The 144179-nt window shown below is 34.1% G+C and overlaps 16 protein-coding genes, 2 long non-coding RNA genes and 2 pseudogenes across 33 annotated transcripts; 11 read left to right on the forward strand and 9 right to left on the reverse strand.

Moving 5' to 3' along the window:
• The first annotated feature begins 9015 nt into the window (after positions 1-9015).
• LOC142544174 (histone-binding protein MSI1-like) lies at positions 9016-11767 on the forward strand. The gene is made up of 2 exons (XM_075651238.1): positions 9016-9414; positions 10135-11767. The coding sequence occupies exons 1-2, from the start codon at positions 9016-9018 to the stop codon at positions 10366-10368; spliced, it is 633 nt and encodes a 210-aa protein (XP_075507353.1). The 3' UTR covers positions 10369-11767.
• An 8712-nt stretch (positions 11768-20479) lies between these two features.
• LOC142547004 (uncharacterized) lies at positions 20480-23288 on the forward strand. Of its 6 annotated transcripts, none has more exons than XM_075655033.1 (2): positions 20480-20736; positions 21612-23288. In XM_075655033.1, the coding sequence occupies exon 2, from the start codon at positions 21936-21938 to the stop codon at positions 22761-22763; it is 828 nt and encodes a 275-aa protein (XP_075511148.1). In that variant the 5' UTR covers positions 20480-20736; positions 21612-21935; the 3' UTR covers positions 22764-23288. The 6 variants fall into 6 exon arrangements, with proteins under 6 accessions (XP_075511148.1, XP_075511147.1, XP_075511146.1 ...); XM_075655032.1 differs by having other exon boundaries at positions 21617-23288; XM_075655031.1 differs by having other exon boundaries at positions 21923-23288.
• Positions 23289-24311: 1023 nt separating this feature from the next.
• LOC142547006 (uncharacterized) lies at positions 24312-28584 on the reverse strand. The gene is made up of 5 exons (XM_075655038.1): positions 28252-28584; positions 26091-27027; positions 25868-25963; positions 24983-25119; positions 24312-24646 (listed from the first exon to the last, which is right to left on the reverse strand). Exons 1-5 carry the CDS (start codon positions 28476-28478, stop codon positions 24487-24489), a joined length of 1557 nt encoding a protein of 518 aa, XP_075511153.1. The 5' UTR covers positions 28479-28584; the 3' UTR covers positions 24312-24486.
• Positions 28585-29481: 897 nt separating this feature from the next.
• Positions 29482-36192, reverse strand: LOC142547007 (uncharacterized). The gene is made up of 4 exons (XR_012820563.1): positions 36007-36192; positions 30559-30649; positions 29785-29877; positions 29482-29676 (listed from the first exon to the last, which is right to left on the reverse strand). It is a non-coding gene; the product is annotated as an uncharacterized LOC142547007 (long non-coding RNA).
• Positions 36193-37010: 818 nt separating this feature from the next.
• LOC142544850 (uncharacterized) lies at positions 37011-38286 on the reverse strand. The gene is made up of 2 exons (XM_075651884.1): positions 38145-38286; positions 37011-37521 (listed from the first exon to the last, which is right to left on the reverse strand). Exon 2 carries the CDS (start codon positions 37412-37414, stop codon positions 37091-37093), a length of 324 nt encoding a protein of 107 aa, XP_075507999.1. The 5' UTR covers positions 37415-37521; positions 38145-38286; the 3' UTR covers positions 37011-37090.
• A 30-nt stretch (positions 38287-38316) lies between these two features.
• On the reverse strand, positions 38317-39293 carry LOC142544851 (uncharacterized). Its single transcript, XR_012820120.1, has 3 exons — positions 39188-39293; positions 38974-39032; positions 38317-38564 (listed from the first exon to the last, which is right to left on the reverse strand). It is a non-coding gene; the product is annotated as an uncharacterized LOC142544851 (long non-coding RNA).
• Positions 39294-44642: 5349 nt separating this feature from the next.
• LOC142547008 (uncharacterized) lies at positions 44643-49589 on the forward strand. Its single transcript, XM_075655039.1, has 5 exons — positions 44643-45056; positions 47095-47204; positions 47293-47664; positions 48123-48828; positions 49155-49589. The coding sequence occupies exons 1-5, from the start codon at positions 44822-44824 to the stop codon at positions 49226-49228; spliced, it is 1497 nt and encodes a 498-aa protein (XP_075511154.1). The 5' UTR covers positions 44643-44821; the 3' UTR covers positions 49229-49589.
• Positions 49590-61522: 11933 nt separating this feature from the next.
• Positions 61523-64233, forward strand: LOC142547009 (wax ester synthase/diacylglycerol acyltransferase 11-like). Of its 3 annotated transcripts, none has more exons than XM_075655042.1 (6): positions 61523-62296; positions 62468-62540; positions 62911-62978; positions 63065-63277; positions 63532-63669; positions 63780-64233. In XM_075655042.1, the coding sequence occupies exons 1-6, from the start codon at positions 61568-61570 to the stop codon at positions 63795-63797; spliced, it is 1239 nt and encodes a 412-aa protein (XP_075511157.1). In that variant the 5' UTR covers positions 61523-61567; the 3' UTR covers positions 63798-64233. The 3 variants fall into 3 exon arrangements, with proteins under 3 accessions (XP_075511157.1, XP_075511156.1, XP_075511155.1); XM_075655041.1 differs by having other exon boundaries at positions 63788-64233; XM_075655040.1 differs by having other exon boundaries at positions 61524-62296; positions 63757-64233.
• A 2430-nt stretch (positions 64234-66663) lies between these two features.
• LOC142544852 (protein IRX15-LIKE-like) lies at positions 66664-67713 on the forward strand (annotated as a pseudogene).
• A 2656-nt stretch (positions 67714-70369) lies between these two features.
• On the reverse strand, positions 70370-71551 carry LOC142544175 (RNA pseudouridine synthase 4, mitochondrial-like; annotated as a pseudogene).
• Positions 71552-72069: 518 nt separating this feature from the next.
• On the forward strand, positions 72070-72555 carry LOC142544176 (uncharacterized). The gene has a single exon (XM_075651239.1). It carries the CDS (start codon positions 72070-72072, stop codon positions 72553-72555), a length of 486 nt encoding a protein of 161 aa, XP_075507354.1.
• A 4119-nt stretch (positions 72556-76674) lies between these two features.
• On the reverse strand, positions 76675-77566 carry LOC142544853 (uncharacterized). The gene has a single exon (XM_075651885.1). It carries the CDS (start codon positions 77531-77533, stop codon positions 76772-76774), a length of 762 nt encoding a protein of 253 aa, XP_075508000.1. The 5' UTR covers positions 77534-77566; the 3' UTR covers positions 76675-76771.
• An 11552-nt stretch (positions 77567-89118) lies between these two features.
• Positions 89119-89574, forward strand: LOC142544177 (zinc finger protein 7-like). The gene has a single exon (XM_075651241.1). It carries the CDS (start codon positions 89119-89121, stop codon positions 89572-89574), a length of 456 nt encoding a protein of 151 aa, XP_075507356.1.
• Positions 89575-90786: 1212 nt separating this feature from the next.
• Positions 90787-93737, reverse strand: LOC142547010 (putative cyclin-A3-1). 3 transcript variants are annotated; one of them, XM_075655044.1, is made up of 9 exons: positions 93671-93737; positions 93287-93635; positions 92336-92568; positions 92189-92264; positions 92040-92116; positions 91872-91905; positions 91627-91776; positions 91225-91356; positions 90790-91025 (listed from the first exon to the last, which is right to left on the reverse strand). In XM_075655044.1, exons 2-9 carry the CDS (start codon positions 93629-93631, stop codon positions 90954-90956), a joined length of 1119 nt encoding a protein of 372 aa, XP_075511159.1. In that variant the 5' UTR covers positions 93632-93635; positions 93671-93737; the 3' UTR covers positions 90790-90953. The 3 variants fall into 3 exon arrangements, with proteins under 3 accessions (XP_075511160.1, XP_075511159.1, XP_075511158.1); XM_075655045.1 differs by having other exon boundaries at positions 90787-91025; positions 92040-92112; positions 92185-92264; positions 93287-93722; XM_075655043.1 differs by having other exon boundaries at positions 93287-93720.
• Positions 93738-94565: 828 nt separating this feature from the next.
• On the reverse strand, positions 94566-102110 carry LOC142547012 (protein DWD HYPERSENSITIVE TO UV-B 1). Of its 7 annotated transcripts, none has more exons than XM_075655049.1 (10): positions 101955-102110; positions 101674-101740; positions 100485-100738; positions 99119-99656; positions 98124-98789; positions 97058-97498; positions 95859-96053; positions 95630-95686; positions 95004-95066; positions 94566-94897 (listed from the first exon to the last, which is right to left on the reverse strand). In XM_075655049.1, exons 1-10 carry the CDS (start codon positions 101984-101986, stop codon positions 94814-94816), a joined length of 2397 nt encoding a protein of 798 aa, XP_075511164.1. In that variant the 5' UTR covers positions 101987-102110; the 3' UTR covers positions 94566-94813. The 7 variants fall into 7 exon arrangements, with proteins under 7 accessions (XP_075511164.1, XP_075511163.1, XP_075511162.1 ...); XM_075655048.1 differs by having other exon boundaries at positions 98124-98768; positions 99119-99716; XM_075655047.1 differs by having other exon boundaries at positions 98124-98786; positions 99119-99716.
• Positions 102111-103029: 919 nt separating this feature from the next.
• On the forward strand, positions 103030-105084 carry LOC142547013 (uncharacterized). Its single transcript, XM_075655054.1, has 2 exons — positions 103030-103398; positions 104583-105084. The coding sequence occupies exons 1-2, from the start codon at positions 103108-103110 to the stop codon at positions 104718-104720; spliced, it is 429 nt and encodes a 142-aa protein (XP_075511169.1). The 5' UTR covers positions 103030-103107; the 3' UTR covers positions 104721-105084.
• Positions 105085-114907: 9823 nt separating this feature from the next.
• Positions 114908-118242, forward strand: LOC142547014 (putative amino acid permease 7). Its single transcript, XM_075655055.1, is given in 8 exon segments — positions 114908-115158; positions 116013-116249; positions 116706-116799; positions 116891-117105; positions 117216-117349; positions 117441-117668; positions 117744-117798; positions 117801-118242. Coding segments are annotated over 8 exon segments (1398 nt in total). The 5' UTR covers positions 114908-115055; the 3' UTR covers positions 118133-118242.
• A 5299-nt stretch (positions 118243-123541) lies between these two features.
• LOC142547015 (zinc finger protein ZAT6-like) lies at positions 123542-124607 on the forward strand. The gene has a single exon (XM_075655056.1). The coding sequence runs from the start codon at positions 123606-123608 to the stop codon at positions 124404-124406; it is 801 nt and encodes a 266-aa protein (XP_075511171.1). The 5' UTR covers positions 123542-123605; the 3' UTR covers positions 124407-124607.
• Positions 124608-125975: 1368 nt separating this feature from the next.
• LOC142544178 (acetylajmalan esterase-like) lies at positions 125976-127883 on the reverse strand. The gene is made up of 5 exons (XM_075651242.1): positions 127625-127883; positions 127269-127475; positions 126964-127112; positions 126602-126863; positions 125976-126275 (listed from the first exon to the last, which is right to left on the reverse strand). Exons 1-5 carry the CDS (start codon positions 127881-127883, stop codon positions 126058-126060), a joined length of 1095 nt encoding a protein of 364 aa, XP_075507357.1. The 3' UTR covers positions 125976-126057.
• A 2340-nt stretch (positions 127884-130223) lies between these two features.
• LOC142547016 (uncharacterized) lies at positions 130224-136042 on the forward strand. Its single transcript, XM_075655057.1, has 4 exons — positions 130224-130468; positions 135024-135114; positions 135443-135525; positions 135610-136042. Exons 2-4 carry the CDS (start codon positions 135034-135036, stop codon positions 135830-135832), a joined length of 387 nt encoding a protein of 128 aa, XP_075511172.1. The 5' UTR covers positions 130224-130468; positions 135024-135033; the 3' UTR covers positions 135833-136042.
• Positions 136043-144179: the final 8137 nt, after the last annotated feature.

Below are 144179 nucleotides of genomic sequence, written 5' to 3' on the forward strand. Positions count from 1 at the left end.
GGAAAATACTATGAGCAAAGCTGAACTTTGCATACCCGATAGTGGTACACCGCACACTATCCTCCGAGATAAAAGATATTTCTTGGAACTAAAACCAACAAAAACAAGGGTGAATACAATATCAGGTCCTGTAGACTTGATTAAAGAATGTGGTAAAGCACAATTTTTGTTACCTAATGGTACAAAATTTTTTATCAATGATGCTTTATATTCACCACAATCGAAAAGGAATTTGTTGAGTTTTAATGATATATATTCCCATGGGTATGATACTCAAACAATGAATGAAGGGAATGAGAAATATATGTGTCTTATCACATATAAATCAGGAAAGAAATATGTGATTGAAAAACTACCAATGCTCCCTACTGGATTGTATTATACACACATAAGTCCCATTGAATCAAACATGGTAGTTGATAATTCTTCGATATTAACCAATTGGCATGATCGATTGGGACATCCTGGTTCAACAATGATGCGAAGAATTATAGAAAATACACATGGTCATCCACTGAAAGACCAGAAGATCTTTCAGAATAATAAGTTTCAATGTAAAGCATGTTCTCTTGGAAAACTTATTATAAGACCATCACCAGTCAAAATCCAAACTGAATCACCAATGTTTCTTGAACGTATTCAGGTGATATTTGTGGACCAATCCATCCACCATGTGGACCATTCAGATACTTTATGGTATTGATTGATGCCTCCAGCAGATGGTCACATGTATGTTTATTATCAACTCGAAATGTTGCATTTGCAAGATTACTTGCTCAAATAATAAAATTGAGGAATCAATTTCCCGATTATACAATCAAGAAAATTAGACTTGATAATGCTGGTGAATTTACTTCCCAAACTTTCAATGATTATTGTATGTCTATGGGAATCATTGTTGAGCATCCTGTTGCTCATGTACATACACAGAATGGATTGGCTGAATCATTGATTAAACGTCTGCAAATGATTGCTAGACCGATGATTATGAAAACAAAGCTCCCTATTTCTATATGGGGACATGCAATTTTACACGCTGCTTCATTAATTCGCATCAGACCAAGTGCATATCATAAATACTCCCCATTGCAGCTTGCATTTGGTAAAGAACTAGACATTTCTCATCTGAGAATTTTTGGATGTATGGTGTATGTGCCTATTGCACCACCGCAACGAAAGAAAATGGGACCTCAAAAAAAGGTTGGAATTTATATCGGTTATGATAGTCCATCAATCATTCGATATCTTGAACCTCAGACAGGCGACGTGTTCACAGCACGTTTTGCTGATTGTCATTTTAATGGGGAAATCTTCCCAATGTTAGGGGGAGAACAGAAACATACCGAAAAGGAAATTACATGGTATGTATCATCATTGTTACATCTGGATCCAAGAACAAAACAATGTGAAAAAGATGTACAACAAATTGTACACTTGCAAAGAATAGCAAATCAAATACCAGATGCATTTGCAGACACAAAAGGGGTAACTAAATCATATATACATGCTGCAAATGCCCCTGCTCGAATTGAAATTCCAAAGAAACAAATGGAAGATACTCATGATGTCATTAAACGCCTGAAGCGTGGAAGGCCAGTCGGTTCCAAGGATAAAAATCCTCGAAAAAGAAAATTCATAGAGAAACACGATGATCACAAAATAAAGAATGACGTTTCTGAAGAAACACATGATGATCACAAAATAGAGAATGGTGTTCCTGAAGAAACACATGATGATGAAAATGTTCTGTCAGAACCACAAACTGACGAGAATCATGAAATCTCTATCAATTATATTAATACTGAAAAAATATGGAACCGAAAAGATATAGATGAAATTGATGATATATTTTCTTATAATGTGGCAATCGACATCATAAATGATAACGAAGATCATGAACCAAAATCTTTTGGTGAATGTAAAAATCGGCAGGATTGGATAAAATGGAAAGATGCCATCCAGGTTGAATTAAATTCGCTAAATAAACGTAATGTTTTTGGACCTATAGTCTTTACACCTGAAGGTGTAAAACCTGTTGGATACAAATGGGTTTTTATTCGAAAGCGAAATGAGAAAAATGAAATAGTAAGATATAAAGCTCGACTTGTTGCACAAGGTTTTTCTCAAAGGCCTGGAATTGATTATGAAGAAACGTATTCTCCTGTGATGGATGCAATTACGTTTCGGTATTTGATTAGCTTGGCGGTATCTGAAAATTTAGAAATGCGTCTTATGGATGTTGTTACAGCTTACTTATATGGATCACTTGATAGTAATATATATATGAAAATCCCTGAAGGATTTAAGATGCCTGAAGCACAAAGTTCAAAACCCAGGGAATGTTATTCTGTGAAATTACAAAGATCATTATATGAGTTAAAGCAATCAGGTCGAATGTGGTATAATCGACTAAGTGATCACTTGATGAAAAAGGGATATGTAAATAATTCAATATGCCCTTGTGTTTTCATTAAGAAAACAACATCCGGATGCGTAATTATTGCTGTATATGTTGATGATTTAAACATCATTGGAACGAATAAAGAAATTCAAGAAGTTGTGTCATACTTGAAGGAAGAATTTGAAATGAAGGATCTTGGAAAAATCAAGTATTGTCTGGGTTTACAAATTGAACAAAAAGAATGTGGAATGTTTGTTCACCAGACAAATTATACAGAAAAGATCCTTAAACGTTTTAATATGGATAAAGCAAATCCTTTAAGTACTCCAATGATTGTTAGATCATTAAACATAGAAAAGGATCCATTCCGTCCATGTGAAGATGATGAAGATATTCTTGGTCCAGAAGTACCATATCTAAGTGCCATCGGTGCCCTTATGTACCTTACAAATTGTACAAGGCCTGATATATCTTTTGCCGTGAATCTGTTGGCAAGATTTATCACATATCCAACAAAGAGACACTGGAACGGAATTAAACATATATTCCGTTATCTACGAGGAACGACAGACTTGGGACTTTTGCATTCAAAAGATGCTAATCCAAGTATAATTGGTTATGCTGATGCTGGATACTTATCTGATCCACACAAGGCACGTTCCCAAACTAGATATGTATTTACTCGTGGAGGCACTGCAATATCTTGGCGTTCTCAGAAACAAACGCTCGTAACAACTTCATCAAATCATGCCGAGATTATTGCACTACATGAAGCAAGTCGTGAATGTGTGTGGTTAAAATCAATGACCCAACATATCCAAATTTCATGCGGATTATCATCTGATGAGAAGCCTGTGATACTATATGAAGATAATGCTGCATGTGTTGCTCAAATGAAAGAAGGATACATAAAAAGCGACAGAACTAAACATATTCCTCCTAAGTTCTTCGCATTCACTAAGGAGCTAGAGAAGAATAAATATATTGATGTTCGTCACATTCAATCAAGTGAAAACTCATCAGATCTCTTCACAAAGGCACTTCCTACGTCAATATTCAGAAAGCACATATATAATATTGGGATGCGCAATCTACGAAATTTGTGAAGAATTGTTCGTGTCAACATGAGGGGGAGTTTACGTGACTGCACTCTTTTTCCCTTACTATGGTTTTTATCCCAATGGGTTTTTCCTAGTAAGGTTTTTAACGAGGCAGTATAAAAACACGTAATGAAGACAATCATTATGATCATCATCACAAGGGGGAGTGTTGAAAAATATATTTAAAATGTGAGTATTGAATATTTGAATGTTGAATATTTGAATGTTGAAAATAAGAGTTGTAAATATTGAAAATTAGTGTGTGATGATGTAGGTAATGATGTATTTTATTTTTGAATTATTTGTAAAGATTTCCTATAAATAGATCTCTCATTTGTGAAGAAAAACACAATTGAGTAGAGAGAAAAATATTATAAAGTGTGTAGTTTGGTAAATTTTGAGAGTTTGAGATTTTTACTTTTTACCATAAATTTTTACTTTTTCACAACAAATACAATTGACAAATCAATAAAAATTAATAAGACTGCCACAAAAGACATATTATTATTATTATTATTATTCATTCATTCATTCTTAATTTTATCTTTGTCAATGTAAGATTACGTTTTCAGATTTTAGTCAAAAACTTGTGTGAGACGGTCTCACAAATCGTATTTTTTGATCCTCATCTCTTATTTCGATCATCCATGAAAAAGTATTACTTTTTATGCTAAGAGTATTACTTTTTATTGTAAATATCGGTAGGATTGACCCGTCTCCCAGATAAAGATTCGTGAAACCGTCTCACAAGAGACCTACTCATTATTTAAAAGATTTGCTGAAATTGAGAAATTGAATCAAACTTGTTAACTAACATTCTTGTAAAGTGTAAGTGAATATTCAAAAACTTCGTAAATAGTAAATACTTGAGACAACCAATGAATAAAATTATGAATTGGTTTTAAAATCTCCTTTCCCTTTTGTTCCAAAAACACTGTTCCTTGTATTTATTTTGTAAACAAAAGTGGTAGACTTCCTTAAAATATTTTAAACACTTTGACAATTTTAAATAGATTGTAATTAAAATATGAGTAGGTCTCTTGTGAGACGGTCTCACGGATCTTTACATGTGAGACAGGTCAACCCTATCGATATTCACAATAAAAAATAATATTTGTTCATGGATGACCCAAATAAGATATTCTTCTCACAAATACGACCCGTGAGATCGTCTCACACAAATTTTTGCCTTAAAATATATATTACGAAACATAAAGTAATTAAATGCAAAAAGTGAAAAAAAAAACACAACAATTTATGGAAATTGAAGACTACTGATTAAACATTCTGCCATTTTTTTGTGACGATCTACATTGATATAATGTAAATAAAATGAAATATCTATAACAATGACGTATGATCGACTCATTTGCCAATGAGAATCGCACAAAATGATATGTTATTACCGTATCTTATATCTTTGTCTCTCTACCATGATAACAAAATTTTATTCATAGCTTATCCCGTCACAAATTTTTTTAGATAAAAACTTGTGTGAGACGATATCACAGATCGTATTTTGTGAGACGGGTCTCTTATTTGGGTCATCCATAAAAAAGTATTATTTTTTAAGCTACGAGTATTACTTTTTATTGTGAATATCGATAGGGTTGACTCGTCTCACATATAATGATTCGTGAGATCGTCTTACAAGAAACTTACTATTTTTTTAATGCATATGCACGACGGATTTAGTTCCAATTTATAACCATTTTGATTTAGAGTACTCTTAAAAATAAAAACCTTTGGATGGAAACGTTTGTTTTGGACCTTTTGGATGCTTTTCTAAAATAAATATTTTAAAAGAACAAAGACCAAAATTTTCTCTTTTGAACCCTCAATTATTGATTAAAAAATCAAACGAGATGATCTGGTTTGAAAAGTTAGTTGACAGTTCCCTCCAATTCTTTGTCATCTCTTCCCAGTAGCCACCCGTAGGAGAAATTGTCTGCACAAGAAAAAGAATATGTCTTTTGAATTGATGCTATCCGGGCGAAATGAGTGAGCAGGGTCGAGTGGTCCACCGGATCTGCTATCAAAATGATGAAGGAAATAAGAGCAATGTAGATATCTGAACCAGAAGCTTCTTTCCCGGGCGGAGAGGATTTCCTGCACTCAAGAAGGTAACCACGTGAATAGGCGCCGGAGGGGTATCCGGCGTGGCCACTCTGATGCTTAAGTCAGTGAATGATTCAAGCCAAGAACCAATGTAAACAAGTGATGGTTGTGATATTGGTGTGAATGAATGAATGTAAATGTAAAGAGAGAACCTGATATTTATAGTAGGAGAAATAATGATGATCTTGTTCTCCGTGCTACCTACTAATTATAGTAGGACGGCTGAGCACACCCTATATTCTGACATGTCAAATCATATACTAGTCACATCCTGCATGTCTGATTCCGTCAACCACTTGGATCGATGTCAGAGATGAGACAGTCGCCCACATTCTCTTCTGCTAGTATACTCGAGTGCGGTGCTCATATCGAGGTGGCCCGGGTAGAAAGTTCCCGGGAGCTTGAACGAGAGCCCGGGCGTCCGGTGGCCCGGGGAGGAGACGTCCCGGGAATTCACCTGCCCGGCTTCTGATGAACTCTTCCTGCCGACTTGTCCTGATTCTGGCCATCCATCCAGTATCCTGGGTCGTCTATGCCCCGAGCACAAGAATCGTCCATGACTCGGGCACAACCCGGGCTATCCCGAGAGTATCATCACTCCCTCCTTAAATAGTCGGGTTAGAGTCATACTCGCTGTCCCGATTAGTCTTGTGTGCCCGATTATGAAAAATATTTAGTTTGTCTGTAAAAGCATCGGGGGCTTCATGTATCTCAGAGATGGGATGAGGTGCCGGGGTCTCGTGTCTCCCGGACTTTAAATAAGATGTCAGGGCCTCGTGTCTCCCGGACTTTAAAATAGATTGTCGGGGCCTCATATCTCTCGGACTTAGGAATGGTCGAGGTGCGGAGCCCCAAGCCAGGTTTGAGAACCCTGGGCCTTAATAGATAACCAAGGTGCGGAGCCTTGGGCCGGGGAGCATGTCCCGGGACTTGGGAGTGGTCGAGGTGCGGAGCCCCGAGCCAGATTTGAGAACCCTGGGCTTAATAGATAACCAGGGTGCGGAGCCCTGACCTTCATAAATGGTCGAGGTACGGAGCCCCGAGCCAGGGTACGGATCCCTGGACTTAATGGATAATCAGGGTGCGGAGCCCTGGCCTTCATAAATGGTCGAGGTACGGAGCCCCGAGCCAGGGTACGGATCCCTGGACTTAATAGATAACCAGGGTGCAGAGCTTTGGCCTTCATAAATGGTCGAGGTACGGAGCCCCGAGCCAGGGTACGGATCTTTGGACTTAAAAGATGACCGAGATACAGGTCCCCGGGCCAGGGTACGGGTCCCTGGACTTAATAGATAACCAGGGTGCGGAGCCCTGACCTTCATAAATGGTCGAGGTACGGAGCCCCGAGCCAGGTTTGAGAACCCTGGACTTAATGGATAACCAGGGTGCGGAGCCTTGGCCTTCATAAATGGTCGAGGTACGGAGCCCCGAGCCAGGGTACGGATCTTTGGACTTAAAAGATGATCGAGGTACGGGTCCCCAGGCCAGGGTACGGGTCCCTGGACTTAATAGATAACCAGGGTGCGGAGCCCTGGCCTTCATGAATGGTCAAGGTACGGAGCCCCGAGCCAGGTTTGAGAACCCTGGACTTAATGGATAACCAGGGTGCGGAGCCTTGGCCTTCATAAATGGTCGAGGTACGGAGCCCCGAGCCAGGGTACGGATCCCTGGACTTAATAGATAACCAGGGTGCGGAGCTCTGGTCTTCATAAATGGTCGAGGTACGGAGCCCCGAGCCAAGGTACGGATCCCTGGACTTAATGGATAACCAGGGTGCGGAGCCCTGGCCTTCATAAATTGTCGAGGTACGGAGCCCCGAGCCAGGGTACGGATCCCTGGACTTAATGGATAACCAGGGTGCGGAGCCCTGGCCTTCATAAATGGTCGAGGTACGGAGCCCCGAGCCAGGGTACGGATCTCTGGACTTATTGGATAACCAGGGTGCGGAGCCATGGCCTTCATAAATGGTCGAGGTACGGAGCCCCGAGCCAGGGTACGGATCCCTGAACTTAATAGATAACCAGGGTGCGGAGCCCTGGCCTTCATAAATGGTCGAGGTACGGAGCCCCGAGCCAGGGTACGGATCCCTGGACTTAATGGATAACCAGGGTGCGGAGCCCTGGCCTTCATAAATGGTCGAGGTACGGAGCCCCGAGCTAGGGTACGGATCCCTTGACTTAATAGATAACCAGGGTGCGGAGCCCTGGCCTTCATAAATGGTCGAGGTACGGAGCCCCGAGCCAGGGTACGGATCCCTGGACTTAATAAAATGTGTCGGGGCCTCATACCTCCCAGACTTTAGATAATGTGCCGGGGCCTCATACCTCCCGGGCTTAAGAGAATGTGCCGGGGGCTCGTACCTCCCGAGCTTAAGAGATTTTGCTTTACCTGCTGATATTTGTTTTATAAAAAATCAAATCACCAACCTGGAAATATTGAATCCGAATTTATTTCCGGTAGAGTGAAACTTCTCTGGTTGAGCTAAATTAAGTGACTAATATAGCTGTATGCTACTGAGTGCATAGCAAATGCTCTTCATGTCAATCCGGGATAGCTGCTGAGCTTTGAGCCCATATGAAATCGACATATAAGATCTGAGTGCCGAGCTGGTCGGACTTGTATGTTTGCCAAGCAGAGTTGAGCTTATTTTTGAATGGAAACCATATCTACGTCTTGAGTTCAATTTCCCACAGACGGCGTCAATGATGCGATCCGGGCGAAATGAGTGAGCAGGGTCGGGTGCTCCACCGGATCTGCTATCAAAACGATGAAGAAAATAAGAGCAATGTAGATATCTGAACCAGAAGCTTCTTTCCCGGGCGGAGAGGATTTCCTGCACTCAAGAAGGTAACCACGTGAATGGGCGCCGGAGGGGTGTCCGGTGTGGCCACTCCGATGCTTAAGTCAGTGAATGATTCAAGCCAAAAACCAATGTAACCAAGTGATGGTTGTGATATTGGTGTGAATGAATGAATGTAAATGTAAAGAGAGAACATGATATTTATAGTAGGAGAAGTAATGATGCTACCTACTAATTATAGTAGGACGGCTGAGCACACCCTATATTCTGACATGTTAAATCATATACTAGTCACATCCTGCATGTCTGATTCCGTCAACCACTTGGATCGATGTCAGAGATGAGACAGCCGCCCACATCCTCTTCTGCTAGTATACTCGAGTGCGGTGATCATATCGAGGTGGCCCAGATAGAAAGTTTCCGGGAGCTTGAACGAGAACCCGGGCGTCCGGTGGTCCGGGGAGGAGACATCCCGGGCATTCACCCGCCCGGCTTCTGATGAACCCTTCCTGCCGACTTGTCTTAATTCTGGCGATCCATCCAGTATCTTGGGTTGTCTATGCCCCGAGCACAACCCGGGCTATCCCTAGGGTATCATGAATATCTGCCCAGTTCCATCGTTTCTTGAAAAACAGAAGCAATCTTCTTGCAACAAAGGAACAGAGAAAGACGAGGAAGAGAAGAGGAGGGAGACAGAGTACCGGAAGATTAACGAACGCTACGAGATTTGGAAGAAAGCTTCTCGACGATATCGTTATCTCACGCGAGCTCGAATGGCGTCTCTTACCGTAGAGTGGCTGCCCGACAGGAAAGAGCAACCGGGAAATGATTGTTTGGTTAGGACTCTGATTCTTGGGACCTATGCAACGGAGAACGGACCCAATTATATCATGCGTGCCGAGGTACAGCTTCCCCTCGAGAATTCCGGGATTGATGGCCTGTATAATTACGATGTAGGCATAGAGTTTTGGAGATCTGGACGTGCTAATAGGAAGGTACGTAGTGTTCTGTGCGTATCCATCTGAATGTTACTATTATATTGTTGGTTCTTGATACGTACAATTCAAGTGGATTTATCTTAGTTTTGTTTTTCTGGGCTTGGCCAATTGAAATTTTTATAAGCAGCTTTGAATAAATTCTATGTTGTTTAGTTAATCTCTTGACATTCAATGTGCTCCGAATGAATCTTTTTGGGCTAATATTTTCATTTTTCAGGTTCCGGAGGCATAGAAAATTGTGCATATAATAATGCCATATCTGTCTTTCTCGCAGTTGAATATTGTTCAGAAATAAAACATGAAAGGCAGGTCAACAGAGCTCGATATATTCCTCAGAAGCCTTTCATTATCGCCACCGAGACTGTTAGACCAGAAGTTTATGTATACGACTATAGGAAACATTCAGTTAAGCCTACATCAGATGGTGGTTCATTTAACCGCCATCTGCGGCTCCGGGATCACCGGGGCCTTTTGGTTTATCTTGGAGCCAATTCAAGGAGGGTCATTTATTGAGTAGTTCTAATCAAATATGCTTGTGGGATATAAATGCAACTCCAAATAACAAGTCCATGGATGCAATATTCATGTTATATATCAATTGTATCACATTATAAAAACTGAATAATTTTTTCCCCATAACCTCTGTTATGTTAATTATATATGATCTTTTACTCTGGTATGTTCGGTATTTTTACCTGAAATGCATAATTGCCGCAGGTTCGGGGACATTATGTTAGAGATGTAGCTTGGCACCCAAAGCATCAATACTTGTGTGGTTCTGTTGGGAATGATAAGTGTCTTCATGTATGGGATCTCCGTGCACCGTCAATCAGACAGCCTTTGCGTCTGTGGTCTCTCATCAAAGCAAGGTTAAATCTCGTGATTTCGATGCTCTTATGTGGAGAAGTAAATGATATGTTCTATTCTTTTAAGGTCACTCTTTCAGAATAAAGCATACTTGTCCCACTTCTAGTTGAACCCATTTGAACTTCTAGTAGAGACTAAGAATAAACTGTCTTTAGTTTCATACAAATGTTTAGATTTTATGGTTATTTGTCTTACACGCTTGTTTCTCTCTGTGTATAAATTTGTAGGTAAATTGTTTAAACTTTAACCCTTTCAATGAGTGGATCGAACTGCCCTTCATACCTTTGATTGCCACGAGTAATATGTTGGGGAAAACCCATAAACCGCAGAATCCATCATGATAAATCATCAAGAATTTGACTGAAAACTTAAGCGGAAGCGTACCTGAAGCCATAATCCTGAATTCTTTAGAACGTGTCTTGATCTTCCAGATCTACGCGCTCTTTTCTTGAGAGAATCCTTTAGTTTCTCTTCAGAACTATTTTCTTAATGGGGGAGAGAATAGTGAAAGTGATAACGCGAGATCTGGGGACCATGACCCATATTTATAGATAATGTTTATCAATATCTTCTGATATTTCTGTTTTAGCCCATCATAAAAACAGAAATTACACTTATGTCTCTACACATTAAAGGCCCACAACCCATTAGATACATTAAAGCCCAATAACCCGAAACATTAATTGATCACTTTATTTTGGGCTTAACTTAATAGACAACCCACAATATATAATTATTCACATATAAGCCCATATAAATAAATTGATCCAACAATCTCCCACTTGGGCTATATGTGCAACTTTATAATTATGTTTGTGAAAATAACCTTATGAGCTCAAAATTGTTGTCATTCCGAAATGTATCTATAACCAATCCGGTCCATCAATCACATCAACATAGGATCAAAGCAGTCTTCGCTACACTCAAGGTAACTAGACCCATCAATGGTCATATATGCCAACACAACCGAATGACATGGATCATGAAGTGGATGTATAGCATGGAAATTTCATGCAATGTGACCGTAACATGCCTATTTTCAACTGGTCCTCCCTTTAACCTTATTGAGATCAAACTTTAAATCATAATCAGAGTGTGACTTAACTTGAAATTTATTTCTGCAGAAAATAAATTTACATAAATGTAACTGCAATGTCTACAACTGAAAAGCATTTAAAATAACAAACTCCCACTAAAACTGAATTTCCTCAATTGACATAACACCCATACTAGCAGTGTGCTCATGAAACTGTTTGGGTGGTAGTCCCTTAGTAAGCGGATCCGCAACCATGGAGTTTGTACCGATATGCTCAATAGACAACTTTCCACTCTGAATTCTTTCTTTAACAACCAGAAACTTGATGTCAATGTGTTTTGACTTCGTCGAGCTCCTGTTGTTATTGGAATACATAACTGCTGATTTATTGTCACAATGTAATCTTAGTAGCCTTTCAATGCCATCAACAATACGCAGTCCTGTGACAAAATTTTGCAGCCATATTCCATTATTGGATGTCTCATAACACGCTACAAATTCAGCTGCCATGGTGGAAGAAGCTATAAGAGACTGTTTAGCACTCTTCCAGGAAATGGCACCTCCAGCAAGGAGATAGATGTAGCCCGACGTAGATTTCATACTATCTTGGCATCCAGCAAAATCGGAGTCAGTATACCCAATGATCTCTAGCTGATCCATCCTCCGATATATGAGCATGTAATCTTTTGTTCTCTGTAGGTACCGTAAAACCCTTTTGACTGCTTTCCAATGTTCCACTCCTGGATTACTTAAATATTGTCCCAACATTCCTGTCACGTACGCAATATCTGGACGTGTACAAACCTGAGCATACATCAGACTCCCCACTGCAGATGCATAGTTTGAACCTTCTGCTTTTCTTTTTCCTCAAAATCATTCTTTGGGCATTGTTTGAGACTAAATTTGTCTCCCTTAGCCACAGGGGTATCTGTTGGTTTACAATCTTGCATCCCGTATCGCTTGAGAACTTTCTCGATATAGCCTTTCTGAGATAATCCAAGAATACCCCGAGAACGATCCCGATGTATCTGAATACCCAGTACAAAAGATGCATCACCAAGATCCTTCATCTCAAAATTCTTAGCTAAAAATCTCTTGGTTTCATGCAACAACTCTATATCGTTGCTAGCGAGCAGAATGTCATCAACATATACAACCAGAAAAATATGCTTACTCCCACTGAACTTATGGTACACACAATCATCGACCAAATTCATCTCAAAACCAAACGAGATGATCACTTGATGAAATTTGAAATACCATTGTCGAGATGCTTGCTTGAGCCCATAGATGGATTTCTTTAATTTGCAAACCATATTATTTGTGTCTTTGGACACAAAATTTTCTGGCTGCACCATATAAATCGTTTCATCAATGTCACCATTTAGAAACGCAGTCTTTACATCCATCTGATGAAGCTTAAGATCGAAATGCGCCACCAAAGCCATTATAATCCTTAAAGACTCTTTCGAAGAAACCGGAGAGAAAGTCTCTTTATAATCAATGCTTTCTTTCTGTGTAAAGCCTTTAACGACAAGACGAGCCTTATATCTTTCCACATTGCCTTTCGAATCCCTCTTGGTTTTAAATATCCATTTGCAACCAATGGGCTTCGTACGTTTAGGCAATGGGACAAGATCTCATACGTCAGTGTCCTTCATGGACTTTATCTCCTCATTCATGGCATCATTCCACTTTTGAGAGTTAGAACTTTCCATGGCTTGGCGGAAGTTAATAGGATCATCCTCCATCAATCCAATGTCTGCCTCATGTTCTTGAAGAAATACAATGTAATCATCTGGTACTGCATTTCTCCGCTCTCTAGTGGATTTTCTTAATGGCATAGGTTCTGGAGGTGCTTGAGTTTGTTCATCTGGAATGAGATGATCTCTAATATTGTCTTCCTATATTGTGTCTTGGTCAAAGTGAGGAATATGATCCTGACCAATGTCCAAGACACCTGTGGGAATATTTACATATTCCTCTTCAAAGACAATATACCTTACTTTATCTCCCCCCGCAAACTCAACATCCTCAAAGAACCTGGCATTTCCTGACTCAAAAATCGACTTACTCGTGGGATCATAAAACTTGTACCCCTGGATCTTTCAGAGTATCCAATAAAATAACAACTAACCGTCCTTGAGTCCAGTTTCTTTTCATTAGGCTTGTAAGGCCTTGCCTCAGCTGGACATCCCCAAACGTGCAGATGCTTAAGACTGAGCTATTTACCCGTCCAAAGTTCATAAGGGGTTTTGGTCGCTTCCTTAGTTGGAACCCTGTTAAGGATATATGCTGCGGTCTTTAGTGCTTCTCCCCAGAGTGATTCTGGTAAGGTAGAATGACTGATCATACTCCTCACCATGTCTTTAAGCGTTCTGTTTCGTCTTTCAGCAACACCATTCATAGTGGGCGAACCCGGCATAGTGTACTGTGGGACGATACCGCATTCCTCCAGGAATCTAGTAAAAGGTCCTGGATGTTGTTCACCTGAACCGTCATATCTACCATAGTATTCACCACCACGGTCAGATCTAACGCTTTTAATCTTTAAGCCAAGTTGATTTTCAACTTCAGCTTTATAGTTTTTGAACACATCCAATGACTGTGCCTTTTCATTAATGAGATAAATGAAGTCATATCTTAAAAAATCGTCTGTAAACGTTATAAAATGCTGTTGACCATTCCAAGAAGCCGAAGGGAATGGTCCACAAATATCAGTATGTATAAGTTCTAAGACGCCTGAACACCTGTTGGCTTCAAATCTCCTTTTGTTGATTTGTTTTCCCTTTATACAATTAACACAATTATTAAAATCTGTGTAATCTAAAGGTTCGAGAATTTCGTCTGACACGAGTCTCCTTATTCTCTTTTCAGAGATATGACCCAATCTTTTGTGCCATAACGCAGCTGAATTCTCACTGGTTAATTTTCTTTTAGTGCCTCTACTTGTTTGCAGGGATTCATTAAATGAAGCAATAACATCCAAAGAATAGAGATTATCGTATCCTGATAAAGAACCAGAACCAACCAATTTTGAATCGAGAAACAAACTGAATATTCCATTTCCAAAAGAACAAGAATAACCAAATTTGTCCAATGCAGAAATGGAAATCAAATTCCGTCTAAAAGACGGCACAACAAATGTTTCATAAAGATCCAAATATATTCCAGTCTTTAACAATAATCTAAATTTTCCTATTGCCTCAACTTCAACTTTGTTGCCGTCACCAACATAGATGAATCTTTCAGCATCACTTGGTTTTCGGCAATCCAGGCAACCCTAGCATAGACACACTGATGTGAGTTGTTGCACCAGAATCTATCCACCACGTGTGTCTAGGCACTGAAGTTAAATTAACCTCAGAACAAACCATATTCAGAAGCATACCTTTCTTAGCACGCCAAGCGTGATAATTACTGCACTGCTTCTTCATATGCCCATCACTGCCACAGAAAAAACAACCAGAACTTTGAGAATCACTAGGATTCTTCTGTTGTTTCTTCGGAAGCTGTGTATCCGCAGCTTCCTTATACTTTTGTTTCTTTCCTTTATCCTTCGAGGTAGAGGCATAATGAGCACTTTCTGTCTTTGTCTTGCTTCAACCTTTCCTCTTCCTGGACACAGTGCGAGATGAGCTCATTCAGAGACCAAGTCTATTTCTGACAGTTATAGCTCACCTTGAACTGGTTAAACCGAGGAGGAAGAGATATCAAAACCAGATGCACCAGCAAGTCCTCAGAGAGGTCAAGCTTCAGTGCTTTTAACCTTGAAGCAAGATGAGACATTTCCATAATGTACTCCCTGATTTGCCATTACCTCTGTACCTCATTGAAACTAGGCTTGCCAAAAGTGTACCAATTTCAGACTTTTCACTTTTAGCAAACCTCTTTTCGAGGTCTTGAAGGAAAGCCTTAGCCGTAGCAATGTCGTTAGACATTGTGCCCCTGAATGTTTCTGAAATGACCCTCTTCATGATCATCATACACATGCGATTCGATCTCTCCCACCTTTCAAACTCCCTCTTTTCATCAGAGGTACTCTTATCCGTAACGGCAGAAGGAGAGTCAACCCTTATCACAAGGTCCAAATCCATGACTCCGAGAACTATCAATAAATTCTCTTGCCATGATTTAAAATTAGAGTCATTTAACATAGGAATAGAATTTATGTTGGAGTGAATATTTGCAGGAGTCAAATCTGAACAGAGAACAAAAAATCAAATATACATGCTCAACCAAATATCCAAATAAAATAATCAATAAACTCAAATAATGTAAACCCCATAAACAGAATATGGAGCACTCCATTAATGTTTCATCTTTGGACAAAAGATTAACTTGTAAGCGATATCCTGGCGCAGCAGTCAAACACTGATAGTAACTATCATGTCAAATAACAACCTTCCTTTGGGCCGATTTATTATTCACATGAAACCGAACAACTATCACATGTTTACCACCACAAGTGCATATGTAATTATATTAAATATTAATCTTCCTTTGGGCTGATCAGTATTCATATAAATCACATATACCCAAAATCCTTTTGTATTTCAAAATAAAATTATTTTCAATAAAAGATGTCACTTTGGCGACATTTTATTTCAATTAATCAATTTTTAAAATATATATAACCTTATCATTATTTGAATTAATGAAAATTTAACCTTAACCGAATGAATTTGAACTGAAAAAAAAAATCGGAAATTCCGTACGGGTCGGGTCGGCCCGGATCCGTACGACTCGACCCGGATCCGTACGGTTCGGGTCGACCCGGGCCCGTACGACCCGACCCGAATCCGTACTTTTTTTTTAAAAAAAAAATTTAATCCGAATTTTTCGATTTTCCTCTAAAATATTTTGTTGAACAAAAACCGGAAGGAAAATCGAAATCTTATACCAAATCTTTAAAATTTTTACAACTAAATCTTTTTTACCAAAACTGAAACTTTAAAAGATTTGGTTTTCAACCAAAATATTTTCCAGATCTGAAACCATATCAAAAATTTTCATATCTAAACCAAAATAATTTTCAGATCTGAAACCGTATCAAAATATTTTCAGATCTGAAAACATATCAATATATTTTCCAGATCTGAAGCCATATCAAAAAAAAATTTAAACAAAATTTTATTTTTCAGATCATGGATCCAAATAGTATCCAAAAACTTTAAACAAATCTCAATGATTCAAACATGAATGGCTCTGATACCACTTGTTGGGAAAAACCCATAAACCGCAGAATCCATCATGATAAATCATCAAGAATTTGACTGAAAACTTAAGCGGAAGCGTACCTGAAGCCATAATCCTGAATTCTTTAGAACGTGTCTTGATCTTCCAGATCTACGCGCTCTTTTCTTGAGAGAATCCTTTAGTTTCTCTTCAGAACTATTTTCTTAATGAGGGAGAGAATAGTGAAAGTGATAACGCGAGATCTGGGGACCATGACTCATATTTATAGATAATGTTTATCAATATCTTCTGATATTTTTGTCTTAGCCCATCATAAAAACAGAAATTACACTTATGTCTCTACACATTAAATGCCTACAACCCATTAGATACATTAAAGCCCAATAACCCGAAACATTAATTGATCACTTTATTGTGGGCTTAACTTAATTGACAACCCACAATACATAATTATTCACATATAAGCCCATATAAATAAATTGATCCAACATAATATAGATCTTGCTCTTTTTACTGAAGGATAATGTTGCTCCAAAAGGTGAAATCGCTCACCTTAGGCGCCCCTCACCCCCGGCCCGACATGATTGTGAGAGGAGGTAAATCATGGTGACTCAGCCAACCAGCTGCAGCTAGACCTTATGCTACGCCGCGCACAAGGAGCTCCCCCTCGTTGGAGGGAATTTAACTCCCACACTGCCGCTTGCGAGACTCGATCCCTGGTCATTGCTTCAAATTCACTACTGCTAACCAACTGAGCTAAGCCCACGCGGGCTACTGAAGGATAATGTTGCTGCATATAGAATTTGTGAAAATTTGATATTTTCAACAGGGATGGGGTTTCTCAGGTGGGATGGAATCCTAAGAGTGAGAGAGTGTTGGCTTCTTCTGGTTTTGATAGGAGATTGATGATCTGGGACCTGGGCAGGTAATTATTTCTTGAACATTAACTCACCAGTTGGTTAAACTGCTCTCTCTTCCTAGCCTTTTGTATTGTATTTAGGACAAATTACGTTTTTGGTCCTGTAATTTGCACTTTTTCTAATTTTAGTCCTGTTATGAGACAATTTACGTTCTTAGTCCAGTAATTTATAATATTTTCCAATTTCAGTCCTTTTCCCCCAAAATTGAAATATTCCTCCGGAAAATGGGACAAATTACATTTTTGGTCCTGTAATTTGCGCTTTTTCTAATTTTAGTCCTGTTATGAGACAATTTACGTTCTTAGTCCAGTAATTTATAATATTTTCCAATTTCAGTCCTTTTCCTCCAAAATTGAAATATTCCTCCGGAAAATGTATGTATCAGTGCAAACATTTTCCTCAGTGCAAACATTTTCCTCATTGACAACCATTCAAAACCATGGTTCGATAATGTATCAACAATGGAATGGCTTTCTTTAAGATTGAGCCACTTTCAGAGATTATGTTTAAATAATTGTTGTACTCTTTTTCTAAAAAAAAATTTGGAATATGTTTGTGGATTTATTTTTCAAAGTGATGTGGATTTAGTTTTATTTTTTCTATTATATTATTTACTTACGTGGACTTTGAAAAGGCCACCAAAAATCAAAAACCCCAATTCAAATTACAGCTCAGCATTCCGGCCGCCAGCTATGCATTTTCCGGGGACAAATTACGTTTTTGGTCCTGTAATTTGCACTTTTTCTAATTTTAGTCCTGTTATGAGACAATTTACGTTCTTAGTCCAGTAATTTATAATATTTTCCAATTTCAGTCCTTTTCCCCCAAAATTGAAATATTCCTCCGGAAAAGGACTGAAATTGGAAAATATTATAAATTACTGGACTAAGAACGTAAATTGTCTCATAACAGGACTAAAACTAGAAAAAGTGCAAATTACAGGACCAAAAACGTAATTTGTCCTAGTATTTAACTTGTAACGAGACTCTGTCATGATATTAGAAGCAGAAAATTAGTGCCCTCCTAGGCTGATCAAGTCGTCTAGCAAGGCCAAAGGCATACTTTTAAGTGGTCTAGCAGACATTAGTTTTTTCGTCTACTGTAAAGAATATTTATTTATCATATATCAGTGTTACAAAAGTTTTCTCAAAAACAATGTTTTTATAATATGATAAACAAATATGTGGAAGAGATCGATCATTAATTCGAGTTATTAAATGATTTGTAATTATTATGTTTTCCGGTTGGTTTAAAACCTGTTAAGCACTCAAATCCAGGAGATTGATGATCAAATCTCTTGAAATAATCGTCAAAGAGGGAAGAGATTTAACAAAAAATTATAGAATTTGATGATTGATGGATATTGAATTGTAATGATCATAGATCCGTTTATTTCAGTCCGCCTAACCCGTGGCCCAAGACGGATTGGGCTAGTAAATTTTTTTTATGTTTGTGTACTTAGAGACCTTAAATGTTGGTATTTATAGCCGTTCTCATATCATCAATGAATAAATGCGAGAGTCTGAATGTCGAAAAAGAAATGTTCATATGTGTCTCAAAAATCTAAAGTTGAGACAATGTACACATCTTTCGTCCAAAACTGAGATTATTGTCGGCTGATCAATTTTGCCTTCTCCTCTTAATAATTTTATATTAGTCGTTATATGATTTGATTTACCAAATTCAAATATTACAAAAGCCTTAGGGTGTTTTGCGGCTTGAATAACTATGATCTCTATTATTTGAGGTGTGGTTTGTTAATCAACCGATGCAAATGTTGCATCGTCTTACGATGACTACATTGTTGCTTCTATTCTCTATAGGATTGATGTAAAACTTTGGGTAGATCATCATAGCTGTTTAATCATTCTAAGGGTGTCAATTCGGGTAAAATTACCGATTTCTCATGTATTTTTCGAACGCTTAATAGTATAAATTGGGTCTGAAATTTAAAATCCAAAATATTTTCTCGAATTAAAGTTTAGACAACTGAACTAATTTCAATACCTTGTAATTTTAGGAGTGTGTTTTACTCAATCAACAACCTATGACAACTTTCTCTATTGAATGAATCAATAGTTAACTATATGCATAAATAATTTAGAGCAACTATCACGGTTATTTTAATGGACGGACGAAACTACCTCTTTTTTATCCAATAAAATTTGTTATAATAAAGTAAATTCTAAAAAATTAAATGATTTGTTAATACTAATCTATAATGGTTAGTGAATATTAAAACGAGGTTAATTAAATTAGGACAACACCCTTCACGCATACGCACGATGGAATCCCACTTGCTGAATTCCCGCGTAACTCCCACGATCTAGAGGTATCAAAACACGTGGCGCGTGATGTATTCTCTCTCCCACGGTGCGTAAAAGCTATCCAATTAAAGAAGTAGCGTAGAAACAAATGATGGTTTTTCTCTCTCTTCAAACAAATTCTAATTAGACTCATAATTCATAAATAAAATGTATATTTATTTTTTATTTTAAGAGAACTATTATTCTAAATATAAAAAATCATATAATAAATTATTTTAGTAAATTTAAAATATTAAAATTTTGGGTTAAAATATTTATAGAATAATTTTGAAGAATGAGAAAAGACATGAACTAAAAGTAATTATCTTGTTGAAAATGTGAAAAAGTATATATAATATACATGTATATAATAAGAAGTAAGTCCTTATAGAAAAATATTTTCTAAATACAAAATAAAATAAAATGAACTCCACTTTATTCAAATAAAAAAATTGTAATTTTAACGATTTATATTTACGTCTATGATTTTAAAAATTTATATTGTCAAATTTTATATTATCTTCTGATTTTCGAAATTTTAATCCTTGTTTTATGTGACTGATAATTCAAAGAAATATATGTTAATGTTATGTTGACATATCATTAAAATTGAAATTTGACGACATAAAAGATTTAAAACATAAAGATTTAAATAAATAAATAAATAATATATATATATATATATAAAAGAGTAAGTTTTCAATTTTGGATTAAAATAAGATGTCGAGTATCCCCTAGATCCAGTGTAGCTTCCAAACAGAGCCTTATGTGGCACGCTTTCAATATTGTTCTCTGATCCTTTAGCTGTCCTCTGTTTCTCAATAAAATTCTTCTCTCTTTTCGATTTCTTTGAATTTTACAGGAAATTTTGGGAAATGGCAGCGCTATAATTTCCTTCGATCTCTCCGCTATAATTTTCCATTCAAGGCTCAATTTTTCCCGATCTAAAATTTCTCATCCACCGATTCTCCATATCCAAGCTAACCCTTTGGTAAGATGTTCTCATTTTTGGATAATATATTTGATTTTTATTGAGGAGCTTGGATGTAATGTATGATTGAAGTTGTTCGGAGGCACGTGGTTAGGTGCCCTTACCATTATTGATTTCATCCAGCTTTACAATTTTGCCCATATTTAATTGAAAAGATGGTTTATTTTGGTCATGGGGTTGAGATTTTTGTATCATTGATATCTAATTTATCAAATTTTCTTATCTGCTGCCTTGCGTGATTCTTTGCTTGTAGCACGTTGTTTCGTGTTCTGGATGGCTTCTTAACATGCTATCCCAATCTTCAAGTGTTAAGTATACGACTGTGTAGCGCACTTATCTGTGTATTTGGGAGCATTTTTTGTTCTCTGTCAATAATCCGGATTGGGTTTCATTATAACTGCAAAGTGGGTGTTTGTCTTCTTTGCTTTTGATCAACTTTGAATAATTATTATCTGGTTATCAGTTGAGTAATATTTGCGTAATGATTTTAGGTAAAATTTTGATGCCTATACTAAATATTACTGTTCTGTATTTTTATAGCTTATGCTATATTAACCGTTGGCTCCAGTTTGGTTAGCTTGATTGATGTGCCTGATGTTGGCACTATGCCTACTTTGATCTTCTGGTTTGAATGAGTTTGTGTATATGGTGATCGATTTTTTATATTTTTCAACATCCACATCCTTTTCGATTGGAACTACAGCTTCAAGATTTGCCGCGTGGTTCTGTAGTCATATCTCATCTTTGACATATGAAACTCGACTTATATTTTGACTTTTTCTATTTCTCTCTCTTTAGCATACCATTACATTTCTCCTAGCCTTCTTTTGTTCTTTTCTCTAATTTTTTTTCTGAGATAGCTATTTGTTGACTAGGTTAGTCCTAATGGTTTGATGATGTACTAGAAGATGCATAAAAGAAAACACGACTCTGATTCTTTGTGCTGGTGCATATTTTTCTTGAAAACCTCAGCTAGACTAAATACTTGTCCAATCTTGGACAATATAAGGTTTGCATACTGCCTTATTAATAATTGGAAGGCAAACTGAATCAAAATTAGATTATCAAAGAGAATTACAAATCATTTCCTCTTTGTTGTATTTAGTGTTGAGTTACTTAACTAGTATCTTACGTCCATAAAACTATTCTGAAAAACACAACGATTCTTTTCAACGCTGTTGTGCAGATTAATTTAGAAAATGGCAAAAGGCACCAGGGGAAGACGGGGAATCACCTCAAGACAGTGCAGACCAAATCCATACCCCATGCCAAATTATGATCAAACTGAGGGAATTCATCAGAAGAATTGCTCCAAAAGCATTGCAAAGAACTGGAAAGGGGCTAGGTGTTCCGTGTGCATGGAGTGTCCTCACAATGCTGTTCTTCTCTTGTGTTCCTCCCACGACAAAGGTTGCCATCCCTACATGTGTGGGACAAGCTTCCGCTATTCCAACTGCCTCGACCAGTACAAGAATGCATACTCGAAAGTAGCTTCTACTGACAATTATCCTCTTCAAGATTCTTTTGATGATCCAGATTTGGCTCCTCTATCTGGCAGGTCTATCAAGAATTGTGATGCCATGGAGCTTGCATGCCCACTGTGTAGGGGTCAAGTGAAGGGCTGGACTGTCGTGGAGCCTGCACGAGAATATTTCAACTCCAAGAAACGAAATTGCATGCAGGATAACTGCTCGTTTATTGGAACATACAAAGAGCTGAGGAAACATATGAGGGCGGATCACCCTTCTGCGAAGCCCCGTGAAGTCGATCCAGCTCTGGAAAAGAAGTGGAGTAGGCTGGAGCGTGAGCGAGAAAGGGATGATGTGATTAGCACCATAAGGTCATCTATGCCAGGGGCAGTGTTTTTTGGTGATTATGTGATTGAGGGAAACCACTATGGTTCCGATTCAGATGATGAGGGTTTTGATGCAGATGCCACGGATCAGAACGGGGGTTTTGAAGTGGGAGTTGATCGGGATTTTATGTCTCTGTTTCTTCTCTTGCAAGGCGTTTGGTTATCCAGATAATGGTGGGCCTTATAGGGGTGTGAGGCGAGATGAAAGAGACTCTAACCACACACTAGGTAGACGCCCTGGAGGCAGTTTTGATTCCTCTGATCCAGATGGTGATAACAATGATGGCAATGAAGGTGATGGAAACAATGATACACCACTGGCTGGTCATCTGCGTCATCAAAGTGGCTTCATCGTGAGGCGTACAGAGAGGAGGAGAAGCCGTAGAGAGCCAAATGAAGACCGTAGATAGGTAGTGATGCTGTTGCATAGAGTTTGGATTGCAAAATTAAAATATTATATGGCCTTGGTACAAGAGTAAAAGGCCTTGACTGTACTTTTAACATTCCCTGCACACTTCTCATTGACATCCATACTTTTGGGGGTTGTATGATAGGATAGCTCAGGAATGTGGGGGGGTAAATAATTACTTGTTTGATTTCATTTTTTATTGTACTATCCGCATTTATTGCGTTGTATTTCTTACTATTGACATTTTTATGTGAATTCACCAATGGAAGATGTCATTTTACCGGTCCATATCTTATTTTATGTATCTTTAAACTCTGTTATGAGAGACAGCAATCTCAATGAATGCAAGAATTCTTTCCCTCAGGCTTGTGATGATGCTTACAGATTTTTTGTTGGTGTCTCGTAGTATTGAGAACCTCTGAATAGTTTTATTTTTTTGTTCAAGTCCGTACTTTTTTTTAAGCAATGTCTTTCTTATTTCTACTATTTACCCCATGGGTCTGTTTTAGGATCTCTGGAAATATTTTTTCTTTTAATTGTGTCTGAGAATAATAAATAGGTATATAATTTTATTATTTTTCATTCTAAGAGTATTATTTTTTACTGTGAATATCGGTAGGATTGGTGTCTCACAAATAAAGATTCTTGAGACCGTATTAATCTAGTTTGACCAAGGGAGCATCTGTTCGTGGAGGAACAATACCCAGACTAGAAACCGACACAATGGTCAATGTTTGTATTTGTCTTATTTCCTCAATCTCTAAAATATTATCACTTCATTTTCAATTCTTTTCCCAAAAAGTACAGATGTACTGATTTCTGCACTCCCCGTTGTAAAAAGCTTTATGTTCGATTCAACTTTTCACCAATTCCAGAAAAAAACTTCATTAAATCAAACATTCTAGGTTTCAGATATTCAATATAATGATCATTTACACAAACGTTTCAAACGTAATTTAATATTATTTGCTAAATATCAATCGCAAATCTATTTTACAAATTTATTTGACATTCCAATTCCCGACAAATCTAATCAATTTTGAGTTTAATCACACCTTTTGTCAAACCCTTTGGAAAAATATTATTGTTCTAAAAATGCAATATTATTAAATAATAAATTTAATTAGAATGATGATTGCAATTCCATATCCACTCAAATTCTGAGGTACCAAATAGAGAATTGATTTGTTATTACTTTTTAATGAGATGATCCTTCTCTTTCCTTTTTTTCGGCAAAATTCTAGGCGTGGGTGTTGGTGCCTTTAGTTTTTGCAGGACGACATTCGGTATCAAAAGGTGAAGGTGGCGGCATACATGAGAAAATCATGATTTTGCAATGAATTAATATAATTGATACACTCATGTTTAATATATAATATATTTTAAAATTTTCTTTACAGTTCCGAAAAAATTTGTATGAATGGTGCCTTTCCGAAGTCCTAAAAAACATGCACATATGTTTTGAAATGCTCTTGCTTTGTTGCTGTCATTCCCTCTTACCCTCTTGTTCTTCTTCTGCATCAGAAGAATCCCCATCTTTTCTGTCTAGGTTGACTAAACCTATACTGCCTTGAGGAGTTTCTTTGACAAGGGATTCAGTTTCTTCTTCGTCATTCCCTTCTTCCTTATTGCCCGAGTACGCGTAACTGGTAGAAGTCATGTGTGTATATGAGTAATGAATCACATTGTTTACCAGATATAACAAGTAGAAAGGGACGCAGAGAAAGTCCAATAACTGTAGGAACCTGAAATTAAATAACTTATTATTTTCTCCACTAAATGAAATATGAAATAGCCCAAGTGCCTAACCTCATCAACTGTGTAACTTAGAATTCAAAAGGAATGTTGCATGTACGTAGAGTGAAAAACTCCAAGAACTCCGATGTAAAAGATAAATTTGCAATGCGAGTCATACTCTTTCTCTAGTTATATATTTCCATCTAAAAGGAAAAGGCTGCATTAATAAAATATTTAAAAATTACCGCTGAGAGCTTTGTGATGGAGCCCAGAGGAAACAAATAACACAAAGCAAGGCAAATGCAAGAATGTCCCAGAAAGCAGTGATAATCCAGGCACTAGCCCACTTCTCATTGAAGGGGTCTGTTGCCTTGAAGTAAACCTGCAGGAAGTAGAGTCATAGGTTAAGGAGCTGGTCAATACTAGGTGTCAATGCATACACATTGCGTGAGAATAATATTTATGTATATAAAATAATATTTTTATATCATAATTTTAAATTATATAGAATTAATTTAATTTAAATGAAAGGAAAATAACATAAATATAGAAATGTATGTAACGTTAAGTATTAAATAATTTGTATCAATTGGTTGGTTGATTGAAAATTAGAGAGAAAAAGGGTTGCGGAGAGAATTAGAAAAAGTGAAACGGCAAAGTTATCAGAGTATTAATGGAATTCTGAAAAAACTCCACCATCCACATCAAATGCTAAGGGTCTCTCACTTAATCGATAGTAATATATATGTAATCGCTCCAAAACAAAGTGGTGAAAAAGTCGAAAATAATAAAATGTGGACAGTTTTTTTCGGAGATAATATTGGATGTTTCTAAGAAAGTGATTGTAGCAAACGAAATACAACCTAATGTTCGATTTAAGTTGGAGATAAAATATTTTTTTTCTTACATCCTACTCCAATTTTCCTTAATTATATTCTCCACATCCAGGACAGCAGGTCTGGAGGGAGGATAACCCTTGCTAGAGATTGCAAGAACATTTTTTGTTCGATCTTCTTATTCAATATCCAGGTTTCTGAAAATACGAATGAAAATTGTTCTTCTACAAGTACATAGATTTGAAACTTAGTTATGAGTGGATTGGAAAAGAATAGGTTGAAATAAGAACATACCTCATATCCGATCCACACAACGGATAAAACAATTGCAACTGCTAAAGCATTTGAAAATTTCCTGTATATCTCCAATTTAATTGAACTTCTTTTAGCCTGAAAACATGGAAGTGTGGTAAGAACATGGTACATGCAGCATAGTAGGGAAGATGGCAAAGAACAAAGATCCGGGTTGTGGATACACAACTCGATCATAAAATGAAGGTGTTAAATGTAATGATACCTGCAGTTCATCTAGTGTTTTGGAAAGAGAAGTGAATATCCACAAAATTAAGAAAGCATCCAGTAAAGCAACAGGAAGGACAAGAAAGACTCTGGCTCGTCCTGCTATGTCATTTATTGTACCCACATACTCAGCAATATTAAGCATTTCCGATGCCAAGAAATAAGTTATACCAAGGAGAAGCACCTTTGGTGTAAGACCACCAAGCGTGGGCCGGACAACACCATAGCCCATTGCACCAGAAAGGATAAGAAGGCGGGAAATAGTTCTTCTAATGGCTCCAATTGTCACAACCCAAGTTGTGATTCCCACCGGCCTTGTGCCGGTGTTGTTGAAATATGCATAGTCAAGATAGCAAAAAGTCATCTCCAGCAATCCAAGAGCGACGACAGAAGTAATGCAATGTTGCAGCACTAAAACATCTTTCCAGTATTTCACATACTGGAAAAACCAGATGATGCTGAGGATTGTGTATGCAACAGCCAAACATACATAGAAGCTCATTAAGGGGGCCATCCGACCAGGTAAGTAGCCATCAGGGTTTTTCCACACCGTCTTCCCAGTCACCCTCATTCCCTTCAGGTTTGAATCGCATGTAATAAAAAATAGGTTGTACATACCAGTCTTTTTAATGTTAATTTCCTTATTATTTTTCACATGGGCAGATAATGAATTTTCTTTAAAATAAACATTGAAAACAACTGGCCAATTATGGTCAGTTTCTGACAGTGTCCTTATAACTTCTCCTTCTTTGCAATCTTCCAGTTTGGCAAGATCAGGGGTGCAACAAATAGATCTCTGCCCCCTGTAAGCAGATCCACCAATTTTATCACGATCAGCTGCCTCAAAAATTACTATTTGAACCAACTTATTACCATATGCCCTTTTTGTGCCCTTGTCAGCTGTTGTGTCACTCCAAAATGTGATATTCTCAAACCTAAAACGGATTAAAAGTAATGAATGTAATCATACAAATATCAAGACGAAGATTTAGTAAGAAAGTCTGGTTGTGGAACTTTGCTTTTGCTTTGGAAGACCAAAAAAATCAAATTATTTAACTACAGGAACATCCTATAGAGATGGATACACTTTTACAAAGTATATGAACCAAGAAACTGTATTTTGAGGTCGCCGCACAAGCGCAAACACACAGAAAGAAAAAAAAAAGAAAAGAAATATCTGAGCCATGCATTGTGGAATTTTGTAATTTCCTTTCACAATAGGAAATAGGAAACAGAAACTAAGTACTGAAGTTTCAGAATTCTTTGGATGGCCACACATAGATACCTCAACAATTAATAACACATGAACAAAGCAAAAACCAACGGAACAATGCTTGTGGGTCCATAAACAACAATCACGTACAAAAGATGACAAAAAAATTGAATTTTGTTTCGTAACTCTTCAAGGTGAATGTTCTCAAAATATGAATCCATTCATTTCAGACAAAATGGTATGGAGTTCCCATATCCATGACTTTATCCAGTCTAGACAAAGCAATCCAATCTTTAAACTTTTAGTTCCATTGGAAAAAGGATATCTATTTCTGAATGCAAAATCGAGACATCATAAAAGAACAGCATGATACTGAACTGTCATTCACAACTCTGGAATCCATTACCAGCAGGTAGCACTCAAAATCAATTGAGAGCACGCAAGGTATATCACATTAAGAAAAAGTCGGGTATTAAGTAAGCGAGAGTCATGAGGTTGAAGAAATGTCATTTAGCAAAACGGTACTTTCAGATTCCACCATCTCTGGGAAGCATGTGACCTTTTTTCAATCACAATGAAATTCAAACACTAAAAAGAATTTCCCTCTGCAAAAGTTTGAACACAAAGAACTTTTCCAAAAGTTCCCAATTTTAGGCCTCGACCAGCAAGAACCAGACTTAAACTCATCTTAATGACAGTAAGCATTCTGTTTCCATTGACTCCGTGCGTTTAGAGAACGTACGAACAATTTACGGGTATGCATCAAGTAGTGGCTGATTAGAAAGTAATGGGAAAATCCATGAGCTTCCTTTCTTCAATGACAGAAAAAACCCACTAAAACTAACGCATCTCAACAATGCAAACAATTTTCAAATGGATCTAAGCAACCACAATCAGTCTCGTGGATTACACGCATGCACACACATATGGGATAGGAAACATTTACCTGATGTAAGAGCGACCCCGCTGGCCAGTTGAAACGCGAGACGCAGTGATTCCTTCGCTTCCGCCGGAGAGCAGGTAGGCATTACCGACTTCTCGGAATGGATCTCGATCATAGACATGAAGTGATGCTTCAGCTGATCCAGCGGCTAATACCAGTACCAGAACTATTACAGGGAGCAGAGAATTGAGAATGACGCATTGATTTGAAAAGCTGCTGGCGGCAGCCATGCGGCCTGATCGGAGAATTTGGCGGCGAGGGGTAGACTGAGGAAAGACTGGTATCAACCAGACGCGCTTCCGCGATTTCTGGTGAGACTTCCTAAAGTGTTTTGAGTATTTTTTTAAGAAACAATTTTTCTTTTTTTATTTGTGATTTGTGTTTAGTATTTATTATAAATGTAAATTTTTTTAAAAACAAATCATAAATATATTGGCTTATTTAATTTTTATTATAATTATTAGATAGAGATTTTAAAATATAGTAATAATTGTATCTTGTGGTTTGGAAGTTAGATGAATATGAATTTTTAAGAAATATTTATGAATTATATAATTTTCATTCATGTTTCGAGGAAAGTAAAGAAACGTTGGTTTTATTATTGGCATCTTGTTTCAAAAATTTTATGAAATTTTTTAGAAATATTATTTAGAAGTAGATTTCGAATAACAAAATGGGATGACACAAATATGAAATAATCTTTTGAATGTAGCAATTGTTGTGATTATTCTATATTTCGTAGTAACCAAAATATGATAAATCAAACTATTATATTATACAATATAAAATATTTGTGTTACATCTTTATTATAATTTATACAATGGTATCTATGGATTCAGTGATGAGCACAAATAATAATAAAGTGGTATTATTCATTAGATAAGTCACACAAAGAACAATCTACGAAATAAAAATAGTAGTAGGATCATTGATCTGCCAAAACATAGTTTTATATTCTTAGTTATGTATCGTGCATAGAAAACTACTTCACAAGTGCAGCAACATTTGCACAAGAGTTGCACGGTGCGCACAATCCATTTCTTGCCTTCAAATTCAGTAAAATAAAGAGGTTCAAGCACATACAAATAAAAACGCGTCCATTAGCCGGTTTATTCTACGCCATACCATGAAGCTTCACACATCAACACAATCCACTGCATGAGAATGACTCGACCAAACATCGAGTTCATAGAAACTGAAATGGAAAATAAGTCACACCAGAACCCAGATCATGAAAACAAAGAAAGCAGATGCAATAACTTCAATTATTAATTCCATAGTTTTACAAAAGTTTGGCAGCGAGACCAGGATAAATATTTTACAATGGAGATTAATGATGCTGAGTAAAGCCTCATTCGACCATGATCACAGGCTCCACAGAGTTTTTTCAGACTCATCCCCACTGTCAAGCAGAAACAGCACAGAACCTTGCAAAAATAAATAAATAAATTCAAGACAGGTTAGAATTGAGAAGATGTACGACAGAACAAAATGATGAGAGAACTGGTGCCTAGTCCTTCAATATTTATACTCACATTCACTCTCTTCCTCCGGAATTGACACGCTCGTCATTGTCTCCCCATCTGCAGCAAGGATTTCTACTCCGCACGCCTCAGTGCTACGAAAATCTGTCGTGTTTTCATCAAATGAGTAAGTAGAAGGGACATCCACCAAGGAGGAGCTATCAAGTTGCAGTATTTTGTCAAATTTTCTCTGGCCTCCAGAATTTTCTGGGCCAGTTCCCGTACAGTTTTTTTTTTATGCACCACACATTCAATCAAAGTGCATGGAAGCATTAGCACATCTTTCAATAATGACAGATACATGAATTCATGAATCTAACAACGTCACAAAAAAGGAACATTAGCTATGATGTCAACTTGTAAAAACCACGACTAAAGCATTTTCTTCTAATGTTCCTTCTAAGATAATGTGGGTGATAAATCATTTTCAATTCCATTCTCTGGTATAAAATAGATTATGAAATCTTGTTGAATTCAACTGCGTCTTCCACACCATAATTTCCTTAAATTAAATGACTCATTGGTACAATCAAATTTAATATTAACACCGACTACACACAATTCTCACCCACTTCCTTTCCATCTTATGATGATGCAATTTTTGCTTGTGTAAGCATGTAAATGAATAAAATATTCACATCATTTTATATATTAGAACAGCTTAGAGAACTAATACGTGCACATTTTAAAATATGATCTATAATGTAAAAGAACTTCTTAATGGCATAGATAAACAAATTATCGCAATTCTCTTACTATATAACACTTCGTAGTAGGGAAATGTACCTCTTGGTGGCCTTCCTCGGGGTCTTCCACCGATGCTAGTAGAATTTTCTCCCCCAGTATGAGCATACATCTCATTGAGGGACTTGTATACCTATAAGAAGAGGGAAAAGGTGAAAATGATAAGAACTGATAATATCAAACATGGATACAAATTTTAATCAAGTAATGCACAATAAAAGCACAAGTAATGCACGATTAAAGCACAAGTAATGCACACAATTATGCTATTTTAAGAAGTACCTAACATGCATTGACGAGTTCATGCTTTCTGTAGTTTATATATTTGATACTAAACAAAAGAAGAACCAGTGTCTTTGTATGTAATATGTACAGGAAGTTTATTCTACTAACTTGATTATTCTAGAAATGCATTCTCAGTGACTCCATATAAAAAATGATATTTAGTGCTGAAAAATTCGGAGTCGTGATCAAAATAAAAAAAACGTAAGAAAAAAGAGAGGGGAAACGATAAATGTTGCACCTTCTTTTATGCCATAAAAATAATTTTCGTGAAAGAGAAAATAAATTCAACCTCAAATAGGTTGTCAAGTTGCTCGCATTATTAAATGTGTACATTTGCAATGTGGAGATGCAGGAAATTTTAATCTTATTCGGGCATAATAAAAGATGACGTCAATAGCCCTGACTTCGCGTTGAGCAAGTAGGTGATTTGAGTCATTTAACAAACGATATTTGACAAACGATATGGTGTGTAAGATTTACAATATGAAAAACCAATTCGAAACTCCAAAAAATGCTGCCCGAGCATGTTCTTCCTCTTCTACTTTATTTCTTTGTTAAATAAATGTGCCGCCACCTTTCAAACCCAATATGGCATATAAAATGCCATTCACAACGAAACTTCCTAATTTGATTATTAGCCTATCTCTAGATCATAATAATTTTGTTTTTTATTGAATAACATTCCATATTTCTATAAAGATTTGATTGAACTAAAATACTAAAACGACATTTTCAGTTAAACCTAAAGTAGCACAAAAGAAATTAATTTATACTTCTAGTCAGCTTTACTTTATGTTACTTCATCTCGCTTAAAGCAAATCTTGTTCTCTTTCCCAGCATCCGGATCAAACCATTAATTAATGCTATTAATTGACAAAATTAAGTATAAATGATATTAAACAAATACAAAATTGATATATTAAACAAACTTGCTAGAATATTCACAAGGAATTAAAGTGTATATAGATTTCCACATAGTTTTGCCTCACACTTCTCTAGTCTATACGCAATTAATTCATACTTACGAAAATAGATTAATTATTCAAAATGGAAACACGACTCCAAAATATAAGAGATGTTCTCTACAATGACTGTTGTACTTTGTACTTAGAAAACCGTCTTCTTGTTCTCGCCAAATTCACGACCAAAAATGCTGAGTTCTTTTCATTTTATTCTATTTAAAACTCAAGAAGAATACCCCTAACCTTTTCCTATTAATTGATATTTATGTGTTTGGGAGCTTTCCTTGAATAGGCCTACTTTCCATAGTTGATTTCATGCGCTATCATGTGCAGAATTCTTCCTTGTATGGCCTCCTTCCCTTCGATTTATTTTCATCTTTGCCACATGATACATGGAGCCATTGCGCATGCCATTATTCTTTGATTTCGCAAGTTTATTAACATCAAATGATATGAGGTGAAAGCTCCTTTACACCCACCCGACGCGGGGCTTCTCATTGACCACATGGGTCACACCGTGTTCTTGTGCTTAAATCTTCCTCGCATAGACAATAGTCACAATACACCTAAGACTCCACATGATCCGCGAGCCATGGTAATGGAACTTTCCTTGCTTGTTACTTGATTGACAGTCGACCCACAGAGCAAAAACCACCGCCTCGTGAATACTTTAATTTCTTATAGAGTAGGCGATTATCATAATAGTTACATTCTAGTAACTGAATGCTTAAACATGTTTCAAGTTAAGCACGACTTTTACTTATTACAAAGTTTAAATATGAATAATGCTTTATCACCCATCAACTGTATATGCTTGAAGAGGCCAGAGCTTGTGCGGTCGAATATCAATTACAAGATGATTTTTCTCTGTTACATCCATATTCTGGAATTGGGATTGTTCTTGTTCATGGTCATAACCGAGTTAGCTCCCGCCATCACCAACGGAAAGCTAAAACATTTTGGGCATGCTCAACACATAAGTTCCATTGTTTGCTTTCAAAACGGGTGTGTACCTTGGAAGAATTTTAAATGATTCGGGAAGAAGTTTTGATTAATCGAAAAGAGGAATTAGATTCAACGAAATCTCCCTTATCTCATCCATACATGCGTAAAATTACACTTGAAATATGGGAACTTAATTAGAGGAATTGATTTTTGAGGCCAATTGAACTCATAACAATCTTAAATCAAAGAAAGAAGAAGACCATTGTGCTATAACGTTAAGAATAATAACGTTACTATCCAAGGCTCGCATAACTTTTGACAAACATTATAGCATAAAGTCTTATTCGTTTTAAAAGTAATATTCTAACGCACAAAAAAATATGACGCTGCAATAAGAATGAGTGTTGTTTTCTTATATTCGAGGATAGGTAAGAGGTTAAAAATAGAATTGATTTGCAAACATTATGGTGGAATATAAGGCAAGTGCAAAGATCAAATTAACATTACTATTGTCTTTTGGCAACAACTAACATAAATTAAACCTCTAGTAAGTTTTCAAAACTACTATTTATAAAAGGAATATCGAGAAGCAAACATTGTGGTTGATGATATAGGGGGATACTTGGGCGATACTAGAGAATACATATCAATACTATTTATAAAAGTACACATCCATACTCTGGAATTGGGATTGTGCTTGTTCAAGGTCATAACCGAGTTAGCTCCCGCCATCACCAACGGAAAGCTAAAACATTTTGGGCATGCTCAACACATAAGTTCCATTGTTTGCTTTCAAAACGGGTGTGTACCTTGGAAGAAGTTTAAATGATTCAGGAAGAAATTTTGATTAATCGAAAAGAGGAATTAGAATCAACGAAATCTCCCTTAGCTCATCCATACATGCGTAAAATTACACTTGAAATATGGGAACTTAATTAGAGGAATTGATTTCTGAGGCCAATTTGAACTCATAACAATCTTAGATCAAAGAAAGAAGAAGACCATTGTGCATAACGTTAAGAATAATAACGTTACTATCCAAGGCTCGCATAACTTTTGACAAACATTATAGCATAAAGTCTTATTCGTTTTAAAAGTAATATTCTAACGCACAAAAAAATATGACGCTGGAATAAGAACTAGTGTTGTTTTCTTATATTCGAGGATAGGTAAGAGGTTAAAAATAGAATTGATTTGCAAACATTATGGTGGAATATAAGGCAAGTGCAAAGATCAAATTAACATCACTATTGTCTTTTGGCAACAACTAACATAAATTAAACCTCTAGTAAATTTTCAAAACTACTATTTATAAAAAGAATATCGAGAAGTAAACATTGTGGTTGATGATATAGGGAGATACTTGGGCGATACTAGAGTATACATATCAGTACGGTGAGACAAGATAGGAGCTAAAAATAGACACGATGCATGTGTTCCCTTACGAAATTAGCAAGAACTTCTATGATTTGACATTATTCTCAAAAGATATTGTGATGATATTTTATACCATTGCAAAGCTTGAATCGTACCTATAAAGTAAGAACTTGGAAAAATTTGGCATCAAGCACGTATGAGTGCCTGTGAAGGCGCTCTAGGAATCATTCTTGTTAAGTCTATGAACCTTTGAAGCGATATGATAGGATTTTTACACGACCATAATTTCACTTCAATATGGAGTAACTGATATGCGAAGTAACTATATTTTCATTCTTCAATTGTTCTTCAGTATGACAACTAATACAACTTCGTTTGCACTTTGGTGAATCCTCACAAGTGTCGTAACACCATAGTTATAAACATATTTTCTAACACGAAATTTACACGTGTTATTCACCTAAATTTTTTAAGAACACTTTTTTTGGTTGGAAGATGAAGAGATCCTATTCTCTTGCATATTTATTGCAATGATGGACAATCAACTTATCTCTCGTTCCCTTCATTTCCACTCTTAATGCCAAGTGGCCCAGGCTATTGTTGAAACTTTATGTTGTCATTTAAGCAGATTCGAAAACCATAATCCTAACATTTTTAGGCAAAGTGTGCAAGGACGAGACATAATATCACTGAGATCGGCTGATGTATTTTGCCAGTGAAAACCAATATTATCAAGAATCCTACCTAACTCAATGAATCATGCCACTACTCCTTTAGCCTCCAAAATACAGACTTAAGTACCTCAAGTTTCCTAAGCTCATCCAATGATTGAAAGGAGACATGTGGCTAATGAAAAACTTGTTGCTCTATATCAATAAGCCTTAAAATAAAGAGTGGTCAAAAATCAAATAATTAGAAAGAAAAATAAATGTTAACATAAAGTGAGATGCTTTGCTTTAGCTAATCTGAAGCTTGCCAAGTAAATGTCAATTACTTAATCTCCCTTTTAGTCCTTGATTTAACTTGTCCAATTATCATAGCTTTTATTAAAGCGACACCAAGTTAATTCCTAAAAAATGCACTCTCTATACCCCTTAAGCATATATAAGTTTTCCTAAGAATTCTTCATGGCCGTAAATTATAATGACAACTTAGAAGCTAATTCTTGACCTGCTCACAATATAAATATGTAACAGAGTTTATTGAGACCTATAAAATTTTAAATCTAGAAAGTGGAGGAGCAAAGGCCCGGTCAATACTGAAAATTGCTTATCCAGGACCTCAACCATAATTGTAGTTGATGCTGTGTTTCACATCAGCTTAGCCTTGATTCACAATGACCAAGGTAAGGGGTTCCAAAACCACATAACTTCATCCATCTCTAGATCCCACCAGCTCATGTTTCACATAGAATCAAATCATCAATATTTAGGCTTAACCAGGAACAACGAAGGGCGGGGTAATCAACACCATCACCAATGACAACAAATATTTACAGCAGCCACTGAACAGTATCCAATGGGTTTCGGACGACTAACAACCACCAGTTCACCCATAAAGCAGGCACACTTAAGGACATAAAACGAGTAGAACATCTAGGAGATGGAGTCAAAACTGAAAAACTTGATCAATATAGCTGATGAAAACAAGGAAATTGAATTCCCTAGTTCATTCAGGCAGGCACAACTAGAACGAAACCAAATTTGGACTACGATTTTCTAGACTAAAAGATTGAAAACCGTGGTTATCACACTCAGCCAGGCTGGGTAACCGCTATATTAGCTGATCATAAACCCAATATCTAGAACTTTCCCCAAAATTCATTTCAGCCTGCTTTCAAAACCCTACAACAAGCCCAAAACTGAATCTTTCTAGCTACACCACAATTCAGAATAAAAAGCATACAAATGATAACAAATACCTGTTGAACTATTTTAGACGAACAACAGAGAAGTCGAGAGCATCTCGCCGGCGGTGGTTCCGGCTCCTAGGAAGGAGAAGACAGTCGTTCGGAAATTGGGAGCAAATGAGAAAGTTGACAAAAGAAAACCTAGACATCGTAATTTTGTTGCAGGGCCCTGTTTTAAGTCATTTTCACCATACCCAGATTTGTATCCACTCAACTTATGTAGATTTTACTTTGTTTATTGTATTTTAGGTCAGAAGGTAAGGTTTGTCAAATTTAAATGCACACATAAATTTAGGATCTTGATGTTATATTGTCTATAAATTTTCAGTGAAAGTTCGTAATTGATTTATTTCTTTTTATCGATTTCTTATATTTAAATCATTTAATAATATGTTTTTGGTGCATCGTAGGGACACACACTTTAGATTGTCGTGTTAGGTTAAGTAGGTCTCTTGTGAGACGGTCTCACGAATCTTTATCTGTGAGACGGATCAATCCTACCGATATTTACAATAAAAAGTAATATTTTTATTATAAAAAATAATATTTTTTCCAGGATGACCCAAACTAAGAGATCTGTCTCACAAAATACGACACGTGAAGATCGTCTCACATGAGTTTTTGCTTGTTAGGTTTATAACTGATAAAAAATTATGTAATTTTACATTTAAACAACACAATATACAAAAGCATGAGTAAGTAAAATTTCTAAATTTGGTAGGAAACATATTTTTGCGGCAGATAGTAGTAGACCAATTAAATGTTGATGAAGCTTAAAAATTTCTACATACCCTTGATGTGGAGTTTATGTGAAAGGAAGGGGACTCCTCTCCCCTCACCACTTCCCTGTAATCAAAACAAGTTAAACGAACCAACACGAACATAATACTTTCGATTCAAACTCAAAATGACATGCATTAATCCATTAACAAGATAATTATTTTAAATCATGTCTTGCATGCTATGCAATCACATATATATATATAACTAGAGAAGTATACATATGTATCAAACACTCGATCCAAACCACCGGTTTTCTGATGTTCTTGATAGTCTTTCACGAGTTTATTCGACGAGAACGTGAAAAAGATCATACTTACTCCGACGAGCTTTTCTTGATTTCTATCATGCAAGAAGCAACTTCATTATCCTTTGTAGACGATTCAGGCTCAGTGATTTCCAATGGCTCTTGTTTAACGACTAAATTGGCTACTGTAGTCGATCTTGGCTGACTAACTTCTTTTGAAGGATCTGGAAGAAGCATAGCCCCGAGACCTATCTCGTTTTCAGGTATAAAATTGCATTTCTGGTAAATGAACAAATCGTCGTACAAAGGGTTCTCTTGATTATTTGGAAAGCTGGTGTTCATGATCTCTTGTTCTTTTGAGATATGACATAGCTGATTGAAGAACCTTTCCATCGGTGATGGGGTAAACTGGGGAAGCTTGGTTCTCTTCTTCTTCTTAACTTTATCGGCGCTCCAAAACGAGAGCTTTTCTATTTCCTCGAGCACTAATTTCTTAGCAGCTGTAGATCACGAAACAAAAAACTTTTCAAAGATCACCTGCCTGGAAATGTTTTTAAAATGCATGTTTATGATTTTTTTTTGATTTTTTTTAATATAAATTGCCTTATTTCATCAAGATTTCTAATTATAACTCAACGTAGCAGTTCTATGACTTGAACCTAGACGGAACAAAGCAGGAACATAGGGGCGATAAAATTCTAGTGTGGAATATAGAGTTTTTTTTTTATTTTTTTAAAAAATAAATATAAGATTTGACTTCCAATTATTGACCACAATTTTCGACGTTACGTCAACGAAATAAAACTAAATTTAAAACAAAAAAAATTCAAAGTTAATGTACTAAAATCAAAATTTGAAAATTTAGTGGAGCAGCTCAAAATAAATAAAATTAATTGATCAAAATGTTATTTTTGTTGAAAATTTTTAAAATGTACAAAATTTTAAATTAATACGAGTTTGTTCATAAATTTTTTTATTTTGTAATAAAAAATTTAGGAGTATTGAAAATATTACTTAGATTTTTGTCACGTGAGCCTAGAGTAAATAGTCTACTAAATCATATTAACATTAATCTAGAAAATGGAACATAAAAATTATTTATTTGTGGAAGGATATTATTTACCATCTTCATTTATTTCTTCATGAATGTCATTCTCAAAGAGTATAGATGGAGATTTCAACGTTAACCCAGTATGAAAGTGATCTTCAATTCCAACAGAACTCTGCCCATCTCCGCGAGCGACAGCCTTTCCCTTTCCCTTCGATGTTGGTTCTTGATCAACTCGAACTGGGTCCGATCTATCCTCTCCAAATACAAAGAAACCCGAATCCACTTTCTTATCAAGATTGTTTTCTTTGATTATTAAGGTCGACGGTTTTATGTAGTATGACATTGGATTTGTTGGATGATCAGTAGTTTCATGAGTAACCTCGGCTTGTTTCGAAGAACTGGTAGCACCTGATTTGCTGGAATTCGCCTTCGATTTGCATGAGTTGCACACTACAGGTTTTGTGGGGTTCATGCTTCTCCAAGTTGAGGAACCTGTTTCATTCAAACTAGTTAATCTACCTAGAAATGTGCTTGAACAAAAGAAAAACATATCTAGCTAGGCATAGACTAACTTCAACTTGACATGCATGCACCACAAATATTCAAAACCATAAATTATCCCTAAAAAATTTAAAATTAAAGTCCAAGTTTATACTCAAAGACATCAAGACATGCACATCAAGCAACCTGCCAATTGTTGCCTTAACTAAAAAAAAAAATCAAAATTTTAGATATAATTTTTCCAAAAATTTGAATCTTTTACCCTATAGAATTTACCCTTTTTACTTTTATGTTCGACCTTCATACGAATTTATAGATCTACCCGATTGGAATCGAGTGACATGTAAATTCATACGGACCGATTTTTTTTTTCGATGAAAATTGAACGAAACCAACTCACATGCAAATCCACATTTCGAGCAAGGCCACTGTCTTCTCATGATTTCCGATCTCTGAGTACTAAAACATTAAAAAGAAAGGTAACCGAAAATGACTTCGTTAAAATCAGGACAAATTAGGGTTTTTCATATATATCAAACCAGAAAGCAGATTTTTTATATTTTAATTTGCAGCCATTGCTGAAGCATAAGAGCAGGATGAAAGTAAGAACAAACCTGAGAGAATACAATGTGCAGCTAATTCTTTGAGAGTTTTGAACTGAACAGAAGATGGAAAATATAAAGCAAGGGTGGCGTTTAAGTGGATTTAATTGCTTTGTTTTGTTGTGCCTAGTTGTTTAACATTGTATTTCCCTGTCCATATGTAATAATATTCACGCAATATTACCATGCATGAATACATTTTTCAAATTTTATATTTTTATTTGGTAAGCTGATACATGCTTAATTGTAAAATAAATAAAAATGTGTGTATTCAAGTAGATTAATCAAACCGTGGGGTACATAAAATTAAAATTTTCAAATTTATGATATTGTGCACTATCTAATTCAAAAAATATTTTTGCACTCCCTAGGCTCACGTATCTTTTCTCGGATAAAAATGGGTAAAAAATATAAGAAATATGGTACTAATATATGATATTTGAATTACAATTGTTTCAGTTATGATATTAATATATGATTCTGAGTAGACAAACATGTATAACAAATATACGTATTAATGACACGTCTTTTCTTGAATGAAAATCAAATAAAAAAATATTAAAATATAGTATTAATATATGATATTTAAATATCAATTGTTTCAAATCTGATATTAATGTATGATATTTGAGTACTCAAACAAACGTATCAATGGTTAATTTTAATAAAGTTCTAATTTTATACTCAAAATCTTATTTTTGTACCAGATATAAGGATCGTTGTACTATTAAATCAAATATTAATTTCTAAAAATATATTTCGGCAAGTTATTTGGGGGAACAAATTAATTTTATTAAATTTTGGGTCTTTGGGTATGTAATCATCGGTAGATTGTACTGTATAATAATAAAACTTAAATTTCATGGGGCTTTTTAAAACTTCTTATTTGAAATGTCGACGAGATAATTTCTAAGTTTTGAAATATTCATATAAATACATACTATTAATTTTGTTTCTAAGAGAGAGAACCACTCGACCGGTCTTCCCGCAGCGTAGTAATTGATTTGGTGAATGATATAAAAATAATGAGATAAAAGCAAGAATTTTGTTGAAATCCTTAAAGGCTAAAGCAAAATAAAAACAAAAAAAAGCAACCACATTGTTTCCGCCAGCCACGTTTACCATTTTGCATGCAATATTTATACTATTGGTGACATATATCATGCGTTACGTTCCCATATCTCGCGAATTCTTCTTTATATTGGCTTTTCCTCGTGTGCTATAGCTAGTTTAATTTGGAATCATATGAGCCAACTCTTCGCAATCAACTCTGAAGCTTTCGGGCTATAATAGATTGTAGTTTTGGATGTATTAATCGAGCTGTAATTAAACGGAATGGGCTAGAATTCAAGTTTTGAATTTTTTTGACACCGAGATCAAGTTCAAACAGCAGTTGCGACGCATGTAGGAGTCAGTGCATTATAATCGAGAATCCACCGCTGATCACCTACGGGTGTGAATATTTTGTGTGATCTGATGAAATAATAGTGCATGAAATCTCTGACCAGAGTATGAGATATACATTAGAGGGAGAGTTCTCCAATTGTATATGCGATGCCACTATTTATTATCAAAGATGTGTCACAGGGTTATCGAGTTCTTATGAAACCCTCGATGAACCAATGGTTGCAGATTCGATCGAGATATATGAGATGAAAGGACATTAATGTACGTTAATCATAATCGAATGGTTCTTGCAAGCACTATCAGTGATACCTAGGGAATCACGTTCTTACCATGATTCGATGGGTTTAATCAGAAAATGGTTTCTGATATTTTCATGATCAAATGTTGGTGCATGGAATGTAGGCAAATTAGGGTAAGACCGAATAAAAGAAATTGTCATGAATCACAAAGAGTTGTGAACCCACGACTAGCTGTATCTTTGAACCATTGAGGGTCACACAACCACTGGTTTACTTGTTTCCGTTGAGATAATAAATTCAATGAGTTGAATTTATAAGGAATAAGTTTGATATGATCAATCGATAAGCTTATAAATAAAGTTTATAAAAGCTAATGGAAATTTTGAGAGCGTGACTGCTAAAGACAGTCAAAGGGAGTGCACCTGGCTTATTTAGATATTGGTGATCTCGAAATTATGGTGTGCATCATAATAACAAACACGTTGAAATTATCACATCGATGATATTTGATCGTCGACCGGGATTATGATGAGATTAATGTAACGAGAGCATGGATCATGGGTTTGTAAAAATATAAGCTCATCATGTTAATTTATTAAAGTTCAAATGTGATTTAATAATCAAATTATATTTTAACTGAGTTAAAATATAGCTCATTAAGTTTTTATAAAAGATGATATTAATTTATGTAATATGAAAATATTCATGATATCATAATTTCAAAACTTGCATATAAATATGTGCATTAAAAATTCGAGATTGGCTAATATATATGGCATGCAATTAGAATCCATAATTAACTTAATTAATTTAATTAAATAAGTAAAAGATGGATTAGAAAATCAATAAGGATTCTATTATTCTTAATGCACAAGATTCATTCGAAATTTTTTGGGAATTTGGCAAGAAAACTTTTTAGCTCTCGAAAAATCCTTATTCCTTTGCAAGAAAAATCCGGCTTATAATATTGTGTCGATTTGTTCTTTATGTTCCATCTCTACGCAAAATATCTTTTAATTTTCTAGTGAAGTTAGAAGAAGAACAAATCCGGTCGTGGACCTAATTCGAAGATTAAAGAAGGAGAGAGATTTTTCGAGCAATAAAATTTTTTAGCTCTCGAAAAATCCTTATTCCTTTGCAAGAAAAATTCGACGCGTTACATCTCTACGCAAATATCTTCTAATTTTCTAGTGCAACTTAGAAGATGGACAAATAATCCGGTCGTGGACCTGATTCGAAGAACATAAAAAGAGATTTGAAGAAAGTTTGTAGGGATTTTTCAACAAGAGCTATATCCGCTAACACCATAATAGGTTGAGCCGAGTGAATTAATTCACTAAAGGTATATTATCAACTCTCTATGAATGTTTATGTTCAATTTAAATCATACGAGTGTCCAAATATTTGAATGTCAAAATAAAATTTTAAAACTTCCGCTGCGTTTTGTACACGAGAAAACCGATGTCCCAACAGATTTTCCATTAAAAATCTTGCTAAATGCTCTAGACAGAGTTGCTTTACGATGATCACAGTACAAAGAAACTGTTGGCATTGGCCGTTGCCACGATCGACTTTATATTTCGTAGTAAATTTCTTAATCATTTTGTTTCTTTGCCTAATGCTGCTAAAACAATGAATTCAGATTCCACTATAGAGTAAGTAATGCACGTATGTTTTTCGAAGCCAATGATATAGCAACTCCCACCCAAGGTGAAATCCAACCAAACGTCAATTTGTGTCACCAACACTAATAATCCGACTAGCATATGTATAATCTTCTAGCATACAAGAGAACTTGTTGTGGAACAAGGCAAAGGAATCTGTCTTCTTTAAACATCCGAGAACTCTTACAATAGCTCTCCAATGTTTAGTGCTAGTATTACGGGTGCGTCTAGAATCGTTGCAAGCAGAAAAAACAGTTTGGGTCTTGTACAATGCATATCGTACATTAGACTACCAATGAAACTGACAGTGAAAAATCACTGATGAATCTACCCAAATTTTCTATTAGTTATTCGAAACATCAAATGGAGTCTTAGCTTTTTTAATTTATAAATGATTGAACTTGGAATAGAACTTTATCCTAGTGAGGTTGACACCACATAAACCCCACTATGAAGGGGCTGAGCCAGGATTTATAAGTATCTGAGGCTGGTTCCATCATGTGTTAACAATCATGTATAGGTTCAGTTAAAATCGAACGAATTTTCAAAAATCGAATTAACAGAACTTTTTTTTCAACAAACTGAAACAACCACACTTTATTATGAAAACCTAAAAAACTAAATCGAAAAAATCGATTATTTAGGTCAGTAACACAATTAACCAAAATTTTAGATTTTTTTAAAAATAATCATGTTTTAAATAAAAAAACGTACAATATAAAAATTGGATTAAATAAATTTAAATTTTATTTATTAAAAAAATATTTTTGAGTAAAATAATATTGTCTAATAAATTTTATTAAAAATTGTAATATTTATATCGTTATAAACTTTATTAGAAAATTTAATAATATTGATTCTATTTATAAAAATTTAGTTTATCAGGTTAACCGAAGTTTACAATTAAAAACTGAAATCGAACTGAACTAACTTATATTTTAGAAAATTTAAATCGAATTTCCGAATAAACCGAATGTAGGATCAAATGCTTGCAGCTTTACCAAAAGCTATAGCTGTTAGTAATGACGCAACTCAAATATTTTAATTAAATCACACAGTAGCCTAAGCATCATGGTTCGATCGCTATATCTATTAGGGACAATTATTGTACCTCAACACCGAATTGAATTTTAAAATTAATTCATTTCGGTCTGTTATTTTGGTTGAACAATATATTGTTTACTAATTACTGTAATTGATGTTTGCTCGTTATTTGTTGATGTATGTTATTTTGGTTTGAAAATAACTTGATAATTATTATTTTCTTCATTCTCTGAGTTACTTAACTAGAAAAATTCAATATTCCCAAAATTTTTACGACAAAGAATTATTTTTCAAATTTCATACTTATTCAATGTTCGGTTATTATAAATAGAAAAATCGCAAAACAAGCCCAATAATAATTGCATGTCAATAATCATCAAACATTTCAATCAATTGATTATATTCCAAAAATCTGCAACACCAGACATTTAGGATAAAAATTCAAACTTCAAAATTCATATACATCATAAGACAATATTATTGCAACTTGAATAATCAAAACTAAATATTCAACATAATTTTAGAGTCGTCGAATTTTTATCTCAAAATTACATAATTTCATAACATACGACAATAAATCAATATATATATATATATATATATATATATATATATATATATATATTATGGACAATAAACATGGGCAGGTGAGACATGGGATATAGCCCAGGTAGTCTCATCTCCCCTCCTTCCTTACGTAGTAGAATCGAGGGGCCAGATATAATAAAAATAAATATCCATGAAGAAATTTATAAAATAATTTGGATGAACTATTTTTTTTTATTTTAAAAATGTCATCTCAAAAATATATTTAAGGTTTAAAAAATGAGTAAGTTTATTGTGAGACGGTCTTACGACCCTACTGATATTCACAATAAAAAGTAATACTTTTAGCATAAAAAGTAATATTTTTTCACGGATGACAAAAAGTAAGAGAATCGTCTCACAAAATAGGACCTGTGATACGGTCATTCAAGTTTTTGTCTGAAAAATACCCCTAATCATGTGTAGGCTACAGGCCTACAGCTATAATATCAAATCAGAATATATTCTGCCAAATTTAATTTTCTAAATATTTTGTGTGTACCTAAAATTATATATAAATAACCATTTCCGATTCCTCGCGAGCACAACAGCATTCGCTTCTTACCGATTTAGCAGAGAAACATCACTCTCTGTATACATACATACACCTATACATATATAAATTGAAGAAGGGCCAGATTGAGAGAAAGAGAGCCTCTGTGTGGAGAGAGGGAGAGAGTTTCGTTGGCGCAGATGCTGTTGTGGAAATGGGGAAAGCTCACAACAAGAGACTGCCGGTTGTGCAGCATCAACAGTCTGATGGCACCGCTGTTTCTACGGCGACCTTACTCTGCCGGAGATGTTGGCTGACACTCTTCACTCTCAAATGCGCCGTCGTGTTATTGCTCGGTGTCGCTGCTTTTCTTTCTGCCGTTTTATCTATCCTCCCTATTCGTTATCGGCACGCTGGATTTGATGCTAAAGACTCCATCAAGCTTGCTGGTAAATTGATGCGCAAAGAACTTTTCTTGCCTATGTTTGTGATTCAATTTATTGAGGTTTTTGGAGCTAGGGTTCGTTTTGTGGTTTATAGATCTCTCTCTCTCTCTGTGTTTTTTTCTTTCCTTTTTGAATCTGTGTTTTTGTAGTGATTAAGGTTATATCGTCTATAGCCTGGTACTAAATTATTTCAAGTACCGTGTATATTTATTTTTAGGGATTTTGTTGATATCATAATTTACTTGAATTTCACCTATGATATTTTTCGTGGAAAACAGCGAATTTTACTGGGGAATTCGAATCATGCGATTTGACTTTCTTTGACTTACACGTGTAGTTATCATAATGTTTTAAAGTTGTTTGAAGTTTGGGAATGTTGTTACCTAGAATTGCCGCCTGTGATCCATTTGAGTTTTCTCTCACCAAGTTTCAGATTATCTGTTATTTGTTCTGTGTTCTCTATTCTGGTGAGACCGAATGTTGAATTTACTTGTGGAGCCAGATATAGAAGTTGGTTTGGTAGGTAAATTCTAGCTGAGCAACCTCATAGCCCGTCTAAAATTTGATATAGAGGGAGGACTCTTGCTAGTGTGATAACTTGGCTTGTGGTGGGGTCGTTCTATCAACCTGTAGTTGTTTGTTTATCAGTTATTCAAAGATATGGGAAACCATTGGTTTGTTTGTTCCAAGAGTTAATCAATTCAGAAAAAAATAATTTGGGGTGTTACATTTATTTTCATACATTTGAACAATTTGTTTAGTGGATGACATTGTAATAAAGTTTGGGATAATGCTCTGGAAAAAGTTGTGTGAGCAAGATCTATACAGACGTGAGACATGAACCAAAACAAAAGAGTTATGGCGGGACATAAAGCTGAAAACAGAAGAGTTATGTTATCATTCATCCATTTGTTGATATTTGAAGGGGGCTTTGCTAGGAATGAAAGAACATAAATGGTTTTATGAAGGTTTGATTGCTGAATAACTTTCCATTGCCATGTTCTGGATTGGTAAGATAATGAGATCCGTCTTAACATCTGATTCCGGACAAACCTGAGGAGTATATGATTGGCAGGCTTGACTATTTTCTGTACATAAAAAAAGCCCATATGCAATTTTAAAAAATTGTCCTCTCCTTCCATCAAAAACTTAAAACGAAAAATGTCTTTTGGGAGTATAGGAGATTGTGGTGTATTTTTTATTTTACTTGTTGAAATAGGCTGTTGTTATATTGTGTAAAACTTTTTTGCTATAGACATTGGTGATGTCACACCATACTAGTATAAGTATTTTATTGGCATGTAAATTGTTTAATATTTCAAAAAGAAAACGTATTGAATTAAGCTATAACAAAATAATAGATTTGGGAATTGTTGAAAAGTTTAAAGAAAAGTTTTGAAAATGTAATATGGTATAAAACTGAGATAAGTTTATTTTTTAGGTGGTTGTATTGAATCCTGTAAGATTCTTTTTTTAAAAATTATTTTGTTTTGAGAAAATGAAGATGTTAAACAGCATTACCAAAACATTGCATTGCTTTTTAGATGTGATTTTAAGACATGATGCACACCACTGATTCTTGGAGTTCCATTATATGTGATATGTCTTATACTGCTTAGTATGCATTTCTTTCTTCTTGTTAACTGACTTGAGGCTTGGCATATTTTGAATAACACAGGGTCATAGCTTAAATTCTATGGAGTCATTTCTTTTCCTGTTCACAGAGTTCAATTAGATGAGTGACATTTTTATTGATAGAATTAGTTTAGCAAATATAGGGACAAAACAAATATGAGATAATTGCATGGTTATGATCACATAGTGCAAATTGTGCTATTTTTCATTTCTTTTATTGGAAAATCTGTCTCGTCTGTATGTTCTGTACTGTCCATAGCTCTGATACTGTGCCAGGGCTTTATGTTTCGGTTACAAAAGCCAAAAACCAATAAATTACTATCATGGCATATAAATTTCTGGTGCTGCCTGAGATGCTTCCGCTTACGGTCCTAATGCCTCTCTTATGTCCCTGTTTTTGTTTCAGCCACTGTTCAAGCATACTTTGAACTTCATAAACCAGTTTCAGAATTTATTCCATACATAAGAAGATTAGAATATGATATCAATGGGGAGATAGGTGTCCCATACTCAAAGGTCCGCATCATATATTATATGTACCATTTTCATTTTCTATCAATCAACAAGAGAGAAGAGTGGCTTTAAAATCTCTTATTTTCCTCAGGTCGTTGTTCTTTCCATGCACCAGGCCAGTGTGTCGGATCCGACCAACGTGGTGTTTGGATTCCTTTTTGATTCAATCAATAATTCAATGTATCCTGTGTCCTTAAGTCTGCTCAAGTCGTCCTTAGTAGATTTGTTTCTTCAACAATACAACTTGACATTGACCTCTTCAATTTTTGGATCTACATCTTCATTTGAAATTTTGAAATTTCCTGGTGGGATCACTATTATACCAGAGCCAGCTGCAATGATCTTACAGATACCTCAGATCCTGTTTAAGTTCACTCTCAACAGCTCAATTTATGATATAAAAGAAAATATTTTGGAGCTCAAGGAACAGCTAAGAATGGGATTGCAGTTGATGCCCAATGAGGTAATTTTTCATTTATCTTGTGGTTCCCTATATTCTAGATGGTATCAGCTGCTGCTTTTAATGAAACGATTGCACCATCTGTCATGTTGGAAAAAAAAAATTGTTGTGGGGTTTGGCATTAGGTGATGATATCTTCTACCTTGTTTATATGTAGTGTGTAGTGAGTCTGGTACCTCATTTATTGATTTTGTACTAACCCTTGTTCTGGAAGTTACAGGCCAAATGAAAATGATCGTCCACTGAGGTTTGTTTTATCATTTATGGGATGCACAATGACACCTTTTTAGTAGCTACAATGGGCTTGTAGATGAGTCCTTTATTTCTTCGTATGATGTGAAATTTCCTGTCCAGTTTGCCTCTCGACTAAAGCAGTCGTATATTTGGACTCCAGACTGATTTTTGAATCACATTTTTATTTATGAGAAGATCTTTATTTTGTTATTTTCTCCTTGGCGCAGGTAGTGTTAATACATGTAACCAACAATAAGGGCTCCACAAAAGATCCACCAGTTACACTTGAAGCTTCAGTTGTGTCTGACATAGGAAGTTTACAGCCACAAAGATTGAAACAGATAGCACGAATAATTGCCAGATCCCCTCCTGCAGAAAATCTTGGCCTTAATCATACTGTCTTTGGCAAAGTCAAGGAAATTAGCTTATCCTCATTTCTAAAGCATTCACTTCATGCACCAACACCAACTCCATCTCCTTCCCCATGTCCATCTCCATCTCCATCTCCATCTCCGGAGCATATCCCATTAATGGCACCATCATTTTCTCCATCCTTTCCACCTAAATTTCAGCATTCGCTCTCACCTTGTCCCAACTGCTATACCTCTTCACCGTCTGATGCTGGCCAGATTTTCGCCCCCAGTCCACCTCCAATATCTAATTCCCCTGAACCTTCAGTAGCTCCTAGCAATCAACGTCGCGTTCCCACCGATCCACCTGGTTCTTCGCCTACTTCTCATCCTAGCCAAATATGTCCTGATTTGTCCCCTTCTACCCACTTTGAGCCACCTCTTGCAGGTCCTGCACGGCATGTTTCTCGAAGTCTTTCTCCACTGGCTTCTGTTTCACATGCTTCTCGAGGTCTGGATGAAAGGAGTGAGAACAGTTTCATGTCTACACCACATGTTTCATCATCCTTCAAATCTACGTCATGTAAGTCGCATTTGCTTAGCATCTATATCTCTTTTTTTGGGTGATAATCATCTTTCATGCCTATCACCTAGGTGCTGTGAATCTGGCACGAAATATTAATCGATTATGTATAGCCAATACTGGTAAATATCTAGTTTTTAGATGATTGTGCTACCGCAGTACTCAATCAACCGCCCCATACAAGGGGAAAAAGAGAGAGCGGGGCAGTTGTATGTAGCTTCTCCAGCGTTTTATACCTATAACGAACTCCATCCTAATTAATATTATGGCATGAATTCTGCATTCGAGGAACCCAACATCCTTGCTAAGATACCTTTCTTTTATAGGTACCATCTGCAAGTTAATCTGGTGGTTCTCCTTAACTGGGCTCTTGGCGTTTCTCCTCATGGGGACACCATAATCGTTGGCTGCACGAATTATTGAAGTAGTGTAATGGTTGCTCGCACTTTTTTTTTGGCTTTGTGGCAAAAAAGTGATTGAGTTTAGCCCGGAAGTGTACATGAAGTAGGAGAGTTGGAAGCCAGAAGGTGGTGAACATAACTGTTAACAACCCTAACGCATGCATGTTATGACGTTGTTCTTCCCCAAAGGGGGGGAATGAGTAAATGGCCAAACATAACTCTTTTGCGCAGTTCTCCGAAAGAACGAACTGTAAAACATTTGGGTTCTTTCTGAAAACCTGCGTGATGTATTACAGATGTATCTATCGACGCACGTAAACCCTTAAAATACAATAAATATATGTTTAAATGTTCGATTTATTCATCATGTCTTGGAACGTTTTATTCACACTGGTTTTGTATAGATTTTTCGTAAATATTGTTAAATATGTATTCATAAAAAAACGAAAAAAAAAACTTCTACATTATATCATTTCATTAAAAAAAAAAAATCATTTCTGCGTCCTCGAATATTACTGTTGATCCATTTCTGAATAAGATACCGCTATTGTCATATAATTGAATTTCATTTAGGGTATCGGTTTCCATCCATCGGATATTTTATTTTTACGTAAACTCTTGTGAGATTTTTTTCGTGGAACAATTTTGTAATACGAATGTCTGGTTTAGTTTAACTCATGAAAAAATATTATTTTTATGGTAAGTATATATCATGTTGATTATATCGTGTTGATTCATCTCACGTATATAGATCCGTGAAATCATCTAATAAGAAACCAACTCGTTGTAATCCATTTTAATATCAGTTAGAGTTGGTCTCTTATGAGATGGTGACCAGTTTATATTCGTGAGAAGAGTCAACTCGATCCATTCCTACCATGAAGAATAATACTTTTAATATAATAAAATAATATTTTTTTTCATGATTTGGGTCAAGTTATATGTTCGTCTCACAAAATTGATCAATAAGACGATCTCACAAAATATTTTATATATCAATTAAATTAAACAACTCGTTATCATTTTCATATAACTTGAGCTAATATGGTTTGTCAAAAGGAAAAGGAAAAACAACCCACCGACGCCAGTTGAGCAAAATATTGCTGGAGCTCAAAATCTGAAATATAGAATTTTCCAATAAACTTTATTTTTAAAAATAAATTTGTTTTTTTTTTTTTGGTCTTATGATTTAGTCTTCAAACATCTACCGAAACAAAAGATCAGATTAAAATTGGCAATCTTGATCGTTTTCTCAAGTTCAAATATATGATGCCGTTTTTCGTTTTTGTAAAATTATATTATATATTAATTAGTTTCTTCTTGGAAAAGTGAACACGACACGACACGACACGACACGACACGACACGTAACGACTACATATATGAAAACAACGTCATTTTATAAGTCTTGGACAACCAATGTGTGACATATGACCCAAATAATCTCAATTTAAGATATTTTATATTCTTTATGTTTTTAATCAGATGATTTCCTTCAAATTCTATCATGTTGCCTCCTGCAAGTAATTATATTGGGAGATTGAATGCCCATTCAATATATAGTTTGAGGGAGAAAAATAATATAGTTGAGAAAATAAAGAAATCAATCCACATTTAAATAAGTGAAATATATATTTAGACTAATAATATTCTTGCTCCACTTTGTGTTATTTAGAGTCCACTTGATATATAAAATTTACACAAAAACTCTTGTGAGACGGTGTCATGAGTCAATTTTATGTGACATATCTTATATTTGGATCACCCATGAATAATATTACATTTTATATCAAAAATATTATTTTTTTATTGTAAATATGGATAGAGTTGACTTGTCTAACGAATAAAGATTTGTGAGTTCGTCTCACAAGATACATACTTTAAAATTTATTCACTACATGAAGTGCAAATAACAATGCTCTTATTATTATTGAAAATAATTAGTCCACTTTTATTCTTCAGATTTTTCTCAGTAGCTATTATTGGAAAAAATTCATTTTTTTTTGGTTTACTAGCAAACAGACCACACGTTGATAAAATATTTTTTTAATAAAGAATTAAAATATTTAAAATATTTGTTTTAAACAATATATTTAGTTGATCAAATAATTGTTTAAAGGAATAGCGTATTTTAAAAAAGTTATCATAGCAATACATAAAAAATACTAATATTTTGAGACACATTGTGTGTAAATTAATGGATACAAAATGAATTTTATTTTTTATTTTTACAGTCAAAACTAATTTAAAAATAATTATTAATAATATGTATCTATATATACATATACATATATATATTAGAAATAAATAAAATAAAATCATAAATATTGGATTATTTAAAATAATTTTGAAAATAACTTTTAATCTTTACTCCTTTAAAAATGATAGGGTATTTTAGATAGAGTAAAAAAATGTTTACCACCCACGTCAAAGAGTACTCCAAAAGATTCACTCCTGACTAATAGAAATAGATATTTGAGGTGAGTCTATCTTATAAGATAGAGAGTAGAATTTTCGGTGTATTTGTATAAGGTGATATGTCGATTATCTTATTGTAAATTAAAAAAATATGGACAAACTCCATATTTTTTATTTTTAAATAAGATGATTGACAGATCATCTCATACAAAACAAAATCGAGAGATCTACTTCTTGGTGTAGCAAAGATTTACCCAGATATTTGACACGACAAAACAAAATAATACAAGGATCTTTCCTTTATAATGCAAATTACAGTTAATGGTATTAAAAAATTTAAAAAAAAAAAAAAGACTTTCGCTTTGGTATATTTGGTGTTGGCATTAAAAAGTTAAAAAAAAAAATTAATTTCCTAACGAAATATACAGTATTAGATTATATATACTAGTAAATTATACACACATGTTATATGTGTAAACTTATAATCATAATTTATATAAGTTTTTTTAATTTCATTAAATACTTAGTTTTACGTTTAATTTAATTATAATTGACAGAAATTAATGAAAAGTTATAGTACAATTTGAAAAATAAGTTGTAATAACAATATGGAGAAATTTTTTTGGTATAAGGACAATTTTAAAAACAAAAAAGTAGTATTTTCCAATTGTCAGATTTTTATATAATATAATAATATTGATTAATAAATTTATTTTATTTCGTAAAACAGTGGGGTCAAAATCTATAACAAGAGTGAAAAGCCTATATTTAGAAAGATAGTTTTCCCTGTTTAATTAAAACTCTCCAAGATCTACAACTCCCTCATATTTAAACGAATCAAGCAAGTAACTTGCCCCTATGAGTCACTTTCATGAGTGGGTCTCATGTGAGACCATCTCACGGATCTTAATCTGTGAGACGGGTCAACCCTACTCATATTCACAATAAAAGGTAATACTCTTAGCATAAGAAGTAATATTTTTTCATGGATGACCCAAATAAGAAATCCGTCTCACAAATACGACCCGTGAGACCGTCTCACACAAGTTTTTGCCCTCTTTTTCATTCCCCTGATCGGAGAAACATAAAACTCATTAGATCACGGCACGCCGCCGGAATCTATCTTCTTTTGGTTCATTTTCTTTTTTGTCGTTTCGTGTGAGGATAAAACATTGATTGATTATTCAATTTTGATTTATTTAATATTTGACGCACAGAAGATTAATCTAACTCAATATTATCTTATATTATACATCATTAATCATGTCATTCGTCGGTCAAGCAATGCCCTAATTTTGATTTCTTCTCATGATTTGAGCTATATTATTGTTTACACGTTATTTGACTTGTGAACTGTGACAATATATAATAGATAATATATGTGATAAATATATATTCATAAGCTGTGAAACCTGAACCAAACGTTACATGGAAAAAATTGCGTAATCATTTAATGTTTCTCGAAAAGTTGTTTTAAAATAATTAAAATAAGAAAGCTAAATATTTAAAATATGTAATATATAAATAATTATTTTAAAACTTTGATATATTCGACATATTTAAATTATTAAATAAAAAAATCAAAATAAATTAACAAATATGCTTAAAATACTCAGTGATCAATATATCAAGTTAAACAAACTAAAATAAAAATGTAAATTGTTTCAATCAACTGTCAAAATTAAATCAAATTTATGTCATATCAGAATTTAAGGTGTACTTTAATGATTAAAAAAATGAGATTATTATTATTATTATTATTATTATTATTATTATTATATATGACAACATTCTAATTAAATCTCAAAATATAAATATTCTAGTAGTTATAATGTGAAAAATAATGTACAATAGGTTTTTGAATAAAAGAAAGTAATCTTGGTAAGTAATTAGACAAAATATAAGTTGAAGTTTGTCATTAACAAATTATGAATTGAAAACGAGTAAGTTCTCTTGTGAGACGGTCTCACGAATCTTTATCTGTGAGACGAGTCAGTACTACTGATATTCACAATAAAAAATAATACTCTTAGTATAAAAAGTAATACTTTTTAATGGATGACCCAAATAAGAGATCCGTCTCACAAAATACGATTCGTGAAACCGTCTCACACAAATTTTTGTCATTGAAAATTAAGTATTGTTACAATAAATAGGTTTTTGTTGTGAAAAAGTAAAAATTTATGGTAAAAAGTAAAAATCTCAAACTCTCAAAATTTACCAAACTACACACTTTATAATATTTTTCTATTTACTCAATTGTGATTTTCTTTACAAATGAGAGATCTATTTATAGGAAATCTTTACAAATAATCCAAAAATAAAATACATCATTACCTACATCATCACACACTAATTTTCAATATTTACAACTCTTATTTTCAACATTCAAATATTCAATACTCACATTTTAAATATATTTTTCAACACTCCCCCTTGTGATGATGATCATAATGATTGTCTTCATTACGTGTTTTTATACTGCCTCGTTAAAAACCTTACTAGGAAAAACCCATTGGGATAAAAACCATAGTAAGGGAAAAAGAGTGCAGTCACGTAAACTCCCCCTCATGTTGACACGAACAATTCTTCACAAATTTCGTAGATTGCGCATCCCAATATTATATATGTGCTTTCTGAATATTGACGTAGGAAGTGCCTTTGTGAAGAGATCTGATGAGTTTTCACTTGATTGAATGTGACGAACATCAATATATTTATTCTTCTCTAGCTCCTTAGTGAATGCGAAGAACTTAGGAGGAATATGTTTAGTTCTGTCGCTTTTTATGTATCCTTCTTTCATTTGAGCAACACATGCAGCATTATCTTCATATAGTATCACAGGCTTCTCATCAGATGATAATCCGCATGAAATTTGGATATGTTGGGTCATTGATTTTAACCACACACATTCACGACTTGCTTCATGTAGTGCAATAATCTCGGCATGATTTGATGAAGTTGTTACTAGCGTTTGTTTCTGAGAACGCCAAGATATTGCAGTGCCTCCATGAGTAAATACATATCCAGTTTGGGAACGTGCCTTGTGTGGATCAGATAAGTATCCAGCATCAGCATAACCAATTATACTTGGATTAGCATCTTTTGAATACAAAAGTCCCAAGTCTGTCGTTCCTCGTAGATAACGGAATATATGTTTAATTCCGTTCCAGTGTCTCTTTGTTGGATATGTGCTAAATCTTGCCAACAGATTCACGACAAAAGATATATCAGGCCTTGTACAATTTGTAAGGTACATAAGGGCACCGATGGCACTTAGATATGGTACTTCTGGACCAAGAATATCTTCATCATCTTCACATGGACGGAATGGATCCTTTTCTATGTTTAATGATCTAACAACCATTGGAGTACTTAAAGGATTTGCTTTATCCATATTAAAACGTTTAAGGATCTTCTCTGTATATTTTTTCTGGTGAACAAACATTCCACATTCTTTTTGTTCAATTTGTAAACCCAGACAATACTTGGTTTTTCCAAGATCCTTCATTTCAAATTCTTCCTTCAAGTATGACACAACTTCTTGAATTTCTTTATTCGTTCCAATGATGTTTAAATCATCAACATATACAACAATAATTACGCATCCGGATGTTGTTTTCTTAATGAAAACACAAGGGCATATTGAATTATTTACATATCCCTTTTTCATCAAGTGATCACTTAGTCGATTATACCACATTCGACCTGATTGCTTTAACCCATATAATGATCTTTGTAATTTCACAGAATAACATTCCCTGGGTTTTGAACTTTGTGCTTCAGGCATCTTAAATCCTTCAGGGATTTTCATATATATATTACTATCAAGTGATCCATATAAGTAAGCTGTAACAACATCCATAAGACGCATTTCTAAATTTTCAGATACCGCCAAGCTAATCAAATACCGAAACGTAATTGCATCCATCACAGGAGAATACGTTTCTTCATAATCAATTCCAGGCCTTTGAGAAAAACCTTGTGCAACAAGTCGAGCTTTATATCTTACTATTTCATTTTTCTCATTTCACTTTCGAATAAAAACCCATTTGTATCCAACAGGTTTTACACCTTCAGGTGTAAGGACTATAGGTCCAAAAACATTACGTTTATTTAGCGAATTTAATTCAACCTGGATGGCATCTTTCCATTTTATTCAATCTTGCCGATTTTTACATTCACCAAAAGATTTTGGTTCATGATCTTCGTTATCATTTATGATGTCGATTGCCACATTATAAGAAAATATATCATCAATTTCATCTATATCTTTTCGATTCCATATTTTTTCAGTATTAATATAATTGATAGAGATTTCATGATTCTCGTCAGTTTGTGGTTCTGACAGAACATTTTCATCATCATGTGTTTCTTCAGGAACACCATTCTCTATTTTGTGATCATCATGTGTTTCTTCAGAAACGTCATTCTTTATTTTGTGATCATCGTGTTTCTCTATGAATTTTCTTTTTCGAGGATTTTTATCCTTGGAACCGACTGGTCTTCCACGCTTCAGGCGTTTAATGACATCATGAGTATCTTCCATTTGTTTCTTTGGAATTTCAATTCGAGCAGGGGCATTTGCAGCATGTATATATGATTTAGTTACCCCTTTTGTGTCTGCAAATGCATCTGGTATTTGATTTGCTATTCTTTGCAAGTGTACAATTTGTTGTACATCTTTTTCACATTGTTTTGTTCTTGGATCCAGATGTAACAATGATGATACATACCATGTAATTTCTTTTTCGGTATGTTTCTGTTCTCCCCCTAACATTGGGAAGATTTCCTCATTAAAATGACAATCAGCAAAACGTGCTGTGAACACGTCGCATGTCTGAGGTTCAATATATCGAATGATTGATGGACTATCATAACCGATATAAATTCCAACCTTTCTTTGATGTCCCATTTTCTTTCGTTGCGGTGGTGCAATAGGCACATACACCATACATCCAAAAATTCTCAGATGAGAAATGTCTGGTTCTTTACCAAATGCAAGCTGCAATGGGGAGTATTTATGATATGTACTTGGTCTGATGCGAATTAATGAAGCAGCGTGTAAAATTGCATGTCCCCATATAGAAATAGGGAGCTTTGTTTTCATAATCATTGGTCTAGCAATCATTTGCAGACGCTTAATCAATGATTCAGCCAATCCATTCTGTGTATGTACATGAGCAACAAGATGCTCAACAATGATTCCCATAGACATACAATAATCATTGAAAGTTTGGGAAGTAAATTCACCAGCATTATCAAGTCTAATTTTCTTGATTGTATAATCGGGAAATTGATTCCTCAATTTTATTATTTGAGCAAGTAATCTTGCAAATGCAACATTTCGAGTTGATAATAAACATACATGTGACCATCTGCTGGAGGCATCGATTAATACCATAAAGTATCTGAATGGTCCACATGGTGGATTGATTGGTCCACAAATATCACCCTGAATACGTTCAAGAAACATTGGTGATTCAGTTTGGATTTTGACTGGTGATGGTCTTATAATAAGTTTTCCAAGAGAACATGCTTTACATTGAAACTTATTATTCTGAAAGATCTTCTGGTCTTTCAGTGGATGACCATGTGTATTTTCTATAATTCTTCGCATCATTGTTGAACCAGGATGTCCCAATCGATCATGCCAATTGGTTAATATCGAAGAATTATCAACTACCATGTTTGATTCAATGGGACTTATATGTGTATAATGCAATCCAGTAGGGAGCATTGGTAGTTTTTCAATCACATATTTCTTTCCTGATTTATATGTGATAAGACACATATATTTCTCATTCCCTTCATTCATTGTTTGAGTATCATACCCATGGGAATATATATCATTAAAACTCAACAAATTTCTTTTCGATTGTGGTGAATATAAAGCATCATTGATCAAAAATTTTGTACCATTAGGTAAAAAAAATTGTGCTTTACCACATCCTTTAATCAAGTCTACAGGACCTGATATTGTATTCACCGTTGTTTTTGTTGGTTTTAGTTCCAAGAAATATCTTTTATCTCGGAGGATAGTGTGCGTTGTACCACTATCGGGTATGCAAACTTCAGCTTTGCTCATAGCATTTTCCATATTTGAACTTCAAAAAAATATGCAATGAAATAAATTACTTGCAATATATATTTAAATATAACACAAATCATAATTATACAATAAAACATTATTCTATGAATACATGAAAAATATATTATTGTACATTTATATTCTACCATTATATTGTTCATTTTCAGAGAAATCGTTGAGAAAATCTGCAGCATCAATATTGTTCATTTCTATCCCACCAACATATTGATCATTTCCAGAGAAATCATTCATAAAATCACCAGCATCAAAATGAGTTGAATCACTCAAACGGTCACTGCGTTCAGTGAAGTTGGTCTCTTTTTCTTTCCCCTTTAATGATTCTTTATAAAGTTTACAAAGGTGCTCAGGGGCTCGACAAACTTTGGACCAATGTCCTGGAGTACCACATCTGTAACAAGAACTTTCATATCTTTTTGAGTGCTTCTCATTAACACTTGTATTCTCATGATGCCTTTTCTGTGGATGGTTTGGGACGTTCTTTTGAGATGAGTTATAAAAATAACTATCTCGATTATTTTCAAAACCACGGCCTTGACCACGACCACGGCCAATTCCACGTCCACGTCCACGTCCACGACCTCGACCTCGACCTCGACCAAAACCTTGTCTTTGAATTTGATTTTGGTTTCCAGGTTTAAATTCATTTTTACTTACAGCATTTACTTCTGGAAATGCTGTTGATCCAGTGGGTCGGGACTGATGATTTCTCATTAATAGCTCGTTGTTTTTTTCCGCCACAAGAAGACAGACGATGAGTTCAGAATATCTCGCGAATCCACGTACTCTATATTGTTGCTGTAGAGTAATATTTGATGCATGAAACGTGGAAAATGTTTTTTCAAGCATCTCAGATTCTGTGACCTCATGTCCACAAAATTTTAATTGCGAGATTATTCTATACATCGCCGAATTGTAATCACTGACTTTTTTAAAGTCTTGGAATCTCAATGTATTCCATTCATCCCGGGCGGTCGGAAGTATAACTTCTCTTATATGTTCGAATCTTTCTTTTAATCCCTTCCACAAAGCCATGAGATTTTTTTCAGTCAGATATTCACATTTCAATCCATCGTCGAGATGTCGACGCAAAAATATCATGGCTCTTGCCTTTTCTTGTGACGTGCATATGCCATTTTCTTTAATGGTCTCGCTTAGACCCAATGACTCAAGATGCATTTCTACATCTAGAGTCCATGGCATATAATTCTTTCCCGTGATGTCGAGCGCAACAAATTCGAGCTTTGTTAAATTTGACATGGTGGTACTAAAAAATTACGATGCATTTTATTAGTTAATAATTATTGCAATACAAAGTAACGGATAAACAACAAGTACAAGTATTTGTAAAAATAAAGAAAACACACGATGAGGATATTCTCCGATAAATAAAAGACTCGTGAGTATGATAACCAAAATAATTAAAAATAACCTTGAGAAAGCCATCTTCTTTTTTCTTCGAAAAATTTGATGATGAATAATTTTAGAGAAGAAGAGAAAGTTGGAGTGATGGAATGTGTTTGTGAGATCATATTTATAGGGCAAAAAATAGCCGTTGTTTGCCATTTATGACCGTTGGGGTACAAAAAAAATAAAGGTATGTATTTGTATAATTTTATGGTAATAATATGATATATATAATATTAGACATGTTTAAATAATTATGTATATCATATCATAATATTATAATGAGTGTCATAATTTATTTTGTTTAAAAACCTTATAGGCTTTTATACTTGTCGTATCCCTTACCGGGAGTGTGGGATGTCGTCTTAACATCCTCCCAGGATTTATAACAAGTTTATGAAAAATTTATTTTTATTATTTCTAATAATAACATTATATTGTATATTAAATAAATACACAATAAATAAATAACAGTAAAATAAATATAATTATTTTTGTTACCTTTTTCTTCTGTTTGGAGCTTGGAAAAGTATGTAGGACTTTTAGAGCTTCGTGCTGATAACGTGTTGTGAAAAAGTAAAAATTTATGGTAAAAAGTAAAAATCTCAAACTCTCAAAATTTACCAAACTACACACTTTATAATATTTTTCTCTCTACTCAATTGTGATTTTCTTCACAAATGAGAGATCTATTTATAGGAAATCTTTACAAATAATCCAAAAATAAAATACATCATTACCTACATCATCACACATTAATTTTCAATATTTACAACTCTTATTTTCAACATTCAAATATTCAACATTCAAATATTCAATACTCACATTTTAAATATATTTTTCAACAGTTTTGAATAAAAGTTGAGTGATCTTGGAGATTATATTTCATCTACCTGTTTGGCTACCACTCTCAGATATTAATATAGTAGTCGAATATTTTGACAAGTAATAATACTATATTAATTCCAGTGGTTATCTTCTTTTCTGATTCTTATGCGCCTTTTATTTTTAATAATATGGTGGTCGGTTGGATAGCTGGTTGAAAAGTCTGTATTATTAAAAAAGTTTTGTCCAACACTTTTATTAATCAATTTTGTGAGATGTTTATATTATTGATATATTTGTTGGGGATGATATATCGTACCAAACCGAAAATTATATACCGTATCAAAAATTACGGTATAAGAAAATTCATATCGATACCATACCGAAATTTTCGATATAAATACTATTTAATACCGAAAAAACCTTATATTTTTAAAATTTTATAAATTTATTGTTTTAAAATATTATATATTTTTAAAATTTTATATATATTTTCAGTATTTCGATATTGCGGTATATACCAAAATTTTCAAATTACATACCGTTACCGTATCGAAAAATTCGGTATTATTATCGTACCGTATCGAAATCTTCGGTATACCAAAAATTCGATAAATTCTATATTTTTTCGATACAATAATCTCGTTATATCGAAAATTCGATAATTTTTCACTCCTTTGTGTTTCCAATGACTTGGCAATCAGGTTTCTTTGGTTGGATGTGAGGGATCGAAATGACTTAGCAATAATAATTAATAAATGTGTGTTGTAAAATACGAGGGATCAAATTATTATGTATCCCCATTTAATCAAACGTTTAAGACTTGTTCTTCTAATTATTAGACTCATACATCCTTTCCTATATATTTGCATATATAATCCCAATATTATATAATACCATACAAACCAAACATTTAATTTTTCTTTTTTTACGAAGATAGAGAACCAGTCATTGCTATCTTACCGTGCACAGTGAGTAAATATCGGCTAGTACGTAAATACGTTAATCAGATAAATCATATTGAACAAATCTTATGTTGTATGTTCACATGATAATATATTGACAAAGAAATTGAACTCTTGACAATTACTTAAAGTTTTATATATTTCACCAACTCGAACTTCGTCCAGACAAAAAGTTTAATAATTGATTGAAATATATATGCGGGATCAATTATATGACTTTGAAATTAAAATTGGTCAGTCAAAGCTCTAATTTCAAAATAATCGATTTAGAAATTATTAGTCTATAAAAACAGAACCTCAAAGGTCGTGTTTTCTCATTAAAAAACATTTTTAAAGCCAAAGTGCTATTTTATTTTTTTTTGTTAAAAAAAAACATTTTTACCATACCACAACTGCTAGCTCTAACTAATAATAATACACTTTGTCAAAAAAAAAAAAAACTAATAATACACAGATTAATTAAATATTAAAACAATAAAAAATAACCTTATTTCTAAATAATTTTATGAAAAAATCACACTAATATGATTTATTTATTAATAAAAAATAAAAAATATTGTAAAAGGATATATTGTTCCGCACCAAAGTTAAGTAGTTCATCTTTCTCAATCAAAAATGGAGGATTCAGAACTGGAGAGAGATCAACCACTAACCCCAGCCGGCCGCCTCTTCCTTCAGCCGCTAATGGATCAAGTCATTAACTGTGCCATCGCCTCCGTTGATTCATTGGATATCGAAGCATTTAAAAATGAGGTACGAAACTCTGTAATGCTCAAGCACCCGCGATTCTGCAGCCTCATGGTGAGGGATTCCGGCGGACGCGAGCACTGGCGGAGGACGGAGGTGAACATCGACCACCACCTAATCATCCGCCACCAACCGCTCTCCGATGACTCCGAAGATGACGCTGTCAACGATTACATGGCTGATCTCTCCTTCTCGTCCCCACTGTCCATGGATAAACCCCTCTGGGAAATCCACCTCCTCGTGGCGCACAGAACCGCGGTGTTCCGTTTGCACCACGCGCTCGGGGATGGGATTTCGCTCATGTCGATGCTATTGTCCAGTTGCCGGCGCATCGACGACCCTGAGAAGATCCCGGCGATCGGCGGAGTCGGTGCATCATCCTCGCCGAGAAGGCAGTGGGGGCTTCTGACTTTGCTCAAGGTAATCTGGTATACTCTAATTTATGTGTTGGAGTTAAGCATAAGGACGCTGTGGCTGAGGGACAAGAGAACGGTCTTGAGCGGCGGCGCTGGGGTGGAGCTCTGGCCGCGGAAGTTGGCGACGTCGTCGTTTAGTCTGGAAGACATGAAGACCGTCAAACGAGCTGTTCCCGACGCGGTAAGTTATCATTGACCTTTATTGGACAATTATATTTTTAGAAGTAATAATTATTGAAAAAATAATTAAATTTGATATTTGGGCTATCTTGGTTATTTGATAATTAAATTTGATATTTGAGCCGCAATCATTTCTTGAATTTAACATATGATGAAACATACTTATATGCAGACGATTAATGATGTTCTTTTCGGGATAATAACGTGTGGGTTGTCAAAATATTTGGACATCAGATCACCAAAAGGTATAGATCCACACTTCAATTTCTTTTGTCTTTTTTGTCATATAAAACAGCAAATCTCCAACAGTTTCCATTTCCCAAGCCATATGTATTGTAATTGACCAGCCCAGACTCACCAACACATTGTAAACGTAAAGTTCGACTTCTAACATATATGGAGTCGCAAAGTACTGAGTCCGGCTGCAGTGGCAGACAAATGGCTACGTGGGGTGCTGCTCCCCCCCCTAAATTTCGATTTTTCTAATAATTAAATCTATTTTTTTGCATATAAATTAATATAAAACGGATGTATGGTTCTTCCCCTCCACATTTTAATTTTTTTTAGGTTGTGAGTTTCGTCCCTAACACGAATTCTTGGCTCCGGGTTAACTAGCTCTACAAGAGGGACATCAAATCACAGGAGTTGCCATGGTTAATTTAAGACCCCATTCCGGATTGCAGGTGCTCTACATGACTTGTTTTTCACTCCCTCTCCATCGAGCATGCAAAATATGAATTTCTCTTCAACTTGACCCATTATTCATCAGGATTTCTCGAAGTTGATGGATGGTACATCTAGGACTCGATGGGGAAACAAATTCGGGATGCTTCTGTTACCAGTTCACTATCATGGAGATTGTTCGGATCCGCTCCAGTTTGTGAAGAGAGCCAAAGCGATGATTGACAAGAAAAAGCTATCCCTCGAGGCTTCTTGCTCGTACACAATCGGGAACATCCTCATGTCGCTTTTTGGAGCAAAGGTTTAAATGTTTGATTATTCTTGCGTAGAACAAATATAGAATTATACAACTTGGCTTCATCTTATCTACCTTGATTTATATAATCTTTAAACGAAAAGGATTCTAGTCTTGTTCCACTTTCGTGAAGTTTTGTTTCCACTGCTGGACCTGGTTTTACTCACAATTTTCGTAATTTCCATATTTTTCTGTATTATTTACAATCATTGTCTTTCTCATAAAGTATACTAATTAAATGTATTTCTTGGCGGGTTTAGTTGGCGAGTATCCTTAATTATCGGATCGTTTGTAACACAACCTTTACGATGTCGAACTTAGTTGGCCCGAGAGAGAAGATTTCCATTGCCAGCAACCCTGTTAAATACATAAGGGTGACTTCCAGCAGCCTATCTCACGTACGTAAACTTTTCTTATTCCTGTACTGCTTTCAAATTGTATGACAAGAGAATGGTTTTCAACTCGATTTTCGTGTGTTTGCGCAGGCTGTAACCATGCACATGGTTAGTTATGCAGGCACCGCTGACATGCAAATCTTGGTGGCCAAAGATGTGATACCGGACCCTAAAGTTCTAGCCAAGTGTTTGGAAGATGCCTTGGTGGAAATGAAAGAAGCTGCTGTCAAAACGTGAAGGACTGTTTCGAAAAAGCAAAAATTTGTTCGGAACTTGAATATTTATATCACCTATCAGGTCTACAGAAAACATCGGTTCGGTTTCGCTCCACCACGATCCACATGAAGCAATGTTATTCTGTTCTACAGGTATGAAATAAATCATGACAGTAAATGCTATGCCATATCGGGTAAAATACACTCTATGTACACATGGATCCCACTTAATATTCACATCAAAGAGAACTTTCCCAGTATTAGCAAGGGATTTTGTTCTCGATATTATTTGCCATAAAACAGATTGAATAATGTAATTACATATTTCGAAGAGTGTTAACATTGTTGACCATGTGTTGTGTGTGATGTTCTGTGTGTGATGCTTCTGTGTGTGATGTTTGATGTGCAAGGGATTTTTATCAAGTCTTTTTTTAGATGTTCTGTGTGTGATGCTTATTTTTGGTTTTTTTTGTGCGTAAACTTTGATTTGGTTAAGCGTTAGTTAAAATTACAATTATACTATTATTATATACATTTATTGATGAATTTTTTTTATATTCATAAAATAATATTTATTTTTAGATCTTTTGATCCCATTTTTATATGTATTTTCAAATTCGGTCATAATTTTATCTATGTTTTTAATTTTCAGATGACTAGATCACTCATAATAAAAAGGTATTGAATCATGTGTATGTTAGATATTCATAAATTTTAGTGGTGTTACAAATCCAAAATATATATAAGTCTTAAAATTCAGCAAACAAGAAATTCAATAGACAATATTTCAATAGATCTTTCGTGCATATTTCAGAAAACCTCTTAGTTTTTATGGGTCTACCGAATTCTGAGAAAAGAAGCATTTAAGAATAAATCTAAGATCTCCACTTAGTCGTATTGTTGGCTGATCTTTGATATGTTTCCAGAATTAATGAGAACCAATACACAACAAATTCGATTGTTAGATAATGTCTTGGTAATAGATACAAAAACATTGTGGTCGTTTAATGTCGGTGCTCCAAACATTTATTGCTCCATACTATTTTGGCTAAAAGACATATCACATATGACATCCAATACTATTTCTATTATTAACTCAATACAATTAAATTATAGTCGTTTATATGAATATTGAAATCTCTTTATAAAAGATATTCACAAGATTCAGGAAACGCACTATAATCTACAATATGTTACATCTATGATATGATATTTTCAAGAAAATTCAAGCTCAGTTGATATTTACAAGCATACACATAAAGTTATATATGATCTATTTTGAGGATCATATGAGTTGAGTTTTTTGCTCAAAAGTATATCAAATATATATTGTTTCAAGCGGGAGTTTTGTAGCTGACAGAAAGTATCTTTTTGTGCAAATTTATTAAGTTGTATAAAAGTTGATATTAAGAGTTTCAGTTAGACAGTTGCTAGTTTTGTTGAAGTGTGTAGTCGCAATCTTTGTAACTATTAAATCCATTAGTGAAATCCTTGTGAAACATAAGAAGAGGAGACAAGACGTAAGACATAAAAAGAACTTGTCATTCCAAAATTCCATAAACAATTTCTTATGTAATTTATTTTCAGTTGCACAGTCATTTCATAATGGTTCACTAAATTCAGTCTATTGATTTTGATAAGTATTTAGTTCACTAAGTTCGGATGAATTTTTTTTCGTACTGATTATTCAAGTTGTCTGATGAACCTATTAAATATAGATTTGATCTTGACTGTTAACACTATTTGAAATTTTAAATTATTTGACAGTGATTTGGATCGATCACATGTTTTGAAATTTGTTTTGAAGCTTGTTCGATTCATGAATTTAGTTTAGGTAAATCTGAAATACACACTTAACTATAAACTATAATTAATTTCAAATGCATCAAGAAATAACGCTATTTCATAATCAAATTTAAAATAATTTCTCATATCCAAATCAAATTCATCCATTCAAAAACAACTATACGAAATTTTCTACGTTGAAAAATATACATAAATAACTAATTTGTTATGACGCAAATGAAGCCACAAACTTGTAATAATGCTTATGTATGCACCCCAATAATCAATCCCACCAACCTGCAATTGCCACTTTTACTTTAAAGGATCGAACAAACATACTAACAAATATATGCTGTCTATATATTTTATAATTTGACTGTCGGTGGGCATCGAACGCATTCCTTCCACGATTTGCTTTTTTAAATTATGGTAACACGTATTTCATAAATATTTTAAAATTTAAATATTATTTATTTATATACAAAAAACGATACTTTATCTAAAATGCCAACTTTATTCAGCTTAAAGTCAAGGTTCCATCCACTCCAGAGAATTTGAATATTTATTATTTTAATTTTTTTGAGAAATAATTCGTATTATTTAATTGTAAAGTGATTGTTTTATTATGCTACTTTTAACAAAAAGTAGGTTTTTGTGAGATAGTCTCACGAATTTTTATCTGTGAGACGGGTCAACCCTACTACCGATGTTCACAATAAAAAGTTATACTTTTAGCATAAAAAACAATACTTTTTCATGAATGACCCTAATTAAGATATGTGTCTCACAAAATACGACTCATGAACCGTCTCACACAAACAAATTTTTGCCATTAAAAAATTTGCCGTTCAATAAAATATTTACGCTTGTTTATTATTTTGTGCATGGAGAACAACCATCGTAACTTCTCAATAAATTAGCGAGTTCTTTTTTTAAAAATAAATATTATAGATTTAAAAATAATAATGGAAATATAAAAATTTTACTTTCTAAATATATACGTCGCTCCTCCTTTTTGTGAAAATTACGAAACCATCTCTTCTTTCCATGAAATCCACCGCCAAATTCATCCTTCTACACCCTTCCGTCGCCAAATCCGGCGGAGGTTGGCAGACGCCGCCGTCCCACCGTACTTGGCTCGTGATTTTTGTTCTTTTATTCTTATTTTTTGCTTTCATCATCATTACAACCAAGGACGCCGTCGTAGCCGACAGAACGACAGGCAATGCCGCCGCTGTAATCCAAGACTCAGCTACCCAGGTACATCTTCGATGCGCTACTCCAGTACGCCTCCGATAATGGCACCGTCTCCGGCCGTTTATCCTCAACCGAGCTCAAATCAGTCGCCTCCGTGCTTCGCACCTGCACCACCCCTTGTAACTTCCTTGTCTTCGGTATCACCCACGAAACCCTCCTCTGGAACTCACTCAACCACAACGGCCGCACAGTGTTCATCGATGAAAGCTCGTACCATGTGTCGAAACTCGAAGAAAAACACCCCGGGATCGAAGTGTACGACGTGCAATTCACAACAAAAGTCAGCGAATTACGCGATTTAATGGAGCATTACAAATTGCGGGCGAGGAGCGACTGTCGCCCGGTTCAGAACCTCCTATTCTCGGAGTGCAGACTGGCACTGAACGACCTGCCGAACCACATATACGACGTCGCGTGGGACGTGATTCTGATAGATGGGCCTCGAGGATATTTCTCGGAAGCGCCGGGGAGGATGGCGGCTATATTCACCGCCGGAGTTCTGGCTAGGAGCAAGAAGGGCGGCTCCGCCGGGACACACGTGTTTGTACATGAAATTGATCGAGAAGCGGAGAGAGTTTGCAGTGAAGAATTCTTGTGTGCAGAGAATTTGTGGGAGAAGAAGGATTTGTTAGCTCATTTCGTGGTAGGGAGAATGGAGGCAAATGGATTCAATTTCTGCTCCAATGTCGATTCTTTGTCTTCACCCAAGTCAACTTCGTCACGTTGATCGGATGGAAGAAGAAGAAGCATCGCCTGTAATTTTACTTTCTTTTTTTCATCAATTTTTTTTAAAAGGTCAAAAATAAAATTTGTAAATTAAAGATTTGTAGTTGAATTATATTTTTAAAAATAACATAAAAAACAATAATTTTTCATGGATAACCCAAATAAGAGATCCGTCTCACAAATACGATCCGTAAAACCGTCTTACACAAGTTTTTTTCAATATAATTACTGATGAGTTAACATTATAAAAAGAATAAAAATTCTTTAACAATAATTTAGTTAACATCCTTTTCAATGTCCAACTCCAAACATTTTTATCTTTGTAATATATGGAGTTAGTAAGCGTCCGATGTATTTTTGTTCGTAAGATTCATCAACAGTTTTTATATTTAAGATTATAAGTAATAATTTTGATATAAAAAATAATATTTTTTATATTATATAAATGAAATATCTGACTTTTTCCTTAACCAAAATTTGAGTGCTATTGTTATATATATATACCGCGCAGTCTCTCTCATTCCAAAATCAGAACTTGATTTCATGTAATTAATTATTTTCTTTAGTTCCCAAATTAATTGTTTAGAGATTTTACGCTTTTATATTATTATTATTATTAAATAGTTATAAGCAACAATCAAGAGTAAATGAAAAGTATAACTGAGCACGATAGGCAGTGCCGGTGAGGAGACAAAATCCAATATTATAATGAAAGGACCGACAAGAGGAGTATATCATCAGGGTTTGTGCCCAACGCCTACACGAACCATGTCATGTCTTCTATATCGACATGACTTTACATTGCCATTTCATCAAATTTATTTAATTATTGTACTTTTATTTAATATATATATATATATATATATATATATATATATATATAACATTTACCTATTATCCCCTATTATCCCAATAAATAATAATTGATTCAATAGATACAAGAGGACCACATCATTATTCATCAACGTTATGGACAGTCACGGATCAAAATCCTGGTGAACTTTGGTAGACAATTTTGTCTTTATCGATCCGATATTCGACGTACTTAGATCGTGCTCGTACAGTTACTCACAATTCAAACTTTTTTTCAGTAGTAAATCGGGCTCATGATTTACAATATCTGTGCGAGAGAAAGTCTTTTGACCATTCATTCTTACTATTTGCAGAAAGTGTAACTCAATTTAAGCTCACTAATGCTATTATTATTTCTTATGTGAGACATTCTACACTCACCATCTGCTTGTCAAAGCTTTGCTTGTCCAATATTCCATTCAAAATGAACAAACCCAATAGGCAAAATGTTCTAAGCCCTACAGAACATGCATGAACTCGGACATTTTCAATAGAATTGTCAAATTATATTCTGCCCAATTTATATTATTTTCAATCATATGAACTCATATAAAGTAGGCATTTTCAGTGGCGTGGCCACATAATATTCTTCCTAGTTTCCAGTATTTTGTTCTGAAATATTAATTTTATATGGAGGAAAATTAATTTTAACAAGGCGTACGTACTGATATAGAAAGTAAAATTTAAGAGTTCGGTTCGATGGAGGAGTCAACAAATCAATTTGCATGTTTAGGTATTTACTCCAATAAGTAAGGCATTAATTCAAGTACAACTACATTTTTAGTTTATTGAAATTTCATATGAATTTACACTGCTATAACTACGATTGTAGTTATTGGACACAGCTGGAGTTTGAGTGTGTGTCGTACGATATTTTATTGAATATATATATATATATATATATATATGAATAGGATTAGACCCTACCGGATTTATATATATAGCCTTCTGATCAATCATATATTAACGCACAACTACATACAAAACTGAAAAAAAAATGATATTAAATGTATAATTTGTGAATGTTAAAATAATATAGAATATACAATTATTAATTAGCAATGTGCGGAAGAAAATTAAGTATTACCTCAACCATGAAATGATTTTCAAACCGTTCGTGAGCTATTCGGAGCTAGGTTCGATAAAAAGTTCGTTGGAGTTCGTTTGTTAATCATATCTAGCCAAGCTCGAGCTCGATTTCAATCTCGACAATTTAATCAAACCAAGTTTAAGTCTAAGGATATTCGGATCGTGAGCCTGCAAATATGTTCGTTAATAGGCTCGCGAGCTCGAGCATTACTTGTTTAGGTGACTCGTAAGCTCAAGCTTGGCTAGTTTATATATTTTTAGTTGTTACGTTTGTTGTTTTGATTATTTATGAATGAATTTAAACTTTTATGTCAAATGTAAAATTAGTTCATAAATATATTTAATTTTTAACAAGCTCAAACTCGAGCTCAATAATATGCTTAACGAGCTCAAACTTTGAGCTCAAGTGAGTCTTGTTGAACAGATAAACGAGCTATCAATGAACTAAGCTCGAACCTAGTTTGATTAACATGATAAACGAGCTTTTAACGAGTCGAGCTCGAACTTTTCACGAACTTAGTAATTTCAAGACAAATCGAGCTCGAGCCTGATGATAAAAGCTCGAATCGATATCGAGCCTATATCAATCTTAAACGAGCCAAGCTCAAGCCTGATACTGTTTAACTTGGTTTGGATCGTTTACATCCCTACAGTTATACATGCATACGTTCAGCACAAAATGGAGACTGTGGCTACGACAAGATTTGTAAAAAAAAAATCAACCCTTTCTTACATATACGTATTCTTGTTTGAAAATTATACTAGTTTTTGTGCTAATTTTAGACTAGGATACGAGGATAATGACTCGATAGTCGCTTCATTTGTTCGCGGCATTCATATCCCATATTCTACTATCTAGTGTCGATTTAGGACATGATATAACTATTAATCCAACTGAAAGGCCAAGTTGATTCCACTGCAGTCTCTATCAAGTCTGTGAAACTAAAAGAACAACTTATCCACAACAATATAGACAAAAACAAACCAAAACTCTGCTCGAAAGAAAAAATAATGGTGTATATTAAGATATGAGAGTCCATCGTGAAACAAATTTTACAGAGTTTACCTCCACATGCATGATGTGTAAAAGAACCAATTTTTCCACTGGTCCCATTAATAGCAGGCAAGAAGACTAATCGATTCCAAAACAAAATATAAAATCTCACCAGGCGAGGAGACTCTTATCTCAAGTACTTGGAAGCCAATACGTCTAAACTTCGGTTTATCCCAAGGCCACTCTGAATAATGCCACATACATTGTCAACAAAGCCTCAATCAATGCAATGACAATTGAGTGAGGGAAGAAAGAAAGGAGCAAGACGATACAGTAAATACACATTCAGTCCAATACCTAAATTTATACCTTATACAACTCAAGGCCACGTATAAATTTCAAATCTTCCTCGTAATGAGCGCTCAGTTTTTCTTCTATCCTTGAAGGATGTTTTCCATCAACAGATTTAGGAAGGAATATTCTATCACCAATGTTCATAAACTTTTTACTTCAAGTTCCCTCTGAACCTGAAGCAAATATAAGGTAATTAAGAAAAAATGGCTCGTGAAAGATTGAATAAGCAAAAAACGATTGAAATAAGAACCTGTCTCAAGCCAAAGAGCTTCTGAACAAGAGACCTTGGGAGATATGGGCAGCACTTTAGGATCCATTTGAGAGCCGTCGTGGAGGGTGAAGCGGCAGAGTCCTATTCTCTGCGGTCAGACGTTCGGCGGGAGATTATCTTTCTGATTTCAGAACCACCGGCCAAGGGAGTGAACGGGGGTAGAACCAAACATTTACTGTCGGTCTCTTCTTTAGAATTTTCACCATCGGCAGCCACGGCAGTGTTACTGAAGTATGGATGCTGACAAATCAGCACCGTTAGAGTTCCTCTCGAGCCAGCCGTGTCAGTGTTCGTCCTTAGAAGACGAAAAATTGAGCGGTGGAGAACGCGCCCCGCCACCATTTAGGGTTTATAGAATTAGCAGCTTCCAATCAGCTTGAGCGAAACACAGTCGACTTCATTTGACACTTTAAAAAATTAATTTTGTGTTTGTAGAAAATCTATCCAAAAGCTAAATCTATCCAGAAGCATCTCCAACGTGAAATTGATAGTCCTTTATGAGTAGAATTTGTTAGCTCAATTTGTGTAGTCAGTTGTTCTCTGAGCTTATTTCTCGGATCTTCAGTTCTTGGTTTTGTGTTTGTTCCTTCTTTTGTGTGTTACTCCTGTATATATATAGGTGAATTATCAATAATATGGGTAGAATTTTTTTCTCAAGCATTTCTTCATGGTATCAGAGCAGGGAAATAAAACCCAAACACCATGACCAAAATTGGCCAAGCTCACGCATATACCACCACATCTGATACGCAATCATCTACCATGACCAACTCAAACACAGCTGATTCCTTTTCCCAATTTGTGACGAATCACAAACTCAATGGCCACACAATTACCTTGCGTGGTCTCAATCCGTCTTGATGTTCGTACGCGGCAAAGGCAAAGATGATCACCTCACTGGAACAGCGAAGGCTCCTAAGGAAGACGATCCGAACTACAGAACCTGGAAGACCAACAACAGCATGGTCCAGTCATGGCTCATCAGCTCTATGACAACCGAGATCGGAGAGAACTTCTTACTCTTTGCCACGGCTGCAGACATTTGGGAAGCCGCTAAAATAACCTACTCTAGTACCGAAAATACCTCGGAACTATTTGAGACAGAAAGCATCCTTCATGAGTTACGACAAGGTGAGTCTACGGTCACCCATTATTTCAGCACTCTGACTCGGTTATGGCAGAAACTCGACCTCTATGACAACCATCAGTGGACATGCCCTGAAGATTCCACACTCTACAACAAGATCGTTGAGACCAAAGTATTTAAGCTATTATCCGGCCTCAACAAGGAGCTGGACGAAGTAAGAGGACGAGTCCTTAGTATCAAGCCTCTTCCCTCTCTCTGAGAAGCTTTCTCAGCAGTTCGGCATGAAGAGAGCCGAAGGAAGGTAATGATGGGCGAAGATTCACCAACGTTGTCAATCCCTGCAGAATCATCAGCATTATTATCTGCCGAACACATTCAGCTCCATGCCGCTAAAGTCACCTCTGACAACAGACCTCGGAAGGCTCGACCATACTGCGACCATTGTCGCCGTCCAGGACACACTCGGGAGACCTGTTGGAAAATCCATGGAAAACCACAAGACTGGAAGCCATCATGCAACTTTGGAGATCAAGAGACTCGTGCAAACACTGCATCTATGCCACCATTCAGCAAGGAGCAACTCTATGTCCTCCACAATCTCATCAGCAACGCACAGCCACAATCTGCTTCTTCCTCCAGCTCAGGCAATATCGCTCAACGAGGTACCATCTCTCAAGCTCTTCATGCTCAGGCAGATCACTCATCATGGATAGTAGATTCAGGTGCATCCGACCACATGACAGGTAACAAATCAGTGTTCTCTACATACACACCTTGTGATCAAATCATTACTGTCACAATAGCAGATGGATCACAAGCAACTGTGGAGGGAATTGGAACTGTCCAAGTCACTTATAACATGAAACTTGAGAAAGTGTTTTACATTCCACAACTTAATTGCAACTTACTATCAGTTAGTCAACTAAACAAGGACTTGAAATGTTTAACAATATTTGATGATCATTCGTGTATTTTTCAGAATCAGGGATCAAGGATGAAGATTGGGTGTGATGAACTGTGTGCCGGACTCTACCTTCTCGAAACAACCCTCAACACAAGCCATCATTGCCATCTGCCTTCTTCACTACATGCTTCTAGTACATTTTGTTTTCAGTCAAATAAACACAGTGATATTATGTTGCTTCATTACCAATTAGGTCATCCAAATTTCCTATATCTCAAACGTATGTTTCCCAAATTGTTTATCAATAAAAATGTTCATGATTTTTCATGTGATATATGTCAGTTGTCTAAACATACTCGGAATACATACTCTCCCCGACCCTACACTGCATCCAAACCGTTTTCAATGATACACTGCGATATATGGGGTGCCTCTCGGGTCCCAAACATCAATGGTGCTCGATGGTTTCTATTATTTGTTGATGATCATACTCGTCTAAGTTGGGTATACCTCATGAAAACAAAATCAGAAGCGAGCAAACTGTTTAAACAATTTCATATGATGATTCTAACTCAATTTCAATCACAGATACAAATCTTTCATTCGGACAATGCCGGAGATTTCTTTAACCATGAACTTGAGCACTACTTCACATCATACAGAATCATACACACCAGCTCATGTGTCAAAACTCCTCAGCAAAACGGCATTGCTGAACGGAAAAATAGGCATCTATTAGAAGTTGCTCGCTCTCTCCTATTCACGTCAAATGTTCCTAAATTTTATTGGGGTGAGGCAGTTCTCACTGCGTCATATCTTATCAATCGTATGCCCTCTAGAAGTCTCAAGTTTGCATCTCCTTGCCAAGTCTTAAGTCAATCATTCCCCACCACACGACTTATTTCCAACCTCTCTCCCAAGGTCTTTGGCTGTTGTGCGTATGTTCACCTTTACAACCAGGGCAAACTCGATCCTAAATCACTTAAATGTCTATTCATTGGCTATTCTCCAACTCAAAAAGGCTACAAGTGTTATTCCCCGAGTCACCGCAAATACTTCACCACCATGGATGTATCTTTTCAGGAGGCCAGGCCATATTATCCCACGTCTGAGCTTCCAGGGGAGCCATACGATGAATCCCGGACTTGGTTGTTCTGGCTATCATGTGACACTGGAAATAACCACTCTGAACTTGACCCAATTCGGGTACAAAACCAAACCGAGTTATCCCATGATGAATTTCAACCCGACAGCTCACAGATTCACACCAAGATTCAACAGATCCCGGTCTGCAAGAACACGGTAACATCTTTCCTTTAAACATTTCTACTTCTGAGCAGTCTGAGCAGTCTGACCTTGATCTTCCTATTGCTGTGAGAAAATCCTCTCGATCATGTAAACCTTACCAGATGCAGGATTATGTTTACTACGGCAATCTCTCTGCAAAATATCGGGCCTTTGTATCAACACTAGATCAAATTCAAATACCGAACTCGGTAGAAGAGGCTCTCAAAGTACCCGAGTGGAGGAAAGCTACACTTGATGAAATCCGAGCATTGGAGAAGAATGGAACTTGGGACATCTCTGAGTTACCACCAGGGAAAAGAACAGTGGGTTGCAAATGGTTGTTCACAATCATACACAACGCAGATGGATCGGTTGAAAGGCTGAAAGCGAGGCTTGTTGCAAAAGGATACACTCAGGCTTATGGTGTGGATTACAGTGAAACTTTTGCACCAGTTGCCAAACTCAACACAATATGTGTATTATTATCTATTGCCGCAAACCTAGACTGGCCATTGTTTCAATTTGACATAAAAAATGCCTTTCTTAATGGCAACCTCGAGGAAGAAGTATATATGAGCATACCTCCAGGATTCAGTAACAGCATAAACGAAAACAAAGTCTGCAAGCTCAAGAAATCTCTATACGGCCTTAAACAATCTCCCCGAGCCTGGTTCGATAAGTTCAATCAAGTGCTCAAGAGACATGAATACAGACAGAGCCATGCCGATCACACATTATTTACAAAACACTCTACCCGAGGGAAATGCACCATCCTAAGTGTTTATGTAGATGACATTGTGATCACAGGTGACGACTCAGACGAAATACAAAAGTTGAAGAAAGTTCTTGCCACAGAATTTGAAGTCAAAGACCTTGGGCAACTGAAGTATTTCCTAGGCATGGAAGTGCCACGATAGAGTAAAGGAATATCAGTTTCTCAGCGGAAGTACACAGTGGATTTGCTCAGAGAAACGGGTATGCTGGATTGCAAACCAGTAGACATTCCCATGGATCCAAATCTCAAGCTTCAAACTAGAACCACTGAGGCTACTGTAAATAAGGGAAGATATCAAAGACTCGTCGGCAAATTAATCTATCTGGCTCACACCAGACCCGACATCTCATTTGCCAGTTAGTATGGTGAGTAGATTCATGAGAAACCCTTCCGAGACTCATATGGCCGCTGTCACGAGAATTTTGAGGTATCTTAAAGCATCTCCAGGGACGGGACTACTGTTCAAGAAAACTACGAGCAGAGGGATTGACGTCTTCACTGATGCTGATTGGGCGGGATCTATCACAGATCGAAGGTCTACCTCAGGAATGTGTACTTACGTATGGGGAAACCTAGTCACTTGGAGAAGTAAGAAACAAACCGTCGTAGCTCGAAGTAGTACAGAAGCCGAACTAAGATCCCTTGCTAACGGAGTTTGCGAGGGAATATGGCTTCGACGTCTGCTCGAAGATCTCAGAACCACAGTAGATGGTCCCATAAAAATGCTATGCGATAATCAGGCATCTCTCAGTATGTCAAAAGATCCCGTACAGCATGACAGAACCAAACATATCGAAATTGATCGTCACTTCATAAACGAGAAGATCAATGCCAAAGTTATCTCCATGAACTATGTTCCTTCTCGACACCAAGTTGCGGACATTCTCACAAAACCCCTCCAACGATCAAGCTTCTTGGACTTATGCAGCAAGCTTGATTTATTGAATATTTACCATCAAGCTTGAGGGGGAGTGTAGAAAATCTATCCAGAAGCTAAATCTATCCAGAAGCATCTCCAACGTGGAATTGATAGTCCTTTATGAGTAGAATTTATTAGCTGAATTTGTGTAGTCAGTTATTCTCTGAGCTTGTTTCTCGGATCTTCAGTTCTTGGTTTTGTGTTTGTTCCTTCTTTTGTGTGTTACTCCTGTATATATATAGGTGAATTATCAATAATATGGGTAAAATTTTTTTCTCAAGCATTTCTTGAGTGTTTTGACTTTATTTTGTTATATTTTATTTTTAATTAAATAAGTATATTTATGAGAGGGAAAAAAATTCAGTATGATTTGGAGATGAAAAGTAGAAGATTTCCCGTATTACCCAAACTCCGACACACTCGACGTTTTGCATGTTAGATTAGATTAGATGACTAATCTTGGATTATTTAAAACATGGAAATTAGAATATGGTCTGGAAACAAACAAATTTATTGCAAAAGAAATATTCCAATATTTTATTCGTAATAATCATGTCAAATTTATTTACGGAGGACCCCAATCATAACATTTAATTATTATATTTAGCTTTGTAATCACTCCAGAGCTGATCCACGGTCTTTCCGAGCAACTCCACAAAGAAATTAACGTTGTAACCATTTCTCATCTTCTTGTTGAGCTCCGCAACAAACCCATTCCTCAGACCATTGCAATAATCCAGGAACCTGGCCGTGACATCGTAGCCTTGGTCCCATCGGTCGCCCTGTCCTGGTCTGACCCAGTGGCTCGGAGCATAACCCGCCCTTAGCCGAACGAAATCAGCAATCCCTTCGATCAAACCTCCGGGAGTTTGCCCGTTCCCGTTCCATTGCCAAATGTGTGTCATTTCGTGGTACAAAACCCCGGTGAACTCCCTTTTCACGTCACCTGAGTAGCCTTGGATGTACCTTGCGCTTACGTGAATTTCATTATTGCTTGCATACGCAACACCGTCCATATCATCTATGAACAAGCTCACTCTCGCCACATCTTTCCCCTCCGATGGGCCGTTCTGTTGGAATGTTCTCAAGATGAAATTTGTGGAGTCCACCATAGTCTGCAAGCTGTATTGAGCACCGATATCCGTGTTAAATCGAATCCCACCAGGCGTGTTGCCGGCGGTGTTGGCGACGGAGTATACGACGGCCATGCATCCTTGCATGGCCGATAGAATGGCCAAAGTAGAAACGATCAAAGCTACGTTGGTCATTGTGTTTTTTCTTGATATTGTCTTTTGTTTTTGAGGTTGTTTATTTGGATTGGATATGGGATTTATAGTCGGCCTTCGTATCATAAGGGTTTGACTAAGTCAATTAGTTAGTATAGAATAAATGGAGGTTTGGAAAAGTAAAAATCAAATTAGGCTACGTCAGGTTGATCGATTGCTCGACTCCAAATGTCATTGATTTGATTTTATTCTTAAAAAAATGTCATTGCTTTTTTTTTTCAAGATCGAGTAACGACAACCACAATTTAACATCCATTTAACACCCACTCTCCAATGTGAGTGAGCGTTACATGAGAGAGGGCGTGGGGCGTTCAAACAATTGAACGCCCATGTGTCAGTTTTTTTTAAACAATTCTTTTTTTAAGATGAAGTTTTAAACAATCAAACAAACTGTCGCTGAACACGAGCCCCACACACCTGATGAAGTTTTCTTATTTTCATCATTTACAATTCTTTTTTTAAAAATTTCTAAAATTCCTACTTTGTTCCGAAATGGACGAAAATTACCGAGGGTTTTTTAGAATAATAATAATAATTCAAACTTTTTAAAAAATTTGAAATTGAATATATTTAATTTAAAGTAAGAATAAGATGAATAAGTGGACAACGAGACCTACAAATAATGATTATGAATGTTAAAATGAATGTGGGAGAATAGATATGTTAATGTAATGTGTATGTGCCATGTGGACCCTACTATTTTTGATGAGAGGATGGGTGTTATAACAACCGCCAATACGAGTGCTCTAATCCATATTTTAGTTGTTGGATTCGAGTCAAAATTGATGAACTATTCTGTCTAAATCTTAACCTTATCATTTTATTTAAAGGAGTAAAAAATTGTTATTTATTTACTATTAAACCAGGGAAATGAGAATTTAATTTAAGAATAATAAGAGAAGTGTATTGTTAGACCGTCTCACAAATTTTTATTCGTCAGACGAGTTAACATAATTCATACTTATAATAAAAAAAAATATTTTTGACATAGAAATAATATCTTTTTATAAATTGGATCGGATTCAAAATTCGTCTCATAAATTTTTTTTTGTCAAATATTGACTTGGTCTAGTTTAGGAGGGGGCCCGGACCTTGCTCTGTCGATTAGTCTTTGGCTATTTATTCATTTGTCTGGCTCTTTCGTACTCCATCCCATACCAATTCTATTTGAAATTATTCGAAACCAAAAAGATGTCGAACTTTGTGTTATCAATATCATTAATTAAAGCTACTATCCCCATAAATATTTCATTTTTGATATATTTGTGAAACTTTTTTATTATTTCAAAAATACCATTTAATCACTCAACTCTATATTCTTTTTTTTCGTTTATCATCTCTCATATATTTTCAATTTTAAAAATTGATAACTTTCATTTTAAAATAATTAACTAATTTTGGTGAACCTTTTCTTTATTTGTAAAATTAACCCTACACATTTGGATTTAATGCATATAGTTTTATTTTTGAATTGACTCTTTCAAGAAAAATAAGAATGAATGTATCTAATATGTTAAATTATTGTTTACTTAGTTTTTTTTTTTTGTTAGTATAAATAGTATGCTTAGTTTTTATATTTCATAATTATAGAAAATATTCTTTATAAATCGTATACATTTGTAATTTTATAACTATCATAACTAAATTAATTTGAGATACAAAATATGTAAGGTACATAAATAATGTATTATATTACACACAACATGCATGTCCATTTGCTAAAATTAATTAATAGAGAGATCCTAATATTTAAATAATTTGTGAAGCCTTTTTTCTTACCCACCCACATTTGGCTCTAATGTACATAATTTTATTTTTGAATTTGGCTCTTTCAAAAAAATGATTTTATTTAATATATTAAATAATTGTTTACTTCTTTTTTTATTCATACATTATGCTTAAATTTTCATATTTCATATTTATAGAAAGTCTTCTTTCTAAATTTATCATATTTAATTTTGTAAATATCATAACTAAATCAAAACTTTAGAAAAAAAAAAGTAAAATACATAATATTCATGTATTATATTACACACAACGTATGACACCCATTCGCAAGTATTAATTAAGGTAGAGACCCTAATACTTAATTAACATGATGCCTTTTTAATTCCGAAATCATCCACCCCTCACGCATTTGATTATGATGTATATAATTTTTTCTTCAACTTAACCCTTCAAAAAAAAAAATTTATGTTTTATTTAATAAATTATTGTTTTATATTTTTATTTTATATTATAAAATGTTCTAAATTTTCACATTTCAATAGAAAATGCATTTTACTAATCTCGTGTCATATTTAATTTGTAAATATTGTAATTAAACTTGAGAAACAAAAAATGTGCAACGCATAATATTCCGTATTATATTACACAAACAACGTACTTTTATATATAATTAAAAAATTAATTATTGTATGGGACATGGTCGAGAATTTTGTGTCTTGTTTGGACACGTGAGATCGGATTTCTTCGTTCAAAGCTTCTTCTTTCTTTCTTTCTTTCTTTCTTTCTTTTTTTTTTTTTTTTTTTATTACACTAGTGGAACAATATTTTCTCTCTATATCCGTGTCGTCTTTAAAAAACATGGACTTAGTGCATTGATTGGTCAATTACGTGAATGATCGTCAATCCTTTCTTTATTTTTCGTTTTTGCAATTATTTGGTTAGTTAGGATAATATTTAAAGAACATCATAAATCGTAATATTTGATACGTCGTAACTTTAATATTCTTTACAACATTGAACATGCTACGTAAATTTATAAAAAACAAACATTAACTTCTCTTTAAAACTATAAAATACTTCAAACACCGTGTTACGATCACTTACAGAGATAATTCATCTAATTATAACGTAGACGACGGACAAAACGTATGGAGATGGGGTGGTATGAGCATGATCAAAGAACACGTTTTTGTTAGGCAACAACTTTGAAACATACATCCAGACGAGGAATTGCATCTATAACTATATGCATTCTTTCATAGATTTAAGTATCACATTCTCGAGTGTTTCTCTTATGTTATAACCATTGAGTGCTTATTCATATAATATTTGTGAGGTGTTTTGTTCTCCTGTATTAAAAGAATGTGTGTTCTCTTTGGAAACACAGTGAGTGGTTGTACACCATAAAATAATATGATGTAATTCTTTTCATCTTGTCTGTATTTTTTATACTAATAATTTTTTACAGTTTTTCCACGTAAATATCGGCGTCCAGTTATTTTCATATTATTATCTCAAGTTGTCGCACGTGAGACCAACAAGCTGGTATCAGAGCTTTGATTTAAAATTTCTCAAAATTTTGAGTAGATCATGTGGTTGCAACTTAAACTGATCTTCGTGTAGAACAGTATTTCTTCTCTTTGATATCCTGGAAACGCATGGACTTGGTGCATTGATTGGTCGATTACGTGACTGATGATCATCAATCCTCTCTTTATTCTTCGTTTTTCCAATTTGGTTAGGATAATACTAAAAGAACATCATAAATCATAATATTTGATGTGTCGTAGCTTTAATACTCTCTACAAAATCGAATATGTTACGTAAATTTATAAAAGGCGACATCGACATCTCTTTAAAACGTACTATATAGTACTTCAAATACCATGTTATGATCACTTACTGAAACAATCCATCTAATTATAATTAGAAACTCGCAGATAATGTGACAGTTGGATCGAATTTTTATCGTGTTAAGAAAGTTATGGCTAATTTTATCAGAATATTTTAAAGTCAAAGAAAATGTCTTAATTGCTCTCCTTGGTGTGATCGATAGGTATTGTTTCTGGGAATATTCTAATTATTCAATCTCATTGATTACTTGGTCAAGACTCGAGATATTAGGATTAAACTCTAAATTTTATATTGATTTGATTATTCGTTTTGCTACGATTAATTCCATTGACTTGATATTTTGGGGGCGGCTGAAAATTTAATACAATCACCTTTTGATTTTGTCCTCTCGCTCAGTTAGGTCTAGGTAAGAAATTTTAATTAATAGTTCTTCATATATCATACTAAAATTAAACGAATCTTCATAAATTTTTTAATAGAATTATTTTTTTTTTATAAAAATAATAATAAGAAGAAGAAGAAGAAAGTTTTCATAGATAAAATTGAACTCTCCTTATGTTTACAGTTGGCCATGCTTAAGTAAAAATTCAGGTTGAGGCCCAGAAAAGATAAAGTTCCAAAAATTTCTTGACATGTCAATTTAGGTGTATTTTCTTCGTGGAAATTTGCCAACTTTTTAAAGGCAAAAACTTGTGTAAGACGGTCTCACGGATCGTATTTTGTGAGAGAGATCTTTTATTTGATTCATCCATGAAAAAATATTACTTTTTATGCTAAGAGTATTACATTTTATTGTGAATATCGATAGAGGTTGATCCGTCTCACAGATAAAGATTCGTGAGACCGTCTCACAAGAGACCTACTCTTTTTTAAAATGACAAATTTTTGTGAAGTTGATATATTTTTATTGAATTTTATAGGATCTCATGGCGTTTTAAAGATTTTCATGTACTATTTGATAGACTTAATTTAATTGTGGTGATGATAGTCAAAACCAGTAGATCGCATTAGTAAAACCAGAAGGTAATATAAAAGCAGAAGTTCTCGTATCGCCTTAACAAAGCTGTACTCTTCGAGTACTTATCAGCTTAGATAAACAGAAGCAGAACTTGAATTTTGCTAAATCAGAACCTATCGATCATATATTAAATGTTACCTTTACTTTACCAAGTACGAGTATTAAATGCATCATTAATGTTGAACAAAGTCATTTAATACGTTTTACCAATTGTGGTATGAAATAAGACTGATTGTTCTGAAACTTTTTGCAGGAACCTTTTTAGGTAATAAAACTGATTTTATCAGAAGTTAAAGAAGCCGTTTTGTTTATAGACGTTGGATTCAAGACTTCTATAAGTATAAAAGATCAACGACGTTTATAGGTTATCCAAAACAACGATTACATTCTCTAATATACGAACGTCGATTTGAGTACTTAGAACTACTTATCATCTTCAAGCTCAATATACAGAAAAGCAGCGCACGCTTCACAATAGTTATCTGATCTTTTGAGATCATATTGTGCTGACTATTTCTTACTTTCTCTACAATCATATTCACATTACTATATCTTTGAGAGGAGTTTGTAATATAGAAAAGAGTCTTTTCCAGAACTTTGTTGTATTTGTTTTATTGTGTTGAGAAACTAAGAGTTTCAGTAGGCAAAGGATAAGTCCTATTGAAGTGGGTGTGTACAAGTGTTGTACTGTAAAAACCAAAGTCTTTTAGTGATACCTTCTGGAAACAGAAGAAGGGGAGATGTAGAAGATTTCATCTTCGAACTTCCATAAACAACCATTGTCTACTGCCTACTGTTTTATCTTTATTCACCCTTAAACCATCAGATCATTTCCGCACTATATTGTGATCTGCTTGTAATATACTTGAACAAGATAAGCTATAATCTCTAACAGGATTCTAGCACCATTTGCAAAAACGACTGTCAAATGAACGAGTTTATTCACCCTCCTCTAAACTCTAGCTATATCGATCCCCAACACTATTGTAAATATATTTTGCAGATCTTTCATGCATGTTAGTAAACTCTTTTATAGAATTATATGAATTTTAAAATTTATAGTTATAATTTTTTATTTCTTTTTTTGAACTAGCATTTGAGTCTGAATAACTTATATATATTTAAAATATTGTTATTTATCAATATAAATAATTTGTACTTTCTTATTGATTTAATTTATGAAATACAATAAAATAGTTAGTATTAAATTTATTTCAATTTCAATTATTCAAGTCAATTCAACATATTTAGTTAATTGATTAATATTTTTTAAAAAATATGTAACAATAATTTTTTAATTTAATAAATAATCAAACTTAAAATAATTTCATTTATTTTAAGCAATTTTTTATGGAAAAATATCTCTGTTTTCTTTTTAACAATATGTCTTAACAAAAAATAAACCAAAAAATTATATGTACCTAAAAATCTAATATAATCATGTTAAAATATTTGCAATTGTTGTGTAGAAATTTAATAAATATGATTTGAAATCTTATGAGGTTTTATAATAAAAAATAAAGAGAGTAGCCTAAATAATTTTGATTTTAAAATATTCTAAAAGGCTATTAAATTAGCAATATAAAAAACGTGTTTTGAAAAGTCTAAAGAATATGGAAAAATATGGAGAATGAATTAACTAGTTTTTATATAGATATTGTTTTCGATAGAAATGAAAACGATTATCTGAGTTTAAGAGATTTTTTTCATCCAAATGTTTAATTAGGCTGAATCCATGATATTTTTTACATTTTACAGCCATACCGTACATTATGTTTTATATCTCCTTACATAATAAAATTTCATAGAGTCACTAAAAATCTAATTATATTTTGAATATCTCTAAAATTTAGTAAAGATTTTAAAAGTTAATTTTGAATATCACATGTTTTTTTGAAACTATTCGAAAGCTTATTTTGAATACCACTAATTTTTTATAGAGTGCTAGCATCACCGCACATGTGATGCATGTATATAATTTAATTTATTTAGCATTAAATGTTATTTTTAAATAATATACATTTTTAAAAATTAGTTTTTTATGATTTTTATATATAAAAATAATTGCTCAAATATTTGATTTAATTATGGACTTTTTTTTAGGTTAAGCATGCACGATTGAAAGTAACATCGAGATGGGTAACCTCCTAAGAAGTTCTCGTGCGTCAAATTGCTGACGTTGCATCGCTTGCTCTTGTTGACTAGGTGGGCTGTAAAATAGTGACACCATATCTTAATGAGTAATCTTATCTTTGTTGGGGACATGGCCGAGAGTAGGGAAAATGTAAGATTGATCTTTAAGGGATACGATACACATCAATATATAGACACGTACCTCCCGCCCTAATGGACCTAATAACCCGAGCCATTAGCACCCAATTAGGTGCACTGCGCACTGCCATAAATATAAGAAAACAAAGTTTTACTTTGGTTAATAACTATTAGCTTATGGCCTAATTGTAAACATTTGACCCTAACAACTTGTATCAGAGCGAGGTCATTGGTTCAAGTTTCCCAAGAGCATATTTTTATACTTCTTATGAGGGAATATTAAGTTAAACCTACATGAATGAGAGTAATATCGCGTTGGGTGACCATCCTGGGAAGTTCCTGTTCCTCAAAATGCCGACGTTGCGTCGCTTAATCTGGTAAGCTGGGTGAGCTGTAAAAGAGTGACATCAAATCTTAACGTGTAATACTATCTTTGCTGGGGACAGTGCTAGCGGTAAAAAGGGTAAAACTGATCTCTATATGATATGAGACAACACAATAGATAGACATGCACCTACCGAACTCATGAGCCTAACAAGCCGATCCATTCACGATAAGTGCAAGTTTTGTACTCAAATTACCCAAAGAATTGACATGAAAGTGTGCGGTTATCGAGCGAATTTATGTGTTTTTGGCGTTGTTTATGTCGATGTAGGAATCAAGCATGGGCGCATAACTTGTGACCAACAAGGAATAAATTAAATTTTGAAACGGAAGAATGAAGGGCCGAGCAAGAAAGCAGATGAAGGGAGAGCGAAAAAAATTTAATGAATAGTACCGTGCGTGCAAGCGTGCAACGCGGCCGCACATAACCAGTAGCTCGCACGCGGCTGCGCAAGCGCAGGAGAGGTGAAACGCAAAATTTGACGAGCTTTTCTTGGGCTTTCGCAATCATTTACGCATTTATAAAAATTTAAACCCTAGACACAGACAAAGAGAGAGCCGCAATCACACACAAAAATCCAGAGAACGAGAAAGAGAGCGAGAGAACGGAGACGAAGAGCGCATTTACCGGGGACGGAGTCGCAACTCTGATTTGATTCTTCTTCTCCTCTTCTTATTTAATTTTATTCTATTAGTAATGTTGAAGAACATGAATTTATTTTATCGTTTTTCATTTATGAGCTAATTTATTAAATCTAGATTATGACATAGTTTGGTCGGATCTTTATTCATGAATCATTGATTTATTTATGCGAATTACTTCTTTGTTTATTTATATTTGCTAGATCTTATTGCTTTTAGTTACTTGATCACTAATTTAGATTGTTATATTTATTTGAGATCTATCACTCGGGAGAGTGGATTTTGAACAGGACATTATGAAAATATATCGTCTGTGTTTATAGAGCTCAGAAGGTCTTTAACTCCAACGAAAGGCCTATAACTCTGTGATTTATATGCATTACTTGGGAAAGGGAGTAGGAATAGTTGAGAATTCTTGGGTAGTAAACGGGTTGAAATTATAAATATTGATGTCAATGATAATTTAATATAGTGGAGACCAAGTGAAATTGTACATATATATTCTTATTCTCACCGATTTAAAAGTGTTTGCGTATTTTAATTAATTTTAGTTCATACTCAACAACAAACATTCTATTAACTTTTTTAAATAAATTCTGATCATTTTAATTGTGATAATTAATTTATAATTAAATTGCGTTCCCTGTGAGATCGATATATGTGTTCTACCGAGTACTAAAACTTGACACCGTATACTTGCGGGTATTAAATATTGCAACAATTAGCACCCAAATAGGTACACTCTGTGCTGTCACGGGTATAAGAAAATAAAATTGCACATTGGTTAATAGCTATAGTTTTTGGTCTGGTAGTAAGCGCATAATAACAATTTTATATCTAAAATAATATATAATAAATTTAAAATTTATATATCTTATCTATAATAATTATTTGAGAAAAATATGATATAATTCGATAAAAAAATTGCTTATATTTACTAATATATACGTAAAATCAAATCTACGCATTTATACAATATAAGAGAGATTTTGAACTCAACTATTATATATACTAGTGTCTCTTTACTTAAAAATTTTTTGGTATTAAATATTTTTTTTTTTGTAAATTTGAAAGATTATATTAAAAAATATTTTTCAGTATTTTTTATGTCATGAATTATATGATTATTTAATTTAAAATTCCAAAGTCTAGATAAAGATAAAAAAAAATTTATTAGGATATAGTAGATAGATAAGATGCAAAATTACTCGAATGAGTTAAATGACAATTTTATTATAAAAAATATATATTTTGTAATTTGAAAAAAATTTATTTTTGGTTTATAAAAAAACATACCATAACATCGAAATTAGTTACTTTAGACAGTTTCAAACAAAATCGAAATTAGATATCTATATTTGATGGAAAGATTGATTGAGAGACTTGAAAATGAAATAAATAAACTACAAACAAAATCATCGCACAATTAGTTTTCTTTAAAAAAAAAAAAAAACAGTTCCAATTATATAGTCGGTTTTATGAGAAAACAAAATACGACAATATAGAAACTGAGACACTTTGAGGGGAGAAACTCATTTAAACATTTTAATTCTATTGTATGAGATACACTTCAATATTAAGACATATATGACCTTAGGAGGTCTGAGTTGACGGAATAGATTGGCAAATGTCTAATAGTCGTGAGTTCGATACCTCTTATCAAATTTTCTCGAGCGACCCTTTCAAGCATTTGTAGTAGTCTAACCCTAACTTCCAATTCATTCGGAGACTCAAAAAATTATAGAAGAAATTAGTTATGTAATGTCCCGATCCGATGATTGTCTCACCGTATCAGCACGAATTTTTCTAACGTGCTTATGTTCTCACCTAGATGTATTTTGAGAAACTTCTCAGGAGTTACTCATCCCAAAATTACCTCGAGTCAGACAAACTTAACTTTGGATTTTTTTAAATTATGAGCTCCCGAAAATATATACATTGTTGGTATGAGAGATATATTTCAAATATTTTTAAGTCATCCTTAACTGTACAGTCTCATAGTTACTCATTCTTGAAATATCTATCACTTCTAATTCATATTCCTCTTCGCTTAGAAGCCTTTCAGGAGCCGCTCCGTGCAACCTCTTGACACTCGAGATCATTTATCGCTCTCTTCGGCGCCAAGTGTTACATGCTCACCTGCTTCTGCTTGGTTCATCCACGAATCACACATTACTCTAAGAGGTCGACTCTGATACCATTATGTAATTCAACGACTGTTCTCACTGTACCAATAAACTCTTTTTAGCGTTTTTATGTTCTCACTTACATGCACTATGAGAAAATTCACAAGATATCAGTTATCTCATAATTGTCTTAAATCAAACAAGCTTAATTTTGGAGTTTTTAAGTTATTAGCTTATGAAAATAATACACATATTTTTTGTATGATGAATAACTATCAAATATTTTTAAACCATACTTAATGTACAATGTCATACATACATAATCTTATAACTCTCTTATTCGTATTTTGTGAGACGGATCTCTTATTTGGGTCATCCATGAAAAAATATTACTTTTTATACTAATAGTATTATTTTTTATTGTGAATATCGGTATGGTTGACCCGTCTCACAGATAAAGATTCGTGAGACCGTCACACGAGAGACCTACTCTTCATATAATATTATGTCCCCATATTGGTTTAATGTAGATGTTTGAAATAGTTTATAAATGTTACATAATTAGTTTCCGTAGCAACTTGAGTTAGCCATGCAAAGTGCAATGACATGTCTAGATTTTTCATTTTGACGTATCGATGAATTATACCCAAGAAAGACGTAGTTCTGTCAGTTTGAAATTATATAATAATTTGAGATAATCATTTTTATAGTACGAGGACGGACATGAAGTAATTATCAGCGAAGTCATTATACTGTCATGATCACGTAGGCTTGGACTCAGGCTCGGACCGCAAAAATTAATGAACAAAATGCCTACATTATTTGCTAAATGTATGTCATAGCTCACTGTGCAGCCTGGGGAATGACGGAGAACAAAAATTTAAAAAAAATAAGAAATCAAGAAGAGTGGCTGAAATTTAGTTGGTTGATAAAATTGGAATCTTGGGGGAGCATTTCTCAATCATGATCCAGATAAGGCGATAATAAAAGGTTAGGCAAGCAGATATAATGGCGGGCAATACAAACAAACTGGGAGGCATTGATCTGACCACAAATGGAAATTGTCCAACTTTTGATTGCTTTCTACTGCTCAAATTAAGATGACACCCCATGGTGGAGCTAAGATTCTTAAGCAAGGGGAAAACTAAAAGTTTCACATGAATATAACTTGATTCGACGTTACCTTAATGCCACATCTTATTTCTTATGTGGGACTATGCATTGAAAAATTATACGTGATTCGTTGCAAGTAATTGTTGGGTAGCCATCCAATAAAACCAACTAAACCCATAAAGCCAAGCATCACTTGGTGGGACAGTGAACAGAGAAATGAGTGATTACACTGTCACACATTTCATCCATCTTCATCATTCGATATGTTAGTTCATAAGCTCAAACTCAAACTGAAAATTGTCAATCTTATTATTAGTCACTCTTTATTTTACGGTGAAGCCATGTCATGCAATATGTATTCCATCCCTCGAGTAAATAAAGGGTTGAACTAATCAAGTCTTTTTTTCCACTGATTTGAGCTTTCAACACCAAGAAGTAACTAATAGTCGAGAAGTAATAAAAGTCTTCCGAAGATGCTATGGAAATAAGCTGCTAGAAAAAAAGAAAAGGAAAAGATGCAGAGTGAAGAAAGTAGTGACCAAAGGACACTGCAACAGAAAGAAGTGGAATGGTTGAATTTGAGGCTGGGAAGGAATCCATGCCAAGACGAACCGCTACAATCGAAGCCTATACCCGCAAAGTTCTACTCTTGCAACTTCTGTATGCGCAAGTTCTACAGCTCACAAGCATTGGGGGGGCACCAGAATGCCCACAAAAGGGAAAGAGGTGCAGTGAGACTCCATAATTCCATGATCAGATCACTAGGCGTGCGAGCTCACTCCCTCGTGCACAAGCCAGGCACAGATGGAACCGGAACTGTCGCAAGATTCAACGAGGGGAATGAGAGCTTCGGGACAGCATGGCAGAGAAACAAAATGAAGGAAGCAGCAGATTCCGTGTGGCCTGGAAGTTTCCGACTGGATGAGCAGCCGTCGAGTCCACAATCATTGGACCTGAATCTCAAATTGTAACCAGCTTGTTCATCTAGAATCATTGGTTGTATCATACTTCGTTCTTCTTCGTGATCAACCAATCTGTTGAAAAGTTGCAACTCGAAGCACACGACAGAATAAGTGATTCGAGAACTTTACTTGTCCGGTTGTAATCTCGAAGCGCATGATTGAAAGATGCCTTTACTAAGACAACTATCAACCAAAAACCATTCGATCATCGGACACAAAGGAGCCTTCATCAAATCTAATTTGAATCCTAAAGTAATGAGTTCCAAGGGACATCAAAGATTGAGGGGCAAAATTTATTAATTCACTTTTTTCTGGTTTTTGAGGGGTGATAACATACGCCAACTGATATTAGAAACAAAAAATTTAAACAAATCAAGAGGAGTTTTCTAGCATACGGTGATTCGCAAACTAAGGAAAGCGGGGATTCCACGTTTTCATCTAATTTTGATCGTTATAAGATCTCTTCAGGTTAAAACTCATCTACTAATTTGTTTGTCAGCGATCACATAAATCTATTGCATGCCAGAAGCCGAAAACACGAAAAGTGGGAGAGTTGTTCGAGCTTATTAGCCATTCCATATTTTTAGCGTAGAGCTGATGCAGGACATAGAACATCGGGAAGACAACGCCTGCGGCTACCAACCTTGGACGACTTTCCCTTGCCTATATCCATTCATATCTATTCATAGCATGCACCATAGTCCCAGATATAACATAAACACGGATCTTGGTAAGTGTGGTCGACCAGCAATATGACGAATGGTGGTGGATGGATGGATATATGAATAAGCTGGATGCATTAATTTTGTTACATTTTTCGTCTACATCTATCAACAAGAACAAAGGCAAGTTGGCCAGTTCGTATGAATAAGAAGTGTCTCACAAATAGTTAATACCGATTACGCAACTCAAATCTTACACGTGGGACGACACAAGGTCAGCAATTATCAGTCATACACACAAAATTCTGTCCCCGAGAAACGCAGTTATAGTATTGAAGAAAGCAGAGAGAAAGATGCTGAAATCAATTGGGTGGGAGGAGTTTTAGTTTTAGTTACTGAAGGCCAAAAGGCAATATTGGATTATTTTGTTTTTCATTTACATCGGTAATCGGTTGAAAACTTAGAACCATGTCCTCTATTCCATGATCTGAGTGGCAATTTTATAGTTGTTAGATACTAGACGTTGTAAGAGCAGAAAAATGTTCGAAATTGAATGCTTCGCTCGACCAAAAATGTATACTATTTCACAATTGTCCCTCAATTTCATATGTTACAAACTGGAGTATAAGCTTCATAGTACTGTAGTGAACTTGGGCCTTCATGCATGATTTCTTAAAAATATTTCCTTCTTCAGTGGAATCTGTTCAGTCATTTCTTGAGGAATTGTCATTCACTATTAGCTTCAAAATAGCAGGCAGGAACTTTTGAAGGTGGATTCAATGACGCGACACATTTAAACTGTTTCAAGGAAATAAATTGTCAATAATCTGATGCCAATCAGTTTTGTTTTCAGAATATATGAAATTTAAGTTGGCAAGAGATGCTCAGTAACACAGTAACTTCTGATATCATCTGTGACAACATTGAATTCAATATGGTGGTACGATGGTTGAACATAATGCAAAAACTAATATATGAAATAGCAGAATCGCGATACCTTGTGGTCCATGTATTTCTTCCTAACTGCTTGAGCCGATGTTTCTGCTCTTAGTTGCAGATAGTGAAGTGCAAGGACACATTCTTTCAGTTCAAATGGCTTATAACATGTATACTGTTGCAGCACCCGGCTCTGCAAATTATGTAAATAATTTTTAGATGATTATTGACAGACTGTATGGATGCAGGTTATACGAGAGAAAATATTAAACTGGTGTTCATGAAAATATTATTTCATCAGTCTTCGATGTCTACAACTTACAAGTTTGATGTGGTCAATAAACATTTTGCCATATTAACACTTCCCAGTGAGGCATATTTAACATCTCAACAGAATCACAAGTCTAAAAATTGTGCCAGTAGCCAGTATCAGAATAAATTTTAATGCAAAGATCTGGCTTACCCATGGATGAAAATTTGGCTGAAGAATAAATCTTGATAGAAAGATGGCTGAAGCAGCAAGTTTTGAAGGAATGTATTGGGCACATCGATATTCCAATAAACTTAGCTCGGCAAGATAACAACAAAGAAAGTCGAATTGGAGATGTGAAAACTGAAAGATGGAAAACTTGGTTAGCCTTGTATTAAATATAACAAACCAAAAATAGGATAAAGCGATAACTGACGAATGTCAAGATTCCAACCTACCATGTGTTCATCTTGAGCCACCCTGGTAAGAATTCTGCTCATTCAACAAAAAATTAAGTTAGAATGTATAACTTACTCAACAGCTTGTCGGTACGTCACAAAAACACAATGATGAAGATTTTAAACTAAAATCATCAGGGGGAAAAAATTTAATAATTGGATACTAACCTGAGAAAAGTTTTAATCGTAGGATTACCCATCTCAAAATCTAGAAACTTTAGAACGCTTCTCTCCATATCCACTACCTGTAAATAGCCTAAATTTAGATCACCAGAGTGCAACAATGCCAAACAAGGAATCGGAAACACACGACCGACCTCTTCTTTTGTGTATGTGTTATCTGTAATATAGCAAAAATCTTCAATATGTGGAGGGCTGATTTCTTCAAACTTGCTGCCATTTTCATGAACTGTTAAAAAAGAATTTAAGTACTACACAGAAAACACAAGTGAATAAGTGCTTACGCTGCAATAAGCATGCAAGATACGCCAAGAATTTGAAGTTTATTCCTGTTAAGGTCATGGCAGGATAGATATCTATCGATGTAGTTTACAGTGAGATAAAGAGTGTCTGAAACAAATTTGTACTCTTCCGCGACCTCCACCAACCAATCAATTAAAACTTCACGCATGACGGGCTTAATATCCTTTTGAACCTTTTCCATATAATTTGACAAGGGCCTCCTCTTCACCTCCACCTGATAAGTATACCTTCATCAGGTAACAGTAAACATTTCAAGCATAAATAATACTCCTATCAAGAAGATAAACACCGCAAGATCCTTTTTCTGTCTTCAATTTTCTTTACAAAAATGAAATGATACAAGTGTGTGAAAATGAAATTGGACAGCGTGTTGAGAGATAGAGTGGTAGGCATCGATTACACCATACCGGAAAACTACTCCATGTGTAACACGATGTATGAGTCACATGTGAATATCCGCGCATTCAAGCGCATTCAACAGTGTACACTTCATTGGAAGAGTATGTATTCTTGTGTAACATATACCAAATCACAGTAAAGACGCATTGTTGACATTAAAAGGTATTTATGCCTATCAAATTGAAACAACTGAAAATGGAAACATACCCGGCAACATAATGCACATTTACAAAAATCATATATACTGATAACCAGTTTAATCTAGTAGTCAAATTAAAAGAGGCATCCTATAGCTACATAAATTCAAGGGCTCCTGCAACAAAAGAGAATTGAAAAAACATATCTCGAGATCTAGTGTTAAATCGTATATCGCTCTTGTATTTTGTTTGAATTCGCGGCTTAGGGAATTTTATTTTATTATTATTATTTCTTTTGCGATTTCCACAAACTCCGCTTGATTCCTCTTGCGGTCTCACACCCAATCATGATCATGGTAAAATAAAATTTGAGCAATAAAATAAGCACAAAAATACCTCCAAAGAATGCAAATGTTGATATATAAGCGAAGCATGGGAAAATATCGGCAATTCATCAGCACCCGTTCTAACACCAACAGCAACAACATTTACTCCGATTTCATCATTGACCTTTTCCTCGGCCACAACTCCAACCTTGGGAGCAGGCTCGGGCTTCCGTTTCCTGATTTTTCCAGGAGCTAGATTGAGATTCAACGCATTGTTTGTGAGGTCCCCCAGCACGGGTCGGTTCTCTGTCGCTTTGGGATGCCCTTGTGTCGATTCATATCCTCGTTTGCGAGACTCTGGTCTTCTATCGCACAACTGGTTTTCCCTGTCAGCCATGGAAGCTTGCCCCAACATTTATCTAATCTATTCGATTTGGAAGAGCTAGGGCTTCACTGATTTATTTATTTATTTTTTTGAATGGATTGTTGCCGCCATTACTTGGATTTCGAACAAAAAAATACGTAAACTGAAAATATGGATAAATGAAAATATAAGAAGTTATATTTGAAGATAAATTATTAATTTAAGAATATCAATAAATTCATGACGCACACACCAAATTTGAACAAAAAGAAGTTACTATTTACGGAACGTCACATATTCAATATCAAATTAAATTAAATCTCATAAAACTCCAAATTATTGTTAATGTTAAAAGTAAAAATTTATGATAAAAAGTAAAAATTTCAAACTCACAAAATATATTAAATCATACACTTTATAAAATTTTTTCTACTCAATTATGTGTTTGCTTCACAAATTTATAGAATTTCTTTGGAAATAATCCGAAAATAAATATATCACTACATACATAATCACACACATTTTCAATATTTACAACTTTTATTTTTCAACATTCAATAATTTCAACACATGTATGTAAAAAAAATATAATTATAAATGTTTAAGTAATTATTTTAAAATATTTATATAACAAATATATTCAATTATTATATAAAAAAATTTATACCATTAGATGATATGATAGATTGTAGTGTTTAAAAGTGTTCGAATAAACATTAGATATAATTTACTTTTTTAAAATTAATTTAATTAAAATGACAACTGAATTATATATTCTCAATTGTCAATATTTAACTCGACAAACAAATGAGTGCAGAAAGAAATATAGTCAAGTTGACATACTAGAATAAATCAAATAATGACTGATTATGTAAAGTGAAAAGGGAAGAATATGCATGTTTGTTTTTGGATGTTCGAAGAACTCAAGCTCATACGTGAGTCACCTCTTCTTCCTTATTGAAGGCTCGCGTTAAAAAGCTTTGGATAGTGCAAATAATTTGCAAAATTTAAGTTCAATTTGTACTTGAACACCGTCAAATTTTGAAACTCACTCGATTTTTCCATTTGAAAATAAATATACTAACTTCTTAAACTAAAATTGAAATACATATACAAGAAAGAAGAATTAGGCATTGTCTTGGTTAGCCGAGCTTCCATCTAAATTATGCATTTAAATCTTTAAATACGGAACCTAGTATTCTTATACCCATCACTGTCGCACAGCCTGCACTGTCAACCGCCCATACCGTTAATTGAGTGAGATTGCTGAGCGTAAGGGTGTGTTTTGTCATGGTCATTGGGTGCTAGAAGATTAACCTACATGCACGCTGAAACGGGTCAAATTTTCTGGAAAAGAATTGGAACATAATACGTCGCATTTGGAATAAGTAACAGATGAGAAAACAACATACACAGAACTAACCTTGAAGATTTCTGAATTTGAGCTTGGACGTACATAAGCAGCCAAAATACTCATGTTAAAATCCTGCTATCAACAGCAAGAAACTGGTTGTTGAGGTATGAGATGAAACTTTTTAAGCCATGAAGTGCATCAAGAAGGAAAACCTGTGCATTGCACAGCATAACAAGTTGCAAATTGCGAAGAACAGACTGTCATATCACCAAAAAGGTAACTTAAGGAATCTTAGTAGTTTTGGAATGATTACCACAAGCTAGGTAAACACAAAACCATCTTGTTGTTACACAGAAAAAACAAATGTCATGCCAGCATAAACTTTTGACTTATAATATTCAGAACTCCGCAGTACAGAAGCACAAAGGATATTGTTGTGCATACTTGAACTATCTTGATAATTAGTTGGAACTATCACGAGGAGAAACATATCTACTGAGATCAATCATGCATTTGGGTATTAATTTAAGTGTTCGCATTGTATTCCAAACTTTATGAAGCTAAGGAATCCAAAGCATTTAACTTGATGTTGAACTTGAGAATATATGACCTGACTTTGATGAAGTAAGGAGACAGCCTCAAAAGACACACACACACACACACAAAGGGGTCGAAACAAGAGAGAGTTGAATTACCCTGAAAGGATCGCCTCTCAAAGATTGCACAAACATCGATGTCCCTGCCCCTTTACCCTGAAGAAAATAACAAATAACTTTTATCAGATTATTCATGATGGAGGTGGTGGTGTAATGCGATAAAAACCTTAGGGACACTAAAGAAATGATAATAAAATCATCAGATAGTAAGTATGCCACATACTCCATGTAATTGAAGTATGAAGCATGCAAGTACCACTTTTCATACCTCCAATGATACATCCCTAAGCCGCCTCCCTGTCTGAGCACAACAAACCCGAACCACATGTTCATCGCAACTTCCACTTATTACATAATCTCTTCCATTCATGTAGTAAGATCGAGTGTAGTTTTGAGAACTTCCTGTAGAAGCTATACCAAAATCCAGATGAAGCCTCCCATCAACAGCTAGCAGCTGCTTTACCTAGCAATAGAATACAACACTTATAATTAACTTGTAGCAGAATTGTAGGTCACAAAGTGTTCTAATACTGATTGTGGCTGTGAATAAATGCTTCTGAACTTTCTTTAAGATAACCAAAGAATAAACAGGTGACATTTCCACTTCAAACTTCAAGTAGCATTTATCTTCAAATTGCAATAACTGGCCAACTTATTTGATTCTCATGCTGTTGTTTGCATGCTGTTGTTTGCACACCGAATCCATATTCTCAATGCATTTGAGCTTCAGTTACTCAAATCTCATTCCATACCGAGACAGCATTTGTGTCAAACAACGATAAAGGCCTTCTAATAGTGCCATAAAGTATCTGTCAATCAAATAGGAATTCATGAGGGGCACCTAAACTCAAAGCCACTCCACTTAATCCAATCAAAAGAACATTTGACTAACCAAATCTCCAAAATTCAGAGACCCTCCAGTTTAGACATTTCATTACTAAATAATCTCCGCAGCACTCTGCACATTCCACCACTCTAACTATAGAATGAAACTAAATAATTTAAGACATAAAAAATCATTACCGACTAGCAAATACAAACAGATAACACCATACTTCAAAATCTAGGCCTAAGGTAGCAGCTCCATCTCTATTCTCTCTGACCATATGCATCTGAAAGACAATAATCATTTCAATTACTAGTTCTGATGCTATATTCTGTGTGACAAGAAACTTAGAAGCATGGAGACACTTTTCCTTTCAATGCTTTCTTTATCCAAACCCCCAAAATCTTGGAAACACGTACTTAATATGCCCTTTAGAATTTTACTTGTTTGCTATCAGACAATATCTTCCAATCTATTCACGCAGAACAAGTTGCTGCTTTAGATATCAATATATCTAATGCACTTTAAATAGCGACAGCAAAATGGATTCAATTACATTGTCTCTACAATACTGTATGCGAAATACATTGTTAACAAGCATGCAACATTAGTCTTCCACCACCTAATGGCAATAAAGTTACCTCATTGTCAACAGCCGAAACTAGTAGATAATGATCATCTGGAGAGAAGCAGACCATTACATTCCCCCGAGAGCTTGAAGCAGTGTAACAAGGTTGATTCGGTCTCTGTCTCAAATCCCACATCTTAACGTCCTGATCAAAAGACGAAGTGGCAAAAAGATATGGGGAATGATTTGAAAACTTGACAACATTAATATGCTCTCGATGCATATCAGCAAAAATCTGTATACGCCTTCCGCTGCTAATATCATATAAAGCGACATGTTTTGAGTATCCACTTGCAAGAAACAATTCATCTGTTGAGTTGATGTTAACAGATGTCAACTGGTCAAACTCATCAAACATGACACAACCACGACTGTCATAAATGCCTCCACTTGTGATGGCCATCCTTTGTACGTCGTACAATCTCAACGAACCGTTATCAGAACCAGCAATTAGCTGACATGTAAAGATTCATTTTTTTAGGTGAGGAACGACAATAAGGACGCTCAAGTATGAAACTCAATTTGAAGCCAGCAATAATTTACGTCACGCAAGTTAAGGAATGAGTGTCACCAAATGAGGACCTCTTGTAGATATAGTACGAATTTTCACAAAGTCCAAGCACGTGATGAATCTCTTCAAATAGTCAAAAAACATGAATCCATAATTGGCTTACAGACCATGAAAAACAACAGCGATTTATCACAGTGGGAACTTTGCTGGAGCAAAACAAATGTAACCTCGTCAGCCTCCTCTAACTAACTGCTTCCTTATAGTTTCAGATATAGAAAAATTATAGTATATTACATTTGATATTGGTTAAAAGATGCAATATATTGAAGATTAAATTACAATACAGCCATGAGTATGAAAAGGGCCATATGATTAACCAGAGAATCGGAAGACTTTAGAAATAATTTTTTGGAGGAGTAGATCTATTTTAAACTAATGTTAGCGACTGTAGCTACAGAATACTGAGAAGATAATGAATGACAGTCTTGGATAATGTTTTGTAGATGCCAAATGGCACTTTCAATGCCGAAAAAAATACGTTTGAAAGCAGATAAGGACAGTGACATGCCTTAGAAGGATAATTTTTTAGCCAACATATTCCCAAGACACTATTCATAGCTCCAAGTGATGGAATGTAACTGACAATCTTCTCACTTTCATGGTTTATAACAACAACTTCACCATCTAGGGTTCCAACAGCCATAAGGCTTGAGTCTGATGGATGGTACTCGAATTGCCTAGGACGAAAGTTTCTCCTTTCATCTCTGAATACACTGCCTGTAATGCAGAGTGGATGTAAGCTAGGCCATTTCGAAGATCCCATTTTAGCAGCTGATAAACACCTGGAATAGAAATACTGAGATTTTCCATATGATGAAGAAAACTTTTTTTTCGAGGCATGCGTACAAGGGAAATTTGCTCCGATCTCACGATTCCTCAACACACTAACAACACTTTCTTCATAATTTCGGTTGTACGGTAGGTATTCAAAGTGAAGTGTGAAGACGCCATGGGCTTTTTCCCTGTCTACCTTTCCAATAGGCAAATTATCAAGAACTTTCAGGTTTGGTAATGAAGCTATCATGTATTCTCTATAATGTTTCTCATAACATATTGGAGATGCATGACGAGAAACATATTTCTTTGGCAAAATACATGACACGTTTCTAAAGTTGACCGATCGATCAGATAACAGATCTTCATTCTGCATGTCCTGTGTGCCAAAGGAGATCTGCTATGACAAAAAAAAAACGCATTATGATTCTTTAAATATTCCCCTTTTTTAAACAAATACTGCTTTTAAATAATTTAAGTGCTTGAAAATTTTACATTATTTGGTGGAGATCATAAGGGTCAACAGAAAATCCAATTTTAATCATGATTTCTTATAATGCTAATCGAATCTTTGGAAGAGAATCAAACGGATCTATATTTGCAGTATAATAAGGCAATTTGAATTTGTTCCTTCCCCTCCCACAACTTAAAAAAGAAAGGAAACAAAAATGAGGTAAAATTACAAAAGGTATGTCCATTACTTAAGTAACACTTGAAAGTTTTCAGTACCTCACTGTGCATATCTACCAGATCATCCCACCCAAAAGGTCTATTGGGCAAGAGTTCCATAAAACCAAATTCCTGAGGATGACCTGAAAAATCCACTTCACTGTCATCTGAAGAATATTCATTCATGTTCCCTGTGTCCTGAATTATATAATCATCATCATCACTTATAGCTTCATCTCTGATATTTGATTGTAAATGTGGAAAAACTTCACTGCTAGGCAGAGGCAAGTTCATGTCAAGGGCAAAGTCCATGAAACTTGAACAAATGTCTTCATTGTTTTCATTTCCTAATGATGCATGAGAGCCCTTCGTGTCACTATAGGGGACACAATTTTGAAATCGAAGTTCAGCTAGGGAAGGAAGTTTGGCTAATGCTGCACTAGTTGTCCACAGGTTTGCGATTCTTGTCTCACACAATGAAAGAAACCTTAAATTTGGCATACAGGAAAAACAATCTTCTCGAAAACTAGTAAGTGAAGCACTGAAATCCAGGTTAAGCGTGCACATCCGCGTAAAGTTTCCAACCATATTGAGTTTTCTGAAATGGGATGATCTTAGGTTTAGGACTTGGCAAGCTAAGCCTCGCTGAGAAAGATACCTGGGAAAAAAATTTTATCATAGTGAAAGCAGATAACTGGAGCAACGAACCCATTTATTTAGCAGATAAAAAAGACATCTACATGGAACAAAAGAGTGTGCTCTTAGTCTCTGATTTCTGTGGGTGTAATGGAGACAGTCTACAACATGGGTGAAAATGAAATGCAGCACATGTAAGAAAAAACTACACCACTGAAAAATATAGATTTCCTCAAATAGAGAATAATGCAATTTTATATTTGTCACTTGTAAAGTAATTAAAAGAAAATACTGATATGCCAAAAATCTGTAGCAGGCTCACAACATAAACTACGTACACTACATACTTCAAAATACAAAACTCAAGCAACTTTGACAAGGTCACGAGAACGAGATGTGCTCTTAAAACAATCGCCTCAAATAGAAACTAGAGTTAATGACAAAAGGAACATCAACCATACATCTTACAAAAGATGGAGATCATTGCTTGGATTGATAAGACACCTACGGATTCTTAATCGGCAAGTGGTCCGGCCAGCTCAATTTTGCAGGAAAAATAACAAGTCTATAAAGTAAACAGCTTTGGATCAAGTTTTAGCATTTTTGTTTCTAAGCTAACAGAAAGATAGTCCATGCCTTGTCTCAATTTGTTGTCACACAATTCCTGGGGTAACTCCATTCGGCGTTAGTAGACGAGAGAAGGCAGAAGTGAATTCTTCATAGCATGAAAGTTGTGTTGATATTAAGTAGAAGAATAACCAGGAAGTAGTATAAAGAAACCACCACTTACAGCAAGAAATCCTTTCCAAATGATGTATCATGGATATCGACAAATCGAAGCTTTTTGTTGACAGCATGCAGCAATGGATAGACATATTCACCATTCAGTACACATGAAGGACTATTTACAAAGTCAACTACATCAATCTCAGAAGAATCAATATCTGTTAATAGATCAAGAAATGGGTAGAAATCGACATCCTTCAAGTCATCTATTGAAACCATGAGGCTTGATACCTCATGGCGGGCTTTCTTGATCTTGGCCTGCATTGGAAAGATATCATGACTGATCAGAATTAGTCTTTGACTGTCAATAATAGGAAAAATGAATAGCCGCGGAGTCCAGAAAATACAAAAAGTGAAGTATGGTCCATAATGATTAATTTTTCTAATTACATGATTCAAGTAATACATTTTTAAGATAGCTTACACAACAGAACATATATCTTTCTATAGACAAGAAGTTCCATGCATATATGAATAGCCGCGGAGTCCATAAAATACAAAAAGTGAAGTATGGTCCATAATGATTAATTTTTCTAATTACATGATTCAAGTAATACATTTTTAAGATAGCTTACACAACAGAACATATATCTTTCTATAGACAAGAAGTTCCATTATCATATGCATGCATTGACGTTGTAAGAGGTTGCAGTAGTCGTGTTAGGAAGCTTTCAGAAAATCCACATAATGAATGAAATAACGCCCTTCAGTCAATTTATCTTATACCAGGCAATAAAAAGCCTATCAAAGCAAACCTTCCTTTTAGTTTTGGAAGCAATTCTGAATTTCCCATCTCATTTTCTCCAGATCCCTCTAATTAATCAACAGACACAAGAAGCATAATTTTGTGTAGCTAAATTTCGTTCAAAGAAAAGCAAAAGACGACTTTGAAAGTCTTCCTGAACTTTGACATTAGCACATTTGCAGCTAATGAGCGGCTTGTAAAAACTCGATTCACTTGAAGCTTTTAAATACGCTAAATCTCCATCATTCAACATGAGACAGACAGATAATATGGCATGGCGAGACTGCCACGGGTTATGAAATCCCACTCTTTCACAAAGAAGCTCCCGTCCAAAAAGAGTGGTATTTGAAGGGATTTTCCGTGACAAACTAACATCCACAGGAATATAGACATCAAATAAAAACACAATGGTGCACCAAAAAAATAATAAACCGCAGTTATATAAGACCTTGAATAGCGCTGCCACGACTGACTTGTTCGGCGGAATTTCTAGCCTCTTGCAAGCATCGAAGTACCTGAAAATGGTGCAAAGATACGAACTTTACAGCTCTATCATGGAATAAAAAAACAGTAGAAGCACCAACAGCATTTTGTTTTTCCCGGACGATAAATTGCTCAATCGCAGTCTTTTATGTATGCACAACAAATCAGGAAACAAATACGTAAATAAAGAAGTTTCATAACCTGTAGATTAATCAACTCAAGTTGCAATTTTGGGAAAACCACTACCTTTTCTCCAAGGTGCCAATATCTGTAGCCATGGCGATGTCTGAGAAATTATTGAAACGAAAACGCACTTGCGATCATTACTAAGACAAAGTCCTAATTGGTTTCTGGGCGATTCTTGTATTTTGGTTCTTCAATTGGAGTGATGACAATTTTTAATGGAATTCTCAATTACCCCCTTGTGTTATTATTGATATGGTCTTTAAGTCCTATAACTATCCTAAAGTTTAATTTATAATACATAAGAAAAAAAACACTCTTCTAAGATTACAAATGAATCAAATATCGATGCGTGTAACTAAGAATGTATTGTGGCTCCCATCGGACAATAGAGATAATTGATGTCGAATCAACCTCCATATAAAAAGCGAAAATATGTTGAAATAAAATCACTAATCTACAAAGAATGGTTCAGTTCTGTTCGAAAATTATCCTCAATGCCGATATAATTGGACAAATCGACCCACTGGAGTCTCCGATTAAACCACCAATTGCCAAATCGCCCCTAACTCCTTCGTGCATCCGTCTGTATTGGGTTTGTAAATGCCAGTTGGTGGTTTAAGCCACGAACCACCGTGCAATCCAGGACTCTGTTGCCGTGAACACCCACATATTGGAGTTTTATTTACTATATTTTAAAAATTTATTATGACACAAAAATTAATTATTCTAAATTTTTCAATATTAATAATATAATATAGACTAGGTTCATAACTTTAATAATATATATATTAAGTCTCTTGTGAGATGATCTCACGAATCTTTATCTGTGAGACGAATCAACCCTACTCATATTCACAATAAAAAGTAATAGCTCTTAGCATAAAAAGTAATATTTTTTCATATATGACTCAGATAAGATATTGTCTCACAAAATACAACCCGAGAAACCGTCTCATATTATTTTTTTCCTAATAGATATGGTACGGATAAAGTGTAGAATCCATGTAACTAGTTTTATTTTATACATAAGATTTTAAATTTAAATTGAATATAAAAAAAATGTATATATTTTTAAAATATTTTTATTTATAATTTTTTTAGGGAAATATTTAAGATAAGTTTTTGCCCACTTTTTTCTATTCAGGTCTTATCTGCTTCCACCGCTTTGAAAAAAACATCTCCCTCTTTGTATTCCATTTCCAGCGCTAAAAAAATGGCGATTCCGTTTGGTGCCATCTCGAGTTTCATCGCTGGAGAAACGGTGTCTTTTGTCAAGTCTTCATCTTCTGCGGTTGTTAGAACTTTTCCCGTTCACATGCGTTCGATGACGATTTCGGCGGCATCAAAGCCGGCTACGGGAACTAAGAATCCCGAGCCCAGGGGGATAATGAAGCCTCGCCGCGTGTCGCCGGAAATGCAGGCCTTCCTCGGTGGGGTCCCTGAGATTCCTCGTACGCAAGCTCTTAAAGAGATTTGGGCTTACATCAAACAACACGGCCTTCAGGTACGTACGCTTGTTTTCTCCAAAAAAATGGCTGTTGGTAATTTTGCTAATGTTGATAAAGTTTGTGTTTTTATGCTTTAACATAGTTTATTGGTTCGGTGGAGAATGGAACCATGGAGATTTTGTTTTTGGTGGTGCTATTACTATCTTATGATTTGTGTATAGTATGGGAATCTGGAGTGTGCAAGTTCTTGTGTTTTCTTCAATTGTGGTGTGTGAGGTGTCTGTGTGACATCGATTACATTATTTCCTTCTCTGTTTATGCATCGTTGAACAAATCTTGCCTAAACTATTTCCATTTGCAACTTACACACCGATGGCAGCAGCTGCTGCAGATTATAGAGCGCAGAAAAAAGTTTGATTTGAGTAGTTTTTTTGTTCTGTATTTGGCAATTAACCATGATACATGGCAGTGACGGAGCCAGATGGTGGTAGGCAGGGTGACCGGCCACATTTCTCTTTTAATTTCTTCTGTACATTAATTCTTTCATGTATTATATATTCACGAGATCCATATACATGATTTCACAGCCCTTCAACTTTTTCAAGCTTTAGAGCTGTAGTTTTGCGGCTTTTCCCCCTATGTGAAAATTCTGGGTCTGCCAATGAATTATGTTGATATACTTGACTGATACTGATCAATTTAACTCTATCCTGGAGGTCTTGCAGCTGAATATACATATATTGGGCTCTGTTCATTTCTTTTCATTTGTAAGTTAACAACAGGTCCTTGTTCAGTTGAGTCAGAACAATTTCAGGATTTTTATCACTTTCCTGTTCGTGTCAGCGAAAAAAAGCTTAGGATACAATGCCCCCAACATAGTATTCATCTATCAGTCTTTTTCCCTGGAGAAAGATTAACTTGAATTTTCCTTATGCTAGCAAGAATTTAAGACTTCACTTATACACAAATATGTCTCACGATTCACGAATATAGCGATTTTGGATCATTGAGTTTTTAATTTTATGCAACATGAACTGAAGATAGAGGTTCATGCAGTCAATTCCTTATAGTTTAGAATTGAAAAGGTTGTTTGATGACAATCACACTATTTTTGCCCTGATAGAATTCTAGTTCGACCTGGATTTAGCTTTTATTTTAGGTAAAAGATGAGGAAACCATGTGATTTCACTTTGCACATATAATTGAAGAAGAATTGACTCGGTTTCTCATCTCATTCTAGGACGCTGCAGACAAGAAGGTCATTGTCTGTGACGATAAGCTAAAGAAAATTTTTGGAGGAAGGGATCGTGTTGGGTTCCTCGAGATTGCTGGTTTGATGAGCCCTCACTTTCTCAAGGGAACTACAGCCGATGGATGATTGATCTGTGTTTTGGTATGAAATCAATCTTTTTTGTACATGAGGTTAGTGGTTGGTTGGCGAATCGCCGTCGGGCAAGGCAAAGCACCAACACATGGCTTTTATAGACTAATCTTGTAGTACTCAAGATCAATGGACAACTGAAACCGATTCTCCCCGTGGTTTTTGCAATGGCTCGTTTTGTCATTTGGACTTGCTTGTAGGCTTTGAGGTGCAAAATGCATGTAGTTGCTGCATATATATATGCGTTTTTAATACTGGCTAGGTCTGCGCATGGATCGATTTTCCGATCTATGTGCTGTTTTTGCTATCCGTGTCTGACTTATCTTGATATCATACTTTAATCCGTTAAAAGGAGTTTGGATATTAATTTTTCAATCCATATCCACATATTTGGATTCTTTTTTTTTTTTTTTGGATTCAATAGTCGTTGCCACGGATGCTCGATCCTGCAAAATTTTTAGGTTCTTTTTTAAAACATTTAAAAGAATTATTTTTTTATGAATAAAATTAATTCTTGTTTTGAGAAAAGTTCAAAAATTAAATGCAAAAAATTTTGTGAGACGGTCTCACGGGTCGTATTTTGTGATATAGATATCTTATTTGAGTCATTCTTGAAAAAATATTATTTTTTATGCTAAGAGTATTATTTTTTATTGTGAATATCGGTAAGGTTGACTTGTCTCACAGATAAAGATACGTAGATTGTTTCACAAGAGATTTACTCAAAGTTAAATAAGTGGAAATAATTATAATATTATTAGTTTCACCAATCTTTAATCATAAAGATATAAAATTTACGTAGGACAGATAGATTTTATGGATAAGAAATTTCTAATTATACATAAAGGTGTTAGGACCTGCCTTCAACAGGCTCCACCTGAGGAACATCTGACGCTCCATCCATCACAAAATTAACACAAAATTGACAATCAAAATGAAAACTCGCCATTCACTCAGACAAACGACGGTGAAAGATAAAAAAAACAAAATAAATACTATTATAAGCAATTTTACTTTATGAGCGAGCGACAATATAAATGTAGTCGAAGATAACATGGTTCACCAAACGTTTTTTAATATCAGCTGTATAAAATTCAATATACTCTAAGAAAGATGGTGAATAACTTTTATTTATTTAAAAAAATTACTTATTGATTTTTTTATAAAATATGATAAAACAAGTCAGTACTATATTTATTGCAACTAAACTTAAATTATTCAAATCAATTCAACATACTTATTTAATTAATTAATATTTTTAAAAAAATATGAAACGACATAAAATATTTTCATTTAGTAAATTTTTGTATGAAAGATATATCAATTATTTTTTAAAAATATATATAACAACAAAATAAATAAGATAATTATTTGTACTTGTAAGTAGAGAAGTATATTATAAAAATATTATAATTTTTTTGTTATGTAGTGTAACAAATTTTTATTAAAATTTGATAGATATAATTTTAAAATTTCGTGAAGTTTTGTGATCAGAACTAAGAAAAAAATGAATGGTGTTAATAATTTTAATTTAAACTAGTGTTAGTAATAAAAAATATATATGTTTTTAAAAATTCCAAAGAAAAGAAAAAGAACATATTAATGAAAAAATAATAATTAATTAGTGTTTATATTGATATAATTTTAATATAAATGAAAGTGAGTTTGTGATATTTCTCAATTAAATATTCTTCCAAATCTTCAAGTTTTGAATCCGAACAATAGATACCAAATTATAATTATGAACGATTTATTAATAAATATATTAATCCATATAACTTTTAAAAAGTTTAGTTTTAAATTTTTTTTTATGAATTGTATTGTACCAGTTATTTGAGAAATTGATTGTAAACAACACTATTTCTCTTTAGATGTGATCAAGTTAGTGTAGTGTCACTAATAAATTTAACAACTCAAACAAAACACGTATTTACTCAATTAATTTCTACAAAATTATCGGAATATATAAATATAAATATGTTACAAAAGTAATATACAACTGACACATAAGAAACTTTTTCAAAATAAAATCATTACCTTTTGAAATTTCGGGTTTTTCTTGTGTAGAATGTTTGCGTTCAAAAATAAAAATTGTACGGAAATTTTGAATTTTTGATATGTTTTTTTTACATGTTAACACTACTTTTCGGTATCGGACTTAACACAATAGTTTGTAAACCACGTCAGTGGGGTTAACTGTATTAAACAAGTCTTATTAGACAAACTCGACCAAGAAAATGTTGATAGATGAAATCGAACTTGAGATCATTAGACTTCATGTTCAACAATTTTACCAACTCGAACACCTCGAAAAAGATAGTTTTTTTAAATCATCCGATTGTAAGAAAAGTTTCCCACTGATTTTAAAAGTATGTTTATAAGGTGCACGCTTCTTTTTCTTTTTTTTTTTTTGGCAATAAGGATAGGGATTAAAATTCAAAGGCGACAGGCATATAAAGCAAAATAAAGTCTCTTTGAGTAAGCTGATTCCAAGCAATGAGAACCAACGGTTCCAAAAGAAGATTTTGAGTATAATTAAGTAGCATACTTTTTTTTCTGTCATTAATCTTTAGGTGTCATTTGAAATTGACAAGGGATTTTGTACGACATTAGAAAAGCACTTGAAATCTTTATTAATTTCAAAGTGGGAATATATTTATTCTCACACAATACTTTATCGATATTAACGTGAATTTTAAAAAAACAAAAATTTGTGTGAGACAATCTCACGGGTCATATTTTGTGAAACAAATATTTTATTTGGGTCATCTATGAAAAAGTAATACTTTTTATGCTAAGAGTATTGCTTTTTATTGTGAATATCGGTATGGTTGACCCGTCTCACGGATAATGTGGGGACCCGGACGCTAATTCATTTCTTAATCATATTTGAAAATGATTAGATCAATTAAATAAACATGGTCTAAATTTTTTTTTAAAAATACAAATGCGGAAACGTAATGTAATCAATCTGATATACATATCAAAAGTAAAGTACATGTCTTGTACTCAATACATCAAACTCAAGCTAGGGTTCAACTACTACATATCAAGTGCTGAAGCCTATCTACTTCTGATCCGGATCTCCACGCTAACTTGTCCTCTCATTCTCTTCTTGACCATGATCATGTCTCACCTGTTGTCATGCACACATACAAACAAGACAACAGCCGGATAACTCTGGTGAGAATATAATCCCAGTATAAACAATATATACATGCAATCATATAACAGATATAAAAGCATGAAACACATATCAATAACATGTATCAAATCTGAAAAACATGAATCGATATAAAACTGTAAATAGACTCTGGACTCGTCATCTCAGACTCGACTCATTCCTAATCTAGGGATCCCGATCTAGCTCAGACTTTGGCATTCTGTATCGAATTTCTACAATAGAAGTCGATCTACTCTTATGCCACATCGATACACCAAAAGTCTAATGTCTTGGCGGTTTTGCCAAGGACTTGGCGGCTCTGCCAATGACTAAGCACATCTGTCTAAAATTCTATCTCATGCTTTGCTATAAATCAATAGACTAAGCATATCAATTTCATGAATTGCAAATATCAATGCAATAAATAACATATGTGGTTTTTGGGAAACTCTAGTCCAATTTGACTCGAGTCAACCTCCCGGTTAACATTGATTTATACATTTCTCTTGTCAATCTGACGAAGTCGATGTCTCGAATTCGAAGCCTATCAATACTCAATCTAGCAATGACAATATCGAGGAGTATAATATCAATATACCACTCAAATCAATACTGGTTATAATCAGAACCCAATCTAATTATGTTTTAACGGCATAACAGCACAATCCCAATATACCCAGCAATACAATATCAGTCAGATATCAATCTCAACATCTCATAATCAATAACAACACAAATCTGATATCAAATCTCAATCAAATCAACTCTTGAAATCAGAACAATTTCATACGGTATCCGTTCTTCAATCTGGTTTCGATTATACGATGTCTACTATATCAAGAACATCATATATGAGTCTATCTGATTCCTTCAACACTATAATTTCAAATCATATGAAAACGTAGTAAAACTTACGTCCAGTTGAAGTCTTTGTCGATAGGAACACAGTACTGAAGTCGGATTGAAAATCTGACGGACGGATCTTTCGCAAACTTCAAATTTCTACAATAAAAGGCGTAAGGATTTTCACGATATTCTCTGAAGCTCTTCTCGTTTCTGTGATGCTACGCGCGTGAGGTTCTTCACAACTCTCTGCCATTCTCGCGCACATGCGCGGGGCCAGGTTGCGCATATGCGCGAGGTTCTCTGCCTGCCTCGCGCATATGCGCCCCTTCCGGTCGCGCATATGCGCGAGGGGTCCAGTCCTCGCACATAATTCAGGCTTCTCCGGTCTTCCCCGGTCCGATCTTTTCCGTTTATAATCACATCTCAATTATCAACAAATCATATCAGATTACAATAATCAAAATCTCGGGCATTACAGATAAAGATTCGTGAGTCACAAGAGACCTTCTCTTTAAAAAAATCAGAATCACCTCAAATTCGCGCATCCAAATGCATTGAATATCGATCTTAATTTTGTTTTTTGTTTTTTTGAAAAAATAAGCATTTTATCAATTCAACAAAATGACTAAGCAAAAACATCATAAATGAAACCAAGGCTGTCATAAGAATTAAAAGGACTAGCGTATGGAATGATCGCTCTAACAAGTGTATGAGCAAACCATATTCGCTTATTTTCCAACGAAACGAACTTCGTACGAATTTTCTTGAGATAGAATGGAGTAACATGCAGCAACCATCTATCCAAATTCTCAATGATCTACCGACTTTGAGGCCATAGTTTGTTTCGAAGATATTATCTTGCAGCTCCAGGGAGACCGCCCAATGGATGGTATCTATCGAGCAACCATCTTAATTTTGTTGCATAATCAATTGATTGTTTGTATTTCCCCCCAAAAAATAAAATAGTATAAAATAAATTTTAGATTCTTGGCATGTTTTGAGATTTATTGACATGTTAGAAATCATTGATCTTACGTTATTTTAAATTAACAAATGACTCTTCATAGATTTTCCTGCACCATTTTAAAGGAAATTACACAAAGTTCATGGGCAAAAACTTGTACGAGACGGTCTCACGGATCGTATTTGTGAGACGGATCCAGTGGACTACAAATCCTATACAATGACCGTTGTCCTGGCTCCGTTCATTCAATCATTTAATCATTCATTCGGTCATTCAATCAATAATAGTCGATCGTAACCAATAAGAAATTAATAAATTCATAAATTCAATATGAAGTACAATATGATCAATAAATAATAAATGCATGATATAATTCAATATATAGAAATCAAGCAGTAGTTATGAAACTATACGATAAATTTCAAGCCGAATGCCAAATATGTCATAAAATCAATAATAAACATCACCTTTCTATCTTACACATTGATTTGCTTTAGTAATCCAATTGCTTCAATATTTCTATATTCATTAATTTTGTGATAATTCATGTGTTAGTAAGATTCTTCGATAACTAATTTGTCTAAGTTCATATTTTAATTAAATTTGGTGCTTGGATTACACTTTAAATTTACGAAAAAAATCATACTAATTTGAAATTAATTCCAAAAATTCTGAAATTTACATAGTAGGTGTATTTTGTAAAATGCTATAACTTTTGTTTAGAAAGTTTTTCTAATTCCAAACTCATTCTACCCAGATCGTAAAATTTCAGGCTGGTTGACTAGTGTTATTTCCGGCCAGAAAAAATGAGACTTGCGCTACTGTTTCTGGCCATTGATTGAACCTTGAGCATACTTGGCATCATGTTCGATATTTTCTTTTCTATACTCAGGTTCAAAAACAGTGTGTATGATTGAAATCCAGAAGCCTCAAAATTGAAGATAACCATTCCAAAACTTTGTGTATCTTGATTTTGTTTTTCCTTAAAATAATTCATAAAAATTCATAGACTAGTCCAAAAGTTTTGAAATTTGAAATTATAGTATAAAATAAGTGGAGAAACCTTTGGACATGGAAATTACGGCCATCGGGGCGTCGCGTGCACGCGCGGCTGAGATTTTTAGGGAAGACTCGACTCGTCAAGATCTACAACTTTTGTATACAAAGTTTTTTGAGAAAAACACCATATTTGCCCAGAATTGGAATTTTAAAAATGGATGGCTAGCAATTTGCTACCAAAAAATAATAGCTTCCGGTGAATTTCTGGTCGATTTTCTGACATGTCTAAATCTACTCAAACAAAGAACAACATTTATGTTATAACCAAAACCTAAGGAAAGCGTTAAGCAAGAGTTTCAAGTACATGAACATGCAGTCAAAAAATGTTATTTCTGAAAATATACCTTTGTAAATTTTCACGGTTTTTGATTTTTTTAAAAAAAGTAATCAGTGAATCTTTTTGCTACATCTCCTGCGTCAACTTGATTCTGGGTGTGATAGGAAGTTTAGGTAACTTTTTCAGAATTTTTCGACGCTGATTACTAATTTTCAAGCATTTTCCTCATTTATTGTCATTTTCTCACCCATTTTATCACTATATGATTTAAATTTATTACTAATAATAATTATATTATTATAATCGGGTTGTTACAAATAAGCTATTAAATGAATGTTTTGGAGATTACCTAGCTTAAGCTACCTTAGCATTTTTATTTTATTTTCTTGAAGTGTAAGGTCCAAAATACGATAACATTATACAACTGCATACAAATCTAGGAAAAATGGAAAATGCTTAAATGTAATTGCATTGATTAAATGTTGTAGGAATGTTTATATGTTAAAAATATGATTTTCTATTAGAATGCATAAAAATGTATTTTAAAAGTTACTCGAGACGTGATCGAGTAACGTAAACCGGGGACCGTAAAGAGAAAATATTTTTATTAAATAATTATTTTTAATCATTTAATATATGATATATTTAACGTGTTATTTTCAAAAAATGGTGCTTTTTGAGATTTATTTACGTGTTGAGTCGTATTTTAAACCGGTAATCGATTTTTGACGAAAATAAGAACCTTTTGGGAACTCGGCTAATATTTTTGAAAATTTTCCCAAACGAATTAATTTTTCTAATTTCTAATGGGCTTAATATACTATGATTATTGGGCCTAAACTTGTACCATATATTTTATATTAAAACTTGAGGTTTCAAACCCTAAAACAATTCATATCACACGCCACCAAGCTTCAAAAGATTCATAGTTTTCTCTCCACCATCACACGGCCACACACCTCACATTTTCAAGCAATTCACGTGAGTCTGAAGAGATTAAACGCAGCAAGCTTCCTCCCACATCTCTCCGCCAACGTCCCTCACGTCTAAGGATGGTTTTTCGTGCGTTGACTTAATTTTCCTTCACTCATCGTTCATACCATATTATGCGTATTTAACATGATTATATGAAAAATATGATACACTTTTTTATATTTCGTTTTTACGGCAATACATGATCAAAACTTGAGTTTTCATGCTTTTAAATCCATGTTTATGTTGCACAAGGGGCCTGCCATAATAGGAATATGGGAAGGGACATTTTTCAGCATGATTAAGGGTCCATAAAGGCTAGGCTAAGGGCTGTACAAGCAAGGAAATAAGCTGAACAAAAATTAGGGTTTTAAAAAGCTAGGGTTTCGATTTTGAGGGCTAGGAAGGAGCAGGTCGTGTGCTGCTGTTGGATCACATCCAGGGGTCCTAAGGGGGTCTAGTCATGGTCCTAGATAGCTTGAGGGAAGACTGGTGCAAGTAGGAAGGCCATATGTTGAAGCTTGGGTCGCGCGGGTCTTGTGGAGTGACGGGTTGAGGGCTATGCAAGCTAGGTTCGTTAGGTCTGGTCCAGTAGCTTTTCAAGGGCTCGAGTATGGTCCTAGGAAGGTTCCATAGGGTCTGGACATGGTGGTTAGGGTCTAGGCTTGAAGGAACTCATGGTTGTTCAACTCAGGGTTTTCGAAACTAGGGCAGAAAAATTCAGTAGGCTTCTAGGCTTGTTCAAGGGTTTTAATTGGCTTGATTTGGGTTGCATAGGGTATGGTTAGGTGTTTATAAGTTATGCTTAAAGTTTCAAGGCGATTCAGGTTAAAAATGGGACGTAGATTCAAGTTTTAAAAAGAATTGAGAAATTAGTCGATGAGCTTAAGTTTACATCTAAGAAATGTTTATGGGTATATTTTAAGATGTTATGTTAAGTTTGGATGGATTTGGGTCGTCGTTTTAAGGTCCAAAGGTAATTTGGGAAAGTTATGGTTTCAAGGGCAAAATGGTCATTTTACACCTGAAAAATGTTAGACATCCTGACAGTGCCCTGAATACTGTAATAAATGTTAAAATGTTTATTTTGAAAGTTTATGAAATTTTATGATACAAAACGATAATGATAAAAAAATGTGTTGCATGCTTAGTTTAAAAGAAAATTGTTATATGCATGAATTTTTATAAGTGATAGATATAATGAACGGAATTGAAGAAGGTGACTTGATTGTGACTCCGAAAGGATACGATGATATGTAAGGTCAATGCTCAGTTGACGGGTGAGAGTATCGGTGATGTCCTCCGCCGCCTGACATCATGGTTATACACTTAGATGGATCCATCGACTAAAAGATGAAACGAAAGTCACAATTAATTATCTGAATTCAATAAAAAGAGAAACATATACGTATATGGTGAAAGGAAAAGTATATAATGAAAGAAAATGATTTAAAGTTATGCATGTTCATGAAAAACTATTTTATTAAAAGTATTTTCACTATTGCATGTGAATATATATGTATTACTTGCTATCATGGTTAATGTTTGCTGAGTCATTAGATTCACTAGGTGTGATCGATGTAGGTGAGAATGATTTTGATGATGTTGGAGGACTTGATGGTTGAACTAGCTGGACTGATGGTGCACATAACCCGATGACATTTGTTAGTTTTTTCGTATTAGTATGATTTTAAAGATTTTGATAACCTTTATGACTTTTATGTTTTGGAGGGGTTTTGGAAGGATTTAAGATGCTTATACTTTATTTTGAAAAATACTAGTTTTAGTTTTGGTTGCCATCTTAGATTTTATGTTTTGTACTGCCTTCATTTGGATTTTTAAATAATAAAGTTGGTAGGTTTATTTTAATAGTAGGTCTCTTGTGATACGATCTCACGAATCTTTATCTGTAAAACGGATCAATCCTACCGATATTCACAATAAAAAATAATATTTTTAGCATAAAAAGTAATAATTTTTCATGGATGACCCAAATAAGAGACATATATGTCTCACAGAAGTTTTTGCCATATTTTAAAGAGTGCAAATATATATATGTGTGTGTGTATTTAGGCCTAAAGGTATAAAGAAAAAAAAAATTCTATTATGTTTCAAAGAAAAAATGAGTAATAAATGAAATTTCAGGAAGAGTGTCGTCAATTATGACCAAGTAATTTCCAAGAAAGAAATCGGTGCCAAAATTACTTACAGACATTATTTGATGCATAAACTGTTAATACGAACAGACACGTTATTTAAATTTTTCAATACCAACCATCAATCTCATAAAGGATACGTAGAAGGACTAAAATTCTATCTCGAGTTTCGGGCGATTTATTGTGCTTTGACTCGTGACTGAAACTTTTTTTAAAAAAAAAACATGTAATTATAAAAAAATAAAAATTATATTGTTCGTTTAATGATATGATTTTATGTTAAAAGAAATAAAATTGATTGAAAGAACATAATGAAATAATTATTTTCGATTGAAAAAAATATAAATTTAAAAATATCACACATCAATACATATAAAATTAAAATTAACGTTTTGCCAAACTTATATTAGGTGCATGATAATTGAGATCAGGTGTAATATCCCTGTCGAACTCGTACTGCCATAATGACACATGAAATATGTTAAAAATTAACTAAATAATTGTGCTCCTACTAAGTTCAAATAACAAAAATAAAAAAAAAAGTAAAATACATGTGAGATCCATGGGAAAATGATGGATTGTGTGAGATTCTTAGATAAATGAATAAATTTGAGTTATTTATCTTTTATAGATTATTTTGGTATTTTTTGTTTAAAATATGATATAATTTAATTAAATTAGTCACTTTTAATTAGTTATTTTTTCGTTTTCTTCAATCATGTCACCATCTTGACTTCGTCTTTGAAGCAAAACGTAGAGAACACATACGAAGAGGAAACAAGAAAGGAGAGAAACAACCTAAAACTACCAAAATCCTACCAATAATCAACTCAAAAAAAGGAAATCCTACCAAAGTTAAGTGAGAGAAGATTGTGGCCTTGGTCTTGGGCGGTGAATGGATTCCATTGATGATCTGGACAGTTCACTGTTACTGCACTCAAATATTCCTCCTTTATCATCCTCTGCAATCATGAGGGTGAGGCATCTCCATAAGAAAGGTGACTCGATTGCTTGCCTTTTTAAACCTTTTCTCTCTAATTGGGAAAATTTTCGGACAAGGGTTGTGAAAATCAGTGACTTCGTTAACCAGCGAAAGGAGCCGAATAATCCAGAGTTTTCATCTGGGTTTTTCCCTTTTTCTAATATTTATGTTGTCTGAAGTTGGGGCGGATTGAATGCAATTGCAGCGGGGTGTAGGTAAAGATACAAGAAAGCTTAAGCCTTTTCAATCTTGGCTGTAGGATTTTCAAAACTTTCTTTGTTTGCTCTCCTTTTTTCCTCAATAAAGATCGAAAAAGGCTTGATCTTTTATCCATATTGCCATTAACTTTCGAATCACCATCTGTATCAAACCTTTTTATATCTGTTTAATTCGTTCCTGCAGTTGTTGTTCTACTTTGTTTTATCTCCCGTTTTCTTTTCATTGTTAATATCTTGTGCTTGGAATCTGTTCAAGTTGTAGCATTCCATCTGTTTCTTTCCACCGGGTTTCTGGTTCGGCTCAGCTTGACGAGTCTAGGCCTACCCCATTTATTTAATTAGTGCTCTGGTCATAATCCAATTTGACCTTTACCAAACTTGTAATTTGATTGTTTTTTTTCCTGGTTTAAACTCCAACTATGCTTATCCTAGAGGATAATAAGGGAATCCAAAAAAAAAAAGATCTTGCTGATATGTTATAAACTGGACCCAATTATTTCCTTTTTCAATCTTGGAGGGCATTAGAGCATACCGTAGTCTGGTAGATATTTTGGTCTCGGTTCTCCCTTCCACAGTTTATGAGCAAATGAATTTTTTTTTAATCGAAATAAAGTATTAGTGAATATGTGTCTTCCTCCGATCCAACGATCAGGGACGATATGGACTGCTTTGGCACACATAATAACTGCCGTGATCGGTTCCGGGGTACTTTCGCTGGCATGGAGCATGTCACAGCTCGGATGGATTGCGGGTCCATTGACCATGTTGGCATTTGCATCAGTCACCCTTACTTCTGCTTTGTTTCTCTGCAATTGCTATAAACATCCAGATCACAATCATGGACCTCACAGAAACGGTTCATACTTGCATGCTGTGGGGGCAATTCTAGGTGAGACTTAGTTTACAAATCGTGGCTTCGGGTGCCCGAATTCTCTCTCTTTGCTGGTTTTTACTTGTGAATGTTTAAAAGCTTGTTTTGTGGTACTTTAGCGTCTGACTGCTTGCGGTATGAAACAATTGGCTAGTATGGATACAAATAATTGGCTTTTTCAAGTGTTTATTTAGGAAAAGCACAGGCAGAAGCGTAGAAGCAAAAAATTAGAGTTCTTGAGAAGTGTTATTACAGCGTGAGTTTCTCTTACAAAACACTAGTTTTTTTCATTAAAAGTTTTTGTTAAAAAAAATAAAGTGTTTTTTGGGGAAAAAAATATTTCTTTTCCAAATGCACTCCTCCGAATTTAGCATTCATTTGAGTATGTGAGTTTGCTTCTAAAGTCATTGAATGTTATCACTGGTTAAATAATTCTTTATTCTTTGAATATATATTTTGTGCACTTTATGTCAGGTAAGAAGAATGCTTGGGTGTGCGGTATCATAGTGAGGATAAATTTCATCAAGGTAGGTATTGTTTATACCATCACATCCTCCATCAGTATGAGGTACGTTGATAAGCTTATGTTAATTGTTGCCTATTCTTTCCCGGGTGGGAACATAGCCCATCTTATTATGAATTGATTTCGAATGATACAGAGCCATTCAGAGATCGAATTGTTACCATTACGAAGGGCATAAATCGGCCTGTAAATATGGAGACACTTATTATATGATCATTTTTGGAGGAGTTCAAATTATCTTATCCCAAATACCTAATTTTCGGAATATTGAATGGCTTTCTGTCATCGCTGCGACGATGTCTTTCATATATTCTACCATTGGAGTCGCACTTGGCTTGGCCAAAGTTATAGGTACGAATGTTTAAAAGTGTTGTTAACTGAGGACAGTTGAATCTATTTAAAGTTTTGTGGCTTCCATTTAATTTGTCTTGTATTTCGACTTTGGAACCGGATATTTATAGAGAATGGAGAAATCAAAGGTAGCATTGCTGGAAATCCAGCTTCTACCCCTGCCAGCAAAGTATGGGCTATTTCTCAAGCACTTGGGGACATTGCCTTCGCTTTCCCATTTTCCGTGATATTTCTAGAAATAATGGTAAGGGGAAATAAAAAATTTGTATTTTTTCCTAGAAAACACTGGTTAATTATTTGATTACTAAGGGATTGAACTTTTTGAATATGTGAAGGATACTCTGAGGTCCTATCCACCCGAAAAGGTCACCATGAAGAAGGCATCCATTTTGGCTGTCATCACCACAACTTTCTTTTACTTGTGCTGTGGAGGATTCGGGTATGCAGCATTCGGTGATTCCACTCCCGGGAATCTCTTGACCGGGTTCGGGTTTTACGAACCATACTGGCTCATTGATTTTGCTAATGCATGTGTTGTTCTTCATCTTGTCGGAGGATATCAGGTATGAAATTTCATCGACGAGGCTCTTTTTAAGGTAACGATTCCACATTCTTTTAAAATATTCGTGCATGATTAGGTGTTCAGTCAGCCACTCTTCGCAAGTGTTGAGCAATGTTTTAGGGAAAAATATCCGACAGCAGATTCGTGACAGGTGATCTGAAACAAATATCGGCATTGAGACTGAATCCTTTGAGCTTGTGTTTCCGGACCGCTTACGTTGCATTCACCATGGGATTTAGCATACTTTTTCCGTATTTCAACCAAGTCGTCGGTGTAGCAGGGGCGATCAACTTTTGGCCTATTGTCGTGTATTTCCCCGTGGAGATGTACTTGGCACAGAAACATATCGAACACTGGACGAAAAGGTCGGTTTTTTTAAGAGTGTATTGTTTTGTTACGTTGATTGTGATACTCTATGCCTTCGTGGGATCCATTAAAGGGTTGATAGCCGCAAGGTTTAGCTAGGATGGCAGCAGATTTATGCGTAAAAATTCTTGTGTTGTTGATTCATGTGGTATTTAAATATGCACAAAAACTCCTGTAAGACGGTCTCACAAGTCAATTTTGTGAAACGAATATTCTATAAGGGTCATTCACGAAAAATTATTACTTTTTATGTCAAATATATTAATTTTTATTGTAAATATGGACATGATTGATCCGTCTAACGAATAAAGATCCGTGAGACCGTCTTATTAAAAAGATCTACTCTTAAATATGTCAATTGAGAACATTTTGTATGCTTGAGAAAGGATCATTGGTCGAGTTGGATACTGTAAAACCGGCAAATTTCAAACTCGATGTATTATTTATGTACTTGAAATTTTGTATTAGATTATCAAAGATTGTATTTAATAATTATCCAGATTATCTAAAGTGATATGTGATAATTAAATATTTGTGTACGAAATATGCATTAGTTCAAATTTAAGAAAGATAATATGCCTATATTTCGATTTTTGGGATATATAAATATAAGATAAATATATAAGATAAGTGATAATGAATATATGTATATTTGGATAAAAATAATGAGATAGATAAGAGATGATAATCTATTATAGATATAAAATTTAATTCAAAAGTTTAAATGAAAAGATAATACACGATGTGAATAGCAGTCAACTCTCTATAAATAGGAGAAGTTTTCATTCAAAATTTACACCTCAATTTTCGAGTTTTGCTTTCTATATTTTCGAAATTCTTCTCCAAAATTATGCTGCATTCATCAAAGTTATGTCCAAGTTCGTAAAATAATTTCCCTTGCTCAGGTGCTCGGGATCCAATTTCCACCGTTCAGGATATGCTTTCAAATGTTTCGAATAACATATCCAAAATTCGGCCAAATCCAACGGTTAGTTTTTCGTACATAGTCTTCGCAAGAAAACTACTTAAATTCTAGGCGAGAATAGCATACCTACGGTTTTTTGTCCATAAACAGGTTAAAACGATTTCCAAACCTGATCTCCATTGTTCATAATTTATTTGACGCACTTTTGAACGTACTGTGAAAGTTTAAGCCTGATCCAACGGTTCAATAAGACACGAGAATTTTGCAAGACGGCTGATTTTTCGGTCGATGTGCTGCTGCGTTTTCGAAGTGCCGATTGCATGATTCTTCTATGGTTTCAAATTCTTCACATTTTCTTCCGGATCTAAGGTAAGTGGGCTTGTTTTAAAAGTATAATTTCGTTTATGAATTATTTCATTTTTCAAAAATTACGGTCGAGTGCAATTCTTCTTCTATCATTTCTTGATATGATTATCGTATATTTTATGTTTTGTCACCGTGATATTTCAAGTGGATATGGGTGGAAAATATGAGAAATGTTTATAGCCCTTACACAATGGGATTACAACCGTTATACGGTATCGCTCCATTAGAGAAGTAAAAATTAAGGACTGATATCAGTAAACTATAGAAAGTAGAGAAATCTCAGTGCATTGGCCAAAATTATGCTTATGGCTATGATGATGACATGTTATGCATGATATGACATATAGTATTTGAAATTCATGTGTATTTGTTATGCATGTGCTCGAACGGCCCCCGCTTATTGAGTAACGATCATATCACTCACCATTCACCCTGCCCTTCCCAGATAAGTTAGAAGAAGAAATAGAGGAAGAAGAGTCAGAGATCAGTTTTGGGAATGATAGTGGACACATAAATAAATTTAATTAAGTTTATGTTCTTTTGAGTTTAAATTCAAATGGTAAACGCTTCCGTATATCTTTTTATCATTTTCAGAGTTACTATTATAAATACGATTCAATTTTATGATATTTATGAAATAAACTGTTTTTGGTTTATACTGTACTACGAGGCTTGTTGTTTAGCAATTATGTTATTGTTGAATAACGTCGGTGTCGATTAACCTCAGTCTCGGGACGTGACAGATACGATTGAAATACGAATATTAGGTATATTGGATACTAGCTTGTGGTGTAGAACCTCCTAGGAATATAAGGTTTTCATGAGGTTGATTTTGAGCTGCTATTTAAGCCTGAATATCTTCGTGTAATAAAATATTTCTTGTGTATAAAGTCTCAAATTCAGGATATTTTGATGCGTGATTTTCATGAGAAAACGAAGTAATTAGGCACGTAGGTTCAGAGACAAATCGACTACTCCAAGAGCATTCATCCATAAACAAGTTACTGATATAAATAATATAAAAAATGCAATCAACGTTTGTTGAAAAAAAAACAACCCCAAAATATTTGAGACCATCTTCCTCTTGAGCTGGATTAAAAGCACGGAATGTATTTACATCATCATCATATTTAAATAAAGTATTTTCTACGGTAGCACGAATAGCACGTAACAAAGCAGCGCCCGATACACCAGCAACTCCCATAGTGTGAGATGAGTTTAGTGTCCAATTATTATGAAATCCTTGAAGAAAAAAAAGATGAATCGAAATATAACTGTCACAACAAAAATAAGTGCAAAAAAACCAACCAGACTGAAATGCGTGGTCCATAAAATAAATGGAGAAAACAATAGTTTTTTTTTAAAAAAAATTTAAAATGAAAGTTATACATCTTTTAAATTGAAATGATTTTTTAAATTAAAATTTAAATGGGTAAAAATATTTAATATACATTCATGAAAAAGAATACGTGTAGTAGATAAGCATGCATGGGAACAGGGATAGTCAGACTCACGAGACGAGACTCGTTTAGGTGGATCCAACATTTTCACTTCAATCGTGACTCGGAATTTGAAAGTGTCAATTTAGTACGTAAAAAAATATTTGAGTAGATTCGATTAGTGATACATACTCCATCAATTAGGTATTTGAGGGTAAAAAGATTATTTGACCGGTGATACAGTACCACATAAATTTTATATGTTAAAAATGACGCAAACGTGTATACTACCAATATTGTTTTCGTCACAAAAATTGACGTTTCATATTCTTTTGCTTCCTGAATTTCATTTGAGCATCGTTAACGTGACATATCATCAATTTAATTACTGTTAAATAAATAGTGAGTAAGCAAACTGAAAATCATAATATTAATATATATATTTTGTCGTGGAAGATTCAGCTAGCGATTCAAGATGGCTATATTATACAATCTTATCTAATATATATATATATATATATATATATTCAGCACAAACTCATCATCCACCTAAGTATCACACACACACACACACACACATATATATATATATATATATATATATATATATATTATTTCAATAAATGATTCAGCATAAACTCATCATCCACCTAAGTAGCACATTGGTCCAAGAGGAATGCAATTCATTCTCTCCGTTTACGTGTCACCCTAAATATTCGGAATTCATCTAATCCCGCCACGTACCCCTCCAACAATCTCAGCCTTACGCGTGTCGCCGTTTGCTGTCTACGAGAGACACCGAATTTGCTTCTCTCACTCACTCTCCCATGCACACTCTTTCTATATGTGCCACCGATCTCGATTATCATGTACTATTTCTATCCGACGGGTCTCACATTCAGATTCCAATTTTAAGTTTGAAATATTAAGTTCGAGATTCAATCGTAACAATTCGTCTCCAATTTCACATTAAACACAAAAACTCTTTTGACTCGATTTCACATATGAATTTCGTGATACATATATATATTTTATTTGATTCACCGCTGAAAAAATGAAAAATATCGATTTTTATTATAAATACGAATAACATTAACTGATAAAAAATCCTTCTTGGAATTTGGAACGTATGCACCCACGTCAATGATATTTATTATGGGTATTTAGGGAAATTTAACATTGACTTTGCGACTTGGTATGGCTACGGGGCTGGAAGAGAGTTCCATAATGTTCTCGAAATGACAAGAATGTCCCCGCTACTAACAGACGTGTCCAAATTAAGGTTGCTGCCCACCAAAGGAGATATCCTAAAGCGAAAGTCCTCTGGCTGCTTCCCCGGAGAACTTTGAAGAAAGTCGTTTCAGATAAAGTTTTTACCTTATGTTTTCCCAAAGGGTAGTCGCTTTTTATTGGAGTTGAAATTCTACGGACATTATAATTTTAATTTTTTAATTTTTTTAATTCATAATATCATATTAAATTACCAAAACTTAAAAGAGCTGTGTTTATTTTACTTGTTTCGCTTTGCAACTCCTACGGCTGATCCTTATCGATAAAAAAAAATTATTTATTCACCACGTGTAGTAAACCTCATGCAATAAAATAATATTAAGTTCGAAATTTTATTTAAATTAAACCACTTCAATGCAATTACCCCTAAAAATGGGCATGCATGCAAATATATTTTATTACGTTTTACAAAATCCATAAATGTGTTGTTATTTCGAATATTTTTGTTGTAAAAAGAAAATCCGGATATTAAATAATACGAAATCCTAAATATAAATGTAAATTTTTATTGATTATAAAGTCAATTAATCAACAATGTATCGATGCGTAACGCGTTTGATATAAGGTATGGAAAGTAGTTTACAAGTTATATTTGGTCGACTTGATTCAAGAAAGACTGTGTACAAGTTAGCTGGCTTAATATGTGAGGAGCTCGATCTTTTGTTCACTCTACTTTACAACTCTCTATTTCAAATTTATTATTATTTATATATATATATATATATATATATATGTGTGTGGTTTTTGGTATGTTAATAAATGATTATAATAAGTAATTATCATTTATTTATTTTGTATATAAATAATAAGATATGATGTTTTGCACATGAAATAATTTGAAAATTGTTACCTCTCATTCAAGGCACATTGTTTGCTTCTATAATATAAAAACATATAAAGAACATCAATTTGTAAAAATATAAAATGAAATAATCAATTTAATAATAATTATTATTAAGAAATAGCAGATCTATGTGTTATATATTAGGCAAAAACTTATGTGAGACGGATCTCTTATTTGGGTCATCCATGAAAAAAATTACTTTTTATGTTAAGAGTATTACTTTTTATTGTGAATTTCGGTAAGGTTGACCCGTTTCACAGATAAAGATTCGTGAAACTGTCTCAAAAGAGACCTACTCTATATATTATTGAGAAAAAAACTAATTATTTCCTAATGGAATGATATTTTTTATTGTTAGATTTATCTCACTCGTGATTTTTGAAATCAACTTCTTTTTATTGTATGAGATGATTACCATTCACATAATTTTTTTTTGTTGAAAGTTTACATTAAGATAAGTTTTGGATGCCCTTTTTTAAATCGAATTAATGTTGATAAGAGTGACACAAAATCTTCTTTTTTTTTATTAAATGAAAGTAGACTTTATATTGAGTAATGAGTTGTACATATGTATGAATAAAATCCACCGCCATTCCCCACGCAACTTCTAACTTCCCCAAACCCTTTAAATACACACTTCTTCCCCAAGCTTTCCTTCACATTTCACTCAAGTCTTTCCATACTCTCTGTTTTCTCACACGTCACACTATGGCTCTTGAAGCTCTGAACTCTTCCGCCGCCGCCATGCCGCCTGTTTTGACTCGCCGGTTTGATGACTTTCATGATGGAACCGGTGGTCCGGAGACACCCTTCAGAAAAGGGAAGCGCGCGAAGGGACAAGGGTCGGATGATTATTGCCAATCAGATGAAGAATACTTGGCCGTCTGCCTTGTTATGCTCGCACGCAGCGGCGGCGCCGCCACCACCTCCTCCGCCGCTCGTCCCGTGTCACCAGAAGTCAAAGGCGAAAACTTGCCCACCGACAGTACTATCGCCACCGCCTCGGCCTCGAAACGGACAGAACAGTCTTCTGCTAAGGCGGCGACTGCCCAGAACCAGTCTTACAGATGCAGTGTTTGCAGTAAATCTTTCCCGTCGTACCAAGCTCTGGGCGGCCACAAAGCCAGCCACCGCATCAAACCACCGGCCGCCACCACTTCCTCCTCCGACAGCAATCTATCAACCTCGGCCTCCATCCCAGCGTCGAACGTATCACCTCTAAACCCAACTGGAAGGCTTCACGCGTGCTCCATATGTCACAAGACCTTCCCCACCGGCCAGGCTCTCGGCGGCCACAAACGCAGGCACTACGAAGGCAAAATTGGCAACGCCGCCTCCAAGAATACCGCCGGCTCAAAAAGCGTCAGCGCCTCAAGTGACATGACTACATCTCACGGCGACGGAGACAGCACCGCAGCCCGCCGGAATTTCGACTTAAACCTCCCGCCATCTCCGGGACTCGAGTTGAACTTGATGATTGGTCTTGGAGAAGTAGAAAGCTCCGTATAATTAATCATCTGTTATTGTTAAAAAAGATACGTATTAAACTTAGATTCATTTGAGTTTACTTCTAATATTACGTACTTGTTATTTTCATGGATTGAATTTGAAAAGAATTACTTACACTTGTAAATGACAATTGATTGATTCTCTTTATTCTTTGAAAAATTTGTCACCATTATACTGATAATTTATATAAATACATTAATTTTCTCAAGATTTTGAGATAACAAATTCAAATTCAATTATTATTATATATTTCATCACATTTAACATAAATATCATCTCAATTACATTAATATAAATAAATGTATTCATTTGTGGTCAATCGTTCAACCCAATTAACTTTTTCAAACAAGTCCTTGCAAGGACCGGTGTTGATTATTTCTAGGGAATTGTTATCTCCTGAGACGATCTCACGAATCTTTATTTGTGAGATAAGTCAATCGTACTGATATACACAATAAAAATTAATATTCTTAGCATAAAAAAGTAATATTTTTTCATGAATGACATAAATAAGGAATCTTTCTCAAAAATTCGATTCGTGAGATCGTCTCACACAAGTTTTGTTATTTCTCTCAAACCAATTATTCGGTCTTAATTAACAGCTTCGATTTCTTAAAATTTTACTGATATTATAAATTTTGTAATCTAGGTATATATGTGATATCTTTATTTCAGCCGACACAAAATACAATTTCATGTATACACCAACCTATATAATTAAAGGAATATTATCGGATCATAATACTTAACACAGAAAATAAAATTAATAAATAGTATAAAAATTCCATATAATTATATAACCATTTTAAAAAAAAAAAAAAAAGTTGAGTTCCACTTGCATGCCAAACAAATCATACGATCTCCCACGTTAGCCAGATAGTTTGTTATATGTTTAATAAAAAAATAACGGTCGTAAATTTTATCATCATAAAAAAAATATCATGATCTTCTTTTTGATTGCTTATCTAATTCGACGCCACGTAGGAAACTAATCCAACATACGTACATATTTATTTATTTATTTATACGTGCCTAACTGGGTATTAGACCACTAACGTTTTCTGTAGATAAAATAACAACGTGGTCATTAAGTCATATATTTGGGTAGCTCCAAATTCATTATTGGTCAAATCTTAATACCAGAATGTTCAAATGTTATTACAACGATATTCTTCTCTTGGTCAACGATTCACAATTTTTTGGCTTCCAAATTTATTGATTGAGAAGATAGACAAGTCAAATTATTAGAAATTGAGTTCCCAATATATGTTGTTGGGTGCAATAATTGTCCCTGCTTGGTGGAGCGATCGAACCGTGGTGCTTGAGCTGTTGTGCGGTTTAAAAGATTTGAGTTGCACCATTACTACTAGTTATAGATTTTGGTAAAGTGTTACAAGCACTCGGTCGTACATACATAGAGTTCGGTAGATTTTGGTAATGTCTTCTCGTGCATAGCTCGTTTAGGCATGGAAGAATCAACGATATGCACTAATCTAAGAATTTTTTCAAGTAGAACTAGGAAAAATCTGATTTTAAAAGATATCGTCTTACAACCCGTTGTAGAAATCATTGACGACACAAAACATATAGCTAGATTGATCGAATCAGTACTTCATTTTTTGTGATGGATTATAAGAGAATAAATCGATGATCAGTTGCTGCATTTAATGTGGGGATATATTTGTTGAATGAGCGATTGAGCAAGATCTTTATAAGCTTCTTGAGTCAAATGAATGCCATCCCAATTCAAGTACCTTTGGGGTTTAGCACATACGGGTACTCCATGGTTACCACACATACTCCCCATGTTGAAATTGTACATTCCTCCAATTCCACAGCACGCCTTTTGCAAATTATTCGGATCAAAACCTGCACGTTTTATGATTTAAATTTAATATATATTTAACAGAAGCTTGATATATCATGTTACAAGATTTTTTTTTTCTTTTTAATCTCGGGCAATTATTTTTGATGCGCTCTGAGTAAACTCAAGTGCCAACGCAGTAACCTACAAACCACGCTCAACGAACAAACCCTTCACAACAAGCTCAGCTGAGAAGGCAGTGAACATGGAGATTCAAACCCTTGACCTCTCGGCCAAGAGTGCACTGCCCTTACCAACTCCACTACCGGGGGCGGGGAGAGCTAAACGACTTGTTTGCAGGTGATAATGCAAAGTTACTGATTAAACTTACCTAGTTTTGATGCATCACGCACAATAGAGAGGTAGGAAGTGTAGTAATCCCCGTAAACAAATATCACATTTGGATGCTCTTTTTTCACCTCCTCGATTGCTACTTGTAATATTTGATTGTGATACTTTGCTAAATCGTTGAACTCTTTCAAGCAATGGTATTCATCGTATGGGCCTGTAAACTTTGTGAGGAAAGTTGTCCCACACCCCATCGGGAGAACCCCCGGAACAACGATTCGAACCGCCCCGAATTCTATGACCCTCTACAACAAATCATATAGAAACGAGACGCACACAAGGAGTCATTGGTTGCATACATGAAACATGAAGAAGATATAGAGATCATAAGTTGATTTAACTCACTCTAATGGCCTTTTGGATAGCAAAAACCACATCACGGACCAAGCTGGTTGTCTGTTGAATTGTTTTGCCTTGGAGTAATGCAAATCCATAATCATTGACGCCAATCTCCCCAACAACGAAGAGTGAGTTTTTAAGCAATTCTATGCAATCTATGGGATAAGAAAATATCTCAATAATTAGTGGGAAACCCAAAAAAAAATTCTGGAGTAAAAACGTAAATTATTAGGGAAAATTACATAATTGTAAAAATGCACGAATGAATCTTTGTAACCATTCCCCAAAATATAATCGAAAGATTAAATTACCTTTGGGGCAAATAGAATTGAAGTGGGTAAACATCCAATCAAGTTGTACATCAAGAGAGGTTGATGTAAATGGAGAAGAAATGTTCTTGGCTTTCAAGAATTCTACGGGTAGAGCGGTGGCCCCACTCGTAGCAAAGTTATTTCCTTTTCTGAAGTCTGCGTCTCTATTTTGGTAAGGATTCAGGAATGGCAAACCAGATGCCATGGCTACAAACATATAAACAACAATCAAATCTCATATAAGGAAAATAGATTTAAAAATATGAATTAATATGAAATATGAAAAACCAGTACTATAAAAAAATAACTCTACAACTTAATCTAAACTCGAAGTTATTCCGGAATTTTTCGTTTACCAATGTAGTCGATTATAAGAAGACCATTCGAGCATCGACCGGTTGGCTTCTTCCCATAGAAATCTTGGCCATAAGGAAGCCTTGCGCATGCACTTCGAGCGCCTCTGCTGCTCTCACGAATGTAGTTCCCAGTATCCGACAAAGAATCTCCCAGTTGGTATATCTTATCGATATAGCATCTCTTCAAATCAAGTGCGTTAATGCAATGCACAAACATTAACAAAGCAAAAGTGAGACCAATAAATTCCAACTTCGACATTTTCTCCAATGAAAAAAATCAAGAATTTGAGGTGAGTTATGCAGTACTGGTGATCTTGTTCAAAACGTACATGGATTTATACCAAAATTAAGGCGGCAATAGGGTCATTTCATTATTACAATCAAATTCTTGATTCTGGTTCATATTCAAATATAAATAAACATCAAATTAATGTTATATTTATTATATATGTTAATATATTTAATTTACGAGGTTTTATTTCCTTTAAAACTTATAACAATATTAACAGTTGCAATATTAGATACTCTTGAATATATTGTAAATTAAAAATATTTGATGGATATTTTGTTCATGAGACGGATAAATATTTCTAATATTTGTTGAAGGATATATAAATATATATATGATTTAGTTAAGTGGTGGAGATTTGGATATAAATTTGCGCAATTTAAAATATATGATTTGGTTTGAGTCAAAAATTTGATGGGTTTTGCACGATTTTAAATAAATTATTAAATTTGAGTAATTGATATTAGATATCTATTTATTATGCAATGTTTAAAAATGACTTCCGAACATAAAGACGCTGAATCAATTATGCTAATTTGTTTTTTTCTCACAACAACTTGGCCTCATTGATCAATTATCTCGCAAAAATATCAATTTTATATTAAAAATATTATTTTTTATTATAAATATAAATAGATGTTGAATAAAAATTCGTGAGACTGTCTTATAAGATATTTGTATTTTTTTTATAATTTCTTAACACAAAATTGGCATGCCCACGTTATACCCGTGTATTTGGGGATTTGAAATGACTGGAATTGGAAATAGTTGTACAGAGAATGAAATTTTAAAATGAGATTGATATTTCATTGGATGTGACGATATTTGTATTTGAATTGATGAATTTTAAATTTATAGATTTGAAAGATATTTTGTAATTTTAGAAAGTAAGACATAAATCTCAACTTCACATATTGTATATTTATATAGTATTTCATATTAGTTACGATAAATTTCAAGTTTACCAAATAATTAAGATATTTGAAATTCAATTCTACTTTCTATAATTAATGAGTAAATAATTAAGATATGAATTTAAAATTATATTTAAAGTTTCATTGTTAATCATAAAACTATAATTAATTTTTTAACATTAAATATTTTATAGGAGTGTTCACACAAAAATTATTTTAACTTATAAAATATTATTTTCTCCAAAAATCCATACTGACTCACACGTTCTTGTTCATATATTTTGATAAGTTTATTCAAATCAATTAAAAATATTTTTATATTAAAAAATGCTATAAAATATTTATTTATATATAGAAAACTCGGTTATTTTTAATACCAAAGTTACATTTTCATAATTTGGGCTGTTAATGAAGTTTATATTTTATTTCGTTAAATAATATTTAATAAAGTTATATATTTCAAAGAAATCTTTAATAAACAATATATGTGAATTTGTATAAATGTTATTATTAAATAATGTATTTAAAAAAATAGCGAAATTTTTTAATGTTCCATAATTTATTTTTAATTGTGATATCAAATTTCAAATAGCATTTTGAACTTTTACCAAACACTACAATAGTTTCTAAAATTTAGATTGTATCTGAATGAATGAATTCCAAATTCATAAATTTCAAATGTATTTATTTTATTTAAAAAATAAGATCATAAACTCAAATATATCATATTCATGTTTATATAATATTTCATGTTAATCAAGATGAATTTCAAGTTTACTCACTAATAGTGTCATTTGAAATACATTCTATTTTGCCGTATTAATGTGTGGATTTTAGATTTAATTTATCACTTCGTTGTAAACTATTAGTTTATAATATAAATCCATAAATTTCTATAAAAAACAATCTTAATAATGTGTTTGGTTCAATATTTTTTGTGTAATTTGGTGGGATTTTGAATTATAAACATCATTTGATTGTTTGGTATAATATAATTTAAAAAGAGCATTGATATTTGGTGAAATTTGCTGAGATTTGATATAACAAAATGAAATCTTAACAAAAATAAAAAGATTTAATACGAATTGAGTTATATGAACAAATTTTTTTAAAAAACTAATTAAAATATCATTTTCTCAAAAAACAATATATTTAATTAACTCATACTTACAATTTCAAAAAATTATTTTGAAATTATTTAAAAATATTATTTAAATTTTTGATTAATTTTTTATACTAAAAATCTAATTTATCATAATTTTGACAATTTTATTTCATTTTTCTTTTGATAAACTTTTTTTCAACATTAAAAAATTATTTAATAAAAAAATATACTTTTCTTTTATAATTTTTTTTGTATATCTACATATGAAAGCATCCATAAATTGTATCTGCCTTCTTTTCTCCAACAGAGCAAGGGTTTGTGCTGTCAAGAGAAGGAGGCTTGTGCAGGGGTTATAGCATTCGGTTCTCTCTTTCTCTTCATTCTCCTTCAATTCCAGCTGCTTGCTTTCCTTTTCTCCCATTGTTCTTTCTCAATCGTTTCGTACGTTGTTCGGTCTCATTCGAGGTTCCATCTTGCTGCCATCGTTTCTCTCCACCGTTCCATGCGTCGGTCGATCTTCGGAAAGCATCAACCAGGTGCGCGTTTCCCTTGGATTTGTTCGACTCTGGTGTTCTGCTGGCACACCCCGTCTGTGCAATTAAACTTTCTGTTTGATTTTTTTTTTTGAATGGCTCGTTTGTTGTTCCCGATTAACCATAGGACGCCTGGTTTTAACGCTTGTTTGCCCGTGTTCTAAGGATGTGGATGATCATATTGATTTCGGTTTGCTTTTGGCCTCACGGTGTTCTCTCTTTTTGGGCTCCGGCAGATTTTCCTAAGTTAGTTCGCATTTGTTTTTTTCCCTCGGTTTTTTTTCGTTTGTTACCGGTTTCCTGCATTTTATTTGTGGTGCTATCATTAACAACGTGAATAGTCAGTGATTAAAGAATATAAAATGAGAATAACTGAAAACTAATACAAATAAACCATATTTAGGACAGAAGACCACAGAGACGGAAAACCTTGAAGTTAGACACCAGATAAATTTTCCAATCAGGCATCTGAAAACATTTAGGGAAACCCGCTTTTTCTCAAACACACTTTTTCTATCTCAAAGCTTCAGATTAGGATGATCTACAAAAGCAGTGAGCAACTTTTCTCGGGAGTTAGGTGTTTAGGTTTGGTTTAAACAAGTGGGTTTCAATCATTTCCTATTAAATCAATAATGTGATCCAACTCACTTCATTATATCATGCGATAAATCAAGCACGCGGTTGAAGCCACAAAAGCTCATTACTCCTTGCTGGATTAGGTTATGCAATAATGGGCAAAATTAGATGAACAGAAAATTTATTTTGGTGTTTTCACAACTATACTAATTTAGTATCTTTTTTTGGGTTCTCGGTTTCTGCCTTAATACTGAATTCAGATAACTAAAGGTTTTAGCTTGCATTTGATACGAGGGATCTAAGATATTTGTTGTGCTTGTGAAAGGGTATTAAGCTAACTGCCGTTAATCGAGAAAATTCGTCTTTGTTCTATTCGACAAAATAAATCATTTAAAATATTTTATTACCGTTTGTTTTGCACCAAAAAAGTGCAACTTTTTCTTTGATAGTGCCAACTTGCTTCTACAAAGATCGGTTTAGAAACAGTCTCCTTCAAATCGATGCTACTCTTACAGGTACTGTCAGTCAACTAAGAAATTTTTTGACTTCGAAACAAACACAAGTTTTACGTATGTCATCTAGACTAATCAGTAAATAGCAGCTATATGACGCAGTGTTCAAAACATTTATTATCAAAAAAGAGATAACGTTGCAATAAATCGGCAAATTGTAAAAAGTTAACAATTACTTTCATAGACCATGCATTCCAAACAAAACAACTTTCCTACGAATTATGAATATGCAATACTAAACCTATATGTTCAGATCTTGAAACCAATATTCGTGATGAGTTAGGTTTTTTAGGAACATCTTAGATTTCTTGAATATGCAATGGTGATATTAGAGTGTTTGAATGAATTTTTTTATTTGTTTTGAAAAAAAATATTTAAGCCATTTTGTCCTTAGTCAAATGCAAATATGAATATATAAGAATATTTTAGTTTAGTGTTTTTGCTTTTTAATTATTGTATGTTACATATAGAATCAGGAGAATAGTAAAAAAACATTTTAACTGCTTAAAAATTGTAAGGAATAAGAAAATATAGAATTGTTTCTCTTCCAAACGCAGATTGTTTTGTTTCTTTATAATTATTTAGATGCTTGTTAACAATAGAAAAAAAATTGACATTGTTTATGTGATATCCCACAACTTAGCATTTTTACTGACACAAAGACTAGGCTCGAGTCATGATTGAGTATACCTTAGGGTAAGGCGGCAAATATTTTCAGCAACTCAAATTGTTTTTCCACTTATATCATATGCCACTAACCCATAAACTTAATTACAAATTCCATAACAACTTAATTATACATTAGTACTGGCTTGTTTTTTATGTCAATACTCACTCCATTGACATTTAAAATAAACAACTAATGTTTAACTTTTCTAAGACACTACACTTGGCAGGAATATAATGAATAATATGATGACTAAGCTTTATATTTTAAAAGAGTACATTATGCCCTGATACTTGTCAACAATTAAAAATGCTTAATATACTTGCATAGAGGTAGCCAAAAACAATTATAATATGTGTCATAAACAATCTGTGACTCACCGTACTTCATATGACATATATAAACTCATCTACCTTCTTCTATTTTACGATTAGTTATTTAAACGTTTGAATACTTTTCCTTCAATATCTACACATACTGTTTCTAAACCAAATCTAATGGAAAACAACCTTTACTGTGATTGTATTGATTGCAGCCAATGTTACTACAACTATCTATTTCAGAAAGAAGTCGAATAATTAATAAAAAGATTTTACTCAAACCCAGTATGGGCTATCATATTACGAAGGTCACTTAACATGGAATCAAAGCTTTCTCTTCTGTTAGACTACGCAGCTAATATCGAAACAGAGCTAGATATCAACATTATCCGACCAAATCAGTAAGTACATTAAACGGATAATAAAAAAGTTATCTTACCGTCTTGAAAATTTTTAGCTCAAAACCAGCTAATAGTTGATGTATCTATCTGGTTTCCGGATTTGGTCAGTAAATGCTATATATATCCTTTGAATTGTGGATATGCTCAGTGAATACCAATAGATAATGTAGTTTATCCGAATTTATTACTGTTTGTGGTTGGCTACGATTAATTGCTTGTCTTTGTTATTTGAAGAAAGCAATTTGATAAATTCTAACCAGTTTGTTTTCACAAGTTGTTTAGTTTTCAAAAAATTAAGATGATATGATTAGATTTTCTTAATAATTTTATTTTCAATTAGTTAAATTTCTACAACTGGATACCGATAAATGTACTAGAAATTAGCTCACCTTATTATGGGATTTGTTTTCTTCAAGTTCAATCAACAGTCAGAAACGAGGATTAAAGTGAGCTTGTAATAATGAGTACTTTCTAGGTATTTACTACCTGGAAATATTACATGGAATATATGTATATTATCCTGTTGTTATTATGCCTAGAATTTGTTAATGTTTTGATAGCAAGATTGAAGCAAAATATAGCTTGTTTTTAAGCTTTAACAATAATGCCAATATTCACCAGACTAAGAATATGATAATTATGGTTTAAAATGAATGAAAAATTCTTTCAGCCTCTACATACTTTTTTATACAATTCATTATCTAAAACAACTCAAGGATATCTATTTTTTTAGAAATATAAATGTGAGAATCAATTTTAAAAAATCGAATGTATACGTAAAACTTACCTATTACTAATATATCTTTGAAGTATAAAAAAACGATTATATGTGCAAAAAAAACTGGGTAAACACCTCAAAAATTGAGGTGTCTATACCTTGTTTTATTTAAACAAGCAAATTCAGAAAATTAGAAACCCTAAACCCCAAATCACCAACATCTCCTTGCGCGGGTTTTGTACGCGATGTTCTCTGTTTGTTTGTTTTTTTTTTTTTTCGTTTTCCGTCGATTAAATGCTGCTTCAACTGTGTGAAGCTTGTGTTCGAACCTTAGGACATATCTTGACAAAATCCAGTTCGTTTCCCTTCGAACCAGCTCGAGCTCAATCCCCTGTTCGTGATTTCAGCTACGCAAGTTCGTTCCTCACTGTTTCCGGCCATTTGACGATCATTTCGGTGATTTAAAGACTTGGGTATGTTGTAATTGAACCCTAGACTATTTTTGAGCTAAGCCCAGTTGTTCCCAACCATTTCCGGCCTGTATCCGCCGTGTTTCGAGCTTTTCCGGCGAGTTCCTGTGTGCACGACTACTGATTGAAATCCCGGATCGATTTTGCTTCCGTCTTGTGCATTTTAGCTCGAGTCCCAGCTCAATATCTCGAGTGTTACAGGCTGCCTAGTGGGTAAAGTTTTTCCTCTTCGATTTAATTTGATCTCGACTTGTTTATTGCCCTAAAATTCAATGTCGATTATTTGTTTTAGGTATCGGAGTTGGGCTTTCGAAGGTAAATTTCAGGAAGATAAAATACTAGTCGAATTAGTTAGTGCGATGTTGTTGATGTTTTGATGTTGTGGTGCTTTACGATTAGAAAGATTTTATATTTTTTATAGTTTTATTAATTATAGTATATTATTGTCTACACCGATCTAGACCTGAATCGAAGTTAGTAATTAAGATTTTACGATGACTCTTTGGGGATAGTGGGATGTTTGTGTTATCAGGACCTGTGTTTTGGGATAGTCAAAATACAGTTGAGGTGTTGTCCTTTGTCATTTGGATTTTTTTCAATTTTTCTAGAAATTGAAAACTTATACCTTCTTTTAAATGCTTCAAAGTTTCCCAAAAACATGTAATTATTGAAGTAGGAGACCCGGCGTCCCACAATGTGCTAATATTGTGAAAAAAGATTGAATTGAAGGCTTCCTTATGTTTTTGGATTTAGAATCGAGTTAATCATATAGCTAAAAAAATGCTTACACGCTTGAGAATATAAAGCATGCATATAACTTGGTGTGAAAGAACAAAAGATTTGGTGTTATCTTACTGTTTTATAATCTATCTCTCTTGCTTGATTGATGATTAGGTGTGAGGAAATGGCATTGAATGCAGTAGAGGAGGAATCAAAGAAAAAATCTGAACCTAAATTGGTGAAGCTGGACAGATCATTCAAATTTGTATGCTTTCTTACTCTGTAACTGAGGGGGGTCTTTTACATGGCTGGCATGAGAAATCATTTGTGGAAAATGATTTGCTTACGAAATAACTTTATGAAAGCTGCCAAAATTGAGAAGTTTATAGATTTGTATTTTTCATTGAGATTTGAGACATTGGTCTCCTCAGCACCTTCCATGTGCTAGCCCGATATTTAAATTCATTTATTTCCTGCATACTAGATTCTTGCCGTAATCCAAAAGTGCACCATAGTTGCCGTCAAAGATTTCTTTGCGCTACTGGTGTGTAGTATGTGCAACATTATAGAAGTTCTCAATTTATTATATACAGGCTGAACAGTGGGTCAATAACATGAGTGCATCCTCAGTAAATGATAAATCTTCTGTGGTGGAATTGGAAGGGCGGCCTGCTAGGTAAGCACACATCTTCACAGTGAAACTTATAGTATAGCGTGGTGATTTTCATAAGTGTAGAATCACAGCTTTAAGAATTTTTAGGCTTGGTATTGGCGCGACAGTTCCTAGAGAGTCCAAACTTATGCTATCAAATGATCCTGTTGAAAGAAAATTGCTTGCCAAGTTAAATGCCAACAAAAGAAAAGTCATAGAGAGAGTTGATTCGGGGCCGTCTACAAGAAATAGAGATGTGGGTGAAGAAAGTGAGGAAGATGAGTCAGAGAGTAAAACCAAGGTGTTTCGGAAAAAGAGACCCGTGAGTTAACGTCAACCGTTATGGCAAAAGGAAGCACGTGCAGGCATAGTTGATAACTTGTGTAAGGTAGCAAACTAGCACGGGTTCCCGAAACTTCGGGTAGTTTAATTTATAGGCCTACTAATAGTAACATACGGCCTCTTTTTTCAAAATTTCCCCCGACATGAGGTGCTGACATGCAGAGCCGTACCTGTGGTTCACATGGCCTGATGCAATATCTTGTTGTGATAAATAACCATAAAGCTCATTTTGCAAATTAAAAATAACCAAACAATAGATATAAAAAAATATAATTTACGAGTTATATATTTATCTCTTTGTGATTTTTTTCTTCGTGCGCCACAAAATCAACATGGCTTTAACGTAATGCAGTATTATATGAATAATTATATTGAAAAAAGATTGAAATTGGCAAAAAATGTAAGATATGTTGCCAAGATTGAAATTTATCAATATAAACTATCAAAATAACAAAATGTTAAATATAATGAACCAATATTGTAAAAATATATGTTTTGTTTTAAATAATAAATATTATATTTTATTCAAGAAAATAGAAGATAAAGATATGTAAAATAGGTAAGTATCACAATTTTTTGTGTTTTATTCTTTGAAATGGGTCCAACTACATAAATTCAAGAAAAGAGGCCAAATGATCGACAAGTAAAGTATAAAAGTTTAACACATGAGTTTACACAAGATAAAATAATAAATATATTGGATAAACATTATCATTTTATGCATACAAAATTTTTAAAAATTTAATTAATGAGCCGTGTAGCTTTATTGTTTGATCTCTACATAATTTGATTAAATCCACAATGAACACAATAATCATATTTAATCATGTTTTCAATGGATCAATGTCCAATTTTTTTTAAATGTCAATTGTACATACTATTTAAGTGCATGCCTCAACAATATGAGACTTACGATTTTTTTTGGGCCCCTGTGAGGGTCGGGTCCTGAGGCGATGGCCTCTCTCGCCTCACAGGAGGTACGGCCCTGCTGACATGGCGTTGGATTTGGTGTGGGACGACTTGAACAACCACGAAAACACCTCTTTATTTTTTCACGGCCTTTAGAAAAATTATTTAAAACTGGTTCATTATGTTTCCCTATATGACATTATGGTGTGGTTACTTCTCCCATGACTAGTCGATGTTTCACATATTCGGATTAATCCACTTTACTTTAGGTTTAATTAACTCATTATTTTTATAGCTGATAAAATAGTTTCACGAGATAGACACGCTGCCTCCATATAATATTAATATAATTATTAATTAGCTTCAGAAAGAGAGAGTATTAAAAAGAAGAAGCAGAAAGATAGGGTAGATTAGACTTTAATTATAGTGCTAATCATGATCCATTAGCGTGTCATTAAATCGAAGAGTAGGTATCTTGTAAGACGATTTCACAAATCTTTATCTGTGAGACGTGTCGTGTCAACTCGGTCGATATTCACAATAAAAAGTAATACTTTTAGCATAAAAAGTAATATTTTTAGCATAAAAAGTAATATTTTTTCATAGATAATCCAAATAAGAGATATGTCTCACAAAATACGACCTGTGAGACTATCTTACACAAGTTTTTGCCTAAATTGAATTATTAGCATTAAAAACACTGAATACTTCATGCATATATTTTGGCACTTGCACTCGTATCTGTCTATCTATGTCTACATTTCAAAGGGTACAGGGGAAATTAATTTTTAGAATATTTAACTTTACTCTAAAATTAGCACTTGCGAAATTGGAAAAAAGTTAGATGAATAATTAAGCATTTCATACGCCTTTCTATTGATTAATAATTATGATACGACTTGATTCAATTGAAAAATTTAATGAATGTGAAAACCTATTTGGAATTGAAGTCTGATTCAGAAATATCAAGGTTAGGAACATTTTACTTTTTTTTTAAAAAAAAAAGATCATGATACTTGCAGTTGTTTCTCATCGATGTATATTGAATAAAACTCTGGGTTAATGCGGTAAAATATACTAGACAAAACATGTATGATGTGTTCATCTTAGAAGATGCTAGCACAATGAATCAAATTTATAATCATTTGGTCAAGCGTACATGCATTCTATCAACTCGAACACCCATGTTTTAACTTTCTATAACCCATGTTTAACTTTCTAACATAATAAATAGATGTATAAAGCATAAATATAACTAAATGATTAGTATTTAGTAATCAATTTAAGAACAATATTTTGTCAGATGATTAGTATTTATAATCAATTTAAGAACAATATTTTTTTCAGATGAATATAACATTCAAGGCAAAAAAACTTGTGTGAGACGGTCTCAGTTCTCACGTATCGTATTTTGTAAGACAGATCTCTTATTTGGGTCATCAATGAAAAAATATTATTTTTTATACTAAGAGTATTACTTTTTATTGTTAATATCGGTAGGTTGACCAGTCTCATAGATAAAGATTCGTGAGACCGTCTCACAAGAAAATTACTCATCATCCAAAAGTGATCATTCTTATTTGTATCTGGTGACTTAGCCTAGAGTATGGGCAAAATATAATGTTTATGATAAATAGGTGATATATATATATATGTGTGTGTGTGATAATGTTTGTGTCTAGTATTTAATTTGCTATAACGTTAAAATAAAAGAAACTAAGCAATTAATTTATGTATATAATTCAGTTAACTTAATTTAATTTCATTCATTATAATATAACTTAATTAAACATAAATTTATTTGATATATAAATGTGTGAATAAATGTATTTGATGGAATAAATAATTATTGTGAATAAAGTAACATAGATATCTTAAGAATATTCTTTTTTCGATTTTTAAGCTTAAAACAAATATGTTGGAGATGAATTTTGTATTTAATTTCAATATTTCATGATAAAAAAAAATAAGCTAGAATAGATATGGGGAGGTAAGGCCGTATGGAGAATTTTTAAGGAGGTGGTTGTCCCTGGCTGATTTTTACATTATTTGGTTAAATAAAAATATTTAATAGTGGTGATTAGTGACATCATAGGAGTAATTTTTTTTTTTATTAATTCTTGTATTATTTTTAAGAGAAATATTAGTTTTTGTTCTTAAAAAAATTTATGAGTTTTGTTTTGTATCGTCTCAATTTTAATTTTTTTCCTTCTATATTTTAAAAAATATTTGCTTTCATGTTTGGAGTTTATTATTTATGATTATATTTTTATCTTTTTTGTACAGATTCATTAGTGGACTTGAACACAATTAATCTTGATATTTAGTTAATAATATATAATATATTGAGTAATTAAATGTGAAATCTTAGTTAAATTGCTAAAATAGTGTGTGTGTGTGTGTCTATATATATATATAAACACACACACACACTATTTTAGAAAAAAAAAAGAAGAAGCAATAACCGATCTTATAATTTTATAATATATCACTATATGTAGTAAACATCAATGATTTTTTTAAAAAAAAATTTGTTACACTGAATAAAAATTAAGGTCGAGGAGTACCATTTTCCACAAATAAAATATATTTTTTATATACAATTGGTGATACCCCATAAGAACACAGGTCATGAATGACCCGGAATGCTAAATAAATAGCCCAAATCAGAGTTAATATGCAGAGTGCTTTCTTCAACAGCCGGACAGGGGGACTCCCGAGATATTGTCCCAGAGCAGTCAGGAGCCCGGACTCTTGTATAAGCTCCCGAGAGGCATTCTACCCGGGCTACCTCGATAACAGTACCGCACTCGAATAATTCAGAAAATAAGATCTTGTCTCGAGAAGCGTACCTGACAGAATCCTATTGATGTGACATGATTGAATAGTAGGGTGGCATGACAGGAAGTCAACATCTAGAATTATCAAGTGACAAGTAGGCACTGAAAACAATGTATTTACCGCATTTTCTCCTATAAATAACAGTTATGTTTCTCATTTGAAGGATCTTTTTGGATATACACATTCTGAAATTCTGAACTCTTGAGCACCTCACGTATATCACTACATATACAAGCTATTTCGTCCTTCTTCTTCACCTGCTGACTTAAACATCGGAGTTGATAAGTCGGAAACTCCTCCGACGTCCATTCACGAGTTCATTTTATTGTTTGCAGGTGACGGTAGAAACCTCATAGTTACAGAGATATATTTTTTCTCACAAGATACATCTGTACCTTACTCATTTTTCTTTAACCTTATCTCATCATCCGGTGGATCGCCCCGATTTTGCTCACCCGATTTACCCGGATCACATCAACATCATCAATAAAATATCTATTTATACTTGTTCAAAAAAGAAAAAAAATGTAAGAGATCTCAAAGAGAATATATATGGATGCAGGTCATTAGTAGATATCTGAATTTTGATGAGAGTAGATTCGAGATAGATTTTATAAAATGTATAATTCGCGTCCCTTCACGATCTATACTTAATTAAATTTGATTTAATAATATACATTAAAAGAATTCCATACAATAATAAGGATTATTATAGACAGTAATGGAATTGATCAAAATGAAATAAAATAAGTTGTACCAACCCAAACGTGCGAGGTGGTCTATTATTCTCGATCTCGATCAGGCCGCAACACTGCTATATGATTTTGATTAATATAATATATACACACACATATATATTTCATAAGTTGTAAGTCGTATTATATGTATATATATAAAATACTGTATGAGATTTTATTCTGTCACTTATATATGGCAAAGTGATCGTGCGTTGCCGGCTCAGATCTCCAATTATCATTGAATTGTCAGCCAATAATAATTAATAATAATGATAATAACAACGTAGGTACGATGTGATACCGTCTCACGGATCCTAATCTGTGAGACGGGTCAACCCTACCCATATTCACAATAAAAAGTAATACTCTTAACATAAAAAATAATACTTTTTCATGAATGATCCAAATAAAAGATCCGTCTCACAGATACGACCCGTGAGACCGTCTCACACAAGTTTTTGCCATCATAATTTATGATAGAGATGTTGTTGATCATAAAAGTATAGGAAATAAACATATTGTGTGTATCAGAAGTTAGTGTTGTGTTCTGGTGTTATCAATACGAGCATACAACATGCAACAGAAATTAATTATTGATACACAAGTATAACATGAATAAATAAAGATCAGATTTAAATTATTTACAAGTATAAAATACTTGTAAAACGCTTAATGACAAAAATTCACTAGAAAAATATGTAAATCGTTTGCACAAAATAATACTAGTGAAAATAACAAAACCAAATTCCTTCATCTTCCAAGAAATTAAAATGCATATATAAAAAACTCAAAATAAATACTAGATGCATGAAACAAAAAATCGCATTGCTTAGAACCAAACGAAACAACACTTCACCTAACACTCCACGCAGTGTTGTTCTTGAGTGTCGTCAACACCAATCAGCAATATGATGATTATGTGAATCAATCACACAAACTCTTCACACGAAAATATTCAATACCGAACTTGTGCATGTTCAAAAAAAACTCCAGCAGCTGTGCAAAGTGATCAACAGATCACACGAAAAACTTCAGCATCTGCACAAAGTGATAACCCGATCACACAAAAGCTTTTCATCAAAATAGGCTCAACTTTCGTATTTTTCTTCTATGCAAGAACTCCTCTGCCGACCTTCCCGAAGACCCTCACGAAAAGACACACACAAAGACTCTTCCACGGCTGTATAGCACTCCATATTTATACCCAATAATTGACCTAAAATCAATTCCATAAGAGAGTCCTAGAAAATATGGAAACAAGATTTTCATTAGATATAAAAACTCTTTTAAACAAGGATAAAATATCTTAGAGATAAAAATGATATTAAAAACAATCCTATAATATCTAGAGATAAATTAAGGAAGATCTTATAATCTAGAAATAAATCAAGTAAGTTTTTATAAACTAGAAAGACAAAATCTTAAATTGATAATATCAATTTAGCTAAATAAATAAGAAATAAAATATTCATTCAATTTAAATACGTTTTCGTGACATTTTTTATAATATGGACATTAAGTGACATTGAAAGAAACTTTAAAAGAGTATCTGTAATTTTATATTGGCAAGGACGCAAGATTGACATTTAAAAAAAGTTAAAACACATTCTTGTATATCAAATTGCAACTGTTTTTCACAAGTGTATCATATAATTTATAAAATAATGAAAACCCTATACTTTACAATTAACTCGTAAATATAGTAGAGAATGTTATAATAGAATTTTCTCTTGTTTACGTAACCACATAATTCATATGAAAATTTATTAAGCCCCATTAAACGATTTACGATTAAGCAAGCAACTGATAGATGAATTGCATAGGACACCTTTCTTAAATTTGAAAGTTATAAACCCCCGTGACAAATAAAAACAACGAATAAAATTTACAAAAAAAAATTCATGTGAGACGGTCTCACCGCTCTCACGGGTTAATTTTCTGAGACAAATATTCTATTCAGGTTACTCGTGAAAAATTATTACTTTTTATTGTAAATATGGATATGGTTGACTCGTATTACGAATAAAGATCCGTGAGATCATCTCACAAGAGACGTACTCTAAAACTTATCCCTTTATTTTGTAAAAAGAATTATTAAAACAAAATATTTATATTTCGAATATTAGAAATGCTCGTTCGATCAACGTTTACATATTTATATTTATTAAATCTATTATTTTTTTTACTAAAACCTACATAATTAATATCTTAAATCTATTTTATTAAGATTGAGCACATGATACTAACTACCTAGGAGGACACCAACTTTTTCTTCCAATATTACCTTTATATGATACTAATATTACATTTTTGTTTTTTGTTATTTTGTTTTTTTTTTAAATTTCAACACCAACTTTTATTTTTATTTTTTTATTTCAACAATTCAAATATCAATTTAGTCACTTCATAAATTGTCAAATTATACTTTAGTCCATCGATAATAATAAAAAAAATTTGTACACACACGCATCGCGTGTGCATAATAACTAGTATCTCTTAAATATGTGCAACCGCTAAGTAGGGATGAAACGAACCAAACCGTTTGTGAGCTATTCGAAACTCGATTCGATAATAGCTTGTTTGAGCTCGTTTAATGAGGCTCGTTAAGATAAACAAACCAAACTCAAGCTTTATAGTATTCGGCTCGTTAGCTCGTGAACATGTTCGTTGGTAAGTTCATGAGTAATCTTTTAGATGAAAAAATAATAGTTTTGATATTTGATTTATGATTTTGCATATTATTTATGAAATATATAGAAAAATCTATTAAATTTATTTATTATAATAAATTTACAAATTTTAATAAGAATAATATATTTTTCTTTAAATATATAATCTATTTTTTAATTAATTTAATGAAAATTTAAATGTATAATTCATATTTATTAAGCTTGTTTAGGCTCGATAAAGGCTTGAATAAGCTCGTGATTCCATGCATATATTCGTTAAATAAAGCTCGAGCTCGGCTCGATTATAAACGAACCAAGCTCAAACATACCAGAGTTCGGCTCGGCTCGGCTCGGCTCGACTCGATTACATCCCTAACCGCTAAGCTAACAACCAACTGTTTATGCTAACTAACTAACTAACCAACTCAACCATCTAGCTCTACCCATCTCTTCCGTATCGACACAATTTATTCGTCACGGAAAAAAATTTATGGCTAATTTACAATCAGAATAATTTTCTTATGTGTAAAATATTCCATTTTATATTACTCGGTTATGATATATACATAAACCTATACGATTATTATTTTATATTTATAATTTTTATTTGAAATTATTATATCAAATTTATTTTATTTTATTTTTTCAAATTCAGACACCACACAATTAGTTCGAGAATGCAATTAAAAATTCAATATAGTTTTGGCTTCGAAAACACATAACAATTCGCATATTTTATTTAACATATAATATAATTTTACCACACTTCGAGTTTTGTAAGCAATTCATTCAAAGGCAATAGGTAAGTGTGAAGTCATTTTCAGGTCCTTGATTTAGCATTGTCAATACGGGCCCGCATCCCGCCGTGTGGATTCATAGGTTGAGTTATTGTCCATTCAAATAGTTAACGAACAAAATCTAGTCAAATATGACCCCAAAAAAAATAAAAAATAATGCTCGAATTTGGCTCGAATTAGTTCTATTTCGAGTTCGAGCTCGATTCGAAGCTTAAAAATTTTAAATGTCTGACTCGAATTCGGTTCGAATTAAAACTCGAGTTCAAGTTTCGGCTCGAAAGATTCGAATATAGTTCGCGAAATATTCGAACTATTAATCGAAAATAAGTACTTGAAAAGCTCGAAATTTACTTACTTAATATATAATTGTATTATATTAATAA

The sequence above is a fragment of the Primulina tabacum genome, chromosome 5 (assembly GCF_025594145.1).
Source record: "Primulina tabacum isolate GXHZ01 chromosome 5, ASM2559414v2, whole genome shotgun sequence".
NCBI lineage: Eukaryota > Viridiplantae > Streptophyta > Magnoliopsida > Lamiales > Gesneriaceae > Primulina > Primulina tabacum.

Coding starts and splice junctions, on each gene's coding strand:
- LOC142547010 (XM_075655045.1), bottom strand. CDS start 93,631: ATGTTGGGGCAAGCTTCCATGGCTGACAGGGAAAACCAGTTGTGCGAT. Junction 91,357..91,626: donor AGCCAAATTTTCATCCATGG/GTAAGCCAGATC, acceptor CATAATTTGCAG/AGCCGGGTGCTGCAACAGTA. Junction 91,026..91,224: donor AGAAATACATGGACCACAAG/GTATCGCGATTC, acceptor TCCTTGAAACAG/TTTAAATGTGTCGCGTCATT.
- LOC142544176 (XM_075651239.1), top strand. CDS start 72,070: ATGTTCGTACGCGGCAAAGGCAAAGATGATCACCTCACTGGAACAGCG.
- LOC142544853 (XM_075651885.1), bottom strand. CDS start 77,533: ATGATACGAAGGCCGACTATAAATCCCATATCCAATCCAAATAAACAA.
- LOC142544174 (XM_075651238.1), top strand. CDS start 9,016: ATGAATATCTGCCCAGTTCCATCGTTTCTTGAAAAACAGAAGCAATCT. Junction 9,415..10,134: donor CTGGACGTGCTAATAGGAAG/GTACGTAGTGTT, acceptor TAATTGCCGCAG/GTTCGGGGACATTATGTTAG.
- LOC142547012 (XM_075655046.1), bottom strand. CDS start 101,986: ATGGCTACAGATATTGGCACCTTGGAGAAAAG. Junction 100,739..101,673: donor TCGTGGCAGCGCTATTCAAG/GTCTTATATAAC, acceptor TTTCCAATGCAG/GCCAAGATCAAGAAAGCCCG. Junction 96,054..97,057: donor TTTCGGCTGTTGACAATGAG/GTAACTTTATTG, acceptor TTCTATTGCTAG/GTAAAGCAGCTGCTAGCTGT.
- LOC142547004 (XM_075655033.1), top strand. CDS start 21,936: ATGGCAAAAGGCACCAGGGGAAGACGGGGAATCACCTCAAGACAGTGC.
- LOC142544850 (XM_075651884.1), bottom strand. CDS start 37,414: ATGGAAAGGTTCTTCAATCAGCTATGTCATATCTCAAAAGAACAAGAG.
- LOC142547009 (XM_075655040.1), top strand. CDS start 61,568: ATGGAGGATTCAGAACTGGAGAGAGATCAACCACTAACCCCAGCCGGC. Junction 63,278..63,531: donor TGTCGCTTTTTGGAGCAAAG/GTTTAAATGTTT, acceptor TGGCGGGTTTAG/TTGGCGAGTATCCTTAATTA. Junction 63,670..63,756: donor CTTCCAGCAGCCTATCTCAC/GTACGTAAACTT, acceptor GTGTTTGCGCAG/GCTGTAACCATGCACATGGT.
- LOC142547006 (XM_075655038.1), bottom strand. CDS start 28,478: ATGGCTGCCGCCAGCAGCTTTTCAAATCAATGCGTCATTCTCAATTCT. Junction 25,964..26,090: donor AAACACTAGATGAACTGCAG/GTATCATTACAT, acceptor CCATGTTTTCAG/GCTAAAAGAAGTTCAATTAA. Junction 24,647..24,982: donor CCATCACAAAGCTCTCAGCG/GTAATTTTTAAA, acceptor GACTTCTACCAG/TTACGCGTACTCGGGCAATA.
- LOC142544178 (XM_075651242.1), bottom strand. CDS start 127,883: ATGTCGAAGTTGGAATTTATTGGTCTCACTTTTGCTTTGTTAATGTTT. Junction 127,476..127,624: donor TCTTATAATCGACTACATTG/GTAAACGAAAAA, acceptor ATATGTTTGTAG/CCATGGCATCTGGTTTGCCA. Junction 127,113..127,268: donor CAATTCTATTTGCCCCAAAG/GTAATTTAATCT, acceptor CTTATCCCATAG/ATTGCATAGAATTGCTTAAA.
- LOC142547013 (XM_075655054.1), top strand. CDS start 103,108: ATGGCGATTCCGTTTGGTGCCATCTCGAGTTTCATCGCTGGAGAAACG. Junction 103,399..104,582: donor TCAAACAACACGGCCTTCAG/GTACGTACGCTT, acceptor ATCTCATTCTAG/GACGCTGCAGACAAGAAGGT.
- LOC142547008 (XM_075655039.1), top strand. CDS start 44,822: ATGGGGAAAGCTCACAACAAGAGACTGCCGGTTGTGCAGCATCAACAG. Junction 45,057..47,094: donor AGACTCCATCAAGCTTGCTG/GTAAATTGATGC, acceptor TTTTTGTTTCAG/CCACTGTTCAAGCATACTTT. Junction 48,829..49,154: donor ATCCTTCAAATCTACGTCAT/GTAAGTCGCATT, acceptor TTTCTTTTATAG/GTACCATCTGCAAGTTAATC.
- LOC142544177 (XM_075651241.1), top strand. CDS start 89,119: ATGCAGAGTGAAGAAAGTAGTGACCAAAGGACACTGCAACAGAAAGAA.
- LOC142547016 (XM_075655057.1), top strand. CDS start 135,034: ATGGCATTGAATGCAGTAGAGGAGGAATCAAAGAAAAAATCTGAACCT. Junction 135,115..135,442: donor TGGACAGATCATTCAAATTT/GTATGCTTTCTT, acceptor TATTATATACAG/GCTGAACAGTGGGTCAATAA. Junction 135,526..135,609: donor TTGGAAGGGCGGCCTGCTAG/GTAAGCACACAT, acceptor AAGAATTTTTAG/GCTTGGTATTGGCGCGACAG.
- LOC142547015 (XM_075655056.1), top strand. CDS start 123,606: ATGGCTCTTGAAGCTCTGAACTCTTCCGCCGCCGCCATGCCGCCTGTT.